General features: G+C 48.4%; 1 protein-coding gene across 11 annotated transcripts; it reads right to left on the bottom strand.

Annotated features, from left to right (window-relative positions):
- Window positions 1-12466: 12466 nt before the first annotated feature.
- C2CD5 (C2 calcium dependent domain containing 5) lies at window positions 12467-75097 on the bottom strand. 11 transcript variants are annotated; one of them, XM_066590768.1, is made up of 28 exons: window positions 74977-75097; window positions 66609-66719; window positions 64076-64162; window positions 63816-63987; window positions 63417-63512; window positions 62253-62408; window positions 61457-61655; window positions 59673-59827; window positions 55001-55183; window positions 51525-51610; window positions 43667-43775; window positions 32560-32674; window positions 32303-32476; window positions 28874-29062; window positions 28600-28786; window positions 28367-28531; window positions 27968-28108; window positions 27614-27677; window positions 26896-26957; window positions 26696-26794; window positions 25848-25937; window positions 25671-25758; window positions 20331-20417; window positions 19495-19539; window positions 19260-19361; window positions 18348-18538; window positions 16881-17027; window positions 12467-16398 (listed from the first exon to the last, which is right to left on the bottom strand). In XM_066590768.1, exons 2-28 carry the CDS (start codon window positions 66696-66698, stop codon window positions 16276-16278), a joined length of 3402 nt encoding a protein of 1133 aa, XP_066446865.1. In that variant the 5' UTR covers window positions 66699-66719; window positions 74977-75097; the 3' UTR covers window positions 12467-16275. The 11 variants fall into 11 exon arrangements, with proteins under 11 accessions (XP_066446865.1, XP_066446857.1, XP_066446856.1 ...); XM_066590760.1 differs by lacking the exon at window positions 55001-55183 and having other exon boundaries at window positions 32381-32476; XM_066590759.1 differs by lacking the exon at window positions 55001-55183 and having other exon boundaries at window positions 20331-20408.
- Window positions 75098-122072: the final 46975 nt, after the last annotated feature.

Genomic DNA, 122072 nt, shown 5'->3' on the forward strand with positions numbered 1-122072 from the left:
ACCTCTATGTGTATATACTGAGGATAATCTACCTGACCTCTATGTGTATATGCTGAAAAGAATCTGCCTGACCTCTATGTGTATATACTGAGGAGAGTCTAACTGACCTCTATGTGTATGTACTGAGGAGAAACTACCTGACCTCTATGTGTATATACTAAGGAGAATCTACCTGACTTCTATGTGTATATTCTGAGGAGAATCTACCTGACTTCTATGTGTATATACTGAGGAGAATCTACCTGACCTCTATGTGTATATACTGAGAAGAATCTACCTGATCTCTATTTGTATATACTGAGGAAAATCTAACTGACCTCTATGTGTATATACTGAGGAGAATCTATCTGACCTCTTTGTGTATATACTGAGAAGAATCTACCTGACTTCTATTTGTATATAATGAGGAAAGTCTAACTGACCTCTATGTGCATACACTGAGGAGAATCTATCTGACCTCTATGTGTATATACTGAGGAGAATCTACCTCTCCTCTGTTTGCATATACTGAGGAGAATGTACCCGAACTATATGTGTATATACTGAGGAGAATCTAACTGACCTCTATGTGTATATTCTTAGGAGAATCTACCTGACCTCTATGTGTATATACTAAGGAGAGTCTACCTGACATCTATGTGTATATACTAAGGAGAATCTCCTGACCTATATGTGTATATACTGAGGAGAATCTACCTCTCCTCTGTTTGCATATACTGAGGAGAATGTACCCGAACTATATGTGTATATACTGAGGAGAATCTAACTGACCTCTATGTGTATATTCTTAGGAGAATCTACCTGACCTCTATGTGTATATACTAAGGAGAATCTACCTGACATCTATGTGTATATACTAAGGAGAATCTCCTGACCTATATGTGTATATACTGAGGAGAATCTTCCTGACCTCTATGTGTATATACTGAGGAGAACCTACCTGACCTCTATGTGTATATACTGAGGATAATCTACCTGACCTCTATGTGTATATGCTGAAAAGAATCTGCCTGACCTCTATGTGTATATACTGAGGAGAATCTACCTGACCTCTATGTGTATGTACTGAGGAGAATCTAACTGACCTCTATGTCTATCTACTGAGGAGAATCTGACTGACCTCTATGTGCATGTACTGATGAGAATCTAACTGACCTCTATGTGTATATACTGATGAGAATGTAACTGACCTCTATGTGTATATAGTAAGAAGAATCTACCTGACCTCTATGTGTATATATTGAGGAGAATCTACCTGACCTCTATGTGTATGTGCTGAGGAGAGTCTAACTGACCTCTATGTGTATATACTGATGAGAATATAACTGACCTCTATGTGTATGTATTGAGGAGAATCTACCTGACCTCTATGTGTATATACTGTGGAGAATCTACCTGACCTCTATGTGTATATACTGAGGAGAATCTACCTCACCTTTGCGTGAATATACTCAGGAGACTTTACCTCACCTCTATGTGTAAATACTGAGGAGAATCTACCTGACCTCTATGTGTATATACTGAGGAAAATCTAACTGACCTCTATGTGCATATACTGAGGATAATCTATCTGACCTGTATGTGTATATACTGGGGAGAGTCTAACTGACCTCTATGTGTATGTACTGAGGAGAAACTACCTGACCTCTATGTGTATATACTGAGGAGAATCTACCTGACCTCTATGTGTATATACTGAGAAGAATCTACCTGATCTCTATTTGTGTATACTGAGGAAAATCTAACTGACCTCTATGTTTATATACTGAGGAGAATCTATATGACCTCTATGTGTATATACTGAGGAGAGTTTAACTGACCTCTATGTGTATGTACTGAGGAGAAACTACCTGACCTCTATGTGTATATACTGAGGAGAGTCTAACTGACCTCTGTGTGTATGTACTGAGGAGAAACTATCTGACCTCTATGTATATATATTAAGGATAATCTACCTGACCTCTATTTGTATATACTGAGGAAAATCTAACTGACCTCTATGTGCATATACTGAGGAGAATCTACATGACCTTTATGTGTATATACTAAGAAGAATCTACCTGACCTCTATGTGTATATACTGAGGAGAATCTACCTCACCTCTATGTGTATATACTGGGGAGAATCTACCTGAACTCTGTGTATATATACTGAGGAAAATCTAACTGACCTCTATGTGTATATACTGGGGAGAGTCTAACTGACCTCTATGTGTATATACTGAGGAGAATCTACCTCACCTCTGTGTATATATACTGAGGGTAATGTGCCTGACCTCTATGAGTATACTGAGGATAATCTACCTGACCTCTATGGGATGTGTATATATTTAAGAGTATCTCACCATGGATATATCATATACACACTGTCGCCTTTGGGATCTATTGGAGCCCCACCACAGCCCCTAACCGGAGATATAGCCTGTTGCTGCTCTTTCTGCTGCCATTACTGTACACATAAAATACCTCTGAAAACAGTAGTGCCCTATAGACAGCGCCCCCTATTGTGTCATGGACATGATTACATACCGAAGCAGCCTCTGAAGTTCTGACGCCCCTTTATATAATAATGCCCTAGAGGAAGCAACAGACATTGGACTCCTCTGACGACGGAGAAGTGCGGCGCCCGCTTTCCTTCACACACGGTTACTGATGCGGCGCCGGTGACTTAGTGGAGCGATGAAAGGAGACGCAGCGCTGCCGAGTGTCGTGTGGTTTTATTTCACATTATTGTGGTTGTCAGAGTAGTCAACGGCCAGCGAATGCTAAAATAACCTAAGAGGTGGAATTATCTCTCTTCTTCCCCCGCTGGCAGCACAGACCGAAAGTCAGGTGACCACTGCAGCCAATCAGAAGGCGCTGTGTCTGGACTCCTGGCATCAGGGATGCTGCGGCCTCTGATTGGCTGAACGGCCACCTGACTTCTAGTGGGTGCTGACAGTGCATTTAGAGGGGAATTTGCGGCTTCTTCCTGCAACAGTCGTCCGGGTGGTCCGGAGCCCCATTGCTACCCTGCGAGTACTGCATTTCGTTAGGACAGTGTTGTCAGCGCTGATGTACAAGGAGCGGTGGCGTTATTCGTGTTGGCAGCTTATGTATTCTCTGTACGTGGCTGATACTTTAATCCACATTTTATCAATCAAGCCGTTTACGGGATGCCGCTGATCTGAGAAGTTTATTGTGAAACGCAAGCGATGCAAGACGTCCGTTGGGAGCGGTCACACAGTGTAATCCCTCATCATCAGAGGTCACATAATGGGGCGCTGGCAGGTAAAAGCCTCAAGTAAGGAAGCAGAGGGGAGGAAGCTTACTACTGCTATGCCATCTAGTGCTCACTTCTGGTACTACAGCAGGGACCCCAGTGTGCACGGTTGTGACGCTGCTGCCAGTCGTCTCTCTGCGTGCCTTGCGATTACGCTTATTTCCATCGTGTGGTTACTGCGGTTCCAGGTCACGAATGTACGTAAACGCCCAGAATTCCTTACATCAGCAGCACGTGCAACAGGAGCTGAGCAAATCTGAAATTTAAATCTTTAAAGGGTATCACATAACACGTCTGCGGCGCCTTTCTTAGGTCTCTGTATTGTGCTGTTCCTCTGTTATTCTCCCTGGTAATAACCGTGCATTTCACTATTCTCCTTGACTACAGGTTGTGACGCTGATGGGATTGTCACTATAGGTACAAATCCCATTGCCAAGGGATATCCTCACTGTATTTATACATTTTTAGGAGGAATAACTGAGGAACGGCATAACTGCAGGGTTCATTGCAAGGAATAAAAACACAAGCTTGCAGAATGTAAATCTCATTGCTCACCTGGAGTTGCGTCTGCAGTCAGCCTCGCCTCTCATAGTCACCGGTGGGCTTCTATCCTTCTTATGACCCCTCGTTAACAGGAGAGGAGACAGACGCATTTACGTTGGGATTTGTGATGTGCCCCAAATATTCCCGAAAAGTTGCCAGATCTGCACAGTGGGAGTGGCCTCCTTGTCTCTACGTGTTTTTTAAGAAGTAAACCCACATCTGTGATCAGATTCGGACACACTCTAGCATCCCGGCGACTTTAAGGGGGTTTCCAGGCAGCGCCCGCCGGGATGCATCGGAGTCGGAGCAGAAGCAACTGCTCTGACGCCTCATAATTGCAGACAAAGATCGCATTGAAATCAATGGACCCCAGACTGCACGTGCCAACACAACACAGGACATGGAGCAGTGGCGCTCACTGTAACCCTAGTGTATCCTTGCTGCGCTGCCTGGAAAACCCCTGTAACCCATTAGTGACCTGTTTGCACCTTAATGACCAACTGATGTTTCATTTTTTTTTCATGACCCATTCCAGGAGCCAGAACTTTCTAATTTCTGCACTGATGCGGCCGCAGGACGCTTGTTTATTGCGGAACAAGTTGTACTTTATAATGACATCAATTTTTGGGTCCATATAATGCACTGCAGAACGTTTATTCCTTTTTGAGTGGAATGGGGGACTAAAAAAGAAATTCTGCTATTTTTTAAATTTAATTTTTAAGGCGTTCAGCCGGCAGAATAAATGATGCAATAACATTCTTCTTCAGACTGCATTTTTTTCCCCGCTGCATCCAAAGACCCCCAACATTTTTCTTTTGTCACCGCTGCCGTGAGGGTTTTTATTTGCAGGACGAGTTGTACTTTTTATGGTACCATTTGTTGATCCATGTGACTTTTTGATTGCTTTCTATTCCAATTTTATAATACAGGATAAGCAAAATGAGCCATATAGAGCGTGTATGGGGTGCAGCGTCACAAGTACATGTAGTGCACCAGGGTCACAGCACCATTAGCATCACCCATACTATTAGATCTGGCAGGCAGCCCCACACATAGTGCTGCACCACCCCAGTACCCAGACCCAACATCCAGGGTCCGTGCATTGGCTACAGTTAACGGGGTCAGAACTTCACTTGCCCTCGTGTTTTCCTGCTGGGCCCTTTTTACATGGGATGGCAGAGAGGAAGTGACGTCAAGCAGGAATCTGTGGAACAGGGGAGCATCTGAGCAGCACCGGAGCTGCCAGCCACAAGGAGACCATGAGAGCCACTGGAGATTCCGTCCAGCAGGGAGAAGAGGGGCAAGTCCCAGAGTGGCAGGAAGCCAGAGAATGCGACACTGAGCCGGTGAGAGAGAGGTAATGATGCTGAGCAGTAGGGGGAAGACAGTGCAGACAGTGACCTTGGACTAAATAATGGGAATAGGGGTTGAGCAGGGGTGGGGTTAGTACAGTTAGGACTGACAGTGCAGCTAATAGGACCATAAGTAGCACAATGAGTATAAAGAATAACAATAACTGTATAAATTGTATGGCAATGAATGCAAGAAGTCTGATCAGTAAAGCGAGAACATCTGATGAAAATTACGATATAGTAGGAATAACGGAAACATGACTTGATGATAAGTGTGACTGGGCAGTGAAATTACAGGGTGACAATCTCTTCAGAAGAGAATGTGGGAACCAGAAAGGGTGAGGGGTATGTCTGTATGTTAAATCCTACTTAATGACATGGCTACAGGAAGATATAGGTGTAGGAGATGAACACGTGGAGTCTCTGTAGGTAGAAATACAGAGAGGGAAAAACAAGAAAAGCCTGATAGGAGTTTTCTATAGACCACCAAAAAAAAAAACGGGAGAAATTGAAAACGTATTACTAAGACAAATGGAAGAGGTGTCGAACCGCAATGAAGCAATTATTATGGGGGTCTTTAATAATCCGGATATAATATGAGAAAACGAAACCTGCAAATCTCACAAGGGTGATAAGTTTTTGGGAGCAATTAAAGATAACTACCTTACCCAACTTGTGCGGAAGCCAACTACAGTGAGGGCCACTCTGAACTTTGTATTAATTAACAAACGGGACAGAATCATGGGGGTGCAGGTTGAGGGGCACTTGGGAAACAGTGACCACAATATAATTAATTTCCACTTGTCATTCAATAGGAAACCTTAATCAGGGAGCGACAAAAAAAAAAATTAACTTTAGTAAAGCAAAATTTGATCAGGTCAGAACTACTATTGGTAACATTAATTGAGACAACATCCTCGAAAATAACAGGCAACAAATGGGAGATGTTTAAAAACATACTAATCACCTCATGTGAGCAGTTCATACCCCTTAAAAACAAAAGAACTACAAGTAGAAGGAACCAATGTGACTCAACAAGACTGTAAGGGGGGCAATAAGCAAAAAAAAAAGAGCATTTAAACTATTAAAACAAGAAGGCAGCGAAGAAGTGCTGAAAACATACAGGATAAAAAACAAATTATATAAGGAAAAGATCATAGCTGCCAAGGAGGAGGTGGAGAGACTGATAGTCAAAGAAAGCAAAAATACCTTATATAATTTTTCAATTATATAAACAGTAAAATGATTTGCACTGCGAGCACTGGCCCTTTAACAAATAATACAGGAGAAATCATAGTAGATGATAAGAGGAAGGCAAATCTATTAAATAGTTTTTTCTCAAGTGTATTCACGAATGAAAAAGAAATGCCACACGAGATGCAGGTGGATAAAACGAACCCTCCGCTAAATATTACCTGCCTAACACAGGAGGAAGTGAAGAGCCGATTAAAAAAGATTAAAAATCGGCGGGCCTAGATGGAATACACCCAAGAGTGCTAAGGTAACGAAGTGGGTGATAGATAGACCTCTATTTCTTATATTTAGGGACTCTATTGAGACTGGGATTCTACCACTAGATTGGCGCATTGCGAATGTGGTTCCAATATACAAAAAGAGGTCAAGAGGGGAGTCTGGTAACTACAGGCCAGTAAGTCTCACTTCAATAATAGGAAAAATATTCAAGGGGTTTCTGAGAGACGCCATCCTAGAATACCTCAAGGAGAACAACAGTATAACTCCTCATCAGCATGGGTTCATGAGGGGTCGATCATTTCAGACCAATTTGATCAGCTTCTACAATGAAGTAAGTTCTAGGCTGGACCTAGGAGAGTCTATTGATCTCGTATATCTGGATTTCTCTAAAGCATTTGACACCGTGCCACATAATAGGCTGATATATAAAAATGAGACAGCTCGGATTGGGCGAAAACGTGTGTATCTGGGTAAAGAACTGGCTCAGAGATAGAAAACAGAGGGTGGTAATAAATGGTTCATACTCAGATTGGGCCACTGTCGCTAGCGGGGGGCCACAGGGTTCAGTACTAGACCCTATTCTGTTCAATATATTTATCAATAAGCTAATAGAGGGGCTGCACAGTAAAATATCAATATTTGCAGATAATACAAAATTATACAAGATAATTAATACAACAGAGTGCTAGGGCAGCAGAAATGCAGTCCTAAGCTCACGCTCACGACCTGAAGGTTGGGAGTTTAATCCCCGTATGGTTCAGGTAGCTGGTTCAAGGTTGACTCAGCCTTCCATCCTTCTGAGGTCGGTAAAATGAGTACCTAGCTTGGTAGGGTGTAATAAATTACTTGAAAGCGCTGCAGAATAAGTTGGCGTTATATAAATAATATTTTTTACATTTATTTTAGATATAGGGACAAGAGACGAGAACATTATTCATAGAATCATAGACTGGTAGAGTTGGAAGGGACCTCCAGGGTCATCGGCTCCAACCCCCTGCTCAGTGCAGGATCACTAAATAATCCTACACAGAATCTTATTAATCATATTCTTCCACGATATAAGGCACTTGTCAGGCCCCACAGGGAATACTGTGCACAGTTCTGGACACCGGTGCTCAGGGAAGATGTTACAGTGCTTGAGGGGGTTCAAAGAAGGGCAACTAAACTAATACATGGAGTGAAGGGACTGGAATATCCAGAGAAGCTATCCAAATTGGGATTATTTACCCTGGAAAAAAGACGGCTAAGGGGCGATCAAATAACTATGTATACATACACTACCGTTCAAAAGTTTGGGGTCACATTGAAATGTCCTTATTTTTGAAGGAAAAGCACTGTACTTTTCAATGAAGATAACTTTAAACTAGTCCTAACTTTAAACAAATGCACTCTATACATTGCTAATGTGGTAAATGACTATTCTAGCTGCAAATGTCTGTTTTTTTGTGCAATATCTACAAAGGTGTATAGAGGCCCATTTCCAGCAACTATCACTCCAGTGTTCTAATGGTACAATGTGTTTGCTCATTGGCTCAGAAGGCTAATTGATGATTAGAAAACCCTTGTGCAATCATGTTCACACATCTGAAAACAGTCTAGCTCGTTACAGAAGCTACAAAACTGACCTTCCTGTGAGCAGATTGAGTTTCTGGAGCATCACATTTGTGGGGTCAATTAAACGCTCAAAATGGCCAGAAAAAGAGAACTTTCATCTGAAACTCGATAGTCTATTCTTGTTCTTAGAAATGAAGGCTATTCCATGCGAGAAATTGCTAAGAAATTGAAGATTTCCTACAACGGTGTGTACTACTCCCTTCAGAGGACAGCACAAACAGGCTCTAACCAGAGTAGAAAAAGAAGTGGGAGGCCGCGTTGCACAACTAAGCAAGAAGATAAGCACATTAGAGTCTCTAGTTTGAGAAACAGACGCCTCACAGGTACCCAACTGGCATCTTCATTAAATAGTACCCGCAAAACACCAGTGTCAACATCTACAGTGAAGAGGCAGCTGCGGGATTTTGGGCTTCAGGGCAGAGTGGCAAAGAAAAAGCCATATCTGAGACTGGCCAATAAAAGAAAAAGATTAAGATGGGCAAAAGAACACAGACATTGGGCAGAGGAAGACTGGAAAAAAGTGTTGTGGACGGATGAATCCAAGTTTGAGGTGTTTGGATCACAAAGAAGAACGTTTGTGAGACGCAGAACAAATGAAAAGATGCTGGAAAAATGCCTGACGCCATCTGTTAAGCATGGTGGAGGTAATGTGATGGTCTGGGGTTGCTTTGGTGCTGGTAAGGTGGGAGATTTGTACAGGGTAAAAGGGATTCTGAATAAGGAAGGCTATCACTCCATTTTGCAACGCCATGCCATACCCAGTGGACAGCGCTTGATTGGAACCAATTTCATCCTACAACAGGACAATGACCCTAAACACACCTCCAAATTGTGCAAGAACTATTTACAGCAGAAGCAGGCAGCTGGTATTCTATCGGTAATGGAGTGGCCAGCGCAGTCACCAGATCTGAACCCCATTGAGCTGTTGTGGGAGCAGCTTGACCATATGGTACGCCAGAAGTGCCCATCCAACCAATCCAACTTGTGGGAGATGCTTCTAGAAGCGTGGGGTGCAATTTCTCAAGCTTACCTCAACAAATTAACAGCTAGAATGTCAAAGGTGTGCAATGCTGTAATTGCTGCAAAAGGAGGATTCTTTGACGAAAGCAAAGTTTGATGTAAAAACAATGTTATTTCAAATACAAATCATTATTTCTAACCTTGTCAATGTCTTGACTCTATTTTCTATTCATTTCACAACGCATGGTGGTGAATAAGTGTGACTTTTCATGGAAAACACAAAATTGTTTGGGTGACCCCAAACTTTTGAACGGTAGTGTACATTAGGCGACAATACAAGGATCTCTCTCATGGTCTGTTTATACCCAGGACTGCGACGGTAATAAGAGGGCATCATCTACGTCTAGAAGAAAGCAGGTTTAACCCCTTCCCACTACAGGACGTACATTTATGTCCTGGAGCGTCAGGGTATGTATGCAGAGAGACCGCGGTGCGACCTCTCTGCATACAGCGCGGGCGTCAGCTGTTTACTACAGCTGATACCCGCGGGCAATAGCCGCAATCGGCCGTTCGGCCTATTTACCCTTTAAATGCCGCGGTGAGATCGTGAAAGGCTCCAGGGCTGCCTTGAGAGACTGCCTATCAAGCCATCTCTGTGGGGTGGCTTGATAGGCTGCCTGTCAGAATGCGGTATGACGTAGGAGGACAGCGCAGAGGACGAAAATATGGAATTGCATTGGGTGGTTGCAACGATTCTGGCCTGCTCTGTCATACTGCAGGAGCGATCAAAGTATTGCATATTGTAGTCCCCCAGGGGGACTTAAAAGTAAAGTGAAAAAAAGAGCAATAAAGTTTTTTTAATTGTAAAAAAAAAGTAATAAAAGTTTAAATCACCCCCCTTTTGCCATATCTATAATTAAAAAGTCTAAATAATAAAATAAAAATACATATTTGGTATTGCCGCGTCTGTAAAAGTCCGATCTATCAAAGTAGTGCATTACTTACCCCGCACGGTGAACGTTGTCTGAAAAAAAAAAATAACACCAGAAATGCACTTTTTTAGTCACCGTCTCCCAGAAAAAAAACGCAATAAAAAGCGATCAAATAGTTGTACGTATTCCAAATTAGTACTAACGGACACTACAGGACATTCCGCAAAAAATGAGCCATTGCTGAACTACGTCGACGGAAAAATAAGTTATTGCGCGCACAAGATGACCGCAGAAAATAAGAGTATAGTAAAAAAAAAACTATACAAGTTTGGTATTGTAGCAATCATACTGACCCATAGAATAAGTTTATCATGTCGTTTTTGTTGCAATTTGTGCGCCGTAGAAACAAGACGCACTGAAAAATGGCGGAATGTCGTTTTTTTTTTCATTTTACTCAACTAAGAATTTTTTTAAAGTTTTTTAGTATGTTATATGGTACATTAAATAGCACCATTGAAAAATACAACTCGTCCCGCAAAAAACAAGCCCTCATGCAGCGACTTCGATGGATAAATAAAGGAGTTATGATTTTTTTAAGGGGGGGGGGGGAGGAAAAAATGAAAACGGAAAAAAGAAAAGGGCCGCATCATGAAGGGATTAATCACCCACACAGAAGGGGGTTCTTAACTGTAACTCTCTGCCTGAGGATGTGGTGATGGCAAAATCCATAGAGGAGTTTAAGAGGGGACTAGATGCCTTTCTAGAGCGCTATATTACAGGATATAGACATTAGGTGACCAGCAGGTTGTTGATCCGGGTCTTACATTTAGGTAGGAACTTTCAAACATTGATCCTGGGATTATTCTGAATGCCATTATGGTTTCCCCCAACTGGGCTATATTTGCTTCTGCCTCATTGGTTTTTTTTTGCCTTCCTGTAAATCTACAAGGAGGGGGTAGGTGGGAACAGACTGAACTAGATGGACATTGTCTCCCTTCAGCCTAACATACTATGTTAGTATGACTTGTTGGGTGCAGATGCCCCACAGCTCGTGCCAGCGATACCCAGTCCTGTACTTTCACACAGGAACAATCATCACTAGTGAATGGACACAGAGCAGGCCAGAATCGTTCCAACCACCCAATGCCATTCCGTATTTTCGTCCTCTGCGCTGTCCTCCTCCATATTGTTGTCCTCTATGCTGTCGTCCTTTGCGCTATTCTGCCTCCATATTGTCAACCAACTCCACTCTGTCCTCCTCGATGGTGCTCGCTACTCGAGTGAGCATCAAGCCGAGTTCGACCCAACCCCAGTTGTGGCCCCTCCCCGCTGCGACACAGCGCACAGCAATGGCGAATGTTTTAGAGAGAGAGAACACACGAACCAAAAAAAAAAAAAACTCAGCACCCGGCGGCCCACATACAATGTGCTCGAATCCCCCATTGTAGCCAATGGGGTTCGTTACTCAAGGAGAGCTCGCGAATTTTACGAAAAGCTTGACTCGAATAACTAGGACCCGAGTATTTGGGTGCTCACTCATCTCTACTCACTACCTTCATCCATAAAGCCTGCCACAGCGCAGCACCACCCTTCATTGCCTGCCTCATCTCAATCCATCACCCAGCCTGGGATCTCTGCTCTGCTAACGATACCAGACTGAGCGCCCTCTCATTCCCGCCTCAAAGACTTCCCTAGAGCAGCATCAGTCCTCTGGAACGCACTACCAAAGGCTACCTGGGCAATCCAGGACCCACAAAACTTCAGGCGAATTGACTATTGACTGCAATCCCTGCTAACCACAATCAACTGCCCCTGCAGTCATACCATTTCCGCCGGCACACGGTTGAACGTCTGACCATATTGTGTATAGCATCCCTCATTCTCCACCTCGTCATACTGTGCACAGCTCCAGCCCCTTTACCTTCTGTATCACCCCATTATTTGTAGTAGGACCCTCACCCCTATTGTTTCCATCAACTGATTACTATATTTAACTGTGGTTCTGTAATTTTTGTACTTTTGTCTTTCTGTATTCCCCATCTTTGTAAGCGCTGCGGAATATGTTGGCCTATACAAATAAAGATCATTATAAAATCATACATCATTATATGATAGAGCAACATAAGCAGTGCATTCTTGAAGCATACTTTAGAAAAATGGCTGAGAAGTAATGCAGTCAATATTCAAATGAATACTTGAAATACAGATTCATCCCTTCTCCTACAAATAAGCAGCTTCTTTTGTGCCTTGTTTGTGAAAAGGCATTTTCCAATGAAGCTACGAAGCCTTCGAGACTGAGTGATCACTTTGCAAAAATGCATTCAGACAAAGTAATTTTTCCAAGGTTTAATGTCAAAGTTTGAGAACCGCAGCACTGTAGGCAAGCTATTTGGAAAATCTGCTCTCAATTCTGACAAAGGCGTCCTTGCTTCTTATAAAGTCTCTTTATTAATAGCGCAATGTGGTAAATCACATACTATTGGGGAAACACTTATGTTACCTGCAGTACTATGCCGGAGCCTGACGCGTGTGCCATGGTGAAATCGATTCCTTTGAGTAATGACACTGGTTTAAGAACAATTGACGTGATGGCTGTTGATATCGAAGAAATGCTTTTGGACATGTTAAAGAACACAGAATTTGTCATGCAAATTGACGAGTCAACAGTTAGAGACACTGAAGCATTGCTGCTAGCTTACGTTCGTTTCATTAATCGGAAGGAAGAGGTAGTGGAGGAACTGTTGTTTACCAGAAATTTAACTACCGACATGAAAGACTTCTCTATATACAAAAACGTGGAAGAATTTTTCCAAGAAAAAAAACATCCCTTTAACAAAAGTGTTTGTGCAACTGACGGAGCTGCATCCCTGATGGGCTATAAATCTGCGATATTGACCAATTTAAAATCTTATATACCTGGCATAATGGCAGTCCACTGTTGATCAATCGGCAGCACCTTGTTTCCAAACATTTATGTGAGAGATTGCATGAGGTGGCTGTCAAGAGGAAAAAGCTTACGATGCTTCTATGAACATTTTGACACAGTAGTCGAGTTTATTTGGCCGATTGACCCAAGGCTTTGTGATGCAATCAAACTACAACATCTTGACGTTGCCTATCTCACAGACATATTTGACAAACACAAGGAGGTCAGCACAAAGCTACAAGAAGACAAAATGAATTTCATTAAGTCTGAAGGAATAATCTCTTCCTTCATTGCCAAACTGGACCTTGATACCAATAACCTGAGTCGTTGCGAGCTCTGTCAGTCTCCGCGTCTTCAAGAAATTGCATGCGAAGATTGAGACAAACTTAAAGATGCAGACTTAGACGTTTTTTACTCACACCTTAAACAGGCCAAAGAAGACATGAAGAACTAGGTTTAATGATCTACCGTATGTACCCTTGAAATACCAACGTGGGTACTCAATCCTCTTTCAGCAGATGCAGGAGAATTTCATCCCCGAGAGAAGTTGATCGACTTGAAACACGATAGTGAAGCAACAATGTGTGTATGAATGTTTTTGGGTGAAAGTGAAGAATTCCTATCCTATCCTATGGCAGAAGTTAAGTCGCTCGTGTTCGCTTTTCCATCTACGTACTTAGTGGAGAAGGGCTTCAGCGCAGTTCAGTAGCTCCTGACAAAACCGAGACAAACTTCAGATATGTGTAAGAGGCAACTTGAGACTGTGGTTGACGAAGACAGAACCAGATATCGCGAAATTGGTGTTCGCTTATCAGGTCCCAGGCAGCCATTAATGAGACTGATTGATTATGGCAAACATTATTAGTCGAATTTCATTGTTCTTGCATTTTAATTAGTCTTCTGACCATTAAGGAGTAAATAAAATAAAAATAAATCTTGTTATTTGTATAGCGCCAACTTATTACGCAGCGCTTTCAGGTAATTTTTTTTAAATTTATTACACCCCACCATACTGGGTACTCATTTTACCGACCTCGAAAGGATGGAAGGCTGAGTTGACCTTGAGCCAGCTACCTGAACCATTCAGGCTTTAAAATTGCAACCTTCAGGTCGTGAGCGAGAGCTTTCACTCTGTGCATCTTGCATTTTCTTTATATGTTGTACGTTTCTATCGAATCATAATTAAATATGGTATTATTGCTTGCTTCCCTCAAAAAATATCTTCTGCAATAAAACCTATTTATTATTGTATCCACAAATACCCTGTTTTTAAATATTTTGCACCTACATTTTAGCAGCTAAACTTTGCAGCTTCTCTGGTAATTTTTAGAGCCATGTTTTCACAATTAATGCTAATCTGTTAAACACTATCAAACTTTCCAAAAAAAGGATACAGTATTTTAATGTGTACTTTTAACTTTGTAAACAAGGTAAACTTTGACTTGGTTTAAACTAGTAAAGCTTGGGGGTGTTGGCCTCCATCCCAATACCTAAAGGGGGTGCTGGGCTGAAAAAGGTCGAGAACCACTGGTCTAATCCTTCATGAGCTAAACAGTACAAATCTCTCTCTTGTGCAGATGAGACCTCCTACACCGACACATTGTAACGAGCTCAGCTGCTTATTCTTAAGCCCTGCCCCATCTATTACTGCTGACAACCAGCCTGTATATCCTGTCAGAGAGGTAGTCACAGCCCCGCCCCCATCTATTACTGCTGACAACCAGCCTGTATATCCTGTCAGAGAGGTAGTCACAGCCCCGCCCCCATCTATTACTGCTGACAACCAGCCTGTATATCATGTCAGAGAGGTAGTCACAGCCCCGCCCCATCTATTACTGCTGACAACCAGTCTGTATATCCTGTCTGAGAGGTAGTCACAGCCCCGCCCCCATCCATTACTGCTGACAACCAGCCTGTATATCATGTCAGAGAGGTAGTCACAGCCCCGCCCCCATCTATTACTGCTGACAACCAGCCTGTATATCATGTCAGAGAGGTAGTCACAGCCCCGCCCCATCTATTACTGCTGACAACCAGTCTGTATATCCTGTCTGAGAGGTAGTCACAGCCCCGCCCCCATCTATTACTGCTGACAACCAGCCTGTATATCATGTCAGAGAGGTAGTCACAGCCCCGCCCCATCTATTACTACTGACAACCAGCCTGTATATCCTGTCTGAGAGGTAGTCACAGCCCCGCCCCCATCTATTACTGCTGACAACCACAAGTCTCAGGTGAACAACTTTATTTCTCTAGAAATGGCTCTCGAGATAAATTCTGGCACCAGTTACATATTTACATTCAAGTCTTTCAGTGATGAGATTTGCGCTTCGTGCAGCGGCGCCCCCCCCCCCATCCACACCCCCAACACGTGTCAGTCGTTGCAACATAAAACAATGTCAATCAAGTATCAAAAATATAGATATGATTTATAGAAAGCCCCTCCATCTGATATGTAGTGAGGGCCCGAGCTCCTGTGAGTGCAGTTGGCGCCCCCTGGAGACGATGGTGGGATTACAACCTCATGCGTTGTCATTACTTGGCAGCGGGATGGAGAAGGTACTACAGACCCCCAAAATACTTGGCGTGGGGTCTCCACTGGCCCTTATTGCTTCATCACAACGAGGACATTTTAAAAGCAACCGCCATTAACGACGGGATGTTATAATACAGCGGCTGTGACCGCGACTCTGGAAGACGCCTAGAAGCAGAAAACCACTTCCTGTCAGTGAGTGAGCCAATCACATGCTATGAGACGTGTTCTTGACGGGGGTCAAGTGACACCGCAGACGGACAGATGCTCACGGTGAACTGATGGGCTGATACGGGCGGCACCGCTGTTACTACGAATCGTCATATAAGCTCATGCAGGAAACACGATTGTGAGATGACGAGACCTTGTTACTCAGGCATGCTGGAAGCAGTAGTCCCACCAGAGGAGCCATAGATATCCACAGATTGAAAGAGAATTAGCACGACTGAGGCACAAAAGCAATCTGTCACTTCTATCAATGCAGAGAGATGCAGATGTCTGAGGGTGCACGGAGGGCCCCGCGGCCACTGAGAGGGAGGGCCCCACGTCCTATGTTCTACATCTGTCTAGGGAAATATCTGGAGAACAAACAGTAACAAGCGACATGTACAGAACAGACAGGTGACGAGACGGCGTAGCATCCAGCCGCTCAGCATCACATGATGTCAAGGACTCCAGCCCTCACGTCCCTTCTCCTGCTATCATCTGACTTGAGTGTTGCAGCGATGCAGAGGAGGTCACCTCTACCTCCAACTCCCGCGTGAAGATGACAGCGTCTCCACTGACATTAATAAGACACTGAGCCTGAGAAAGGAAGAATACAGGAGAAGTAATGTATGTACACAGTGACTCCACAAGCAGAATAGTGAGTGCAGCTCTGGAGTATAATACAGGATATAACTCAGGAGCAGTACAGGATGAGTAATGTATATACACAGTGACTCCACAAGCAGAATAGTGAGTGTAGCTCTGGAGCATAATACAGGATGTAACTCAGGATCAGTACAGGATAAGTAATGTATGTACACAGTGACTCCACAAGCAGAATAGTGAGTGTAGCTCTGGAGTATAATACAGGATGTAACTCAGGATCAGTACAGGATAAGTAATGTATGCACAGTGACACCACAAGCAGAATAGGGAGTGCAGCTCTGGAGTATAGTATAGGATCAGTAATAAATGTACACAGTGACTCCACCACCAGCAGAATAGTAAGTGAACCTCTGGAGTATAATACAGAATACAGCAGGTGACAAAGAGCAATTGGAAGACTTGCATTCACTCACCTGGTTTTTATTTGTGTTTTCCATAAAGACACATTGCTTCATGATGTAGGACACGACTGCGTTACCCCCTAGAGCAGCAACATGGGCACGGACCATAGCAAATACTTCACATATGAAGGCGTGAAGGAACCCGCTGACGCCTCCTTCCTGAGGTAAGACAATGACAGTGAAGGGCAGCGGATAAATTTCTCAATCAGCAAGTAAATCTCATCGTGGTGTGATCTATATTTAATTACTCAACTTCTTTAACCCCTTAATGACGAAGCCCCCCCCCCCCTTTTTTTTCCATTTTCGCTCTTTCCTCCCCCCTTTAAAAAAATTGTAACTCCTTTATTTATCCATTGACGTCGCTGTATGAAGGCTTGTTTTCTGTGGGACGAGTTGTAGTTTTCAATGGTGCTATATAATGTACCATATAATGTACTGAAAAACATTTAAAAAATTCTAAGTGGAGTAAAATGAAAAAAAAAAAAAATGACATTCCGCCATATTTCAGTGCGTCCTGTTTCTACGGCGCACAAACTGCAACAAAAAACACATGATAACTTTATTCTATGGCTCGGTATGATTGCTACGATACCAAACTTGTATAGGATTTTTTTTACTGTACTACTTTTTTTTTAAAGACCTTTAATTTTTTTCAATTATTTTCTGCCGCCATCTTCTGCGTGCAATAACTTTTTTGCCGATTTTTAGCGGCATGTCATGTAGTTTACGGTAGTAGCAATTCGGAATACATTCAACTTTTTGATCGCTTTTTATTGCATTTTTTCTGGGAGACAGGATAACTGAAAAAGTGCATTTCTGGCGTTATTTTTTTTTTCAGACAATGTTCACTGTGCAGGGTAAATAATGTGCTACTTTGATAGATCGGACTTTTACGGACGCAGCGATCCCAAACATGTATTTTTCTTTTATGATTTAGATTTTTTATTATAGATATGGCAAAAGGGGGGTGATTTAAACTTTTATTAGTTTTTTTTTTTTTTACAATTAATAATAACTTTATTGATTTTTTTTCCATTTTACTTTTAAGCCCCCCTGGGGGACTACAACATGCGATGCTTTGATCACTCCTGCAGTATGACTATAGCATTACGTCCTACTGTGATTTGACAGGCAGTCTATCAAGCCACCCCACGAGGACGGCTTGATAGGCAGCCTCCTAAGGCAGCCCTGGGGCCTTTAAGAAGACCCCCGGCTGCTATGACACCTGCACGTCTCCCCCGATCTCACCGCGATCGGCTGCGTGGCCGATAGCAGCTATGGCCCGCGGGTGTCAGCTGTAATAAACAGCTGACGCCCGCGCTGTATGAAGAGAAGTCGCCCCGCGACCTCTCTTCATACATACCCCGACGCTCCAGGATGTAAATGTACGTCCAGGAGTGGGAAGGGGTTAAATATCTTTGCTTGCTGTCAGTGAATTAACCCATTCCTGTTTTACACTGTAGAATCTGGCAGACTCACCTCACGCAGCGACGTTGTTTCTCGTATGAAAAACATGTTGATAATACCGAGAAACTTGGTGATTTTCGCCCCCGGTATAAAGGAGAGTGGCGTCATCTTCACTACGCTGACGGTCGGACTACACAGAGCGCTCCCTGCACGGTTCTTCAAGTGACCCTCGCTCAACGGACTTGACTTATCCAGAGAGGTAACTGTAAGAGAGGAGAGAACTGTGGGAAGGCGAACGGTGAGACGGACAAAAGAACGGATAGATGACAGTAAGGGTCTCATTGTCAGCTGGGTGACGGCAGACAGACACCATATTGGTGAAGCTCAGCCTTGTGGCGTCAGGCAGAGGTGACAGGAAGGGATATCGATGGCGGACAGTCATGCAGATCATGCCAGCGCAGGAGGAATGATGGCGGCACGGAACAGAAGGGACATTCCTGCAAAAAGGATCACGGATGAAAGGAAGAAAAAAAAAGATGAAGGAAGCGAGGAGCGCAAATTTCATAATAATTTATCGTGAGCCGTAAGGAGGAATCACTCGACACGGAAGAGTGTGAAAGTTGTAACGTAGATGGTGCCGCTCATATTCTCCAACGTGGAGGATGTGCCAGCTACAGACCCCGCTGCCGCCAATGTGGTGACTCGGCCTGCGAGGCTTTAAAAGGTCTGCCACCCCCACACTGATCCCGAATGCAGCTTTGGATGTGACCGGAGTAGCTGCAGATTACATGAGGAGTACACCTGAAGGATCAGCGGTGACTATCAGCGGCCGCTGCAGCATGGCAATCCCCGCCTGCTGCTATCTACATACAATGGATTTCACACTCCGCTCTGGCGGGATTGATCGCTGTAGCCCCGCCCCCACCGTGGATCACATGTCTGCCTGGAAGATTCAGCACAATGAAGAAACACACAGCGTCCTACTTGTCTTTACTGATCCGCGTCTTATGGTGTGAGCCCTCAACTTAATGTGCTCTATCCAGCTGCTGCATCTGTCTGCAAAGGAACCGTAATCAACGGCAGAGGCTGGAGACGTGCGGAACAAAAAGACAAAGAAAGAGATGGATGACGTCTCCGGCTCATCACAACCTCCCCGGCTGAGCCCATCCGCTCCAAGAGGAAAGAACAGAAGGGGCCACACCTACAGCAGACAACTCACCTCTCTGGGGGGCGCCGGCTGAGGGTCCCATCCGCTCCTGGAGATCTGCGGCAAGACCAGACACGGGCGTTATATTCAGTCACGGCTATTACTGCCAACGACCAGCCTGTATATCCTGTCTGAGAGGTAGTCACAGCCCCACCCCATCTATTACTACTGACAACCAGCCTGCATATCCTGTCTGAGAGGTAGTCACAGCCCCGCCCCATCTATTACTACTGACAACCAGCCTGCATATCCTGTCTGAGAGGTAGTCACAGCCCCGCCCCCATCTATTACTGCTGACAACCAGCCTGTATATCCTGTCTGAGAGGTAGTCACAGCGCCGCCCCATCTATTATTAGTGACAACCAGCCTGTATATCCTGTCTGAGAGGTAGTCACAGCCTCGCCCCCATCTATTACTGCTGACAACCAGCCTGTATATCCTGTCTGAGAGGTAGTCACAGCCCTGCCCCCATCTATTACTGCTGACAACCAGCCTGTATATCCTGTCAGAGAGGTAGTCACAGCCCCGCCCCATCTATTATTAGTGACAACCAGCCTGTATATCATGCCTGAGAGGTAGTCACAGCCCCGCCCCATCTATTATTAGTGACAACCAGCCTGTATATCATGCCTGAGAGGTAGTCACAGCCCCGCCCCATCTATTACTGCTGACAACCAGCTTGTATATCCTGTCTGAGAGGTAGTCACAGCCCCACCCCCATCTATTACTGCTGACAACCAGCCTGTATATCCTGTCTGAGAGGTAGTCACAGCCCCACCCCCATCTATTACTGCTGACAACCAGCCTGTATGTCATGTCTAGAGGTTGTCAGAGCCCTGTAGACTCACCTTTGGCTGAGGAGAATGGTTGGAGTCCAGGAGAGTCGGAGGATAATTCCAGAGGGAACTGAAGAAGCTCATCGGTGTCTGTAGAAACTTGTATAATGAGAAAGGTGGTCAGACAGGACTCTGGGTGTTGGGGTGCGGGGTTAAAGGGGACACAACATGTAATACTGCAGCAGGATTTACAACCCTCTTAACAGATGTTGCTGCGGGAGAAGGATCACCTGATTGACATCAATTATCTCGCTATCCTTAAAGTTCAGTTTCTAAGACAATAGATACTTTTTTCTCATCATTTTCAAGACTCTCTGCTTGCTGTCAATGAATAGTATCATTCAATTTAGCATTTAGATGTGAACAATGCACAGAAAGCGGAGATATTGAAATGGTGAGGAAATTGGTGGTGGTGGGGATTCACATTTACTGAACCATCTGAGTTTCGTCTTTAACGTTTATGCTCCACACTTGTTAACCCCTTTCCTCCCTGGACATAAAGCCTGTAAGGGACTGTTGTGTTCCTGTACAAAGCTTAGTAGAATTGCCTGCATGCATCCCCCAGGGATGAGCCGCTCAGATGCCCGCCTCTCCCCTAAGGACGCCGTATGAGTGGAATAGTATACCATCAGGGAGGCTTGTTGTTTGTCCCCAAAAGCCTTCCCAACAATACTGACGCACCAGCTAACTTAGACGTGAAGAGATATAAGATGGCAAGCGACCGCTCCTCACCATCCGTTTGGAGGGCTGTCATGAACCGGGTTGTCTTCAGCGATTATTCCAAGTGTAGTTTGGTCGCTGACGACGGCCGTGTTCGTGTCTGGAGACCTCGGGGTGAGCGCCTCTATCCTGCCTTTGCTGTGGAGCGGCACACTGCTCCCTGCTGGTGTGATAATCAGGGGGCCATCGCATACGATAGTGGTACGAGGGACAATGACAGCTCAGCAATATCCTGCAGCCACATGTGTTCCTCTCATGGCGGCTTCCAGCAGGATAATGCTCAGCCAACACTTTCGTGGTCTGTCTGGTCACCAGATTTATCACCAATAGAACATGTATGGGACCATCTGGGACGCCAACTTCTACAGCCTATGCGTTTACACGATCTAGAGGCTCAGTTACAGCAAATGTGGAGTGATATGCCGCAGGATACCATACAGAACCTGTATACCGCCATGCCTCCCCGTATCACATCTTGTATCCAAGCTAGATGCAGTATAACAGGGTACTAGAGCCTCCATGCTCACCCATGTCAGGCATGATATTGACAAGGAGTGTATATTATATCTATAGCTATATCTATCTATCTATATATACACACACACACACATTATTGTTAGCAGTTTAGTCGTTCACGACCCTCGGCAACCACAAAAGCTCCCTCCCTCCATGTTTTTCGGTTTTGCACTGCTTCTTTTAGTCGTGTGATATTTATGCCAGAACCAGCTTTGACAGCATCAGCCATCGTGTTCTTTGGCGGCCAGGTCTTCTTTTGTCACCCATCTGTCCAAGCATTATAGATTTTTCTAGCAACTCTGCTCACATTACATGGCCAAAATACGTGAGCCTGAGCCCCGTCACCTTGGTCCTCCGTGAGCATGAGCCCTGTCATCTTGGACCTCCGTGAGCATGAGCCCCGCCACCTTGGTCCTCCGTGAGCATGAGCCCCGCCACCTTGGTCCTCCGTGAGCATGAGCCCCGCCACCTTGGTCCTCCGTGAGCATGAGCCCCGCCACCTTGGTCCTCCGTGAGCATGAGCCCCGCCACCTTGGTCCTCCGTGAGCATGAGCCCCGCCACCTTGGTCCTCCGTGAGCATGAGCCCCGCCACCTTGGTCCTCCGTGAGCATGAGCCCCGCCACCTTGGTCCTCCGTGAGCATGAGCCCCGCCACCTTGGTCCTCCGTGAGCATGAGCCCCGCCACCTTGGACCTCCGTGAGCATGAGCCCCGCCACCTTGGACCTCCGTGAGCATGAGCCCCGTCACCTTGGACCTCCGTGAGCATGAGCCACGTCACCTTGGACCTCCGTGAGCATGAGCCACGTCACCTTGGACCTCCGTGAGCATGAGCCACGTCACCTTGGACCTCCGTGAGCATGAGCCACGTCACCTTGGACCTCCGTGAGCATGAGCCACGTCACCTTGGACCTCCGTGAGCATGAGCCACGTCACCTTGGACCTCCGTGAGCATGAGCCACGTCACCTTGGACCTCCGTGAGCATGAGCCACGTCATTTTGGACCTCCGTGAGCATGAGCCACGTCATCTTGGACCTCCGTGAGCATGAGCCACGTCATCTTGGACCTCCGTGAGCATGAGCCACGTCATCTTGGACCTCCGTGAGCATGAGCCACGTCATCTTGGACCTCCGTGAGCATGAGCCACGTCATCTTGGACCTCCGTGAGCATGAGCCACGTCATCTTGGACCTCCGTGAGCCTGAGCCCCCCCCCCATCTTGGTCCTCCGTAAGCCTGAGCCTCCCCCCATCTTGGTCCTCCGTGACCCTGAGCCCCGCCATCTTGGTCCTCTGTGAGCCTGAGCCCCGCCATCTTGGTCCTCTGTGAGCCTGAGCCCCGCCATCTTGGTCCTCTGTGAGCCTGAGCCCCGCCATCTTGGTCCTCTGTGAGCCTGAGCCCCACCATCTTGGTCCTCTGTGAGCCTGAGCCCCGCCATCTTGGTCCTCTGTGAGCCTGAGCCCCGCCATCTTGGTCTTCTGTGAGCCTGAGCCCGTCATCTTGGACCTCCGTGAGCATGAGCCACGTCATCTTGGACCTCCGTGAGCATGAGCCACGTCATCTTGGACCTCCGTGAGCATAAGCCACGTCATCTTGGACCTCCGTGAGAATGAGCCACGTCATCTTGGACCTCCGTGAGAATGAGCCACGTCATCTTGGACCTCCGTGAGAATGAGCCACGTCATCTTGGACCTCCGTGAGCATGAGCCACGTCATCTTGGACCTCCGTGAGCCTGAGCCCCCCCCCCCCCCATCTTGGTCCTCCATAAGCCTGGGCCCCCCCATCTTGGTCCTCCGTGAGCCTGAGCCCCGCCATCTTGGTCCTCCGTGAGCCTGAGCCCCGCCATCTTGGTCCTCTGTGAGCCTGAGCCCCGCCATCTTGGTCCTCCGTGAGCCTGAGCCCAGTCATCTTGGACCTCCGTGGGCCTGAGCCGCGTCATCTTGGACCTCCGTGAGCCTGAGCCCCGTCATCTTGGACCTCCGTGGGCCTAAGCCCCATCATCTTGGACCTCCGTGAGCCTGAGCCCCGTCATCTTGGTCCTGTGTGAGCCTGAGCCCCGCCATCTTGGTCCTCCGTGAGCCTGAGCCCCGCCATCTTGGTCCTCCGTGAGCCTGAGCCCCGCCATCTTGGTCCTCCGTGAGCCTGAGCGCCGCCATCTTGGTCCTCCGTGAGCCTGAGCCCCGCCATCTTGGTCCTCCGTGAGCCTGAGCCCCGCCATCTTGGTCCTCCGTGAGCCTGAGCCCCGTCATCTTGGACCTCCGTGAGCCTGAGCCCCGTCATCTTGGTCCTCTGTGAGCCTGAGCCCTGACATCTTGGCCCTCTGTGAGCCTGAGCCCCGTCATCTTGGTCTTCCAGTGATATATTAGGTCTTATACGATTCAGGACTTCTCTGTTTGTTACTCTAGCATCCAGGCCATACGCAGCAGCTTTCGCCAGCACCACAGCTCAAGCGCATCCATCCTCCTTCTATCAGCTTCCCTCGCAGTCCAGCTTTCACACCCATACATGTCTATGGGGAAAACGTTGGTTTGCACTGTCCTGCGTTTAGTTGTTTAGTTGATAGACCGATATCCCTACTTTTCCAGATTCTGTCTATGTTTAGCATTGTGTTTTGCCCTAATGCTATCCAACATTTTATCTCTGGCTTAGATGCTACAGCCTGGTCAATTTTTGAGCCAAGGAAGATGAAGTCTCGCACGCATTCTATGGCCTCATTGTCGATTTTGATTTCAATTTAGCCATTTTTTGCAGTTTTTATATATTCATTCTAGGGGACTTTTGGGTTGTGACAGTGAGTGTTTTCTGTATTACATTTCTCTGCACAATAACGAAGATAAAAGATTGTTCGACACGGAGAACATGTATTTTGTGGAGTCGCTGCACACACTGTAACTGACAGAAGTTATCAGCCAGTGAGAAGGTAGATGGGACAGCAGCAGAGCAATCAGATGGATAATAACTGGCTACAAATAACTAACCGCACCGGAGGGGCACCAAATGTGTGCCATCTGTAAGCAGCGAGGAACCGATACGCATCAAGGTGATCATATGCGTTGGAAGCATCAGGTCCTTGTGTGCCCAATATGTTTACCGATGACGCCTGTCGCGGGTGCAGACAATTCTTCCTTTGACGATCGCGCAACGAGTTACGCCATATTAGAATTGGGCAATATACCAGCTGACTACGGGCTTCTGTCAATGTGAGGCGGGACTTCACTTCTGCTCATATGGCATGCTGAGGGGGCATCTGAACAGCTTATTCTTGTTTCTACGTGTTCTTGGTTTACAGAAGTGAGCGGCCTTTGGTGATTATGTCTAATGGTAGTGCGAGCCGCATGTTTCTGTAGGTGCATTGCAGTACAGAAGTTTTTATCGTGCAAAAAACAGAGAAAAAAAATCTACAATTTTGGTGTCATAATCGTATCGACCGACAGAAAAAACGTATCCTGTCATTTATGCTGCACGATTAACTCCGTGAAAATAAAGCCCAGAGAACACAATAGCAGAACTGATGGGCTTCTTTTTACCTGCCCTACAAACAACAATAACATTCTACAATACATTAATTATATGCAGCCAATAAAAACGACAGCTCGCCAAGATGGCAGCCGGCTGCGTTGGCAGAAAAATAAACCAAGTTATGTCTTTCGAAATGTGGAGATGAAAATCCCCGCAAAATTGTTGTGTCCTTAGGACTAAAATAGTCCGCATCGCTAAGGGGTTAAAGAGGTGCATATCTAACCCCGATGCAAAATATAGTATAATTTGTGTGTCCACCCACTTTTGCTGAGCACCGTAGAAAAACGGCAGAGCACACGCCTGGTGCCCGCGGAACGCCGCCCCAGAGCGCGCGCCGCCCGCGGAACGTCGCCCCAGAGCGCGCGCCGCCCGCGGAACGTCGCCCCAGAGCGCGCGCCGCCCGCGGAACGTCGCCCCAGAGCGCGCGCCGCCCGCGGAACGTCGCCCCAGAGCGCGCGCCGCCCGCGGAACGTCGCCCCAGAGCGCGCGCCGCCCGCGGAACGTCGCCCCAGAGAGCGCGCCGCCCGCGGAACGTCGCCCCAGAGCGCGCGCCGCCTGCGCCTAAATGCAGCGATATTGCCAGTCACGTGGCTTCTTACCTCGTGGCTGTGTCCCTTCCACTTTGCTTTTACTGCTCTGTAAAGCATCTTGCTTGTCAAAGCTGATCGCGACTGCGGTGACCGCGACCTGGAAGCAGACGCCAAAATTAGTGCCGCCACCCACCCTGGTTCAATCAAACCCTGCCCATTCTTCCCGCTACAACAGACTGCAATCACCTGTATGGACTCATCTTCTGGCACGGCGACCGTGAAATTGACGTGACAGAGGCAGCACGGGACCATGGAGCGCAGCTTGAAGTACAAACTCTGTGAGGAAAACGGGAAGGGTTCCAATCACTCCGTGCGGACAAGAGAAGTCAAGAAAAGCCCTGCAAGAAAAGCTTACGAAGCCTCCTAGTAGTCTGTGTGTTTCAATTTGACATTTTCAATACATCCGCTTGCTGTCAGGGAGTGGGAACACTCCTGCTTACATCCAGAGGCTGAAAGCCATGAGGGTTTCTTACAGGCTTATGTTACCTGCGCTGAACACGGCGAGAGGTTTGGTCTGTGCAGGTTTTCAGCCTCTGGTCATAAAGCTATATTTTCCCATTCACTGACAGTAAGCAGAGATCTTGTAAATGGTGACAGCGTCTATCAGCAAGCTGCAACATTGATTATACAACTATGAAAAGAGGAGCCGCGTTACTCTGTAACAGGAACCTACTGGCTATTTTGTATATGTTTCAGTTCCTTGCAGCAGCCTGCAGTGTAAAGTATGGAGGTTTCCACTTTGGCTCTTATGGCCAAATCCTGGGTTTGTGTATACATATAAATACACTGGATTAACAGAAGTATGGAGGTACGTAGAGACCCAACGACCCCCTGGGAACGGATATCTGCCTCAACCTTAGCTCCTCCCACCGACCCGCCTCCTGTAGGTTAGCCTTGCCCTTCCTCCCGCCACAACGTAGATTTGGCCCCTGGATCAGGATTTGCTGTGACGCCTGTCTATAGGGCCCCCCTAACGGCACAGTTTGAGGGGAGACGACACGAGTCTCTGTCATTAGTGGGGGAGGTGCACGCACCTTCAGGAGGTTCTCGCACATGTCGTTGAAGCTCTTGTTTAGGGTCTGGTTTGTCAGATTTGCGTTGGAGAGTCGTATAACGCGGACGGAGGTGAACATCTGGAGAGGAGGAAGTCAGAGTCAGAACCGCATCATTGGAGCTCAGGGGCGGAGCTTACAGCATGATACGTCAAGGATACGCTCTAACAAGCGGTACTCGCCTGTATATCGGACGTCCAGTTATTTATCCCCGGCATAATCTCTGTGTTACAGCTGTAGAATCCTGAACGACACAAAGTAACGCAACAGTCACATGACTTAGAACTAATGTCCGTAAATTAAAGTCCAGAGCTGCACTCATAATACATATACACAGCGACTCCACCAGCATAATAGTGAACGCAGCTCTGGAGTATAATACAGGATGAAACTCAGGAGCAGTATAGGATAAGTAATGTATGTACACAGTGACTCCGCCAGCAGAATAGTGAGTGCAGCTCTGGAGTATAATACAGGATGTAACTCAGGATGAGTACAGGATCAGTAATGTATGTACACAGTGACTCCGCCAGCAGAATAGTGAGTGCAGCTCTGGAGTATAATACAGGATGTAACTCAGGAGCAGTACAGGATAAGTAATGTATGTACACAGGAACTCCACCAGTAGAATAGTGAGTGAAGCTCTGGAGTATAATACAGCATGTAACTCAGGAGCAGTACAGGATAAGTAATGTATGTACACAGTGACTCCACAAGCAGAATAGTGAGTGCAGCTCTGGAGTATAATACAGGATGTAACTCAGGGTCAGTACAGGATAAGTAATGTATGTACACAGTGACTCCACAAGCAGAATAGTGAGTTCAGCTCTGGAGTATAATACAGCATGTAAATCTGGGTCAGCACACGATACATAACATTACTGCTGTATATCCAGTCACCTGGAGGGGGCGGTACATCTGTCAGCAGCGAGTGGACGTCTTCCACAGCGTCTGTGTCGTCGATCTGAAAGTAAAAAGCGCACAGGTTCCAGCCCCGTTTGCAGCAGGTTCTGCTACAACTGCTCTATACAGAACTCAGTGTAGTATTTGGTGCCGGTAAATGTGGCTTATGTCATCTGATAATCTGTAGGATGTGACTCCTGCTGCCAGATTACTGGACGTTTCCTGTACCAGAGAACTGATGACACATAACAGACCTCAGTACACTCAGGTACTCCTGGGAAGGAGGTGATGTGGTGCCATCTGCAGTGGCCGGGAACAAGGTACAGTAACTACGGTCATCTGATCTCTTACCTCCAGGACAAAGGCGTCCTTTTTACCATGTGACAGATCCAGTTCCATCGCCTCATCGGAGCTTTCAGACTGCGAGCGGAGTAGCCGGGTTCTCTGGCGCGGTTCTGGTATGGGGGAACCGATAGTCTCCTCCAGGATCTCCTACAGTATAGTGGTAAGTCGCCGATGTATAAGACACCTGCCATCACCCATGCATGAGATACCCGCCATCACCCATGCATAAGATACCCGCCATCACCCATGCATAAGATACCCGCCATCACCCATGCATAAGATACCTGCCATCACCCATGCATAAGATACCCGCCATCACCCATGCATAAGATACCCGCCATCACCCATGCATAAGATACCCGCCATCACATGCCATTGACGTACAATACAACCGCCATCACTCACCGGGGGGTTGATTTCATACAGCTCCTTGTTTTTGGCGATGGTCTCATTGATCTTCTTCTGCATGTGGGAGATATGCTGCTCATAGGAGGTATCGCTGGGGGTCTTGCCAGAGATCTGGATTCCCCCGGGGGTGGGTAATGAGGCCAGATACACCCCTGTAGCAGACTGCGAAGGGAAGAAGGGTTTAGCTGCACCCTGTGTTTACTGGGGGGCTTCTGTAGGGAGATACTTACTGCCAGTCCCAGCAGCATGTTCTCGCCGACAGTGATCTGGATCCTGAGGCCGAACATGGCGTTCATCCCCTTCAATTTCAGTTTGTTCATCAGCTGGGTGTGCAGCTCGTACTCCATGAAGGGCAGCAGGTTACTGATGGCGGTGGCGTTCGCCTCTGCCTGAGCCTTCTTCTTCAGACGACATAACCTGATTGGTGACAGAGAAGATGATAAGCCGAGTACTGAAAGAAGGAACTCTGTCTGGAGACTGTGGGCGACACACGGTCATCACTACCTGGCCTGGATCAGACAGCCTTTGCCCACGGACGGAGTGTCAGCTGGCAGATCGATGGTGGTGAACAAGACGTCCGGAACCTTCTGCTTACGGCAGCTGTAACAGAAGGTGAGGTGAGCGGGAAATGGCATGTTCAGCTCATCATACGGGATATGGCAGAAACCGCATGGCGGCTGCGACTCTTCTGTCCTGTGAAGGAAAAAAGAGGGGTCATTACAAAACTGCTTCTTTAGAGTTCCTTCGGGCCTTATACACCAGTCACATCCAGCGCCGCAGCCACATCGAGCCACACCCAGCGCCGCAGCCACATCGAGCCACACCCAGCGCCGCAGCCACATCGAGCCACACCCAGCGCCGCAGCCACATCGAGCCACACCCAGCGCCGCAGCCACATCGAGCCACACCCAGCGCCGCAGCCACATCGAGCCACACCCAGCGCCGCAGCCACATCGAGCCACACCCAGCGCCGCAGCCACATCGAGCCACACCCAGCGCAGCAGCCACATCGAGCCACACCCAGCGCAGCAGCCACATCGAGCCACACCCAGCGCAGCAGCCACATCGAGCCACACCCAGCGCAGCAGCCACATCGAGCCACACCCAGCGCAGCAGCCACATCCAGCCACATCCAGCGCAGCAGCCACATCCAGCGCAGCAGCCACATCAAGCCACATCCAGCGCAGCAGCCACATCAAGTCACATGCAGCCACATCCAGCACCGCAGCCACATCAAGCCACATCCAGCACCGCAGCCACATCAAGTCACATGCAGCCAAATCCAGCGCCGCAGCCACATCAAGTCACATGCAGCCACATCCAGCGCCGCAGCCACATTGAGCCACACCCAGCGCCGCAGCCACATCGAGCCACACCCAGCGCAGCAGTCACATCGAGCCACACCCAGCGCAGCAGCCACATCGAGCCACACCCAGCGCAGCAGCCACATCGAGCCACACCCAGCGCAGCAGCCACATCCAGCGCAGCAGCCACATCGAGCCACATCGAGCCACATCCAGCGCAGCAGCCACATCGAGCTACATCCAGCGCAGCAGCCACATCGAGCCACATCCAGCGCAGCAGCCACATCCAGCGCAGCAGCCACATCAAGCCACATCCAGCGCAGCAGCCACATCAAGTCACATGCAGCCACATCCAGCACCGCAGCCACATCAAGTCACATGCAGCCAAATCCAGCGCCGCAGCCACATCGTCACATGCAGCCACATCCAGCGCCGCAGCCACATCAAGTCACATCCAGCGCCGCAGCCACATCAAGTCACATCCAGCGCACCAGCCACGTCAAGTCACATGCAGCCACATCAAGCCACATCCAGCGCCGCAGCCACATCAAGCCACATCCAGCGCCGCAGCCACATCAAGCCACATCCAGCGCCGCAGCCACATCAAGCCACATCCAGCGCCGCAGCCACATCAAGCCACATCCAGCGCCGCAGCCACATCAAGCCACATCCAGCGCCGCAGCCACATCAAGCCACATCCAGCGCCGCAGCCACATCAAGCCACATCCAGCGCCGCAGCCACATCAAGTCACATCCAGCGCCGCAGCCACATCAAGTCACATCCAGCGCCGCAGCCACATCAAGTCACATCCAGCGCCGCAGCCACATCAAGTCACATCAAGCGCCACAGTCACATCCAGCGCAGCAGCCACATCAAGTCACATCCAGCGCACCAGCCACATCAAGTCACATCCAGCGCACCAGCCACATCAAGTCACATGCAGCCACATCCAGCGCCGCAGCCACATGCAGCCACATCCAGCGCCGCAGCCACATCAAGCCACATCCAGCGCCGCAGCCACATCAAGCCACATCCAGCGCCGCAGCCACATCAAGCCACATCCAGCGCCGCAGCCACATCAAGCCACATCCAGCGCCGCAGCCACATCAAGCCACATCCAGCGCCGCAGCCACATGCAGCTACATCCAGCGCCGCAGCCACATGCAGCCACATTCAGCGCCGCAGCCACATCCAGCGCCGCAGCCACATCCAGCGCCGCAGCCACATGCAGCCACATCCAGCGCCGCAGCCACATCCAGCGCCGCAGCCACATCCAGCGCCGCAGCCACATCCAGCGCCGCAGCCACATCCAGCGCCGTAGCCACATCCAGCGCCGTAGCCACATCAAGCCACATCCAGCGCCGCAGCCACATCAAGCCACATCCAGCGCCGCAGCCACATCAAGCCACATCCAGCGCCGCAGCCACATCAAGCCACATCCAGCGCCGGAGCCACATCCAGCGCCGCAGCCACATCCAGCGCCGCAGCCACATCAAGCCACATCCAGCGCCGCAGCCACATCCAGCGCCGCAGCCACATCCAGTGCCGCAGCCACATCAAGCCACATCCAGCGCCGCAGCCACATCAAGCCACATCCAGCGCCGCAGCCACATCAAGCCACATCCAGCGCCGCAGCCACATCAAGCCACATCCAGCGCCGCAGCCACATCAAGCCACATCCAGCGCCGCAGCCACATCCAGCGCCGCAGCCACATCCAGCGCCGCAGCCACATCCAGCGCCGCAGCCACATCCAGCGCCGCAGCCACATCCAGCGCCGCAGCCACATCCAGCGCCGCAGCCACATCAAGCGCCGCAGCCACATCAAGCGCCGCAGCCACATCAAGCGTCGCAGCCACATCCAGCGCCGCAGCCACATCAAGCCACATCCAGCGCCGCAGCCACATCAAGCCACATCCAGCGCCACAGTCACATTCAGAGCCACAGTCACATTCAGAGCCGCAGCCACATCCAGCGCCGCAGCCACATCAAGTCACATCCAGCGCCGCAGCCACATCAAGTCACATTCAGCACCGCAGTCACATCCAGCGCCGCAGAATGGATTCGCACAAATGGGACAGACGTTGTGGGGGGAGGTGGACAGTGTTAGAATTATACAAAGGCAACCATTATACATCAGATGTCTGCACACACACCCTCCCCCCCTTGGTTATGTCAACGGGGGTCGATCATGGCGCTTTCTGTAGGTTAGTTTTTATCATGCTATTTAGTCAGATTGCGCTATTTAAAGGGGCAGTCCCACCATTAAACAGTAACCAACAATTATAAAATGGCACAGTATTCTGAAGTGCAAAGCTGCCAGGTGAGGTGACGGAGCGCCGTGTTTCCTCGTTGCCCGATGATTCTTATGGGATGATGAGGAGGAATTTAAGTGATCTTGTTTTTTTGCCCCGAGGATGAACATGGTCTGCTGCGTCCGATTTTACACCCTCATTGAAAGCGCTCACCCCCGAGGTCCTGGCAGCCGCATAGGCTAAAGGGGCAGGTGAAGTTGGTTCTGGTGGGAGACTGACCCTTTAAATGTGGCCTGTGGTCTGGCTGGCATTACCTCAGGTGATGTTAGTTTGGGGTGTTGGTCCTGCACTCGCCCCTTTAATGACATGACCTACCCTCGAGGGGCGCCACTATCCTTGCTCTCACACTCTCCCTTGTCTGACCCTATAAAGAAGCCGGGCTGCGACGACAACCTTTGCTCCAAACAGCATTCGCCAGCTGCTTCTTGTAAGAATCGGGGGTTAAGTACAGCGGCTGTGCCGGAGGCTGATAGGATGCAGACTTCTTCACTGCAGGGGGAAAACGCAAGAGGTCAGTGACTGGGAACCGCCCAGCGGTAGTCACAGCCCGCCCACCTGCCCGCCCCACTCACCAAATGCTGGTGGACTCGCTGTAACCCACCACGGCGTGGCAGCCCAGCGCTTTGGCGTGAGATTTAATCTCCTGACGGATCTCAGCCCACCAGGCGTCTCTGGTCTCTGGTTCATCTGGAGGAACAGAAAACAAAAGCTTAATTGGATCTCGGGCGCCAGCACCACCCACGGTGAAACGCACTACAGCATGGCAACGTGTCCTGCGTGGGTCATGACAACACGTGTGCGCTTTGCTAATTTCTGCAGAGATGGTAGAACTGATGTGAGACTGCAGAGGGACTTGAAAATGCAACAATGAAGAAACCTCATGGTAGTCCCAGCGCCGCCCTGCTGGTCACAAGAGAGAAGGCATAACTCACCAATCACAGGAGCTCAGCGCTAATTACGTGAACGGAGGTCCACCTACGGAGAGAAGAGGGTCCATGACACCCCGTGGTGTGGCCCATAAGAGAGGGCACGTGTAAAGCGTCCCGGCAACGTAATGGTGGAGTGCCCCCTGTAGGATCCTTTCTGCCGTTTATGGTTGAAAGTTGCAGAAGAGAAAGAGGATGAGCAGAGAGGACGGAAGAGGCAAGATCTGCGCCATCTTTCCCTCACAAGGCAGCAGAAACACCGCACTCTAAAGCATAATCATCTGGGCTTTCCTCTCAGGGCGCCGCCATGAAGAGCGAACGCTGCGCACATTCCTGTGAGCAGAGGCCAAGGGGTCAGCCGGCAGCTTTATACATACTCCGCTCACATTCATAAGGGAGGTAGCACATGCGCTGTACAGCGCTGCAGAATTGAGAGGCGATAGAAGAAATCGTAAACAGTGAAAAACAGCTGAGAAACACACTTTTTCTGCAGAGATTCATTCCTCCACTAGAGGTCAGTTTATCTTGTCCTGCAGAGCTGTATTTCTCCACTAGAAGTCTCTTTTTCCTGCCCTGCAAAGCTCTATTCCTTCACTAGAGGTGAGCGCAGAGGCGTAATTTGAAGCATCTGGGCCTCCACGCAAAATTTCTAACAGGGCCCCCAAATAAAATGTTTTCTTCCTAGTACTGGGTTCCCTATATGGAGAAGAGAGGCATTACAGGCTCCTTAAAGGGGTTGTCCCGCGCCGAAACGGGTTTTTTTTTTTTTCAACCCCCCCCCCGTTCGGCGCGAGACAACCCCGATGCAGGGACGTACAGACAGCTTACCGGAGCGCTTACCTTGATCCCCGCGCTCCGGTGACTTCTATACTTACCTGTGAAGATGGCCGCCGGGAACCTCTTGCTTCGTGGACCGCAGCTCTTCTGTGCGGTCCACTGCCGATTCCAGCCTCCTGATTGGCTGGAATCGGCACGTGACGGGGCGGAGCTACACGGAGCCGCTCTCTGTCACGAGCGGCTCCATAGAAGAACACAGAAGACCCGGACTGCGCAAGCGCGGCTAATTTGGCCATCGGAGGCCAAAAATTAGTCGGCTCCATGGAGACGAGGACGCTAACAACGGAGCAGGTAAGTAAAAAACTTTTTATAACTTCTGTATGGCTCATAATTAATGCACAATGTATATTACAAAGTGCATTATTATGGCCATACAGAAGTGTATAGACCCACTTGCTGCCTCGGGACAACCCCTTTAAGGCTCCTGGGCTCGACTGCAACCGCATCCTCTGCATCCCCTATAGTAATGCCCCTGGAACGTCAACATATCCTGCTCTGCAGTGCTGTATTCCTCCACTAGAGCTCATTGTATCCTGTCCTGCAGAGCTGTATTCCTCCACTATAAGACAGCGTAACTTGCCCTGCAGAGCTGTATTCCTCCACTAGAGTTCAGTGTATCCTGTCCTGCAGAGCTGTATTCCTCCACTATAAGACAGCGTAACTTGCCCTGCAGAGCTGTATTCCTCCACTAGAGCTCATTGTATCCTGTCCTGCAGAGCTGTATTCCTCCACTATAAGACAGCGTAACTTGCCCTGCAGAGCTGTATTCCTCCACTAGAGTTCAGTGTATCCTGTCCTGCAGAGCTGTATTCCTCCACTATAAAACAGCGTAACTTGCCCTGCAGAGCTGTATAGCTCCACAAGGGGTCACCATTTCCTGTCCTACAGAGCTGTATTCCTCCACTAAAGGTCAGTATTTCATGCCCGTGTTCCACTTTCTCACCAAAGGAATGGCAGCATCCAGGGCGTGGTATAATATAATAATTTATTCCTTCAAAGTCCTGCTACGTTTCGACCCTCTTGGGGTCTTTGTCAAGCTTGACAAAGCAGGACTTTGGAGGAATAAATTATTATATTATACCACGCCCTGGATGCTGCCATTCCTTTGGTGAGAAAGTGGAACACAGGTACATTGGGGTCTCAGGAGGCTCTGACCCCGAAATTGTGGCGTGCATCCCATGGACTTAATAGTCATCTTTGTACTGGCTTAAAAATCCTGAAGTGTGCTGTGAGTCACATTCAGAGTGTAGTTGCAGTATTTCATGCCCTACAGTGCTGTATTCCTCCACTAGAGGTCAGCGTATCTTGTCCTGCAGAGCTCTATACCTCCACTAGAGGTCAAGGTATTCTGTCCTGCAGAGCTCTATTCCTCCCCTAGAGGTCAGCGTAACCAGCCCTGCAGAGCTCTATTCCTGCACTAGAGGTCAGCGTAACCAGCCCTGCAGAACTCTATTCCTGCACTAGAGGTCAGCGTAACCCATCCTGCAGAGCTCTATTCCTCCACTAGAGGTCAGCGTATCCTGCCCTGCAAAGCTGTAATTCTCCAATAGGAATATGGCAGTGCAGGACAAGATATGTTGACTTTTAGTGAGGTATACAGCTCTGCAGGGCAGGATACACTGACCTCTAGTGGAGGAAGACAGCTCTGCAGGACAGAATACGCAGACCTTAAATGGAGGAATACAGCACTGCAAGGCAGGAAACACTGACCTCTAGTGGGGGAATATAGCACTACAGGGCAAAAAATACTGACCTCTAGTGGAGGAATATAGCACTGCAGGGCAGGAAATACTGACCTCTAGAGGAGGAATACAGGCCTGCAGGACAAATTCCCAACTTTATTGCTGACCACTTAAAGTCACCGATTCTATCTGGTTACCATTTTCGGGGACAGAACTCTGAGGACAAAAAGGTAGAAACTAAAAAAGCGTTGTGAACCCCGTCCCATTACCACCCAGAATGCTCAGCACGCAGGGATGAGACTGCACTCTGTTACCTCATGCTACCCTTCAATGAGCCACCCTATACAATTCATGGGTCATGTGATCAGCAGTGGTCTAGAGAGAGTGTGAATATGAACCAGTACTGAGGGGTAATACATAGAAATGCGGGGTTCATTTACTTACCTGGCACATTATTAGGGCGGCCTTCTACCCAATGAATGCAGGGAACCGGTCACGTTATCATACATGGGCACAAGCAGCTAAATGACAGGAGCCGCACAATCCACAAGGGGGCACCATTGTAGCATTTACACTAAGGATTAACAGACACTAGAGACTTGGGGGGCCGAGGGAAGGTGGAAGCAGGAGAGGGGGTGCTCAGCAAACTACATGGGGGGGTCCCTCTCCTCTCGGGCAGCAGCGGAAGCTTTAGTGAGCCGGGGTTTGACAAGGCAGAACCAGCAGACAGTAGCCATAAATGGGGGCGGAGCATGCTCGGAGCTGGTGACGTCACAGACAGAAACTATGGCAGCTCAGTGAAATGTCAACACAAAGAAAGGTCCTTGCCTGCTTCCCCCCCTCCTTACTGTGCCGAAATCCTCTGGACGGCAGCGGAGACCCCGCCACGTGCGTTGTGTTTCTGCCCCTTCACTTATCTGCAGACACTACAAATCTGCTCACATCATGGCGCACACTTTAATTTTGGAAGGTGCTGGTTCTCCTTGTGGAGACCCTGCAGTGCTCCCTGGGAAAAATATGCAAATGAGTTCTACAGAAAGGAAGACAATTGCCACTACAGGTGGCTCTTTCTCCTAGAGGAGAGCTAATATGCATATCTAACACTCCAGACACACTCAAAGCGGTTTCAGACCTTGCTGTATCAGCGTCCATGCAGAGCAAGTCCTGCTGCTGTGTAAGGAGGGAGGCTTAGAACGCAGTATGGGGTGTAGCTTTCTGTTGTCAAAAATCAAGTGGTAGCTGCCGCCAGAATCATGAATGCAGCTCTGAATGTGATTGGAGTAAAGATGTAATAGCAGAACTGTGAATGCAGCTCTGGATGTGAATGGAGTATAAGATGTGACAGAACTGTGAATGCAGCTTTAGGTGTGACTGGAGTATAAGATACATTGTAACTCTACATTTACGAAGTCACTGGGCATTCAGATGGTGTGCCTGGAGCTTCGCTTTATGGTCCCAGGTGCCATTTTCCACACATGGCGGCAGCTCGATGAGATCTGGGCAGCCGGCATGCGACACTTGTTGATGTCACAGAATAGGAGGGATTTAAGAGCTTAGCGGCAGCTGGAGGCAGAATAACTTCAGTAATCCCGGATATCGCCTACTTACTCAGCTCTATCCGGACGTGGAGCAGTCCGTCGCAGCTCCGCGAAACAGACTTTGCTTCATTGTCCCAGCAGGATTAGTGACAATAGCAACGCACTTACGTAGTTTCTATCGCTGATCCCTTTCATCGCTCTCCTTGCCCAGGAAGGACATGGTAAACTTGGCGGTGGCGCCACTTCAGGGAAAAGTGGAAATTTCCAGTAATTTATATAATAATTGGGGGAGGGGTAGCTATATTTTTCAAATCGCCAATGACTGAACATGGTGGCCAGATGATATTCTGCCTCCAACACGGAATATTGTCCCCCTCCATAGGCAGCCAAGAAAGTGATGCCAGGCTTCGTCTCGCCATATTAAGAGCCAACACAACACAGATGACGACAACATGAATGTGGTGGGGTGGAGGAAAACACTAAACACTAGGAGGTGGGGCTATGCAGGGCTCGAAACACGTGATGCGAATGCAACAGCTCACACAAGACGGCGGCTCGCAGCCCCGGATTACTGGACAGTAATGGACACCGGTGTACTGTAGCTCCTGTATATGTGACTGCAGAACTCAGCAACATCTGAAGGGCTGTGTACGATTCCCACTGACCACGTTGGTAGAACGCAGACACCTGGTGCAGGTGGGACCCTTTCCCCCCATAGTCTCAGGTCTGATGGGATCTTAACGCCCCTCCCCCTTAGGTGGTGCCCTACATATGGGAGGAGCTAGAGCTTCACTGAGCAGCCATAATTTTTGTTGCCATGTATCAGGTGTCATGGAAGGACCGATGGAGGGGATATACCTGCATTGTAACTACTCCAGTCTAGCAGTTTGTAAGATCTGGTGTTACCCATTATCCCGACAAAGGCTGAGTTTAAAACAGCAAATCAGGTGAGTTAGAGAAGCATCGGCACAAGTCACTACACACACTGAAACGACACAGCACAGTTATTATAGTCTGGGGGGCCACAACATAGAGTATTCAGACTCTGTAAGTGCAGCTCCACTTCCCATCATCACCTCTACTCCAGTCACTTCCGGAGCTGCATTCAAAATACTGCTGTTTTTCCAGTTCGCCCTCAGGCAGCAAGTTCTTACATCTCACTGGAAACCATCAGGAACAGAAGGGAAAAACTGGAAACCAGCAGAGAGCTGTAAGACCCTGCTGCCTAGGAGCTAACTGGAAACCAGCAGAGATGTAAGACCCTGCTGCCTGGGAGCTAACTGGAAACCAGCAGAGATGTAAGACCCTGCTGCCTGGGAGCTAACTGGAAACCAGCAGAGATGTAAGACCCTGCTAACTGCTGCTCTGTCCGCTTTCCTTTTAGATCTCAGGTAGACTGATTTTTCATCTCTCTGCTAATTTCCATTTTGCCCTTGGGCAGCAGGTTCTTACAGCTCACTGGAAACCAGCAGGGAACAACAAAGAGATGAAAATTCCTGCTACCTGAGAGCTAACTGGAAATCAGCAGAGAGCAGCAAATAGCTCCCAGGTAGCATGGCTTTACATCTATCTGCCGGTTCCCAGTTAGCTCTCAGGCACCAGGCTCTTACATCTATCCATTGGTCTGTGCTGGTTCCCAGTTAGCTCTCAGGCACCAGGCTCTTACATCTATCCACTGGTCTGTGCTGGTTCCCAGTTAGCTCTCAGGCACCAGGCAGGCTCTTACATCTATGCACTGGTCTGTGCTGATTTCCTTTTAGCTCTCAGGCACCAGGCTCTTACATCTATATCCACTGGTCTGTGCTGGTTCCCAGTTAGTTCTCAGGCACCAGGCTCTTACATCTATCTATGCAAGAAATGAACTTCAGGAGCCCGAATTTTCTGAAGAAATCCTTATGCCTTTATTCAGTGCTTGTTACAAAGATTAAAATCCATAACGCGGAGCAAACACGTTTCAGCTACTATACAAAGCCTTGTTCACCTCATTCATCTGTTGTTACCCACGTCCTTATATGCATTGCTCATTAAGGGCCATCTGATCTTTAACCCCTTCCTGTAAAATAACATTTTATTCAAAAGCTTTTTCACCCTTGCTCCCTATGGGGAAACCTCATTATTGTACAACGCTGATAAACGTTTATAGATTATTCAATGACATTTCATAACTATTCTATGCAATTCATTATTATAGAACTATATATTGTACGTTCCAATAACCGTTAAAGAATAAAATATGGGTAAATTACCATTTTTTCTTGAATTCTTTAGTACTGCAAGATTTTATCAAGAAACGCACTTTACCATCATACATAGTAGTATTAACCTCTACCTAGAGCAAAATTTTAAAAAAAAACTATTTTTTTTTTTTCTTTTTGCTCTCTCTTTCAACATATATACAGCAAATCTGCTTTTTTGTTTAGGCCATTGGGGAACCGTGTGCCTAAGGTCAAAATCCAATATGCCTCTCTTTTTAGGAGTTGTGATCTACTTGAATTTTTCTTTTATTGAGGACCTTTTCAATTCCATAGTACATAAAATTATCCAGATTTTTTTGTGTGATGTTCTATAAAATGTTTTGTGGCCCCTGAATGGTTGCTGTTTGAGTTTTTTACGTGCCTTATGTGTTCTGCAATTCTTGTTTTCAGTTTTCATGTTGTGCATCCTATATAGTACTGGTTGCACAAAGTACAGCAGATGGCATACACTACGTTCTCTGAATCGCAATTTATATATCTATCTATATGGAATTCCTTTATTCCTTTACTGTCAGTAAACTTGGTACATTTTTTTGCGAAGTGGCATGTGCTGCATCGTGTGTTGCCACATTTAGAAAAACCTTTATGTGGCAACCATTGTGCTTTATCAGTTTGGCTAGAGAAATAGCTAGGAGATAATAAATTGCCAAGGCTAACACCCCTTTTAGCTACCACCAGTAATCCTTCATTTAGAATAGTATCCGTTATTTTATCCTCTCGCAAGACTGGTATGTATTTGTAGAATAGTTTTTTGATCCCATCAAAATTGTCGCTGAACCTCGTTGAAAACACTATATTGTTTTCATGTTTGGTGGAGGTAGCATTTTTCCATCTAGAAGTGTTTGTCAACCGAATTTTTCCATATATATTTATTGTAGCCTCTTCCTATTACTCTCAGTCTCATGTCTTCTTTTGTGTTATGGTAATCCTTAGTGCTGGTGCACGCTCACTTTGCTCTTATTAATTCCTCTGTGGGTATAGCATTGATCACATGCTTGGGATGGGCACTTTTAGCATGCAGCAAAGTATTGCCAGCTGTGTGTTTTCTGTATAGTTTGGATTCTATGGCTCCATTGTGGGAATTCCCATGGAGCCATAGATCCAAAAACGGAATGTCAGTTTTACCCCACATGCATGTGAATTTTAAATTAATGTGGTTATCGTTTATAAAATTTGAAAATTCTTCCATAATTGCTGCACAGTTCATCTTCGAATCATTGTTTCTACAAATGATGACAATATCGTCAATGTAGCTCCCATACCAAATTATTGTATCCCACAGGGGATTTGTTTCATTATAAATGTGGCTTGCTTCCCACCAACCCATTAGACGATTTGCCAAAGTTGGAGAAAAACGGGAGCCCATCGGGGCTCCCAATACCTGTGCATAATATTTTTTGATGAAAGCAAAAAAGTTATGCTTCAACAAAAGTTCTATGGCTAGAACAATAAATTCTTTCAGACTATCAGTGTAATCACTGTAAAGGGTTAGAGGACGTTGTACCGCCAGTAGTGCTATATCATGAGAGATGCTTGTGTATAAATCAATTACATCACGTTAGCCAAAAATAGTTATCGGACCCTTCAACCTGTTGGAGTTGTTGGATAACAGATCGACTATCCAGGAGGAAACCCGGTGTTCTTTGGACCAAATAGAAGCTGAAACGCTTACTCCGCGTTAGGGATTTTAATCTTTGTAACAAGCACTGAATAAAGGCATAAGGATTTCTTCATAAAGTCCGGGCTCCCGAAGTTCATTTCTTGCATTTATAAACCACTGAGGATCAAGTGGCTACGGACTAGAAGATTTCCTAGGCAACTGGAACTGTTGCAAACAAAGCTGGCACTGCCAACATATAAGGTGAGAGCTTTTCTCTTGTTCATCTTACATGTATCCACTGGTCTGTGCTGGTTCCCAGTTAGCTCTCAGGCACCAGGCTCTTACATCTATCCACTGGTCTCTGTTGGTTCCCAGTTAGCTCTCAGGCACCAGGCTCTTACATCTATCCACTGGTCTGTGCTGGTTCCCAGTTAGCTCTCAGGCACCAGGCTCTTACATCTATCCACTGGTCTCTGTTGGTTCCCAGTTAGCTCTCAGGCACCAGGCTCTTACATCTATCCACTGGTCTCTGTTGGTTCCCAGTTAGCTCTCAGGCACCAGGCTCTTACATCTATCCACTGGTCTGTGCTGGTTCCCAGTTAGCTCTCAGGCACCAGGCTCTTACATCTATTGACTGGTCTGTGCTGGTTCCCAGTTAGCTTTTAGGCACCAGGCTATTACATCTATGCACTGGTCTGTGCTGCTTTCCTTTTAGCTCTCAGGCACCAGGGTCTTACATCTATCCACTGGTGTGTGCTGGTTCCCAGTTAGCTCTCAGGCACCAGGCTCTTACATCTATCCACTGGTCTGTGCTGGTTCCCAGTTAGCTCTCAGGCACCAGGCTATTACATCTATGCACTGGTCTGTGCTGCTTTCCTTTTAGCTCTCAGGCACCAGGGTCTTACATCTATCCACTGGTGTGTGCTGGTTCCCAGTTAGCTCTCAGGCACCAGGCTCTTACATCTATCCACTGGTCTGTGCTGGTTCCCAGTTAGCTCTCAGGCACCAGGCTATTACATCTATGCACTGGTCTGTGCTGCTTTCCTTTTAGCTCTCAGGCACCAGGGTCTTACATCTATCCACTGGTCTGTGCTGGTTCCCAGTTAGCTCTCAGGCACCAGGCTATTACATCTATGCACTGGTCTGTGCTGCTTTCCTTTTAGCTCTCAGGCACCAGGGTCTTACATCTATCCACTGGTGTGTGCTGATTCCCAGTTAGCTCTCAGGCAGGTTTTGAAAAGCAATGTAAAGAATACATCTTCCACCACCAAAGATGGCAGACTGCAGTGCATTGTTGGAACTCTTCTAAGCAGTTATAGGTCTCCTAGCATGGGACTTCTGAATGGAGGAAAGAAGTATAAATACAGCTCTAGGTGTGACTGGAGAAGGGTTTCCATTATTGGTAGCATTAGGTATGAGGAAGACATGGAACTGCCCTTAGAGATAACCTTCCTGCGGTAGAATAGAAAACATTTCAGGACAGACAGGTGGAGCGTTCATGCGCAGTCATCTGAAGCGTCAGGGGCAGCGCGATGGGAGCAGTAATGACCTCACGTGGTGCAATACATCCCTATGGTGACTCGGACACGGTGGTGAAGGGGCCCTTATCATACTGGGGCACAATAGTGTCAGTCATGTATCGAACTACTACTCTGGGGTGATTGATGCCCCTGGGTCAGCTCCTCATAGAAGCATGGCTACAAAACTAACACTGCAATGGATGGACTACAACACCCAGCAGTGACCAACCACTCAGAACAAAGTATCACAAGATAATCTGTGTGTGTGTGTGTGGGGGGGGGGGGGGGGGGTATCCTCATTTAACAGGACAAGTCTCCATTGGATTATGGTAAACATGTCAATATGTTACTGATCTGGAATTATATATTCCAACCACATTTAGAGCTGCATCAAATTATCTTATAGCTCACTGCCTCCCCCTGTTGGTTCAGCACCAGTGCTGTATACCGTACTTGTCTGATGCAGAAAACACTACATCTTCCAAAATGCACAAGATCATCTAACAGATGACGATGAAATGGGAGAGGCATGCCTGTTTGCACAGAGCAGACTCCAAGCACGGCAATGCAGCAGCTCTGGATGTGACTGGAGCATAAGAGAACTGGAAAGTGTCACCTGAACCCTCTGGAGGAAATCACATCCCAAAGAAAACAGAGAGGGGACTCGGTGATAACAATATGGCGGTAACTCCAGCGTCACAATGGGTCAGTCAGGGGGCACATACTTATGGAGCAATCAGGACACTAATCAAGACCCTTCCCAATAATGGTGCAAAACAGGGCGGGAGAACAGAAAGCTGGATGCTGACAAACAAGGTACTGTTAAGGGTCGGAGTCCAGTCTTCAGTGTATTCACTGATCCTTGCTTGCTGTCAGTGAATGAAAACCTTAATTACATCAGTCCTTCTCACAAATGTATTAGTGTAGGTAAGAGCTGGAGTTCAGGGCTGGACAAGAGGGATAGTCCACAAAGCGTATCCACACTGACACACTGAACCAAACCCTCAGCTGTGTGAGCACTGCTGTATTAGCAGTTACGTAAACAATATTCACTGACGGCAAGCTTGAAGAACTGAAATAAAGTCCAACAAATTCTTAATGATTAGGAGTCTGGAAGCCGGCCCTTTAATGGCCTTTGTGGGTTCAGACATGGGAAGACACGTCAAGTGCGAAATTGCTGAGAATCTCAGCAATGAGACCCCCAAAATGCCTCACAGAGGGAAGACCCTGACCGCTGCTGACCAATGTGGGGACCCATGTGCTGACGACCTGACTGCAGAACGAGCAGAAATCATGGACTCCGCAGAGCCGCTGGACGTACCTGGATTGTGAATCCGATCCAGAAGCTTCACTGATCGGGCGCTAACCACACCGCCGACATGGACGAGGAAGCCCACCGGGAACGCAGTCAGGGTGAAAAATGGAAACTCCTGCAGAGAAGAAAGACAAAGTGGTCAGAGAGCAGAGCGATCATCACGTGTGGAGGATATGGATGGTAGTACAGGTGACAATGACGACCCTGTGCAGATTACTGCAGCGCTGTGAAAGCGGCTCAATCTACAGGACAAAGAGCAGTTTATTTTATCGGTATGTGCCGGATTACCGGAACGTGTGGACTGTGGGGCGGCGGATTACCGGAATCTCTGCTCCCATCATGCGGCCAGTGAGCAGGTTTTCCCACCGGCACAATAGAATCATAAAATGGTTGGAGTTGGAAGTGACCTCCAGGGTCATCTGGTCCAACCCCCTGCTCAGTGCAGGATCACTAAATCATCCCAGACAGATATTTGTCTCTGCTTTTGTTTGAACACTTACATTGAAGTAGAACTCACCACCTCCCGTGGTAACCTGTTCCACTCATTGATCCCCCTCGCTGTCTAATATCTAATCTGTGTCTCCTCCCTTTCAGTTTCATCCCATTGCTTCTAGTCTTTCCTTGTACAAATGAGAATAGGGCTGATCCCTCTGCACTGTGACAGCCCTTCAGATATTTGTAGACAGCCATTAAGTCTCCTCTCAGCCTTCTTTTTCGCAAGCTAAACTTTCCCAGATCCTTTAACCATTCTTTATAGGACATGATTTGCAGACCGCTCACCATCCTGGTAACTCTTCTCTTTACTTGCTCCAGTTTGTCTGTCTTTTTTAAAGTGGGTGCCCAGAACTGGACACAGTATTCCAGATGAGGTCTGACTAAGGAAGAGTAGAGGGGATAATGAACTCACGTGATCTAGACTCTATGCTTTTCTTAATACATGCCAGAATTGTGTTTACTAGAGTTGAGCGAGCCTACTCGGTAAGGCAGTTACCCGAGCGAGCATCGCTCTTCTCCAGTAACTGCTTAGTGATCCGAGCCGGCTCGGGTGGGCTGCGGGAGGGGGGGAGCGAAGCAGAGCAGGAGGAAGAGTGAGAGAGATCTCCAGGGTCATCTAGACCAACCACCAATCCCCTGCTCAGTGCAGGATTCAATACATCATCCCAGACAGATATTTGTCTAGCCTTTGTTTGAACACAGGGAGAGATCCGCTGATGTTACATTTACTTTCTGAGAGAAAACAGATACAAAATAGGAATGTAAAAGTTTGTCCTTCTCGACATCATTTTTAACCAATTCACCATTTTCATCCTGTAAACATCCTATAACATCTTGGACTTTTCTTTTGACACCCCCCCCCCCAAATCCTTTTTTTTTATTGCTTTTGGCCTCTCTTGCAAGCCTCAATTCATTATCAGCTTTAGCATTTCTGGCACTTTCCCTACAGTTTCTGCAGACCACAGTATATTCTTTTTTAGATATTCCTCCTCTTTCCATTTGATAAACATTTTTCTTCCTTTTTAGCATGTATGCAAGTTCTGTGTTCATCCATCTGGGTCTCTTTAACCCCTTAAGGACACGGCCTATTTTGGGCATAAGGACGCAACAATTTTTTTCCTCTCCACTTTTCAAAAGCCATAACTTTATTTTTCCGTTGACACGGCCGTATTTTTTTTTGCATGGGAACTGTAGTTTTTATTGGTGCAGTTTTTGAATACATAGACTATATTGTAAAACTTGTATTAATTTTTTATGATAGTGGGGAGAAAAAAAAAGCAAAACAAAAACACATCCATTCTACGATACCATTAATTTTTTTTAGGTTTTTACACTTTTCCGCAATAAAACTCATAATTAATTTTTTTTTAAATTTGCTTTTTCTAAATCGCTGTATTCAAAGTCTGTGAGGGCTTAATTTTTGCGTGACTAGGTGTAGTCTTTATAGGTACCATTTTGGTGTACATATGGCTTTTTTGATCACTTTTATTGCCTTTTTTGGGTAACAAAATTTAAAAAAAACTAAGCATTTCGCCTCATTTTAGTTTTGGTTTTTTTTAAACACACTTTTTGCCATGCAGGATAAAAAGTGTGTGCAATTTGGTGTTCGAGTCATTACGGATACTATGCTACCAAATACGTGGGTTTTTTGTTCTTTTTTATATTCATAGGGGGTATTTTTAACTTCTTTTGTACACTTTTCATATCCCTGTTGGGGATTTGTACCATAGCTGCTATAATAAAGCATTGCAAGACTTCTGTCCTGCAATGCCTTACCGCTTGTATTAGCGATCATAGGCAATAGCAAAGCAGGACACCTGTAGCTGGCGTCCTGTTGTCATGGCAACCTGTTGGACCTCTGCGATTTCATTATGAGTCCAATGATGTCACAGAGGGAGAGAGCTCCCTCTGTAAACCCTTTACATGCCGCGATCTACATAGATCACGGCATGTAAGGGGTTAACTGCAGGGGTCACTGTCCCAATACACCCCCGCTGTTGCAGGGGGGGGAGCCAGCTATCCTGCTGCTGGATAGCCCGGGATCTCTTCTGATCTAACGTTATCCCCAAGGCATAAGTGTACGTCCTGTTGCGTTAAGTACCCCGCAGCCAGGACGTACATTTATGTCCTGTGGCATTAAGGGGTTAAATGCTTCCTATTCTTCCTTTTTTTATGGATTAACGATTGTGCTCTGAGAATCTTATTTCGCAATATTTCCCAACCATCTTGGACGTTTCTGTCCTTAAGAACATCCAGCCATTGGATTCTTCCTACTCTCTTTCTGAGTCCATTAAAACCTGCCTTTCTGAAATCCAACCTTGAGGTCTGAGGCTTCTCAGGTCTTCCTCCCCTTTTCATCCTAAATTCAAGGATACATGATCACTGCCTCCTAAGGTCCCAGCCACCCGTACTTCAACCATTCCCTGCCTGTTGGTAAGAATTAGGTCCAAGCAGATCCCCTTGTTACTCTTCTACCTTCTGAAAGATAAAGTTGTCAGCAAGAGTGGATAAGAATTTGTTGGCTCCATTACTTTTACCTGAGAGAGATTCCCAACAAATGTCTGGATAGTTACAATCTCCCATGATCACTATGTCACTATGTCATGCTTTTTGGAGAGCTTGGTCATCTATCTGATGTGGAAAGAGTTCATCCATATCTTCTTGTCCAGGCGGCATATAGTAAATACCAACAATGGTGTCCTTTCTGTTGTTTTCTCCTTGTATTCTTACCCAAACATTTTCTACAGAGCTACCATGCTCTACAGCTTGAATCTCTGCGGAGATGAATGTTTTCTTAACATACAACACAACACCTCCTCCGCTTTTTATTGGTCTGTTTCTTATAAATAAGTTGTATCCTTCAAGCCTTGTATTCCAATCATGTGTATCATTCCACCAAGTTTCCGTGATGCCTATGACATCTTATCTCTCTTCCTGTGTTAGGAGCTCCAATTCTCCTTGTTTGTTTCCCATGCTCTGTGCATTTGTGTAAAAAAACATTTTAGTTTGTGATCGGTGTCTCTTGCTCCTTTACTTGCCTTCTGAATTTTTCGTCCTTGTCCTTGTGTCTGTGTTCTTTTTTTCCCACTTCTAATAACAAGGTTCTCAAATGTATTAATTAGCTGTATATTTTTGCCTTTCACTTCCCTTCTCATGTTGTTCCAGTTTAAGGCTCTCCTGATTAATGAAGCAAGGCGCCCACCAAATATATGCTTACCTGTCTTTGTAAGCTGCAACCCATCTCTAGCAAGCAGTCCATCATATAGGTAATTCACTCCATGGTCTAGAAATCCAAATCTTTGCTGATGGCACCATCAATGTAGCCAGTGTTACCATGAGGCGGTTGCTGGTCCTCCCGGGGCAATGGTGTGCGGGGTCCCGCGGTCGGGGCGCATCCCCCCGGCTTGTTGTCTGGCTGCCGGGGGCGCGGGTGCCTGGCCGGCGTGGCGCTGGTGGTGCGCACGCACCTGTGAGTGCAGCTGCCGTGCACGAGCTCCCTTTTATTATGTTCTGTTGGAAGTCGTCTGTCTCCCTCTCTCCGCCTCTGGGCGGAGGCTTTTGTTTAAAGGTCGGGCAGAGACTGGCAATCACTGCCAGTTATTGGTTTCCCTCAGTGTGCTAGCTAGTCTTCCTCTGTTGGTCTCCTGCTTCTGTCAGCTTGTCTGCTATACCTTGCTATTATCCGCCAGGTTTTTCCATCTGCCTCAGTTCTGCTTAGTATTGTTCGTGTTGGTTATTTACATCTGCCGTTATTGTCAGTATTCTACCCTTTCCATCCAGGTACGCCAGCGTCCCTTTTTCGGTCCCTCGTGAGAGTAGGGATCGCTGCCCAGTTGCCCGCCTGGGGTTAGCCAGGAGTGGAGGCAAGTAGGCAGGGACAGGGATTGTGGGCGAGATCTAGGGCACTCGGGCTGGCGTATCAAGGGTAGTATACCGTAACATAATAACTGGCCCTTAAAATTGCTCTCCAATGGAGGCCATGAGTACCCTCGCAAGTCAGTTGCAGGATTTAGTGGTCGTGATCCAAGACCTGTCCGGTCATATGGTGGCACAGGAGCAGCGGGAGTTAGTGCATGTTTCTACTGCCCCTTCTATTCCTAAACACAAGTATTCGCTTCCTGAGGTATTTCTAGGGGAGAGGAGCAAGTTTTTTGTTTTTCAGCAGGCATGTAGATTGTATTTTCGGATGCGGCCCCGCTCATCCGGCTCAGAATCCCAGAAAGTTGGATTGATTATGTCCTTACTTCAAGGTTTCCCCCCAGACATGGGCCTACCCCTTACCCAAGAGTTCGGCATGCCTGAAGTCAGTTGATTTGTTTTTTCGGGAACTTGGAGGTATTTTTGATGAGCCGGACCGTGCGGGGTTGGCGGTATCCCATCTCATGTCTCTACGTCAGGGGCAGCAGTGGGTAGAGGACTATTGCTCTAAATTTAGACTGCATGCAGGTGAAACCTCTTGGAGCGATAGCGCCCTTAAAGATGTGTTTTTGTTGGGTCTTTCTGACGCGGTCAAGGATCTACTCATTTCTCATCCCGCTCCCGTGACACTCAATGATGTGATGGAATTGGCGGTCAAAGCTGACAGGAGGCTGAGATCTAGAAAAGATGAAGGTCCGGCCCATTAGGTTAGGGAATCCGGCAGACCCGCTCCCACTTCTCCCATGACAACTTCTGGTGCCGAGCAATAAAAGAATTTTAAACTTTATTCTATACCTTTGATGCTGCCGCCTCTACCTTACTGTTATAGAGTCATTGAAGAGTCTCACTCATCTGTTCTCACAGGCCATCCGGGGGTTCAGGGGACTCTGGATCTTTGTACTAGACACTGTCATGTCTCGGGAGATCTGCGACTTTGTTAAGGGATGCTCTGTCTGTGCACGCAGTAAAAGTCAGCATCGTCGTCCAAAAGGGCCTCTGAGACCGTTACCGGTGCCTTTTCCAGTAGATTTTATCACCGATCTACCTGAGTCTCAGAAGTTCACCACGATCCTGGTTGTTGTAGACCGTTTCTCAAAGATGGTACATTTCGTGGCGTTAAAGAAGCTACCTTCTGCGATAGAATTTTCCAAGATTTTTGTAAAAGAAATCATTCGCCTACATGGGGTTCCCGAGAGCATTGTATCTGATCGCTGTGTTCAGTTTGTTGTGCAATTTTGGCGAGCCTTCTGTAGAAACCTGGGAACGTCTCTTCCCTTCTCGTCAGCATTCCACCCGCAAACTAATGGACAGACGGAGCGGAAGAACCAGGATTTAGTGCAATATTTGCGGTTGTTTGCTAGTGAAAAGGCTCATTAGTGGGCAGAGTTCCTGCCGTTGGAAGAGTTTGCGCTAAACAACCGTACTTGTTCTCCCACTGGGGTATCTCCATTCCTTGCGTATATGGTCAGCATCCTTGCTTCCTTACAGCTATTTCTACTCTGTCCGCCTGTCCTGCAGCTGATGACTCCACAAATGCACTGCAGGGGGTATGGAAAGAAGTACAGAAGAATCTGGAAGCAATGGGGGCTCGTATGCAGTTGCGTAGTGGGAGGAGTCTGTCAGTATCTGAACCTTACAGGATGGGACAGAAGGTATATTTGTCTTCTAGAAATCTAAAATTAAGGGTTCCGCTTTTGAAACTGGCGCCACGTTACGTGGTTCCCTTTTTTATCACGCGTGTAGTAAATCCGCTTGCTTATGAACTTGATTTGCCAGTTACATGGAGGGTTCATAGGGTTTTTCATAGGTCATTATTGAAACCTTTTGTCCCTTCGGTGAGGTGATTTTGTAGGACTGAAGAGTCTTGACAGCCTGTCAGATACATCTTTGATTTGTGCACCTGGAAGACAGCACACCTCATGAGGTTATCTCAGGTCTGCAGACAGCGGCCTCTGTTCCTCTCAATAGGGAATCCCCCACAACCAGCACTCTCCTTCTCTTCTTTCCAACAACACTTTTACTCCATCCAAGAGGGCTCTGAGTGCTCACCAGACTGTTCCTTGTGGGTCAATCTTGCTGTACCTCCTTGTAGTTCTCCTCCGTGATAGCCTGGTAGCGGCTCCTGAGCAGGATCGGTACTGGTTAACTCCTGATCTTCCGGCTTTTTTGGGTCACACATTTCCATTTCAGCTTCTGCAGGGACACTGAACATTTCTTCTCCTTCTACAGTGTGAAGAATTAGGCTGCCTGTCCACGAGCGTAGCCGCCGCCGGGGAGCAGGAGACAGCTGACAGCTCTCCGCACTGAGCCCATCTGAAAGATAGGATCGCTGCGGAGAATCGCGGCAAATCGCAGGGTGCTGCGATTTGAATCCTGCGAGCGGAGAATGGCTATGATTCTCCGCTCGTGGACGCTGCGGCTGTGCTTTCCATAGCAACGCCATGGAAAGTTCCAGACAGCGTGATTCGCCGGCGATAAATCGCCGGCGGAACCACGCCGTGGACATGCAGCCTAACGTCTGCTCAAAGAAATCCTCACCATTCCTAATTAGTTACAATGTAGCTATTCTCTCCTGAAGACTAGGCACCTTTTCCTCCAGTAGAGACACAAGCTTGCATTTCTGGCTGGTGAAGTTTGGCTTTTCCTCTGGTAGGTCTGTAAACATAGCATACATTGCAGCTCATCATATGGCTCCTCTCCCCTTCCATGTTGTCAGTTGATGTCACTTCCAAGCTTCTAAAAGCCAAGAATTCTTGTGAGGATAACCAATAAGATGCTACCAAGCATAAAACTTTGAGCGCCTCACGGTGCGTGGTCTGGCGATGTCCTTGAGCAGCTAGACCTGGCTAAACCCAGCAATCCTCCTGCTCACGGTGACTCCTTGCTCTTTCCAGAATGCATCTCGAAAATGTAAATTACCTTCCAGAAGATCCAATTTCTGGTCTCCAATAGATAGGATGCAGCATAAATCTCCTAAACGATTGCAGCCCTTTAGTCCGCAACATTTTTCAACCACTCTTGGAAAATGAGATGTTCCATTATTCTTTGCAATGGCGAATAATAATATGGGCTATTAGAGAAGGAGTTACCTTATCTCCGTGGCAAGCTTGCTGCTGGTGCCCTACCCACGTGGCAAGCTTGCTTCTGGTATTGCATCTATGTAGTAAGCTTGGTTCTGATATCATGTCTAATAAACTTGCTTCTGGTAAATATATGTAGCAAGGTTAGTTCTGGTATCATATATATGGTACGGTTTTGGTACCGTATCTACATGGGGTTAGATTTAAAACAATGTTCAGACTGGTTGAGAGCCCATTATGTTCATACAGCACAGTGCCCTGTGTCTTAGTGGATTATGCAAAAAAGTTGAGTATGTAGGACCAGAAGGGAATGGCCTCAGAAAATGGCAGCAGTCCCTTAGTAGATGAGCACACCCCTACAGGTCACTTACCCGCTGCTCCAGTGCCGACTGCGTCTGCTGCCTCAAGAGAGCTTTAAAGGCGCCACCTTCTCGTCCCGCGCTTCCACTTCCCATACCTAGTGAGCATCACCGAAGAGAGAAATCTCAGAATCATAGACAGCAAATACAAAGAGCAGTTTCGAGGTGTGAGCAAAATCTGGGGCTGCAGTAAGGAGCACCAGCGCGGCGCCGCGTGCTGCAGTAAGTGGTCCCCAGTGTAGTCCCGAGTAGGGACACCATGAGCAGACACAAACACAGATTCGCTCTTTGGAGGAAAGATCGGAGCTCAGGGCGAGAGGAACTACACCTATGGGGTAAATGGACCCCGCCACGGTCATAGGACATGGCCAGCTCCGAGGAAGGGGATGTCTGGGACATGCTTACGGTCTAAAGAACACACGAGGTGGGGCACATTTTTTGTTTTATCAATTCTGCTGCCTTACTGTTAGCCCTCAGGCTCTTCCATTTCACTGCATCTCCTGCTGGTTCAGTCACTACGGAAGATGTGTTTACATCAGACTTTGACCAGCCAACTAGTGCAGAAAACATTACAGCTCCAACAATGCAAAAGAGTCATGCAAGAAACAGAATAACATCCTGACTGCCGTCTTTCCTCCAAGATCAGGCGTTATAAACGGTTTTCTGATTTGTGCTCTGGAGGGGGAGGGACAAGGCCGTGCCCAGTAAATAAAGCTTCATCATTGTATAGAAAGAGCTTGTGTTGTCTGTCAGTGAATTGAAACGCTTTATATGCAGACGCAGGCCTGGTCCGGTCACACCTCTGAGGGTTCTTAACACTGTAGAAGTATAATGAAAAAAGTGTGGTACGGTGTTAGCCAACATATTCCGCATGTGATTCCTTTTAATGGCTAACAACAATACATGATGTTAATGTGAGTTTTCGAACCTTTCAGGATTCTTCCTCAGGCATAATGAAATGGATCCGAAGAGGTGCATGCATATATATATTATATATAATGACATACATACATATGACAAGGCACAGACATGGATGTCATGAATTTGCACTTGAAAGAATAATACAACAGGATGAGTAGAGAAATGAATACATACTTAAATAGTCCACTGATAAAGATGTGAAGGTTTTGTGGTCTCTGGATTAGTGTTAGGGGGTCACCAGGCCAGAGTGTTATCTCTGCTATAGATTTCTCATACTTCCCTGTCACGCATGAATCCTCTTGAAGAATTTAACCCTTTGCTGAAAGTGTCAAGAGTTGTCATAAATTTGTACTACCAAATGCTATGGCTTTGTGAATTAATATTGCCTTTTAATATGGTGACTTACATGTGTTCTATGTTGTGTCTGTGACTAGAAAAGTGCTTGGCCACAGGTAATTCTGTCTTTCTTACTGTTGTGACGATTCATGCCTTTATCAGTGGACTATTTAGGTATGTGTATCTCTACTTATTCTGTTATGGTATTCTTTTAAGTGCCAACTAATCACATCCATGTCTGTGCCATGCCATTTTATTTATTTATATATATATATATATATATATATATATATATATATACACACATATACATACATACATACATACATACATACATACACACACACACACACACACAGTCGTACTTAAAAGAAAAATTACCCCCGCGCTCGTGGGTTCCAGCAACAGTAAAGGACGCAATGTCCGCAAGGTAACTTTAAATCATTTATTCCTTCGGTTGCTACGCGTTTCTGCGGGATAACCCGCTCTCTTCAGGCATACAATTAACAATCACAAAAGCACATTTATATAAAATAATTGGACTCGCATTAATCCACGGACGCCGCCAGTATGTATGCCTGAAGAGAGCGGGTTATCCCGCAGAAACGTGTAGCAACCGAAGGAATAAATTATTTAAAGTTACCTTGCGGACATTGCGTCCTTTACTGTTGCTGGAACCCACAAGCGTGGGGGTAATTTTTCTTTTAAGTACGACTGTGATTTGTAAACAGCCTGACCATGGCTGTAACCCCCAGTGACGCTCTCCGGTGATCGGATTCGGGACTCCAGAGACGTTATAAGCCAGCCAGGATACAAGGTGCCGGTTGACCTTCTGGGTAGGAGGTTCGGCCGAGCACCAGGTGAGTGCTAAACGTATCTCACAGCTTTGAAAGTTGTTTTGAGTGAGTAGGCGCTGATCTTTGATATATATATACACACACATATATATATATATATATATATACACACATACATACACACACACATCTACCTATTCGGTTCTATTTCATTATGTCTGAGGAAGAACCCTGAGTAGGTTGGAGAGCTCACTATAACATCATGCATTTTCGTTAGCCATACAAGGTATCATATCTACAAGATTACTTGGTTTCTCTTGCTGGGAACAATCACATACTGTATATGTATAATGGGATGTAAAGATGAATGCCTGCATTCACTGACAGCAATTAGAGGTCTTGAAAATGGTGAGAAATTGAAAAACAAAGAGGCTGCTTGCAGGATACAGTGATGAAGCTTCCTGTGTAGCAGACTGGACGACGGCACTAAACGTGTGCTGCGTACATTATAACAAAGCCCCCACCTAACAGGAGACCCCAAGCACTAACCCCATAAGTAGCTGCGATCAGATAAGGAAACACGTGCAATATATATCCCATGTAGGAGAGGTCAGACAGATAAGTGCAGTGATGGAGATGATAGAAGCGAGTGGCAGCGGTGGGGGTGTCACATGATCTCTTGGCAGTCAGAATAGTAGTGCGACCAATCATATTCACCCTGCAAAAAAAGCTCCCAGACTGTGCAGTGGCACATAATGGGGTGACGTGTGATGGGGCGATGTCATCTGTGCCACACACAGTGGACTGTAGAGGATGCAGGTCACAGTGATGTGCCCATCCGCTTCCCCGCTCTCAGGCTACAAACTGTGAGCAAGCCGAGGTCCACACCCTGAGAGCGGGATCAGGACTACTCCCGGATCGCTGCTGCAGAGAGTGGCTCCTCAGAGGACATGTTAGCTCAGCAATGTAGCAGAGCCGTGCAGGAGATGAGACCTCCCAGAGCGCTGAGCAGTCTGCCGACACTTCAATAACCAGGAAACCCATGGATTTACCAAGTCTATGTGAGAGCTACGGTGTAAAATGTGCTGCGCAAGAAATGCTAATGGCCCTCACATGCACGGCCCCCATTGCAAGCACAAGACCGCACAGAGGGACTAAGGGAGAGATATCATGAATGCACAGAGCAGCGGTGACATCACTAAGAAGACAGCCTATCCATTCACTAGAGAGCAGCGTGACATCACTGAGAAAGCATTCATGGTATCGCTGCCTTAACACTGTCCGATGTTAGTGTCACGCAGGATTTTCGTGCACTCATTAGTGAAGGGGGGGGGGGGGTGGCACTCGCTGTCAGATGTTCCGCTGGAGATTAAATATGTAAATGGCGTGCTTGTGAGAACTCAGCAAACCAAGACGTGCGGCGAACGGTCCTACCGGCTGACAGCAGCAGCTCATCACTGAATGAGACGGATTTCCTCAGCCGCGGGCTGCCATGACTAGTGTGTGGTGGGGAGACGCTAGAGGCCAGAAGGACAAAATGCCTGAGTCTCGGAGACTCAAAAATGAGAGAGGGGGAGCTGGGGGAGGCGAAAATTCGAGGACCCTTTGGAATAAAAGCTGCAGAGGACAGAAGGAGGATGGAAGGTCGGAAAACAGAAAGAAGGAACAACAGAAGAGACACAAAATAACAGAAGCAATGTCAGGGGTGCAAATACATACTGAGGGTATATATGAGGTCACGCTCAGGGGGATCAGATATATACTGTGGGTTTGGGTGATGCCACTCCCAGGAGGAGCAGATACATACTAAGGGTCTATATGATGCCATGCCCAGGAGATGCAGATATAAACAAAGACCCATACAATGCCACACCAAGCGGGTGCAGATATATACTGTGGGTCTGTGTAATGCCACTCCCAGGAGGAGGAGATATATACCAAAGGTCTATATGATGCCACCCCCAGGAGATGCTGATATATACTGAGGCCTGTACAATGCCAAGCCCAGGAGGAACAGACATTTAAACTGAGGCCTGTGCACCAGCCAGGTGTGGCGTCGATATATACTAAGGTAAGGGTACAGTATATTCAACTGGTCTGTATGATGCCAAGCCCGGTGGATGCATTAAATTATATATCTATATACATACATACACACACCTAGGAACAGATATACCTAGCAGCCTCTATGATGCCATACCTAGGGGGGTGATATAGATATATAATGAGACCTAGGTGCAGATATAGATGGAGGCCATAGAGACCCGTCGCGATGCCTGGAATCCAGGCCCTAGAGACCCGCCGCCACCCTCTACAGACACTCGGGTTAGCCACTGCTCAGTATTAAATGTCAGGTACAAGCAGGAGAAAGACTCGACTGCAAATCTGGAGTATAAATATGAAGAGGGGGCAATACACATAATGGTAGAGCAAACTGCACTTAATGGGGTATGGCATGATTGGTAAACAAAACCAATGGGATGGAAGGGATACAGAGTATGGAGAACTACACTACCCAGCGGGAAAGAGCTAGGAGGGGGTCACATAACTGTAGCTAGGAGGGGGCCACATAACTGTACCCAGCAGAGGAGAGCTAGAAGGGGGCCGCATAACTGTACCTAGAAGGGGGGCACATAACTACCTAGGAAGGGGAGACCTAGGAGGGAGACCACAACTGTACCTAGGAGGAGGAGAGCTAGGAGGGGCCACATAATTGTACCTAGGAGGGGGAAAGCAAGGAGGCGGCCACATAACTGTACCCAGTGGAGGAGAGCTAGAAGGGGGCCGCATAACAGTACCTGGGGGAAGGGGGGCACATAACTACCTAGGAGGGGAACACATAACTGTACCTAGAAGGGGGAGAGTTAGGAGGGAGCCACATAACTGTACCTAGTAGGGGAAGAGATAGGAGGGGGGCACATAACTGTACCTAGTAGGGGGAGAGATAGGAGGGGGGCACATAACTGTACCTAGTAGGGGAAGAGATAGGAGGGGGGCACATAACTACCTAGGAGGGGAACACATAACTGTACCTAGGAGGAGGAGAGCTAGGAGGGAGCCACATAACTGAACCTAGGAGGGGCCACATAATTGTACCTAGGAGGGGCCACATAATTGTACCTAGGAGGGAGAGAGCAAGGAAGCGGCCACATAACTGTACCTAGGAGGGGGGAGAGCTAGCAGGGGGCCACATAACTGTACCTAGGAGGGGGGAGAGCTAGCAGGGGGCCACATAACTGTACCTAGGAGGGGGGAGAGCTAGCAGGGGGCCACATAACTGTACCTAGGAGGGGGGAGAGCTAGCAGGGGGCCACAGAACTGTACCTAGGGGGGGGGAGCTAGAAGCGTGCCACATAAATGTACCAAGCGGCGTGGAGCTAAGAGCGGGCCGCATAACTGTACCTAGGAGAGGGGAGAGCTAGAAGGGGGCCACATAACTGTACCTAGAAGGGAGCCACATAACTGTACCAAGGAGCGGGAGAGCAAGGAGGGGGCCACATAACTGTACCCAGCGGAGGAGAGCTAGGAGGGGGACGCATAACTGCACCTAGGAGGGGGCCACAGAACTGAACCAAGGAGGGGGGGCCACAGAACTGCACCTGCAGGGGGGGGGGGGGGGGACTAGAAGGGTGTCACATAAATGTACCCAGCGGCGTGGAGCTAAGAGCGGGTCGCATAACTGTACCTAGGAGAGGGGAGAGCTAGGAGCGGGCCACATAACTGTACCAAGGAGCGGGGGAACAAGGAGGGGGCCGCATAACTGTACCAAGGAGCGGGAGAGCAAGGAGGGGGCCACATAACTGTACCTAGGAGGGGGGAGAGCTAGGAGGGGGCCACAGAACTGTACCTAGGAGGGGGCCACAGAACTGTACCTAGGAGGGGGCCACAGAACTGTACCTAGGAGGGGGCCACAGAACTGTACCTAGGAGGGGGGGGGGGGGAGCTAGAAGGGCGCCACATAAATGTACCCAGCGACGTGGAGCTAAGGGCGAGCCGCATAACTGTACCTAAGAGAGGGGAGAGCTAGGAGCGGGCCACATAACTGTACTTAGGAAGGGGCCACATAACTGTACCTAGGAGGGGGAGAGCTAGGGGGGGGGCACATAACTGTACCTAGGAGGGGTGAGAGCTAGCAGGGGGGCCACATAACTGTACCTAGGAGGGGGCCACAGAACTGTACCTGGGGGGGGGGGGGGGGGGGAGAGAAGGGTGCCACATAAATGTACCCAGTGGCGTGGAGCTAAGAGCGGGCCGCATAACTGTACCTAGGAGAGGGGAGAGCTAGAAGCGGGCCACATAACTGTACCTAGGAGGGGGAAGATAGGAAGGGGCCACATAACTGTACCTGGGAGGGAGAGAAATAGGAGAGGGCCACATAACTGTACCTAGGAGGGAGCCACATAACTGTACCAAGGAGGGGGCCACATAACTGCACCTAGGAGGGGGAGAGCTAGAAGGGGGCCACATAACTGCACCTAGGAGGGGGGAGAGCTAGAAGGGGGCCACATAACTGTACCTAGGAGGAGGCCACATAACTGTACCTAGGAGGCGGCCACATAACTGTACCTAGGAGGGGGCCACATGACTGCACCTAGGAGGGGGGAGAGCTAGAAGGGGGCCACATAACTGTACCTAGGAGTGAGCCACATAACTGTACCAAGGAGCGGGCTGCATAACTGTACCCAGCGGAGGAGAGCTAGGAGGGGGACGCATAACTGTACCCAGCAGGGGAGAGCTAAGAGGCGGCCGCATAACTGTACCCAGCGGGGGAGAGCTAGGAGGGGGCCACATAGCTGTACCCAGCGAGGGAGAGCTAGGAGGGGGCCGCATAACTGTACCCAGCAGGGGAGAGCTAGGGGGGGGGGCACATAACTGTAGCTAGGAGGGGGCCGCATAACTGTACCTAGGAGGGGGGGAGCTAGAAGGGTGCCACATAAATGTACCCAGCAGGGTAGAGTCAGGAGGGGGCCACGTATCTGTACCTAGGAGGGGGGCCACGTACCTGTACCTAGGAGGGGGGCCACGTACCTGTACCTAGGAGGGGGGCCACGTACCTGTACCTAGGAGGGGGGCCACATATCTGTACCTAGGAGAGGGCCACATAAAAGTACCTAGGAGAGGGAGAGTTGGGAGGGGGCTACATGACTATACCCAGCCGAGGAGAGCTAGGAGGGGGCCACATAACTGTACCTAGTAGGGGGTGAGCAAGGAGGGGGCCACACAACTGTACCCAGGGGAGTAGAGCTAGAAGGGAGCAACATAACTGTACCTAGGAAGGGGCCACATAAATGTACATAGGAGGGGGAGAGCTAGGAGGAGGCTGCATAACTGTTCTCAGCGGGGGAGAGCTAGGAGGAGGCCGCATAACTGTTCCCAGCGGGGAAGAGGCAGGAGGGGGGGGGGCGCATAATTGTTCCCAGCGGGGGAGACATAGGAGGGGGCCACACAACTGTTTCTAGCAGGGGAGAGCTAGGAGAGAGGTACAGTTATGTGCCCAGGAGGGGAAAAGCGAGGAGGGGCCACATGACTAGACCTAGGAGGGGGCCACATAACTGTACCTAGGGGCAGGAGAACTAGGAGGGGTTCACATAACTGTACCTAGGAGGGGGAGAGCTGGAAGGGGGCCACATAACTGTACTTAGGAGAAGGAAAGCTAGGAGTGGTCCACATAACTGTACCTATGAGGGGGGAGAACTAGGAGGGGGCCATATACCCGTACCTAGGAGGGAGCCACATAACTGTACGCAGTAGATGATAGCTAGGAGGGGGCCGGAATAACTGAACCCAGCGGAGGAGAGCTAGGAGGGGGGGGGGGGTGTCGCATAACTGTACCCAGCCGAGGAGAGCTAGGAGGTAGGGGGGGGGCGCAGAAGTGTACTCAGCGGGGGAGAGCTAGGAGGGGGCCCAAGAGTACAGAACTGTACCCAGATGGGGAGAGCTAGGACGGGGGTCGCAGAACTGTACCCAGAGTGGAAGCCCTTCCTGCACATTTGCCCCTCATTCTGACACCTTGTAGCAATGATGTAAAAAAAATAATTAAAAATAAACAAAAAGAAAGAAGGACAAATCATGAAAGGTAACATAAAAGCGGGTGGATGCGTCTTACCAGTCGTCTTAGGTGTCAAACTCAAATCTGTGTCTGACGAGGAGGACTGTCGGCTGTAGGACTTGGAAGGTGAAAAGGAATAGGTTTGGTTTTTCAGAGGGGTGGAGGGTCCGGATGAGTGCGTATTGGGGATTAGCTCGTCACTGAAGGGGGTCCTGTCAGAAGAAGGTGGAGATACATTAAGTAACCCCTGGAATATACCAGCCAGGGGGCCGAAGGAAGGATTAGGGGTGACCACTCTCCCAGCGCCTCCTATGATCAGTGCCCAGCGTCTGCCACCAACGACACAAGCAAAAGAAGCAGAAAACTTCCAGCCACGGGAGGCGCCCTCCTCGCTGCCTGGGTCTGACAGAGGTTTCCTTATCCACCAGCTTCACCATCATGCATCAGCTACAAGGGGCGAGAGCTAAGACTATGCCGGCCGGTGGCGGCTGCGGTCACTTACCTGCTGCCCCCTCCACTGACCGCCAACGCCGGGAGCCCCATACATGGCTGTACACTGACTGCATGCAAGAAACCCCCCGGAAGTTAGGGCTGAACCCCTGATCTTCTGATGCCTTTAAGGTCCCCTTTAAGGCTGTAAATTAATTTGCAGTTAAGTTCCATCTTATGCTCCAATTACATCCAATTCTGCTGTTATACGTTTGATACTCCAATCTCCTCCAGAGCTGCATTTCAGTGTTCTGCCAGTTCCTGATGTAGAATACGTTACAATGTGCCAGGATGCATTAGAATTTGTGTGCCAGTAGGGTGTTAATTTATTCTGAGTGACAGCAGCTCTGGATGTGACTGGAGTAGAAGAAATGATGATAGGTACAGAAAAGTGAAGCAGAGTCTCCTCGTGAATGAGGGGGTCAGTGGAGAGGATTCCGCACGCGCCTATCCATGGGTAGTGATTGGCAGTACCAGCCTACCCTGCCCGCCTGCCTCTCCTGCGGGGGAGCTGTCTCGTACCAGTGTAGATGAGAGTGGGGACAGACACAGAGAAGTTCTGAGTAAGTCGTGAGCCGGTAGCAGTGTGAATAGGGCTGTTGTGAGTCGAGCGATATCCGTGGCTTGGTGGCGGCTGGACCAGCGGAGACCTGGGAGAGGCGGCAGCAACACGAGGAAGAGAAGAGAACAGGACACAAGGTCTAGAGGTTAAGAAGGATTGGCTGAGAAATGGTTAATGGAAGACCCCCATCCTAGAGGCATGCAAGAAGAGAAGAGGATCACACCCAGCAGACACCAGGAGACTGACAACTACTGGACGTCCTCCGCTGAAACAGGTAATGGACACCATAAAGGAGAATTACAGGACAGACGGACTCCCCTACAGCGCTACACACATCCCCATACCTATCCTGTATTATACTCCAGACCTGCATTCACCATTTTGCTGGTGGAGTCACTGTAAATACATTACTTATCTTGTATTATACTCCAGAGCTGCACTCACTATTCTGCTGGTGGAGCCACTGTGTACATACATTACTTATCCTGTACTGATCCTGAGTTACATCCTGTATTATACTCCGGAGCTGCACTCACTGTTCTGCTGGTGGAGTCACTGTGTACATACATTACTTATCCTGTACTGATCCTGAGTTACATCCTGTATCATACTCCAGAGCTGCACTCACTATTCTGCTAGTGGTGGAGTCAACGTGTACATACATTATTGATCCTGTGCTGTACCCTGGAGCAGCGCTCCCTATCCTCAGAGAGGTTTTGCTCTGTGTTGGGGTCTCTCCTGTGTACCATCTGCCCCATATAGCGGCCTCTCTATAATAATGTATACTTACTCCTTCAGCTCTTTGCAGGGTGAGTGGCAGGCGGGAGGGAACGGTGCCGGGTTAGTCAGTTTATCCAGTGTACATGCGGTTCCAATGGCCCGAACCACCAAGCCGGACTCTCCCTCCAGATCGAAGCACTGCAGGTAGCCGACCACTGCGTTACCGCGCATCTCCAACACTTTCAGGCCGATCTTCCTCTGCAGCTCGCCTGGGGACAATGAAAGGACACAGGATGAGGACGACGACGCCGGAAGCTTCTACACGTGAACCTGCTGCCTTACTCATAACACGGTAAACCTTTCCACACCTGATCGCTGCCCCTGGTGGTCAAGTGTACATACTGCAGACCAAGTTCACATCTGCGTTTGGGTTTCTGTTTTCATGTTCACTCATGGGAGCAGGAAAACTGTAAACCAGATCTGTCTTATGACAGAAATGAATGGCGCAAGACGGACGTCAATGACAATGATGACGTTTATCTGACTTCCATCCGGTTAAAAGAGCATCGCTACACATTTAGTATTTCATGGCAAGAGAAGACATTAACCAGTTACAGTCCAGGCCATGTAAAGTTGTGGGTTATTGGGGGCAGAGCTATAAAAATGCAACGCGCCTCTGCTGCAACTTCACCATATTGACAGAGACGTTTAGCGCCATCTCGGCACGGTTATATGTAGACTTTAAGCTGTTCCACAAGATACTAAGAGATCCGTGCCATCCTGCGTTATGATGGCAAGTTCACATTTCTATGCATTCTGGCAGCTGGTTCTATCAGGACGCAGTGCCCGCATCAGTACCCCATTACCTGACATCAGAGAAATCAGCCGCTGTCGCGCTTCATTGGAAGCTCTTGGGGTCCGGATTCGATCAATCCACTGATATTCTGGATCCTCGTTCACTACTAGCTCTTCTACGAAGCCGTGAATGACGATTGCGCGGTACGACTTAGGAATCGATGTGGCTGGAACAAAAACACGGAAGAAAGCGATAATTAATTTGAATGCAGGCACAGCGCACAAAGCTTCCCCCACTTGTACCTCGGTCCCCCGGCACACACGCAGCTTCCCCTCACTTGTGCTTCGGGGCCCCGGAGTGCACGCAACTTCCCCCCACTTGTGCTTCGGGGCCCCAGAGCGCACGCAACTTCCCCCCACTTGTGCTTCGGAGCCCCGGCGCGCACGCAGCATCTCCCCACTTGTGCCTCGGGCCCCCGGCGCACGCTGCTTCCCCCCACTTCTGCCTCGGGCCCTCGGCGCGCACGCTGCTTCCCCCCACTTGTGCCTCGAGCCCCCGGCGCACACGCAGCTTCCCCCCTCTTGTGCCTCGGGCCCCTGGCGCGCACGCAGCTTCCCCCCTCTTGTGCCTCGGGCCCCTGGCGCGCACGTAGCTTCCCCCCACTTGTGCCTCAGGCAGCAGGCACACACACACAGCTCCTCCCACTTGTGCCTCAGGCAGCAGGCACACACACAGCTCCTCTCACTTGTGCCTCAGGCAGCAGGCACACACACAGCTCCTCCCACTTGTGCCTCAGGCAGCAGGCACACACACACAGCTCCTCCCACTTGTGCCTCAGGCAGCAGGCACACACACAGCTCCTCCCACTTGTGCCTCAGGCAGCAGGCACACACACAGCTCCTCCCACTTGTGCCTCAGGCAGCAGGCACACACACACAGCTCCTCCCACTTGTGCCTCAGGCAGCAGGCACACACACAGCTCCTCCCACTTGTGCCTTGGGCCCCTGGCGTGCACGCACATAGTTCGTCCCACTTGTGCCTCGGGCCTCTGGCGCACGCAGCTCCCTCCACTTGTGCCTCGGACCCCGGTATGCACGCCCCCTCACTGTGCACCACATTGTGTAACTGGGCAGATCTGACCCATAGGAGTCTGGTAAAGCTTATCCCTTCTCCTCTCCCAAAAAGCAGGCAGTAAAGACTACTACTCTCATCAGGACTCCTGGATATCACTTACTGCAAAAAAACTTGACTCCACAGGAAGACTGACGGAAGCGATTCAAGTCATTGAAGAGATCGACTTTTACCACCACGCTGATCTCACCGCGAATCCCTGAGAAGGAAGCGCAAAAAGACAAAGTGCTTAATTCAACGAACACAGACGAGCGCCACTGCACGGCGGCCTACAACATCTGCCATGTGAGTGCTACCCTCAGGGTCCCAGAAAATGTTTTATCTGAAGTTTCTGAAGCCGGGAGAACAAAGATCAGTTGTGGCACGGAATTCTGGGGAAGTGGGAGGAGCAACACAAGGAGGGAGGGACCCGCCAAGGACAGTGATGTGAGGGGCCACAGTGGGAGGCGGGACTACATATGTCTATGAGGTCAGCGTGACGCCCCTTCCTGCGGTCTCCTACCATGTATGGTGTCGTAGATCGGAAACCATCCAGAGATGACGGTGGCCGCCTCCGTGTAGAGTAAAGGGTCGATGTCTATGTACACCTTCCCGATGGCGTCATTGGCGCTGTACGTGTCATGGTCCAGGACCGTGATCTGTAACGGCTCATCCTGCAAGTCCTCGTCATCAACCTTCAGCAGAGAAAGAACAGAGAGTGAAGGGTTAACATCTGGCAGAGGGATCCAGACGGCCGACGCTACTTGCGAAGCCCATCATCACCTCAAACTTGAACCATTCCGAGTTCCACTGTGGATTCAGAGACTTGGGGTAGACGTCCGTCTTAAAGGTGGTGTTTGCAAACTTTACCTGAAGGATAACAGGAGAAGAAAGGGTTAAATAGAGAAGAAAGGGGTAAATAGTTGCTGCACCTTCAAAAAACTTGCCATGTCCTAGAAATGTGTGAAACGTATTGATCAGTGGTGCCACGGCTGAGACCCCGCTGATCGCTACACTGAGGGGGCTGCAGCTCTGTGCCCCTCGGCTATGTCCGCTAACAACAGCCTCACAGAGGTGTACGGGAAGCAGACGAAAACGAAGGACATAGCCAAGGGGGCTCTGATAAGCGCTGCTGCCCCCTCAATGTAGCGATCAGAAGGGGTCTCAGTCGCGGCACCACTGATCAATATATTTCGCATGTTTCTAGGACACAGCAAGTTTTCGGAGGGTGCAGCTACTCTTTACAGGGTGCATCGGCTGCAGTGTGTCAGTCCGCAGGGTTGTCTAGACTGGATACAGAGTAAACAGAACAGAAGCTCTAGAAGTGACTGGAGTAGAAAACACGATGCATAAACCGAAACGCGATGTAAAAGACGGAAAACAAAAGACGGAACACCAGACCAGTAAACGTTACGCAGCTATAAGAGACGACGTCCTGCATAAGGACCCATTCACAAACGGCCCCCAGCACACCCGGTGCAGCCTACTGACTTTAACGGGAATCGGTGCTGAAGCTCCAGAGCTGCTCAAACTTGTCCTTGGGTTCCTATATAAGTCCATGTTGGATTCTTTTGAATGCCTTAACCCCCATCCCACCCCACGGTGTAGGTGTACGTTCTGCGTGAGAAGGGGTCCCTATGATTGGCACCGGCTCAGAAGCCAAGCCCGAACCTTTCACAGCAGCAGCCGGCCGTGACTGACAGGCCTATCGTTGCAACAGAGCATGACAAACGCCACCAACTGTAACGAGTCCATAATGTGACACCAACCGCCGACTGTAACAAGTCCATCATGTCAGACGAACCGAGCGCGACAGATGCTGCCGACTGTAACGAGTCCATCATGTGACACCAACTAAGTGCGACAGACGCTGCCGACTATAACAAGTCCATCATGTGATACCAACTGAGTGCGACAGCCGCCGCCAACTGTAACGAGTCCATCATGTGATACCAACCGAGTGCGACAGCCGCCGCCAACTGTAACGAGTCCATCATGTGACACCAACCGAGTGCGACAGATGCCGCCGACTATAACAAGTCCATCATGTGATACCAACCGAGTGCGACAGATGACGCCAACTGTAACAAGTCCATCATGTGACACCAACTGAGTGCGACAGATGCCGCCGACTGTAACGAGTCCATCATGTGACACCAACTAAGTGCGACAGACGCTGCTGACTATAACAAGTCCATCATGTGATACCAACTGAGTGCGACAGCCGCCGCCAACTGTAACGAGTCCATCATGTGATACCAACCGAGTGCGACAGCCGCCGCCAACTGTAACGAGTCCATCATGTGACACCAACCGAGTGCGACAGATGCCGCCGACTATAACAAGTCCATCATGTGATACCAACCGAGTGCGACAGATGACGCCAACTGTAACAAGTCCATCATGTGACACCAACCGAGTGCGACAGATGCCGCCGAGTGTAACGAGTCCATCATGTGACACCAACTAAGTGCGACAGATGCAGCCGACTGTAATGAGTCCATCATGTGACACTAACCGAGTGCGACAGCCGCAGCCGACTGTAACGAGTCCATCATGTCAGACCAACCAAATGCGACAGATACCGCCGACTATAACAAATCCATCATGTGACACCAACCGCTGACTGTAACGAGTCCATCATGTCAGACTAACTGAGCACGACAGATGCTACCGACTGTAACGAGTCCATCATGTGACACCAACTAAGTGCGACAGACGCCGCCGACTAGAACAAGTCCATCATGTGATACCAACCGAGTGTGACAGATGCCGCCGACTGTAATGAGTCTACCATGTGACACCAACCAAGTACGACAGCCGCCGCCGGCTGTAACGAGTCCATCATGTGACACCAACCGAGTGCGACAGACGCCGCCGACTGTAATGAGTCTACCATGTGACACCAACCAAGCACGACAGCCGCCGCCGGCTGTAACGAGTCCATCATGTGACACCAACCGAGTGCGACAGACGCCGCCGACTGTAATGAGTCTACCATGTGACACCAACCAAGCACGACAGCCGCCGGCGGCTGTAACGAGTCCATCATGTGACATCAACCGAGTGCGACAGATGCCGCCAACTATAACAAATCCATCATGTGACACCAACCAAGTGCAACAGATGCTGTAGACTGTAACAAGTCCATCATGTGACACCAACCAAGTGCGACAGATGCCGCAGACTGTAATGAGTCTATCATGGTATCTGACAATCTACAGGAAAGCACAGCGAAGCGGACAGTACTGTGTGTCCATGAAGAGGCCGAGGCATGGCCAAAAAGCTTACAATCCGCACTATGTACAGGACGCACCTCCGCAAAGGCGTCCGTCAGGTCGCTGGCACGGTCCATTACCGGTAAGTGGCGTCCGGCCACTATCTTCACCTTCAGCTTCCCCGGCATGGCTTATGCCGGCGCCAACACCTGCAGAAATAATACATAACAGACACGTAAAGATGGCGAAAGCATAGAGATTACAGCAATCACTGACCTCCCCCATGTGCGTCACATACATCAGTCACCTCCCTGTATACAGTCATCCTCCATATATATGTCACCACCCTATATACAATTATCCTTCATATATACTTCACCTCCCTGTATACAATTATCCTTCATATATACGTCACCTCCCTGTATACAATTATCCTTCATATATACTTCACCTTCCTGTATACAATTATCCTTCATATATACTTCACCTTCCTGTATACAATTATCCTTCATATATACTTCACCTTCCTGTATACAATTATCCTTCATATATAAGTCACCTTCCTGTATAAAGTCTTTTCTCCGGGTATAATGCACGCTACTGTATAAGTTATCACCTCCCTGTATACAGTCATCACCCTGCAGTCATCCTCCATATATACGTCACCTTCCTGTATACAGTCATCCTCCACATGTCACCTCCCTGTATACAGTCATCCTTCGTATATACGCATTACCTCCCTGTATAGTCATCCTCTATATATACGTCACTTCCCTGTATAGTCCTCCCCATATATACGTCACCTCCCTATATACACATCACTTTCTTGTATGCAGTCATCCTCCGTATATACGTCACCTCCCTGTATAGAGTCATCCTCCGTATATACGTCACCTCCCTGTATAGAGTCATCCTCCACATATACGTCACCTCCCTGTATAGAGTCGTCCTTCGTATATATGTCACCTACTGCATACAATTATTCTCTGCATATACATGACCTCCCTGTATAGTCATCCTCTGCATATATGTCCCCCCCTGTATACAGTCACCCTCTGTATATACGTCATCTCCCTGTATAGAGTCACCCTCCGTATATACCCTTGACCTTCCCATATAGTCATCCTCCATATATACACGTCACCTCCCTGTATAGAGTCATCCTCCACATATACACGTCACCTTCCTGTATACAGTCATCCTTCGTATCACCTCCCTGTATAGAGTCATTCTCCGTATATACGTCACCTCCCTGTATAGAGTCATCCTCCGCATATGTCACCTCCCTGTATAGAGTCATCCTTCGTATATACGCATCACCTCCCTGTATACAGTCATCCTCTATATATACGTCACCTCCCTGCATACAGTCATCCCCGTATATACGTCACCTCCCTATACTGTCATCCTCCATATATACACATAACTTTCCTGTATGCAGTCATCCTCCGTATATACGTCACCTCCCTGTATAGTCATTCTCCCTATATACGTCACCTCCATGTATAGAGTCACCCTCCGTATATACCCTTGACCTTCCCGTATAGTCATCCTCCGTATATACATGTGACCGCCCTGTATAGTCATCCTCCACATATACATGTCACCTTCCTGTGTACAGTCATCCTTCATATATACGCATCACCTCCCTGTATAGAGTCATTCTCCGTATATACGTCACCTCCCTGTATAGAGTCATTCTCCGTATATACGTCACCTCCCTGTATAGTCATTCTCCGTATATACGTCACCTCCCTGTATAGTCATTCTCCGTATATACGTCACCTCCCTGTATAGTCATTCTCCGTATGTAGGTCAACTCCCTGTAGAGTCATCCTCCATATATATGTCACCTCCCTGTATAGAGTCATCCTCCATATATACGTCACCTCCCTGTATAGAGTCATCCTCCATATATACGTCACCTCCCTGTATAGAGTCGTCCTTCATATATACGTCACCTCCCTGTATACAATTATTCTCTGCATATACATGACCTCCCTGTATAGTCATTCTCTGCATATATGTCCCTCCATGTATACAGTCATCCTCTGTATATACGTCATCTCCCTGTATAGAGTCACCCTCCGTATATACCCTTGACCTTCCCGTATAGTCATCCTCCGTATATACACGTCACCTCCCTGTATAGAGTCATCCTCCACATATACACGTCACCTTCCTGTATACAGTCATCCTTCGTATATACGCATCACCTCCCTGTATAGAGTCATCCTCAGTATATACGTCACCTCCCTCTATAGTCATTCTCCGTATATACGTCACCTCCCTGTATAGAGTCATTCTTCGTATGAATGTCAACTCCCTGTAGAGTCATCCTCCATATATACGTCACCTCCCTGTATAGAGCCATCCTCCATATATACGTCACCTCCCTGTATAGTCATCCTCCATATATACGTCACCTCCCTGTATAGAGTCATCCTCCATATATACGTCACCTCCCTGTATAGTCATCCTCCATATATACGCCACCTCCCTGTAAAGTCATCCTCCATATATGCGTCCCCTCACTGTATAGAGTCGTTCTTCGTATATATATCACCTCCCTGTATACAATTATTCTCAGCATATACATGACCTCCCTGTATAGTCATCCTCTGCATATATGTCCCCTCCCTGTATACAGTCATCCTCTGTATATACGTCATCTCCCTGTATAGAATCACCCTCCGTATATACCCTTGACCTTCCGGTATGGTCATCTTCCGTATATACACGTCACCTCCCTGTATACAGTCATTCTCCGTATATATCGCACCCTACTGCATACAGTCATCCCTCGTATGTGCGCTCCCTGGATAGCATCATCCTCCGTATATACACATCACTTTCCTGTATGCAGTCATCCTCCGTATGTAGGTCAACTCCCTGTATAGAGTCACTCTCCATATATATGTCACCTCCCTGTATAGAGTCATTCTTCGTATGAAGGTCAACTCCCTGTAGAGTCATCCTCCATATATACGTCACCTCCCTGTATAGAGCCATCCTCCATATATACGTCACCTCCCTGTATAGTCATCCTCCATATATACGTCACCTCCCTGTATAGAGTCATCCTCCATATATACGTCACCTCCCTGTATAGTCATCCTCCATATATACGCCACCTCCCTGTATAGTCATCCTCCATATATGCGTCCCCTCACTGTATAGAGTCGTTCTTCGTATATATATCACCTCCCTGTATACAATTATTCTCAGCATATACATGACCTCCCTGTATAGTCATCCTCTGCATATATGTCCCCTCCCTGTATACAGTCATCCTCTGTATATACGTCATCTCCCTGTATAGAATCACCCTCCGTATATACCCTTGACCTTCCGGTATGGTCATCTTCCGTATATACACGTCACCTCCCTGTATACAGTCATTCTCCGTATATATCGCACCCTACTGCATACAGTCATCCCTCGTATGTGCGCTCCCTGGATAGCATCATCCTCCGTATATACACATCACTTTCCTGTATGCAGTCATCCTCCGTATGTAGGTCAACTCCCTGTATAGAGTCATTCTCCATATATACGTCATCTCCCTGTATAGAGTCACCCTCCGTATATACCCTTGATCTTCCCGTATAGTCATCCTCCGTATATTCACGTCACCTCCCTGTAGAGTCATCCTCCACATATACACGTCACCTCCCTGTATAGAGTCATCCTCCATATATACGTCACCTCCCTGTATAGAGTCATCCTCCATATATACGTCACCTCCCTGTATAGAGTCGTCCTTCATATATATACGTCACCTCCCTGTATACAATTATTCTCTGCATATACATGACCTCCCTGTATAGTCATTCTCTGCATATATGTCCCTCCATGTATACAGTCATCCTCTGTATATACGTCATCTCCCTGTATAGAGTCACCCTCCGTATATACCCTTGACCTTCCCGTATGGTCATCTTCCGTATATACACGTCACCTCCCTGTATACAGTCATTCTCCGTATATATCGCACCCTACTGCATACAGTCATCCCTCGTATGTGCGCTCCCTGGATAGCATCATCCTCCGTATATACACATCACTTTCCTGTATGCAGTCATCCTCCGTATGTAGGTCAACTCCCTGTATAGAGTCATTCTCCATATATATGTCACCTCCCTGTATAGAGTCATTCTTCGTATGAAGGTCAACTCCCTGTAGAGTCATCCTCCATATATACGTCACCTCCCTGTATAGAGCCATCCTCCATATATACGTCACCTCCCTGTATAGTCATCCTCCATATATACGTCACCTCCCTGTATAGAGTCATCCTCCATATATACGTCACCTCCCTGTATAGTCATCCTCCATATATACGCCACCTCCCTGTATAGTCATCCTCCATATATGCGTCCCCTCACTGTATAGAGTCGTTCTTCGTATATATATCACCTCCCTGTATACAATTATTCTCAGCATATACATGACCTCCCTGTATAGTCATCCTCTGCATATATGTCCCCTCCCTGTATACAGTCATCCTCTGTATATACGTCATCTCCCTGTATAGAATCACCCTCCGTATATACCCTTGACCTTCCGGTATGGTCATCTTCCGTATATACACGTCACCTCACTGTATACAGTCATTCTCCGTATATATCGCACCCTACTGCATACAGTCATCCCTCGTATGTGCGCTCCCTGGATAGCATCATCCTCCGTATATACACATCACTTTCCTGTATGCAGTCATCCTCCGTATGTAGGTCAACTCCCTGTATAGAGTCATTCTCCATATATACGTCATCTCCCTGTATAGAGTCACCCTCCGTATATACCCTTGATCTTCCCGTATAGTCATCCTCCGTATATTCACGTCACCTCCCTGTAGAGTCATCCTCCACATATACACGTCACCTCCCTGTATAGAGTCATCCTCCATATATACGTCACCTCCCTGTATAGAGTCATCCTCCATATATACGTCACCTCCCTGTATAGAGTCGTCCTTCATATATACGTCACCTCCCTGTATACAATTATTCTCTGCATATACATGACCTCCCTGTATAGTCATTCTCTGCATATATGTCCCTCCATGTATACAGTCATCCTCTGTATATACGTCATCTCCCTGTATAGAGTCACCCTCCGTATATACCCTTGACCTTCCCGTATAGTCATCCTCCGTATATACACGTCACCTCCCTGTATAGAGTCATCCTCCACATATACACGTCACCTTCCTGTATACAGTCATCCTTCGTATATACGCATCACCTCCCTGTATAGTCATCCTCAGTATATACGTCACCTCCCTCTATAGTCATTCTCCGTATATACGTCACCTCCCTGTATAGAGTCATTCTTCGTATGAAGGTCAACTCCCTGTAGAGTCATCCTCCATATATACGTCACCTCCCTGTATAGAGCCATCCTCCATATATACGTCACCTCCCTGTATAGTCATCCTCCATATATACGTCACCTCCCTGTATAGTCATCCTCCATATATACGTCACCTCCCTGTATAGAGTCATCCTCCATATATACGTCACCTCCCTGTATAGTCATCCTCCATATATACGTCACCTCCCTGTATAGTCATCCTCCATATATACGCCACCTCCCTGTATAGTCATCCTCCATATATGCGTCCCCTCACTGTATAGAGTCGTTCTTCGTATATATATCACCTCCCTGTATACAATTATTCTCAGCATATACATGACCTCCCTGTATAGTCATCCTCTGCATATATGTCCCCTCCCTGTATACAGTCATCCTCTGTATATACGTCATCTCCCTGTATAGAATCACCCTCCGTATATACCCTTGACCTTCCGGTATGGTCATCTTCCGTATATACACGTCACCTCCCTGTATACAGTCATTCTCCGTATATATCGCACCCTACTGCATACAGTCATCCCTCGTATCTGCGCTCCCTGGATAGCATCATCCTCCGTATATACACATCACTTTCCTGTATGCAGTCATCCTCCGTATGTAGGTCACCTCCCTGTATAGAGTCATTCTCCGTATGTAGGTCACCTCCCTGTATAGAGTCATTCTCCGTATGTAGGTCACCTCCCTGTATACAGTCATCCTTCGTATCACCTCCCTGTATAGAGTCATTCTCCATATATACGTCATCTCCCTGTATAGAGTCACCCTCCGTATATACCCTTGATCTTCCCGTATAGTCATCCTCCGTATATACACGTCACCTCCCTGTAGAGTCATCCTCCACATATACACGTTACCTTCCTGTATACAGTCATCCTTCGTATATACGCATCACCTCCCTGTATAAAGTCATCCTCCGTATATACGTCACCTCCCTGTATAGGGTCATTTTTCGTATGAAGGTCCCTTCCCTGTAGAGTCATCCTCCATATATACATCACCTCCCTGTATAGTCATCCTCCATATATACGTCACCTCCCTGTATAGAGTCGTCCTTCGTATATGTCACTTTTCCTGTATACAATTATTCTCTGCATATACATGACCTGCCTGTAGTCATCCTCTGCATATATGTCCCCTCCCTGTATACAGTCATCCTACGTATATACGTCATCTCCCTGTATATACCCATGACCTTCCCGTATAGTCATCCTCCGTATATATGCGTCACCTTCCTGTATACAGTCATCCTCCGTATATACGTCACCTCCCTGTATAGAGTCATTCTCCATATATAGGTCACCTCTCTGTATAGAGTCATTCTTCGTATGAAGGTCAACTCCCTGTAGAGTCATCCTCCATATATACATCACCTCCCTGTATAGAGTCATCCTCCATATATACGTCACCTCCCTGTAGAGTCGTCCTTCGTACATGTCACCTCCCCGTATACAATTATTCTCTGCATATACATCACCTCCCTGCATAGTCATCCTCTGCAAATATGTCCCCTCCCTGTATACAGTCATCCTCTGTATATACGTCATATCCCTGTATAGAATCACCCTTCGTATATACCCTTGACCTTCCGGTATGGTCATCCTCCGTATATACACGTCACCTCCCTGTATACAGTCATTCTCTGGATATATCGCACCCTACTGCATACAGTCATCCCTCGTATGTGCGCTATCTCCCTGGATAGCGTCATCCTCCGTATATACACATCACTTTCCTGTATGCAGTCATCCTCCGTATGTAGGTCACCTCCCTGTATAGAGTCATTCTCCGTATGTAGGTCACCTCCCTGTATACAGTCATCTTTCGTATCACCTCCCTGTATAGAGTCATTCTCCGTATATACGTCATCTCCCTGTATAGAGTCATCCTTCGTATATACGCATCACCTCCCTGTATAGAGTTATTCTCCGTATATACGTCACCTCCCTGTAGAGTCATTCTCCGTATATACGTCACCTCCCTGTATAGAGTCATTCTCCGTGTATACGTCACCTCCCTGTATAGAGTCATTCTCCGTGTATACGTCACCTCCCTGTATAGAGTCATTCTCCGTGTATACGTCACCTCCCTGTATAGTCATTCTCCGTATATACGTCACCTCCCTGTATAGAGTCATTCTCCGTGTATACGTCACCTCCCTGTATAGAGTCATTCTCCGTGTATACGTCACCTCCCTGTATAGTCATTCTCCGTATATACGTCACCTCCCTGTATAGAGTCATTCTCCGAATATACGTCACCTCCCTGTATAGAGTCATCCTCCGTATATACGTCACCTTCCTGTAGAGTCATCCTCCATATATACGTCCCCTCCCTGTATAGTCATCCTCCATATATACGTCCCCTCCCTGTATAGAGTCATCCTCCATATATACGTCACCTCCCTGTATAGTCATCCTCCGTATATATGTCACCTCCCTGTATACAATTATTCTCTGCATATACATCCCCTCCCTGTATAGTCATCCTTTGCATATATGTCACCTCCCTGTATAGAGTCATCCTCCATATATACGTCCCCTCCCTGTATACAGTCATCCTCCATATATACGTCCCCTCCCTGTATATTCGTCCTTCGTATATATATCACCTCCCTGTATACAATTATTCTCTGCATATACATGACCTCCCTGTATAGTCATCCTCTGCATATATGTCCCCTCCCTGTATACAGTCACCCTCTGTATAAACGTCACCTCCCTGTATAGTCACCCTCCGTATATACCCTTGACCTTCCCATATAGTCATCCTCCGTATATACACGTCACCTCCCTGTATACAGTCATTCTCCGTATATATCGCACCCTACTGCATACAGTCATCCCTCGTATGTACGCTATCTCCCTGGATAGCGTCATCCTCCGTATATACACGTTACGTCCCTGTATAGTTATCCCCTATATATTATTTACCTTTATACAGTAATCCCTTGTATATACGTCACCTTCCTGAATATAACGCACCCTACTGTATAAGTTACCACCTCCCTGTATACAGTCACCCACATTATATACGCCCCTCCCCAATATAACGCTCCGTAAGGTGATCGCCGCTCCGTCCGTGTACCTTCAGACACCAGTCACCCCCTCCTACACATCCACTGCACACCCGTCCCTCTCCCCGGAGGTATACACGGGCCGCTAGGGGCCCCAGAGCGGCCGCTCCTGTCACCGCTTCCGCTCGGTCACGTGACGCTGCGGACGGAGAGCGGAGTGAACCAAGAAGCCCAGAAAGCGGAGCGGCGGAAAGATGATAGAGAGCTGCCGGACGGGCTGCACACTGACTAATACCGCCATACACGGACTGATACCTCCATGATACCACCATACATGGACTGATACATCCATTAAGCCTGCATACAGTGAATAATACCGCCATACATTGACTAATAGCCTCCATAATACCTGCATACACTGACTGATACCTCCATAATACTGCCATACACGAACTGATACCTCCATAATACTGCCATACACGAACTGATACCTCCATAATACTGCCATACACGAACTGATACTTCCATAATACTGCCATACACGAACTGATACCTTCATAATACTGCCATACACGAACTGATACCTCCATAATGCCTGCATACAGTGAATAATACCACCATACATTGACTGATACCTCCGTAATACCTGCATACACTGACTAATAGCCTCCATAATATCGGCATACACTGACTGATACCTCCATAATACCGCCATACACGGACTGATACCTCCATGATACCACCATACATGGGCTGATACATCCATTAAAGGGGTGGTCTCGCGAAACCAAGTGGGGTTATACACTTCCGTATGGCCATATTAATGCACTTTGTAATGTACATTGTGCATTAAATATGAGCCATACAGAAGTTATTCCACTTACCTGCTCTGTTGCTAGCGTCCTCGTCTCCATGGTTCCGTCTAAATTCGCTGGCAGCTTGCTTTTTTAGACGCGCTTGCGCAGTCCGGTCTTCTCTATTCAGCACGAGCCGCTTCAGTGTGCTCCCCGCTACAGCTCTTCTGCGCATGCGCAGACGAGCTGTCACTGCTCGGGAGCGCGCTGCAGCGGCCATTCTGCACCTTCCTCTGTTAGAGGAAGGTGCAGAAACTGGAGCTGCCCAGCGGAGAAGCCCAGCCCAGCAGCCCCGAGAAGCGTCCCAGGTAAGTGATGGGTCGGGGGGGAACTAGCGCTGCGCCGGGGGAACTAGCGCTGCGCCGGGGGGGGGGGCTGTCGCTGCGATGGGGGAACTAGCGCTAGGCCGGGGGGGCTGTCGCTGCGATGGGGGGGCTGCCGCTGCGCCGGGCTGCGCCGGGGGGGGGCTGCCGCTGTGATGGGGGAACTAGCGCTAGGCCGGGGGGGCTGTCGCTAGGCCGGGGGGGGCTGTCGCTAGGCCGGGGGGGGCTGCCGCTAGGTCGGGGGGGGCTGCCGCTAGGCCGGGGGGGGCTGCCGCTAGGCCGGGGGGGCTGTCGCTAGGCCGGGGGGGGGCTGCCGCTAGGCCGGGGGGGCTGCCGCTAGGCCGGGGGAACTAGCGCTGGGCTCCGGAACCTAGCGCTGGGCTCCGGGGCCTTCACCTGGGCTGAGGGTCTAGCGCTGGGGAGCCGGGGGCTAGCGCCTTACCTGCTGCCTGGCGGTGGGCGTCTGGTCGGCGGCTGCGGGGCGTCTGGTCGGCGGCTGCGATGCGTCCGGTTGCCATGGAGACACAGCTGGCGGCGTCTCGGGAGCGCGCACGTCGGGCTGCAGCGAGCGACGGGGAAAGAGCCGGCGGCCATCTTGAGAAAACTTTATAAGTTGCTGAAACGCTGGAACGGTAAGTACGAACCAGCTAGAAATGTCATTTACAGGGGGGCTTAGTAATGTGTACTTAATGGGGGGGACTGGGCAAAAAAAAAATTTAACTGCTTCCTCGAGACATCTCCTTTAAGCCTGCATACAGTGAATAATACCGCCATACATTGACTAATAGCCTCCATAATACCTGCATACACTGACTGATACCTCCATAATACTGCCATACACGAACTGATACCTCCATAATACTGCCATACACGGACTGCTACCTTCATAATGTGAATAATACCACCATACATTGACTGATACCTGCATAATACCTGCATACACTGACTAATAGCCTCCATAATATCGGCATACACTGACTGATACCTCCATAATACCGCCATACACGAACTGATACCTCCATAATACCGCCATACACGGACTGCTACCTCCATAATACCGCCATACATGGACTGCTACCTCCATAATACCGCCATACATGGACTGCTACCTCCATAATACCACCATACACTGACTGATACCTTCATAATACCTCTGTACACTGACTGATACCTCCATAATACCTGCATACACTGACTGATACCTTCATACACTGAATAATACCGCCATACACTGACTGCTACCTCCATAATACCTGCATACACTGACTGATACCTCTATAATACCTGCATACACTGACTGATACTGTTAAGAAAATTGTAGATCAATGTATCAGATAATTGTTTTTCTTTTAGATTGTAGACTAGAAAGATATAGCATGCTGCTAGTATAAGTAGTGAAGAGGTTAAACGAAACCTTTCCTATACCAGTGAATGGTACGGATAGAGACAGGCAGAAGATAAGATAGCCCTCTCCGTATTCCTTTTTACTGAATTCATAACGGTTTCTTTGTATGTTATAGTTACACCTTATAATGTATTCTTATTATAGATGAGCGAGTATACTCGCTAAAGGCAATTGCTCGAGCGAGCATTGCCTTTAGCGAGTATCTCCCCCGCTCGAGACAGAGGGTGCTGGCAGCCAGCACGGAGCTGCGGGGGAGAGCGGGGCTGAACAGAGGGGGATCTCTCTCTCCCTTTCTCCCCCCCACTCCCTCCTGCTGACAGCCGCTACTCACCGCTCCCCCGGGCCGGCACCCGAACCCTCTGTCTTGAGCGGGGGAGATACTCGCTAAAGGCAATGCTCGCTCGAGCAATTGCCTTTAGCGAGTATACTCGCTCATCTCTAATTCTTATTAATCTTGGAGGTATGTACTTTTCCTGTGATGTCATTTATGGTATATAAACCACATGCACCTTTGAATACATTAGAAATCATTTGTTAACGAACAAGGCTGGTGTGATTTCTATTTCTCCTATGGGCCCTGACTTCTACACAAGATCTGGGATGGACTTCTCCTTGATAAACACATAAATTCTTACATATTTGGTCCTTCGAACCGGAAAAACTCACTGCAGAGGGAGAGGACAGTCTCGCTGTCAAAAGGTGGGTCTGAAGTACTCTCCGATCATTAAAAGGCCTCCGTCTTGCTTAGACATCATTAGAGGCCAGTCGGGCATCCTGACTGTAACAGTGACGTTTTTCCGAACTAGCCTGAGAATTTAGAAACCTCCCGAATAACGTGTAGTAAGTATAGCAATGGTTAAACTTTTATTCTCTCTTCTTCTTCTGTATACTTTAGTGTTAGTAGAATTTACAATGTGAAGCAAGTATAGACGAATGGGTTGTCATGGGGCAATAGCAGTAGTCTATGTGCAATGTGTATTGTAAGTGAGAAGCAAGTATAGACGAATGGGTTGTCAAGGGGCAATAGCAGTAGTCTATGTGCAATGTGTATTGTAAATGAGAAGCAAGTATATATGAATGGGTTGTCAGGGGGCAATAGCAGTAGTCTATGTGAGACCAGAGCCATTGTGAGAAGGCTACAGGAAAGAATTACTCCGTGCAGCATGTAAAAGAAGCGGTTAGATGACGTCATGGGACACAGGGCTGTCCAGGAACTTTACTTCTTATCTTCCTACTACTTCTTTTTCTTTGATATTGTGGTATAGAGTAACTAAGAATATTTAAAGAGGGTGGCCACCTACTAACATATTGTAATATTTGTATTGTTGTCTTATACTGCATGAAGCGAATGCGTGAATAATTGAGATGAGCAGATCCGATACGTGGGCATTGACCTCTTGGACACATTAAGGACCAACCGGACAAGACCCTTGATTGTGTTCAATGTTTACAGGCCCTACTCGAAAAGGGAAGAAGGAGTCTTTGTGTATATAGCGAAGCACTGATTCTGGTCAGGAACCTTTGCGTTTCCGCTGTATATTTCAGTGGCCAAAGGCTTGTTTTTCATGTTGTTTGTCTTTTAAATCAATGTCAAGAACATAATTACTAACAATGGGAAATACAAACTGTAAGGTATTCTCCGTCACTGTGACAATTAAGGCTCTTAGAGCAAATATAACCTTATCACTGGAAAGGCCTTGACACTAAAAGAAAACTTTATTAATTTATAAGAATAAAAAACCATTTCCTAACCCACTAGGGTGGTTGACCTAAACAGACACACAGCTACAGACAAAAACACATAAACATTCATCTAGTGGAAGGATGAATGTAACGGTGGACAAGTACAAAGAAAAATACGGGGTGCAAAATACCCCAAGGTGTTGCAGGGTATTAAGATTGAGTGTAGCGATAGTGGAAAACGCTACGTATAAGGACACTTTAGAGTCATATATGATTGATATGATAGTCAATTGATATAGAATAGATGTGAATACTATTTGACCAGCAACTGTTTAAACTCTTGGTTAGGTTGCTGCAAATATTAAATTGATAGTAGTCCTATGATGCCATGTTACTAAACCCACGTATTGGTGTGTATTGCCACCCACTAAGATAATAGTAATGGTCTATCCAGACCCGTAGTTTACTTGATCATGTAAAGAGGGTCAAGAATCTAACAACACCGCTGTAACGCTGTGACTGAACTGGGCTAGTTATCACCAGGAGTCACTGAAAAATATATAGATACAACAGAGCCCTTACGGGCAGCACTTCACTCTGACAGACCTGAAGTGCTGCCCGTAAGGGCTCTGTTGGTTTTGTGAAGGGTTATCAAGACAGACGCAGTTTTCACAAACAGAAACAACCTGCGTTCTGCCCTTTTCCTTTTCAATTTACAACTAACGTTAGACGATACCCTTAACTGACGTCAGAACTTCGTTCTGATTGATGTTTTAATAGAGCTCTGCGATCGTAGCAGGCCTATAATCACAGGATATCGCTCCACAAAATATATTTTTTTCAGTGACTCCTGGTGATAACTAGCCCAGTTCAGTCACAGCGTTACAGCTGTACTTGTCCACCCTTACATTCATCCTTCCACTAGATGAATGTTTATGTGTTTTTTGTCTGTAGCTGTGTGTCTGTTTAGGTCAACCACCCTAGTGGGTTAGGAAGTGGTTTTTTATTCTTATAAATTAATAAAGTTTTCTTTTAGTGTCAAGGCCTTTCCAGTGATAAGGTAAGGCATTCTCCTGTGCATGTCTCTGTTGTTGCCAACGACAGGAAGTCCTTGAAGGGGATAAGAAGTACATGCACAAGTTAAATCCTGACTTTGTGGGAAAAGAAATATTGATTTAAAAATAAATTAGAAGTCCCTAGTTGTAAACAATTATGTGATAAAATAAGGACAAAATCATAATCAGCTAAAAATCAGCAGAAATACGGATTATCCACTGCTGAAGCCTGGTTAAAAGAAGCCCCAAACTGTCACGCCCATATAAAAATAGACCCCCGACAGTTTGATGAACAATTCAGAGGGTTAATGTGGAGTTACAAATTGAATGAAAAGAAAAAAATAGAGAGGGCAGCTAGAAGAATTCTAGGGTCAGATTGAATTCTGTAGAAGGAAATTGGAATGGGAGGGGAGGAGATGGTAGACCCCTTCCATAGGATAATGAGGGAGAGCGAGATGATCCTAACGCTGCATATAATCAGCCATTAAAGAATGCATTTGTAAGTCGAGTAAAGAAGGAAATAGGAGGTTATATAATGAAATATATGGTTATCCTTGGACAGTGAGTGCAGGATGTTTTGGAATATGCAAAACATGCAGAAAACTTTTACAGAGAAAAGGGTGAGAAAGTGAGAGTTTTTATACAGGGAGAAAAATGTGATACGATGGTTCAGGAAAGTCAGAGAGGTCATTGGACAGAGGACATGGAAGTAGAGGCAGAGGAAGAAGCAGAGGTGGGATGCAACTCGGGGATTTAAATGTGTGTTTGAATTATGGGAAATCTGGTGATTTTGCCCGAGAATGTACTGAGAAACAATGTTCTTAGACACCTTGGGGAAAAATGACTAGGAGGGGTGGATGTACAACACTTGGATGATCTCTTGGCAATTTCTACTGCCTGAGCTAGATCTCCAGGTGAATGGGCGGATGATTACTTTCCTGGTGGACTCAGGAGCCACCAGGGCATTAATACATCCCAATATGTACCCAATGTAAAATGTAGTAATAGTCATATCATGGTAAGAGGGGTTAATGGCCGGACCCACAGGGAATCCCTCTCTGAAACTGTTATCATAACAGACCCAGAGATAAATAAGTCTGTGAAATGTCAGATTATATTGTCTCGAATATGTCCAGTAAATTTGTTGAGATGAGATATTATGACAAAATTAGGTATACTTTCACCAGAGTACCTCAGGGCTATTGTGAATCCCCAACAATTTTCTCCCAGGCTATGTCAGCAAACTTAGCCCAGTTCCAGCCTCCTAGAGATAGTCAGCTACTATTGTATGTGGATGACATATTACTAGCAGCAGACAGTGAGGAGAATTGTGAGAAGGAGGACACAATCTCACTCTTGAGGTTTCTTTATGAGCAAGGCCATAAAGTAAACAGGAAGAAACTCCAATACTGTCAGCAAATGGTTAAATATTTGGGGTATAACCTGTCAGATGAAGGTAGGCAAGCAATTCTGGAGGTTTCAAAACCACAAACAAATTATGTCCTTTTTGGCAATGACGAACTTCTGCAGAGCCTAGATCCTAAATCATGCATCTCTGACAGTGCTTCTTACCAGACTCATCTATGATGAACCTCTGGCTGCAGCTGACAGGATCCAGTAGGATGCGACCTCTGAGGAAGCCTTTGTCAGGTTAAAACAGACTCTGGTGGGCACATCAGTCTTGGGGGCTGCCGAACTGCAACAAGCCCTTTGTGCTAACTGTTGACTCAAGGGAAGGATATATGACCTCTGTGTTAACTCAGGAACACGGTGAAAAACAGACCGCTGGCATACTACTCTTGCAGACTAGATCCAGTGACCGAGCACTCCCACCCTGTGTACAAGCGGTAGTAGCGGCAGCTGAAGCAGTTAGCCCTTCTGCCACAATAGTGCTGTTCCCCCACTCACACTGAAAGTACCGCACACAGTTGGTTATACTCATATCTTATTCTTTCCAGACATCCCCCCTGCATGACACTACTGCTCTCCCAGCCACACCTGACGATGGAGAGATGTACTACGGTCCATCCATCTACCTTACTGCCTATTTCTTCAGACGGTACTCCATACAACTGTCTAGGAGAGATGGCACAAAAGGTGTTATTCAGACCAGATCTGCAGGATGTATCGGTTGTAGATGCTGAATACACTCTCTTTGTAGATGGGTCATCCAGGAAGAACTTTGATGGCACCAATGCCACCGCATGCTGTGATTACACTAGAAGAGACCATAATAGCTGGGTTCTTGCCAAGGCACTACTCTGCACAGGCAGCAGAACTGGTAGCTCTGACTAAGGCCTGTCAGTGGGCACAGGGTAAGAAGGTCACCATTTACACTGATAGCCAATATGCCTTTTCCACAGTACATGTTTTTGCACAACAATGGAAAAACAGAGGCATGGTCACCTCCACAGGGAAAGACACAAACCACAAAGACTTATTCTTACTGTTACTTGATGCTATACAATTGCCTAAACAACTTGCAATCTGTAAATGTCAGACACATACTACAAACCAGGATCCTGTCTCTTTAGGGAACAGGAGGGTTGAGGAGGCTGCTAAAACAGCCTCATTAACACCACTAATGCATGTGTCAGAAACACCAATGTTAGACATGCAAATACTCAAAGACATGCAAGCACATGCCCCACCAGAAAAAATAAAACATTGGGTGGACAATGGAGCTGTACAAAACTAGGGGTCGTATATCTCCACAGAAAAAAAACCTATCCTACCTAAATCTTTCTTCAGATATGCAGCAGTTCTGAGCCATGGCCTATGTCATGTCTCAACAGGGGGGGATGGTAGCACTCATATCTAAAGTATTCACAGCCTAGGGGTTTACAAACTACTCTAAAAAATTTTGTTTGTCTTGTATTATTTGTGCTAAACACAATGCACAAGGGAATATACGACCAAGGAGAAGACCCTTTCCTACGCCTCAGTATCTATTCCGCATATTTGTATGAATAATATTGAATTACAAATGTGAAGATCAAAAATATTGTCTAGTTATCATAGATGCTTTAACCAAATGGGTAGAAGTGTTGCCCACAAGTCAACCAGATGCCTCTACAGTGGCAAAAGCATTATTCAGGGAATCCCATACCTAGGTTTGGGATTCCAGAGCGGATCTATAGTGATAATGGGAAACATTTTGTGAATAAGATAATCACCAAGCTAGGAGAAGTACTTCATATAGACTTAAATCACTGCGCATATCACTCCTAGTCAGCAGGGCTGGTAGAAAGACATAATGGAATAAATTGAAAAAGGTTATGGACCAGACAGGCAGGAATTGGGTATATTGCCTTCCCTTAGCAGTACTCATCATGCACATTATACCTAACAAGGAAGGGTTAAGGCCATTTGAAATGTTACATGGGAAACCATATAGTCCTACAATGCCTTATCGCAGCGATCATCAGTGCTGTGCTGTGCTGTAAGTCCCCCAGAGGGACACAAATAGTGTAAAAAAAAGACAAAATGTACAAAAACGAAAAATGTAAAAAAAACCCCTTTTTTTGTGCTTTTTCTCATATTAGCATAAAAGGGGAGAAATTATTTTAAAAACACTAAAAAACTGAGGCAAAAGGCTAATTTTTAGCATGTTGCCTCCCTAAAAATGCAATTAAAGTGATCAAAAAAGCCGTATGTACCCCAAAATGGTACCAAGGCAAACAATAACTCGTCTTGCAAAACATAAGCCCTCAGGGCTCCCACCCACTGTCGTTTTTTTTCTCCACTGCGATGCGATTCTAAAGTTAAAGTCTCGCATCACAGTGCGAGTAAAACGCTGGCAGATACCCGAAAATCGCTGGGATATCGCTGCGACATCGCCAGTCTTTTCAATGGGGCCAGCGGCAGCAGCGCTAGCCCCATTGAAAGGATATAGAGAATGCCATGGACTTCTGTCACAGCTGTGGCAGGAGTTTCCTTCATCTCCGCAGGGACCGCGTGGATGAAGGAATCCTCTGTCACAGCTGTCACAGCTGTGGCAGAAGTCCACGGCATGCTATCACATTGCTTTCAATGGAATCGGCACTGCTGCTGATCCCATTGAAAGCAGTGGTTTCTGACAAGCCCCGCAGAATGATTATCGGAGAAGGGCTTGAAATGTAAGCCCTTCGCCGATAATCATCAAAAAGTGGTTAAAATTTTTTTTTAAAAGTTACCTCTCCGGTGCTCAGACGCGTCCTCCGGCTGGCTCCCCGGCACTGCTGTCCAGCGCTTTCAACAGACGGATTTAAAAATCCCCAACTCCTGAAAGGGCTGTGCGGATTGGCTGAGGGCTCAGCCAATAGCAGCTAGTGCTTAGCTATTGGCTGAGCGCTCAGCCAATGACAGATAGCTCTTAGCTATTCATTCAGAGAGCTCCGTACATAGAAAAATAAAAAAGTTACAGGACTTTGAATGCAGCGATTTAGAAAAAAAAGATTTCCAAAATAAGAGTTTTTATTGCAGAAAAGTGGAAAAACCTAAAAAAAATATAAGAATTTTGGTATCGTTGTAATCGTACCGGCCTGCAGAAAAAATGGATTGTGTCATTTATGCTGCATAATGAACGCTGTAAAAAAATAAAAAAAAATCTATGACAGAATTGATGCGTTTTCTCTCACTGTTATCATAAAAATAATAATAAAAGTTTTACAATATAGTCTATGTACCCAAAAAAGGGACCATCAAAAACTACAGTTCGCCACGCAAAAGAACAAGCCCTTATACAGCCGCGTCGACAGAAAAGTAAAAAAGTTATGGCTTTTGAAAAATGGAGATGAAAATCCGCCAAAAATCGTTGCGTCTCTAAGCCCAAAATAGGCCATATCCTTAACGGGTTAAAGCAGGGGTGTCAAACTCATTTTCACCGAGGGCCACATCAGGCTTATGGTGACCTTCAAAGGGCCGATTGTAAGGCCGCCTGCAGACGGCCGGGTCGGATCCCGCTGTGAAAATTCTCGCAGCGGGACCCGACCCCCTGCAGGAACCAGCGCGGCGCTCACCTGCTCCCGCGGCTCCGGCTCTGTGATGTGGCGGCTGCCCCGCACAGTAATAGAACATGCCGCAATTTGTTTTCTGTGCGAGATTTTGGGCAGACAAATCGCAGCCGTCTGCATAGGATTGTGTTTTCTAATGCAATCCTATGGCAGCTTCCACGGGCGGAAATCCTGCGGGAAATCCCAACGCAGAATTTCTGCCTGTGTGCAGGGTGCCTACGACAGTACAGTAAGGGCTCCTTCACACAAGAGTATTTGCGTACATAATATGCAGTGAATAGAAGCCATTGATTACAATAAGTTCATTCACATGATGTATATTTTCACACAGCATGACCTATTTTGTTGCGTACTGCGCACACCGATAGGCCATTGAAGTGAATGGGCCACGCAAATATGTGGTGAATGTGCAGGAAACCTGTGTATTCCCTGCATATTTGCGCACCATTTCAGTGGGCCCATCTGCGTTCCTTTTTACGTGCGCAAATATACAGGCATAAGCGATTTTCGATTGCGCTAATACACAGCGTATTTGTGCGACCAAAATACAATTACACCCGTGTGAACGAGCCCTAATAGTGAACCTGATAGTGGCCCCAGTAAAAATAACTACCCCCACAGTGGTCCAATTAGTAATATTAACCCCCATAGCAACGTTAGAATTATAAGCCCCCACCTCAGTAATAATAATAAGCAGCCTCCCCCCCAGTAATAAGCCCCCCCCAGTAATAAGCTCCCCTCTCAGTATTAATAATAAGCACCCTCAGTAATAAGCCCCCACCTAAGTAATAATAATAACCACCCCTCCCCCAGTAATAACCACCCCTCCCCCCAGTAATAACCAGCCCCCCATCCCCAGTAATAACCAGCCCCCCTCCCCCAGTAATAACCAGCCCCCCTCCCCCCCAGTAATAACCACCCCCCCACCCCCAGTAATAAGCAGCCCCCACCCCATATACTTACCTTCTCCTGCCTGTCAGCGTCGCTCCCTCTCTGCTTGCCCTGAGCCCGGCGCACACTGACGTCAGTGTGTGCGCCCGTCACGCTTCCTCCACGAGTCCTCTCCTGCGGAACTAATGAGCAGGGGACTCGGGGAGGAGGATCCTGGCTGCACACTGACGTCAGTGTGCGCCGGGATCAGTGGCAACAGCGCGATTACCAGCGGGGAGCTGCGGCGCCCCAGCTGGTAATTGCTGCAGTGGTGAGCGGCGTCCGCACTCTGCGGGCCACATAACACGAGATAGCGGGCCGGATTCGGCCCACGGGCCTTGTGTTTGACACATGTCGGTTAAAGCCTCTGCAGAACCGCACCCCCACCGGCCTTTTCCTGACTTCATCAAGGGGGGTTCAGGATATGCAGGGAAGATCTGCAGAATACCCAGATTTAATATTTTGGCCATATATTTCTGGGAGGCGCTCCAATGGTGAAGATATGGCCATCATGTTTAATATCAGGGATTTACTAATCCATAGATACTAAGCATGATACGTACATTAGGCCCAGGTATGAATATATGCCATTCGGGGTGTTCTGGGCCTCGGTCTCAACACATGTGGGTGTGTTTTATTGGGCTGGCTGCCTGATTCTGAAAATGTATTTCATATCGGGCTAGGCCCTTCAGATGACCCAATAACCTTTGTTAAAAGATTCTCTTAATAAAAATCCCAGCACCAATTTGTCTGTGTGAACTGGTGTCAATCCACACCAGCAGATGCCACGGAGGGGGGAGTGAGATTAGAACATTGAAGTCATCTTTCCCAGTATCCAGAGTGGCAAGTTGCTATGGATAGTCAGGGGCAATTTATCAATAACTCTATATCACATAATGCAATGGATTATTGCTATTCAAGGTGATCATGGGCCATGGCTGACCCCGTCGCTATTGACTGGTATTCAGTTGCCATGGTGGAGGGCCGAGGACATCACAGAAGGAGCACCTTCCCTCTGTGAACCCTTTACATGCCGCAATCAACATTGATTGTGGCATATAAGGGGTTATGATCCCCACTGTTGCAACCGGAGGCCGGCTGTCAGTCACAGCTCCCACTGCAGATGGCGCAGGTTCAGCTTTCGGGACTGCGCCATCCATAGTACACAAGCGTATTTCCATTAGCAGGAACCCGTTCCCAGCCAGGATATAAACTGGGGTGGGAAGGGGTTAAACAAATGGTTACTAAAGGTTCCCTCATGGGACTATGTACAGCCGGTTGGTCTTTGCATCATATCACAGCAGAAACTTAATGGGATGCCTTGGATTTGGAGAGTGAAATGTGCATCATCATATTGGGACTGGTGCGTGGACATGGCGTCACAAGGCACAGATCGACACATCCGGCAGCATGTAGTAACAGCTTTACAGCTGGCGACATTCTGCGGAGCGTACAGACAGGTTCGAATGCTTCAATGTCGACGATGATAGTGTCTAAAGGATCGGCAGAGGCAGGTTTTTGGTCAGGCCATCTGTTGTGAGCACTGCCACTAACACCGCACCGAACCCGTGGACGCTTGCAGTGGTGTTGCTCCAGAGCTACCTAGCAGGAGGAATGGCATGGGGTGGTGGTCAGCAATGAATTGAAATTCAGTCTCAACAGCAAAGATTGGCAAGCGAGGGTCTGGAGGTAATGTGATCAGGCTGATCTTTTGGAGCACTACACAGCTCATCTATGTAGACTCATAGTTCGGGTGCAATCAGCATCAACAGTCGGTCACCTCTACGACATATCTGGGCTGTAATGACAGCACACAGTATTGTTGATGGGGGATTACAGCCCACCATATATCTTCAGGACATACCCAATGCTGTTTTCCTGCAGGATAATGTGTACCGACACACAGTGAGCATCAGCAGGCGGTTCTGCAACGTCTCCAGGTGATTCATTGGCAGGCAAAATCCCCAGATCTCTCTCCAAGCAAGGATCTGCGGGACATGATTGGACACTTATTACATCAATATCATGTTGTGGTAACTACTGTATCATCCAACATGGTAGCTGCACTATTTACTAATCATCCTGGCCATCGGGTCGCAGGAGACATCGAATTGTTTGACATTAAAATCAACTGAGAATGTAATTATCTGTGTTTTGTCTCACTCGAGCATCTCTGCATGGTGCGGCACCACTCTTTGCATCACATATTAAATTGATCCTTCCAACCCGGTATAAAATCCTGCTCAGAATCACACACTCCGCTGACAGAAGTATTGGGTCCCAGATAGAAGGGGATGAAATTGAGTTTTCTTCTAATTTTCCATCCGGTGTTGGGCCGTCTTCAGCCTCTATGACTGCAGTAATCCTCTGCGGACGCTTTCCATCAGATCCCCATAGATCTGTGGAGGGTTTTGCCTCCATTCTTCTAGGAGAGCTTTAGATAATGATGCAGGGAATAATGAAAGTCTTGGACGCATGGATACGGCGCTCTGGTTCGTCCCACACGATGGGATTGAGATCCGGACTTTGGGCTGGCCAATGAAGTCTGCAGACGTTCTCCTCAACACTGCGTGCCATATGAAATGGCGCTCGGTCATGTTGGTAGACACATGGAGCTGTGCCAGAGTATTACCACAGGGTAGGTGATGTTACATTATCCGGAATGTGACATTCCACTGCCAGACCTCGTTCTCAGCTCTTCACCTGCTGACATCCCCACCATAAGACCCTGCTGTCAGCACTACACCTGGTGACATCCCACCTCCAGAACCCATTGTCAGCTCTACACCTGGTGACATCCCACCACCAAAACCTGTTGTCAGCACTACACCTGGTGACATCCCACCTCCAGACCCCATTGTCAGCACTACACCTGGTGACATCCCATCGCCAGACTCCATTGTCAGCTCTACACCTGGGGGCATCCCACCGCCATACCCTGTCATCAGCCATTAACATTTGAGCCCACCATTTCCTGAGTCTCGTTTTTGCTTTCCAAGATGCCCGCTGCAATCTTCTGACTACCTCTGCATTAGTAGTGTGCTACACTACCGATGCGCCACATGCTTTCAGATTGGCCAATACTGATCACCTGTCAGAGAGTAGCATAAAGTGCTTAGGACTACCGATGAACAGTGTAGTTAACAGAGTGTGTCAGACATCTTGGAAGCTAATAAAGCTCCCCCCATTGTCCCAGGAACAGAGAGTCACTTAAATGTCTCTTCTGACCTCACAGAAAAATGAAATAGTTGATTAAATTCCACCAACTCATTAATATGGGATCATGGAGCAGATAATCCGTGTCGCTGGCTTAAATGTCACCTCCTGCTCTGACCAGACGAGGAGATGGAGATGAAAAGCGAGCTGGATCTCAGGGAGCTTGGACATTACCAGTGTGATCTACAGCACATGAGGCTTCAGCTCTTATATAACACAGCACTAATGATACAAGGGATTGTGATGTGCTGATGAGAATTCTGCAGCGTAATCTGAGGGTGCCCTCGCGGTCAAATAACAGTATCTTTTCACAGCCTTGGTCACACAGGACAAGGACAGAACATGTGTCCGGACCGTGTGGTGTCTCAGCGGCGAGGTTAGAAGCCTTCATTGTTCTTGGCGCTGCTCCCAGCAGACTCAGGGACACTGTCTGCAGTCATAACAATCCAAACATTCTTGGTATAGATACTATACTGGCGCGGGCCATGTAGACACCAGTAAGGTTACGTGGAGACTTTTATCATGTGATGAGAGCTTCCATAATGAATGGCACAGACCATTATAATAAAAGGGGAGCTCAGTCCCAACTCTCATTGAGGAGATCCAGGTGGTCTAGAGACTTATTTCTCAGGCAAATTAAATGAAAAATTATGCAAATTAGTCTCCTCTGTTTTGTGTCAGCCAAACCAGAAACTCCTCCAAAAGTAAGACGCCCATCAGAAGGCAGCACTGTTTAGGGGTTTCTAAAGATGAGTGTCACTTCCTTTTTGGAGGAGTCTGTGTATTGACTGATATGAGCACGTTTTCTGTGTTCCACAGTATGAAAAAAATTCTCAAAATGCTGCAGTACCGCCCACACCCACTGGGTGAAGTAGAGAGCATTCCCTTTACACCTTCAATGCTCTCTGCTTCTCCTGATGGGTGTAAGCAGTACTGCAGCTTTTTGAGAATTATTTTCATGCTGTGCAACACAGAAAGCGTGCTCATATCAGGTTAGACAAATGTCTCCAGTCCCCCGGGTCATTATAGCAGTAACCCCCAACCCTCATACACCTGCTAGAAGTACTCTGAGGGTCCTGCTCATACAAAAGGGAGTTGCCTACTGTAATTGACTGCAGCTATATGATTGCTCACGTCTATGTGCCCTAATTGGGCACCAAATCCTTTGGATCTGGTCTCTAACATGATTTGTCTTGTAGGTTGCCTGCAACAGAGATGACTTGAAGCCCCAGGACCCCCACCCCAAACCATCAGATGTCATTTGTAGTCCTGCTGACCCCTCAGGAAGTAGAACGCTGGTGTGACCACAGCCTCTGCTCCATGGCTTATCTGCATCATTCCTGAAAAGGTAAACTGTGTCTCCCTGTCTACAAGCTCAGGTGCACTCCAGGGAAAAGCTGATCTGCCACTGCAGGTGTTTTGGTATACTGCGGTGACATCAACAATCGGCTCAGCTCCAAATAATCAGAGCCAGAGAATTACTGAACAGAGGAGCTGCTGCCTCTGATTGGAGATTTGGGAATATTAACCCCTAAGCTGCTCCATTGCTCTTAGCATGGCTAAACATGGTAGCAAGGACAAAATTGTAAGGGCTCCAGTGCAGCGTCCGAGGAGCGTGCCCACAGCTGAGGAGATAGTGGGGTAGCTTGCAGCCTTGTCACGGGGGTAGAACAGGACCCGTCCAAGTTACTGCGGGGGGAGTTTCACTGGGTAACCCAATATGGGGGTTTACCTTAAAGTCCTGTCACTCGTGACATCACCATTCCTTCCTCCGCGGTGAATCCAGACGATTGAAAAAAGTGGTCCACACACAAACACAGGGAAACATTTCAAAGTAAAGCCGGGAATGGTCGGCAGTGCTCGTTTACTTGTTAAACTGTTAACAGTCCAAAACAATTTACATAGACCATCAGGACATTGGTGCAAGTACAATTAGTGGTACGACAGGGAGGACTCACAGGATGACAGACTAGTCAACAGTCCACGTTATCTGTGGGGTTATGTTCCTGGCTACTCTCCTTTACTCTCTCCAGCTCTCTACTGGTCAACACTCACTTTTAGAAAGAATGCACTCAGCGTTGCATGGCAGATCCTCTCACTCTCTCAGTCCTCCAGGTCAATTGCAGGAAGACCTGGGTGAATTGGACCCAGGCACACACAAGGCAATTGCTCAGCCTCTTCCATCCTGGGGCTCCACATGAGGGAAGGCACAGTCTCCTAATCCCCAAAAGTCTCCACTCTCTGACTCCCAAGATTACTCTAAGACTACTTTGCATACACCTTGCAATCACATATATATTACATGGTCACATGACACACAACAAGATATATTTTCCACACATAACCCAGACAGTTACGCATTCAGTGCTGCAGAGGTGCAATACACATCAAATTCATGCAACAGAAAAGACACTGACAACACATAGGCACAAGACAAATGCATTCATACTTATGCAGGGGCCCCATTAACTCTGGGCCACTATAGTCCCCCCTACTTAGAACAAGCCGACCCCCGATGCCTCTTCAAAACAGAGTTTAGCCCCGGAGTTGGTCAGTCTCAGTGCTCTACCCAAAAGTCATTAACACTTCCTCCCCATCTGGTTACTTCTTAGAGCTTACCCATCCTGGTGCACTCAGATTACCTAAGACATCACTTTCTTTGCAAAGCATTAATATATGACAGTGTGTATGAAAAGTGGTATGGCCATAACCACTGGAGTTTACCCGCTAGGTTGGACAGAATTCAAGATGCACTAGCATTGCTATGGGGCACTTACATAACTCTTCTCCCCCAAAGACTAAAGAAGACTAAAAAAGAGAATACATCACTGTAGTTAGACAAAAAATAGAAGACGGTGACTGGCAGGTTTAAAGAACAAGACGTAATTGGAATGACCATAACTTGCTCTGAAAAAATGTGAAGGGTGGTAGCTAGAAGTCCATACTCCCAACCGAGTTGACTAGAAAAATGATGATGAGGCTGTATCCCCCGTGACAGACGAGATAACAGACTGGCACTGGCTCATGTTAAGTGGATTAGTGGAGACTTGCAGATTAAACTCCTAGCATTTGCATACAATCAGGCAAGCCTTCATGCACACTCAGTGGATATGCAAACTTTACTATGAGACTTTCATTAACCTCCTGCACATGACTTGAACATTTAAACGTTGCGTTAAACATTTAACCAAAGCAGGTATGCAGTAGATTTTAGAAAAAGAAGAAATTATGCAAAACCTTTTAAATTATGCAAAGGAAAATTTTCAGTCCTTTGGGCATAATGGGGGAAAATACAACAGAGTCTCTGGCAAAGAGTTCAGGAAAGGTAATGATGGGAGTCTATTAGCGCCAAGTTATTTTAGTGTAAGGCAAGGTGGACTCCTCTACCTCCAACTCGGCGCTAAACCCTGTAGGAGCCGGTTATTGCTCCAAGAGTCCACTCCAAGGGACAAGCATAAGGAAGGGCTCCTACGCAAGAAGGCCTTTGCTTCAGAGTCCTCGCTGTCCTCTGGGTCTGGTGCCATCTCAGAACAGTCCAAGTCTGACTGCTGCCGTGATGCCAAAACACCAGCTGGTCTTTCAATGTCCTCCTCATGCAGTACTTGAGGCAAAGCAAGTGGTTGCTGTAAAATGACCAGCCAGTCCGCTGGGGAAGCATAACGCTGCCTAGTTCCTTCAGGTACAGGCGGGTGGTTAACAGTCCATCCTCGAGGTACCTCAGCCGAGACAAAGTAAGGTGGTGTGGGAACTCAGTCTCTCCGGTCATCAACAAATATAAAGTTGAAATTTGAGTCTCTATATTCCAAGAGGAAAGGAAACAGGTGTGCAGGTAGCAGACTCCAGACTTCCTCATTCTCTCTGTAAATTAGTATCCAAGGAGGGTACCGGCTATACACAAAACCGTTCCCAGCACAGTATTGCCATAGTCTCCGCAGACGTTCCATCGCAGGAGGGGTAGATGAAGCATTAGAAGTAGAAGGTGCACCCTTAGGCAAATTAGGGTCCCATCTTGAAGACTTTTCTGGAGGTGAAGAAACAGGAGGGAGTGCGACAAGTTCTTGGAGCTCTGGCTCATCACCCAGGTAAAATCGGGGTCTGGATGGAGGATATCCAGCAGGGACTCCAACAAGAACTTTGGTAGACATCTTGCCTGGGGGAGTGCATACGCTGGTCTGCAAAGAAAGATCAAGTGGCTCACTCACCACTGCTGGCGACTCTTCCCCTGGGTGGTCTTCTGTACTGGGCTGCTGTTCTGCGGCAGGGGCGACCTCCCCCTACTTTTTTCTCAGCCACAGCGGGAACTTTGTGGTGGGAACTTTTCGCAGGCTTCAGAGTACAGGGTGATGAAGAAGCCTGGGTGCCATCTTGTGGGTCCATATCAACTTTCTCACCAACAGTTAGAAAGTGCAAACTAGGCAACACAACAGTGTCCAACAGTTCCACATGTCCCCATCTCAGGGTGTAATGTATCCTGGCATCATACAAATGGGACTTAGGTTGAGGATTTTCTTCTTTTCTCTGCATTTTTTGCAGACAGCTCAGCCTTGTCTCCCGGTAAATTCTTCAGTGTGCTCAGAGGGCTGGAATAATGGATAGTCCTTAGACACACAGATGCGGGCAATATAACTTTCTCTCTGGTCTGGAAAGATGGTGGAGGCACTTCTTCTCCGTCTTGTGGAAACAGGCATGCAGAAATCATCCTGTTCATGATGCCATAAGCTCCGTCCTGCAGCATCCGAGGAGCGGGCCCATAGCCAAGGAGATAGCGGGGTAGATTGCAACCTTCTCTCAGGGCTCTGCCATCTTCTTCCCTGGGGGTAGCACGGGACCCGTCCAAGTTACTGCTGGGGGAGTTTCACTGAGTAACCCAATACGTGGTTTACCTTAATATCTTGTCACTCGTGACACCACCATTCCATCCTCTGTGGTGAATCCAGACGATTAAAATAAATGGTCCACACACACAGGGAAATGTTTCAAAGCAAAGCCGGGAATGGTCAGCAGTGCTTGTTTACTTGTAAAACAGTTAACAGTCCAAAACAATTTACATAGACCATCAGGACACTGGTGCAAGTACAATTAGTGGTGCGACAGGGAGGAATCACAGGATGACAGACGAGTTCACAGTCCAAGTTATCTGCAGAGTTCTGTTCCTAGCCTCCCTCTTTTACTCTCTCCAGCTCTCTACCGGTCAACATTCACTTTTGAAAAGTAGCACTCAGTGCTGCATGGCGGCTCCTTTCACGCTCTCAGTCCTCCAGGTTAATGGCAGGAAGGCCTAGGTGAATTGGGTGCAGGGCACACACAAGGCAATCGCTAAGCCTCTTCCATCCTGGGGCTCCACACGAGGGATGGCACAGTCTCCTAATTCCCAAAATTTTCCTCTCTCCTAGACTAGACTCTCTCAGACTCCCAAGACTACTCTAAGACTACTTTGCATACACCTTGCAATGACATATACCGTATATACCGGCGTATAAGACGACTTTTGAACCCCGAAAAATCTGCTCTGCAGTCGGGGGTCGTCTTATGCGCCGGTAATACAAAAAAAAAAAAGTGTAAAAAAAAAAAATTTTTTTACTCACCTCCCCCGGCGTCCTGTCGCGCTCCGGCAGGATGTCGCTCGCTCCGGCAGGCTGTCGCTCGCTCCTCGTCCCCGCCGCAGCATAGCTTTCTGAATGCGGGGCTTGAAATCCCCGCTTCCAGAAAGCTAATACACACGCCGGCAGCAATGACAGCATTGAATGGCTGTGATTGGCTAAAGCACACGTGGCTTCAGCCAATCACACTATTCAATGACATCATTGAATGGCTGTGATTGGCTGAAGGCGCACGTGTTAGCAATCACACCCATTCAATGATGTCATTGAATAGTGTGATTGGCTGAAGCCACGTGTGCTTTAGCCAATCACAGCCATTCAATGCTGTCATGGCTGCCGGCGTGTGTATTAGCTTTCTGGAAGCGGGGATTTCAAGCCCCGCATTCAGAAAGCTATGCTGCGGCGGGGACGAGGAGCGAGCGACAGCCTGCCGGAGCGAGCGACATCCTGCCGGAGCGCGACAGGACGCCGTGGGAGGTGAGTAATGAAATTTTTTTTTTTTTCTCCACTGAATACCGGCGTATAAGGTGACAGTTGGGGGGTCGTCTTATACGCCCCGTCGCCTTATACGCCGGTATATACGGTATATTACATGGTCACATGACAGACAACTAGATACATTTTCCAGACATAACCCAGACAGTAACCCATTCAGTGCTACAGAGGTGCAATACAGATTAAATTCATGCAACATAAAAGACACTGACAATACATAGGCACCAGACAAATGCATTCATACTTATGGAGGGGACCCATTAAAGGGATTGTCTCGCGGCAAACATCAAAATTTTACATTAGCCCATTCCCCCTGTCACCCCCCTGGCATAAAATAGCATTTTAAAGCGGTTTTTAAACTGCTTGCTACTCACCGATGTGATGAAAGATGAACTTATAAAATCTTCTCCCAAGATGGCCGCCGGTCCTTTCCCAGGGATGCACTGCGGTTTTCTCCCATGGTGCACCGCGGGTCTTCTCCCATGGTGCACCATGGGCTCTGTGCGTTCCATTGCCGATTCCAGCCTCCTGATTGGCTGGAATCGGCACACGTGACGGGGCGGAGCTACGAGATGACGAGTAGAAGGGGGCGGAGCCAGAACGCCGCTCGTACCCGGACCGACCAGAAGCAGAAGACCGCACAGCGCAAGCGTGTCTAAAAACGCCAGAAGACATCAGAATTAGACGGAGCCATGGAGACGGGGACGCCAGCAACGGAGCAGGTAAGTGAATAACTTCTGTATGGCTCATATTTAATGCACGATGTATATTACAAAGTGCATTAATATGGCCATACAGAAGTGTATAACCCCACTTGGTTTCATGAGACAACCCCTTTAACTCTGGGCCACTACAACAGCATTGATGGACTCGGCACAGGGGACCTAACCATAAGTGCTGCAGTATGGTCAGACTCAGCCCAAGGACCTAACTGTAAGGGTCGTATCATGGTCAAACTTAGCCCAAGGATGTAACTATATAGGCCGCAGCATGACTGGACTCTGCACAAGGGACCTAGCCATAAGAGCCACAGCATGGTCAGACTTAGCTCAAACACCTAACTGTTAGGGCCGCAGCATGGTCAGACTCAGTCCAAAGGACCTGACTGTAAGGGGCCACAGTATAGCCGGACTTAGCACAAGGGATCTAAGTGTAAGGGCTGCAGAGATTTCATTTGCACCTCTTACAGCCTCAAGGGGAAGGCCTCGGGGGTTGTATTTTGAAAGGGGTGTTATGTCATAAGTACTCCCCTTTAAGCCATTAAAGGAGATGTCCCGAGGCAGCAAGTGGGGTTATACACTTCTGTATGGCCATAATAATGCACTTTGTAATATACATTGTGCATTAATTATGAGCCATACAGAAGTTATAAAAAGTTTTATACTTACCTGCTCCGTTGCTAGCGTCCTCGTCTCCATGGTGCCGACTAATTTTCGGCCTCCGATGGCCAAATTAGCCGCGCTTGCGCAGTCCGGGTCTTCTGTAGTCTTCTATGGAGCCGCTCGTGCCAGAGAGCGGCTCCGTGTAGCTCCGCCCCGTCACGTGCCGATTCCAGCCAATCAGGAGGCTGGAATCGGCAGTGGACCGCACAGAAGAGCTGCGGTCCACGAAGACAGAGGATCCCGGCGGCCATCTTCAGCAGGTGAGTATGAAGACGCCGGACCGCCGGGATTCAGGTAAGCGCTGTGCGGGTGGGTTTTTTAACCCCTGCATCGGGGTTGTCTCGCGCCGAACGGGGGGGGGGGGGGGGGTTTAAAAAAAAAAAAACCCGTTTCGGCGCGGGACATCTCCTTTAATGAAGTGGCCTTGGAATTTCTTGTGAAGATGTCAGTCTACCCTGTAGTCTTGGCATTCTATTCAGAAAGCACAGGATGTACAAAGCTAATAAGTCCCTTGCAGATAGCGAAGACTGCAGGGCAGGGAATTATGGGAGGACACAGTGATACAATGTATCCAATCACCCAGTAACCTGCGTGGTGGTGATCTATTAGCTGGGACTTCTTGGTAGTGATTGTAAATTACGCAGAATGTATTTTCTCCAGACCAAACTCTGCATGTTCATGTAATTGTTTTGATGATTTTATCTTTATTTTGTTGCATTGCAGGGAACTCTTCCCAAGGCCACTGCTCAGGGTTATCCAGGCCGGCTGGCACTGCGCTCACCGCTTGGAGTTTGTGCTTGTTTATCACTATGAGATACAGATACAACAGATAGAGCTCCACCTGCTCCAAGGACATGAACCTCCCCTCTTGTCCTCATCATCAACCTGCTGAGACAAACAAACAGCAGGGCAACCAGAGGCTGTACACTTGGAACGTCTGCAGTCACATGGACCCGATAACACCTACTTATGTCCTGCCTGATTCCTATATGATGTGCAATAAAGAGATCCAGCAGAGAGCAATGACTGCAGAGAGACAGAGTCCAAGAGAGGGAGGACAGAGAGGAAGAGCCAGAGAAGAAAAGTCTATGAAAGAGAGGGAGAGTCCACGAAAGGAAGGGACAGAGAAGAAGAATCCACAAGAAAGAAAGTACAGAGAGGGAGATTCCACGAAAAGGGAGGGCTAGAGAGGGAGGGACATAGAGGTGCAACACCCATGCGTGGGATATTGCAGGGAATGACTCGCTACCCAAGCATACGGCTGGTGTTGGAAGGGTGTAGTACATGGACCTGTCATGGTGGCACTTACCAAATCCTGTTCCTGGAGGGAGTTACCACAGCAAAGGATAGGGCCAGTAGTCCTCAGGATGAAGGGGGTAGTAGTTGTCAGTTTGTGACACCACCGTTCTATACACCGGCATTCATACACGGCAGATTAATAAACACTGGACAAGTGTATCGTACCTCGGGTCCTCAGGAACGGTTGAAGCCTGGTAAAACTTTACTAAGATAAACTTTGTAAAAACAGGTAATTACTAGAGATGAGCGAACGTGTTCTTCCGAGCTTGATATTCGTGCGAATATTAGGGTGTTCGGGATGTTCGTTATTCGTAACGAACACCATGCGGTGTTCTGGTTACTTTCACTTCCTTCCCTGAGACGTTAGCGCGCTTTTCTGGCCAATTGAAAGACAGGGAAGGCATTACAACTTCCCCCTGTGACATTCAAGCCCTATACCACCCCCCTGCTGTGAGTGGCTGGGAAGATCAGGTGTCACCCGAACATAAAAGTCGGCCCCTCCCGCGGTTCGCCTCAGATGCCGTGTGAGTTAGATGAGGGACAGTGCTGTTTGTACCGGAGCTGCTGTAGGGAAAGAATTGGTAGTTAGTGTAGGCTTCAAGACCCCCCAAAGGTCCTTATTAGGGCCACTGATAGCTGTGTGTTGGCTGCTGTTAGCAGTGGCAATTTTTTTTCTTCTCAAAATCGGCTCTGCAGAGCGTTGCACCTGGCATTAGGGACAGAAGTGCTGCATAGGCAGGGAGAGTGTTAGGAGTGAGTGTAGCCTTCAAGAACCTCAACGGTCCTTTCTAGGGCCATATTTAACCGTGTGCAGTACTGTCCAGGCTGCTGTTAGCTGTGCTGCATTTTTTTTTGCTTCTCAAAATCGCCTCTGCAGAGCATTGCACCCTCCATTGATACTGCAGGGAAAGAATTGTATAGGCAGGGCCACAACACAGTTATTATTCATTGAATATACGCAGTGCTGCCTTTTGCTTGTAAAACAAGTGAAAATAATTCTATTTGTCCTGCCTCTGTCCATCCTAAGGGCGGTGGACACATGTCGGCTGTGTGTGCAACCTGTAAAAATCAGACGCACCCAGCTACGTTTTACTCCTGGCTTCGCCATTTGCTTTCCTTAATTGGGAAAAAAAATACCTGCTCTGCCACAGTTAATAACTCTGCTACCCTCACGTTCTGTGACACATTAGCAGGAAAACAGCACAGTTATTAAACTTCTCATGTTCATAGAATATACGCAGTGCTGCCTTTTGGTGCAAAAAAACGGAAAATAATTCTATTTGTCCTGCCTCTGTCCGTCCTAAGGGCGGTGGACACGTGTCGGCTGCGTGTGCAACCTGTAAAAATCAGACGCACCCAGCTACGTTTTACTCCTGGCTTCGCCATTTGCTTTCCTTAATTGGGAAAAAAAATACCTGCTCTGCCACAGTTAATAACTCTGCTACCCTCACGTTCTGTGACACATTAGCAGGAAAACAGCACAGTTATTAAACTTCTCATGTTCATAGAATATACGCAGTGCTGCCTTTTGGTGCAAAAAAACGGAAAATAATTCTATTTGTCCTGCCTCTGTCCGTCCTAAGGGCGGTGGACACGTGTCGGCTGCGTGTGCAACCTGTAAAAATCAGACGCACCCAGCTACGTTTTACTCCTGGCTTCGCCATTTGCTTTCCTTAATTGGGAAAAAAAATACCTGCTCTGCCACAGTTAATAACTCTGCTACCCTCACGTTCTGTGACACATTAGCAGGAAAACAGCACAGTTATTAAACTTAGATTATACATTCACTAGAGGCAGTGGGGCCTTTCGTTTTCAAAAAAGGGAAAAAATTATATTTGGCCTGCAGTCTTGCGCCAATTTATTAGCTGCCTGTGAAATCAAATCACTGGTAATACAGCATGCTGAGGGGTAGGGGTAGGCCTAGAGGACGTGGACGCGGCCGAGGACGCGGAGGGCCAAGTCAGGGTGTGGGCACAGGCCGAGCTCCTGATCCAGGTGTGTCGCAGCCGACTGCTGCGCGATTAGGAGAGAGGCACGTTTCTGGTGTCCCCACATTCATCGCCCAATTAATGGGTCCACGCGGGAGACGGTTATTAGAAAATGAGCAGTGTGAGCAGGTCCTGTCCTGGATGGCAGAAAGTGCTTCGAGCAACCTATCGTCTACCCGCAGTTCTGCGCCGTCCACTGCTGCAAATCCGAATCCTCTGTCTGCTGCTCCTCCTTCCTCCCAGCCTCCTCACTCCACTACAATGACACCTGCTCAGGAGCGGGAACACTCCCAGGAACTGTTCTCGGGCCCCTGCTTAGATTGGGCAGCAGCGGTTCCTCTCCCACCAGAGGAGTTTATCGTCACTGATGCCCAACCATTCGAAAGTTCCCGGGGTCCGGGTGAAGAGGCTGGGGACTTCCGCCAACTGTCTCAACAACTTTCTGTGGGTGAGGAGGACGATGACGATCAGACACAGTTGTCTTGCAGTGAGGTAGTAGTAAGGGCAGTAAGTCCGAGGGAGCAGCGCACAGAGGATTCGGAGGAAGAGCAGCAGGACGATGAGGTGACTGACCCCACCTGGTGTGCAACGCTTACTCAGGAGGACAGGTCTTCAGAGGGGGAGTCAAGGGCATCAGCAGGGCAGGTTGCAAGAGGCAGTGCGGTGGCCAGGGGTAGAGGCAGGGCCAGACCGAATAATCCACCAAGTGTTTCCCAAAGCGCCCCCTCGCGCCATGCCACCCTGCAGAGGCCGAGGTGCTCTAAGGTCTGGCAGTTTTTCACAGAGACGCCTGACGACCGACGAACAGTGGTGTGCAACCTTTGTCGCGCAAAGCTCAGCCGGGGAGCCAACACCAACAGCCTCACCACCACCACCATGCGCAGACATATGATGGCCAAGCATCCCGCAAGGTGGGACGAAGGCCGTTCAGTGCCTCCGGTTTGCACCCCTGCCTCTCCCCCTGTGCCCCAACCTGCCACTGAGATGCAACCCCCCTCTCAGGACACAGGCACTACCGTCTCCTGGCCTGCACCGACACCCTCACCTCCGCTGTCCTCGGCCCCATCCAGCAGTGTAGTTCAGCGCACCGTCCAGCCGTCGCTTGCGCAACTGTTGGAGCGCAAGCGCAAGTACGCCGCCACGCACCCGCACGCTCAAACGTTAACCGTCCGCATAGCAAAATTCATCAGCCTTGAGATGCTGCCGTATAGGGTTGTGGAAACGGAGTCCTTCAAAAGTATCATGGAGGCGGCAGCCCTGCGCTACTCAGTTCCCAGTCGCCACTACTTTTCCCGATGTGTCGTCCCAGCCCTGCACGACCACGTCTCCCGCAACATTGTACGCGCCCTCACCAACGCGGTTACTGCCACGGTCCACTTAACTACGGACACGTGGACAAGCACAGGCGGGCAGGGCCACTACATCTCCCTGACGGCACATTGGGTGAATTTAGTGGAGGCTGGGACAGAGTCAGAGCCTGGGACCGCTCATGTCCTACCCACCCCCAGAATTGCGGGCCCCAGCTCGGTGGTGGTATCTGCGGAGGTGTATGCTTCCTCCACTAAAGCACCCTCCTCCTCCTCCTCCTCTGTCTCGCAATCAAGATGTGTTAGCAGCAGCATGTCGCCAGCAGTCGGTGTCGCGCGGTGTGGCAGCACAGCGGTGGGCAAGCGTCAGCAGGCCGTGCTGAAACTACTCAGCTTAGGCGATAAGAGGCACACGGCCCACGAACTGCTGCAGGGTCTGACACAGCAGACCGACCGCTGGCTTGCGCCGCTGAGCCTCCAACCGGGCATGGTCGTGTGTGACAATGGCCGTAACCTGGTGGCGGCTCTGCAGCTCGGCAGCCTCACGCACGTGCCATGCCTGGCCCACGTCTTTAATTTGGTGGTTCAGCGCTTTCTGAAAAGCTACCCACGCTTGTCAGACCTGCTCGTAAAGGCGCGCCGGCTATGCGCACATTTTCGCAAGTCCCACACGGACGCTGCCACCCTGCGCACCCTGCAACATCACTTTAAGCTGCCAGTGCACCGACTGCTGTCCGACGTGCCCACACGGTGGAACTCTACGCTCCACATGTTGGCCAGGCTCTATGAACAACGTAGAGCTATAGTTGAATACCAACTCCAACATGGGCGGCGCAGTGGGAGTCAGCCTCCTCAATTCCTTTCAGAAGAGTGGGCCTGGTTGGCAGACATCTGCCATGTCCTTGGTAATTTTGAGGAGTCTACCCAGGTGGTGAGCGGCGATGCTACAATCATTAGCGTCACCATTCCTCTGCTATGCATCTTGAGAAATTCCCTGCAAACCATAAAGGCAGCTGCTTTGCGCTCGGAAACGGGGGCAGGGGAAGACAGTATGCCGCTGGATAGTCAGGGCACCCTCCTGTCTATTTCTCAGCGCGTACAGGAGGAGGAGGAGCATGAGGAGGATGAGGAGGAGGGGGAAGAGACAGCTTGGGCCGCTGCTGACGGTACACCGGCTAATTGCCTGTCATCCTTTCAGCGTGTATGGCCTGAGGAGGAGGAGGAGGATCCTGAAAGTGATCTTCCTAGTGAAGACAGCCATGTGTTGCGTACAGGTACCCTGGCACACATGGCTGACTTCATGTTAGGATGCCTTTCTCGTGACCCTCGCGTTGCACGCATTCTGGCCACGACGGATTACTGGGTGTACACACTGCTCGATCCACGGTATAAGGATAACCTGCCCACTCTGATTCCCGAAGAGGAAAGGGGTTCGAGAGTGTTGCTATACCACAGGACCCTTGCGGACAAGCTGATGGTAAAATTCCCAGCCGACAGCGCTAGTGGCAGAAGGCGCAGTACCGAGGGCAAGGTAGCAGGGGATGTGCGTAGATCGAGCAGCATGTACATCCCAGGCAGTGCAACAGTCTTTAAGGGCCTGGCCAGCTTTATGGCTCCCCACCAAGACTGTGTCACCGCTCCCCAGTCACGGCTGAGTCGGCGGGAGCACTGTAAAAGGATGGTGAGGGAGTACGTAGCGGATCGCACGACCATCCTTGGTGACGCCTCTGCCCCCTACAACTACTGGGTGACGAAGCTGGACACGTGGCCTGAACTAGCGCTGTATGCCCTGGAGGTGCTTGCTTGTCCTGCGGCTAGCGTCTTGTCGGAGAGGGTGTTTAGTGCGGCTGGGGGAATCATCACAGATAAGCGTAGCCGCTTGTCAACCGACAGTGCCGACAGGCTAACACTCATCAAGATGAACAAAGGCTGGATTTCGCCAGACTTCTGTTCTCCACCAGCGGACAGCAGCGATACGTAAGCAATACGTAGGCTGCACCCGCGGATGGAAGCTACGTTCTCTCTCATCATCCAAAACGGGGACATTTCTGCTTCATCAATCTGTGTCTAATATTCCTCCTCCTCCTCCTGCTCCTCCTCCTGAAACCTCACGTAATCACGCTGAACGGGCAATTTTTCTTAGGGCCACAAGGCTCACTCAAATAATTTTTCTGAACAATTTTTATAAGTTTCAATGCGCTTAAAAGCGTTGGAACTTTAACTTGAACCAATTTTTCGTTACACTGGGCTGCCTCCAGGCCTAGTTACCACTTAAGCCACATTAACCAAAGCGATTAATGGGTTTCACCTGCCCTCTTGGCTGGCCATGGCCAATTTTTGGGATGTACATTAGTACTGTTGATACAGCAATTTTTGTGGGCCCTCGCCTACAGTGTAATCAAATTAATTTTTAGCCCACCTGCATTACAGCTGACGTTACCTCAGCTGTGTTGGGCAATGCAATGGGATATTTTTATGTACCGCCGGTGGGTTCCAGGGAGCCACCCATGCTGTAGGTGCACACGGAGTGTAACCTACATGTGTCCACTTGTAAAGAACCCCGGTCAGACTGGGGCATGCAGTGTGGGCCGAAGCCCACCTGTATTACGCACGACATTACTACCTCAGCTGTGTTGGGCAATGCAATGGGATATTTCTATGTACCGCCGGTGGCTTCCTGGCACCCACCCAGGCAGTGGGTCCACAGGGAGTTTAACCTACATGTGTCCACTTCTAAAGAACCCCAGTCTGACTGGGGCATGCAGTGTGGGCCGAAGCCCACCTGCATTAAGCACGACATTACTACCTCAGCTGTGTTGGGCAATGCAATGGGATATTTTTGTGTACCGCCGGTGGGTTCCAGGGAGCCACCCATGCTGTAGGTGCACACGGAGTGTAACCTACATGTGTCCACTTGTAAAGAACCCCGGTCAGACTGGGGCATGCAGTGTGGGCCGAAGCCCACCTGTATTACGCACGACATTACTACCTCAGCTGTGTTGGGCAATGCAATGGGATATTTCTATGTACCGCCGGTGGCTTCCTGGCACCCACCCAGGCAGTGGGTCCACAGGGAGTTTAACCTACATGTGTCCACTTCTAAAGAACCCCAGTCTGACTGGGGCATGCAGTGTGGGCCGAAGCCCACCTGCATTAAGCACGACATTACTATTTCAGCTGTGTTGGGCAATGCAATGGGATATTTTTATGTACCGCCGGTGGGTTCCAGGGAGCCACCCATGCTGTAGGTGCACACGGAGTGTAACCTACATGTGTCCACTTGTAAAGAACCCCGGTCAGACTGGGGCATGCAGTGTGGGCCGAAGCCCACCTGTATTACGCACGACATTACTACCTCAGCTGTGTTGGGCAGTGCAATGGGATATTTCTATGTACCGCCGGTGGCTTCCTGGCACCCACCCATGCTGTGGGTCGAGAGGGACTTCACAATAGGGAGTTGTACCTGCCTGTGTCTATGAATTAAAAAGCCCGGTCTAACTGGGGCATGCAGACACCTTGACAGAATGAATAGTGTGTGGCACATAGGTTCCCCATTGCTATGCCTACGTGTGCAGCTCCTGATGGCGGTGGCACAGGATTCTATTTCTCATTGCTTCTGTACAGCATTGTGGGCTATCGCCCCGCCCCTTTTAAAGAGGGCCGCTGCCTAGCCATGCCAACCCTCTGCAGTGTGTGCCTGCGGTTCCTCCTCATGGCAGACGCACTTCTAAATAGACATGAGTGTGGCGTGGCATGAGGGCAGCTGAAGGCTGCGCAGGGACACTTTGGTGTGCGCTGTGGGGGGGAGGGGGGGGCGGTGGGTCAGCATGTAACCCAGGAGAAGTGGCAGCGGAGTGTCATCCAGGCAGTGATTGTGCTTTGTTGTAGCTAGTGTGGTGCTTAGCAAAGGTATGCCATGCTAATGAGGGCTTTTCAGAAGTAAAAGTTGTTGGGAGGGGGGGGGGGGCACTCTTGCCGGTATTGTGGCTTAATAGTGGGACCTGTGAACTTGAGATGCAGCCCAACATGTAGCCCCTCGCCTGCCCTATCCGTTTCTGTGTCATTCCCATCACTTTCTTGAATTGCCCAGATTTTCACACATGAAAACCTTAGCGAGCATCGGCGAAATACAAAAATGCTCTGGTCGCCCATTGACTTCAATAGGGTTCGTTGTTCGAAACGAACCCTCGAACATCGCGGGAAGTTCGTTCCGAATAACGAACACCCGAACATTTTGGTGTTCGCTCATCTCTAGTAATTACCAGTACATTTACGGCAGCAGTTACAGGTAGATTCTCGGCAGTAGTTACAGGTAGAAGCTCAGAGGTTGGGAGGCAAAAATACACAGGAACAATACGGCCCTATAGTCCACGTTATCTGTATGTCATTGGTCCTGGACATGAAATATACTCCGGAGGAGGCAAAAAGACAAGATCCTCTCCACATACTCTCTGGCAAGACAAAATTACTCAGAAGAAAACTTAGTTTAAATGCACCCCGCATATTCTCTGCATGGGTGTGAAAATCACGTACTTCTGTGTAGTGATCCATTGGCAGATGGCCACACAGGAAAAATTAACTGCCATAATGTGAACGGTACCTGGTTCAAAAACAATTAGGATTTTGTGTGCTCTTTCTCTCTGCACGATGTTCACTCCTTTACATCCACAACCCATGCGCTACGGGATGTCATTCCTCCTCTTCCATCTTCACCAACATAGGAGCTGATGGTGCTCCCATGCGGCTCTGTGTTAGCTGCAAGCAGCAGGTAAGATGGAATCCTGCTCCAACACAGATTGAAGAAGACCCCTTCCCGCTCTCAGACACTCACTTTTATAACCTCACTTGTACCACATGACACTGTAAGATAGATATATTCAGCATACAGCAGAGCTAACAGGCAATGATTTTAAGGGGGTTAACCTTCAGACACTGCAGCTGTGCAACACACATACAGAAAATAGACATAACAGATTTGCACAGTGCATCCACATAAGACAGACATGTATGACAATTATGGAGGGGTCCAGAATAATGTTCTAGGACACTACAGAGGAAAAGTCCACGACAAGAAGTGTCCACGAGAGGGAGGGACAGAGAAGGAGAGTCCACGAGAGGAAGGGACAAAGAGGAAGAGACCAAGAGGAAAAGGCAGAGAAGAGTTCAAGAGAAAAACAGACAGGAAGAAACAGAGAGGAAGACTAAGATAGAGAGGGATTTTCCAAGAGAGGAATAAACAAATGTGGAGGAACAAAGAGGAGAAGACACAGAAGAAGAGACAGAGAAGAAAAGTCCAAGCGTAGTAGAAATGGAGAGAAAGAGTCCAGAGAGGAAGAATCCAGACGAGGGAGGGACAGAAAAGAAAAGTCCAATTTAAGGAGAGACAAAGAAGATAACACAGAAAAAGGTAATCTGCAAAAGTGCAAGATATAATTGCTGTTCAGATGCAACCTGTCATCCGCCTGAAGTGTTTTATGACTATGGAGGTGGGTGAGGGCCCATGACTATCACTACCCTGGGTCCAGATCACTCTCATGACGCTCCTGCTATTGCATTGTGGGACAGATATGTACAGTTTGTCTTGTGCCCCTGTCACTTCATAACTGGCACTGTGTTGGTATTACAGTTGCCTTAAGTCATTCAGTGTCTCAGCCTGATTGAACTATGCTTCTGATATCTCTGGTCTGTGGCCCTTCCCTGGGGCTCCTGGTTTATTGGCAGAGTAAATACTCAGGATTCTTCTGTTTCCAGGGCTCAGATCTGCAAACAGACAGCTAATCCCCGAGAGCTTAATATCCAGGCGGATTTCTTCTATATGTACCTGTACTTTTCATCTGCAGTGAAGTGAACTCAGGTGGGGCCGCTGCAAAGCTCTGGAGTCACCGACTTCTCTGCATTGCAGAACTTGGCATCCACAGAAACTTCTGGGCACAATATTTCACAGCTTCTATGAAATGTTGAATCTGATCCCAGAACAGCGAATCTTAGAGTGTCGCAGAGATGGACCCCAGACAGGTGGCAGCAGGCAGCACTGTACCCTACCCCTGTGTAGCCACCCTCTGGTTTAACCTGTCAGTAACACCCCTTGTCCCCATCAGAATGAGCTCTTAGGCCATATAAATGTCAAGGAGGCTATGAATATCAACAACTTTGGTGGATGCACCCCGTCCGTATACTTCGTGCTCCACCACTGCCGAGCACCAATGTACAGCGGGCCTTCAGTTCCTCTAGTGATAAGAGGTTTCGGAAGCTGCACCTGCAGTGATTGTCTGGGTTTGTTTTCAGAATGGATAATGTCATCATGAGGAGCCCCCCCTTAATGTTCCCTTTTGTTATGTGTAGCTACAACCAATTGTGGAGATCAACCACTAATGACCAACATTACATCCCCAACGCCTGCTCTCATCTCTCTCTACGCTGCTACCCTGCATCTGTTCCCTTTTCATCTCCCCCACTTCCTATCACTCAGTCTTCTATCACCACCCCTTCCCTCTCTTATTAGCTCTCTCAATACTCTCTCTCTCCCATCTACCCCACTCCCTCTTCCCCCATTTTCATCCTTAGCTCTCTCCCTCCTCCTCACTACTCTTTTTAGGCTCTATCCCTCCTCTGCTGTCTCTCCCTTCTCCTCCCCTCTCTTAGCACTCACTGCCACCTCCCCAACTCATCCTCCACTCTCTTCCCTCCTTCTCCTCTTTCTCAGCTCTATCTTCCTCCTCCCACGCTTTCTCAACTCTCTCTTCCTCCTACCCCAATCTCATCCTCAGCTTTCTCTCCCTCCTCCTGCACTCTCATCCTTGGCTCTATCTCTCTTCCCCCACTGTCATCCTCAGCTCTTTCTCCGTCCTCTCCCACTCTGATCCTAGGCTCTCTCTACCTCCTCATCCTCATGCTCATCTAATCCTCAGCTCTCTCTCCTTCCTCCCCTACTCTCATCCTCACCTCTCTCCCCCTCCTCCTCCCATCTTTCAGTTCTTTCTCCCTCCTCCCCAACTCTCATACCCAGCTCTCTTCCTTCTCCTCCCCTCTTATCCTCGGCTCTCTCTCTATCCTCTTCCCCTCTCTCAACTCTCTGTACCTCCTCCGCCACTCTCATCCTCAGCTTTCTCTCCCTCCTCCTCCACTCTAATCCTCAGTCACCCTCCTCTTCCACTCTCATCCTAGGCTCTCTAACTCCTTATTCTCACTCTCATCCTATCCTCACTCTTTCTCCCTCATCCCCCCACTCTCATCCTCAGCTCTTTCTCCCATCACTCAGCTCTCTCTCCCTCCTCCCCCACTCCCATCTTTTGCTCTCTATTTGTCCTCTTCCCCTTTCTCAGCTCTCTCTACCTCCTCCTCCACTCTCATCCTTGGCTCTCTCCCTCCTCCCCCACTCTGATCCTTGGCTCTCTCTCCCTCCTCCCCCACTCTTATCCTCAGCTCTCTCTATCCCTCCTCCTCCCCTTTCTCAGATCTTTCTCTCTCCTCCCCCACTCTGATCCTCGGCTCTCTCTCCCTCCTCCCTCACTCTCATCCTCAGCGCTCTCTCCCTCCTCCTCCCCTTTTTTCAGCTCTCTCTCCCTCCTTCTCCACTCTCATCCCTGGCTCTCTCCCTCCTCCCCCACTCTGATCCTCGGCTCTCTCTCCTTCCTCCCCCACTCTTATCCTCGGCTCTTTCTCCCTCCTCCTCCCCCTTCTCAGCTCTTTCTCTCCCCCCCCCTCTGATCCTCGTCTCTCTCTCCCTCCTCCCTCACTCTCATCCTCAGCGCTCTCTTCCTCCTCCCCTTTCTCAGCTCTCTCCCTCCTCCCCCACTCCCATCTTCTGCTCTCTATTTGTCCTCTTCCCCTTTCTCAGCTCTCTCTCCCTCCTCCTCCACTCTCATCCTCAGCTCTCCCTCCTTCTCCACTCTCATCCTTGGGTCTCTCCCTCCTCCCCCACTCTGATCCTGGCTCTCTCACTCCTCCTCCCCTTTCTCAGTTCTTTCTCTCTCCTCCCCCACTCTGATCCTCGGCTCTCTCCAGAGGCGTAACTTGAAGCTCCCAGGCCCCAATGCAAAATTAGTAACAAGGCTCCCAACTGTAATGCTTTACTCATAGTACTGGGTTCCCTAGATGGAGAACAGAGGCCTTATGGGCCCCTCAAGGTCCCTGGGCCCGGGTGCAACCGCATCCCCTGCATCCTCTATAGTTACGCCCCTGGCTCTCTCTCCCTCCTCCCCCACTCTCATCCTCAGTGGTTTCTCCCTCCTCCTCCACTTTCTCAGCTCTCTCTCCCCCTCGCATCCTAGTTTCTCTTACTTCCTCCTCATTCTCACTCTTTCTCCCTCCTCCCCCACTCTCATCCTTGGCTCTCTACCTCCTCCACCACTCTCATCCTCAGCTCTTTCTTCCTTCTCCCCCACTCTGATCCTCATGTCTCTCTCCCCCTCCTACTCCCCTCTTTCAGCTCTCTCTCCTTCCTCCCCCTCTCTGATCCTCATCTCTCTCTCTTCTCCTCTCAGCTCTCTCTCCCTCCTCCTCCCCTCTCTCAGCTCTCTTTCCTTCCATCCCCACATTCATCCTCAGCTATTTCTCCCTCCTCTCCCACTCTGATTCTTGTCTCTCTCCCTCCCCTCTCTCAGCTCTCATAGAATCATAGAATGGTGGAGTTGGAAGGGACCTCCACGGTCATCAGGTCCAACCCCCTGCTCAGTGCAGGATTCACTAAATCATCCCAGACAGATATTTGTCAAGCCTTAGTTTGAACACTTCCATTGAAGTAGAACTCACCACCTCCCGTGTAAACCTATTCCACTCATTGATCACTTTCACTGTCAGAAAGCGTGTTACAACTCACAAGGTTCATCCTCACACACAATTATTTCTCCTTTAGGGTGCCCACCCACTAGCGTTTTTTTACTGCGAATTTCGTTTTTTTTTTCTGCAGGGGTCTTTGGGCTATGGGACATGCAAAGCTAAAATCGCGATCGCGCAAAATCGCGATATCGCGGTAAATCGCGATTTTGCGCGATCGCGATATTTACATTACAAGTCCCATAGACCCCCTGCAGAAAAAAAAAACCTGCGAATTTCGCAGTGAAAAAAAACGCCAGTGGGTGGGCACCCTTAGCATAAAGATATTCCTGCAACTCCCCAAAACCGCCATAGGCAGTGAAATGGCACCGCAATATGCCAACCTTTTTATGGCAAAAGTGGAGAGTGACTTTCTGGCCTCCTGCTCCAGAAAACCACTGGCCAACCTCCGCTACATTGATAATATCATAATCATTTGGACCAACACTGAACAAGAACTAATAAAATTTTAATTCAATGAGATTCAATGCATTTTTCCCATACCATAAACCTGACATTAAGCTATTCATATACAGAAATGAACTTTTTGGACCCCATAAAAATTTCAAACAACTTAATACAGACATCCCTATATCACAAACCAATTGATCGACCCACATACCTCAGATGGGACAGTTACCATCCTAAGCACATCAAAAAATCCATCATCTACAGCCAGGCCATCAGATACAAACGGAGCTGCTCCAACCCAATAGACAGAGAGGAACATTTACACAATCTCAAAAAGACATTTTTAAATCAGGGCTACCATCCTATCTCAATTGATGACCAAATCACCAGAGCCTTCAGGATACCCCTGAAAGCCATATTCTCAGACACTCCCCTCCTATGTTACAGTCTACCTTCTAATTTGAGGAACTTTATAATCAGGAGTGCATTGCCCTCTGACACACAAAAAGGAACTTATCCCTGTAATGTGAAGAACTGCAAAAACTGCTCACATGTACCGGCTGCGGACAGGATACGGATCCCCAACACACAGCAGGACTATAAGATCCCTGGGACATTCACATGTTCCACGTCCAATGTTGTGTACCTGATCCAGTGCAGTAAGTGTCCTGTTGGGGGGCTTTAAATCGGGGAAACAGGACAACAACTGAGAGCCAGGATGAGATTTCATTGACACTGAATTGGAGAGGAAAAAATGAAATTACCTGTAGCAAAACATTTTTGCGGTCACGGACACAACATAGAGCAGATGAGCGTTATCACACTGAAGGGCAACTTCAAATCACAGCGTCACAGAAGAATTTGGGAGTAGAACTTTATGGCCATGTTTGACACCCTCAAGAATGGAATGAACATCAGCCCAGGTTTCTTGCATAAGTGGGGAATATGAAAGGTCTGAAGGAGTTCAAGACGGGTGTCCTCTTCCCAATCATTTTTTGTTTTTCTCTGAATTCTAAGAATTCAGAAATCGATTGTAAGAATGTTTCCATCCAATAGGTAGCGCTGTTTTGGTAATATTTCTATCTTCTTATGTGTGCATAAGTGATAAGAGACATCATAAAACTGTCACATTCCTCAGCTTAGTGAATTGATTTAGTGTTTGTCTTTCTGTTCAGACTGTCTTGTGTTTTTTCAACTCTCAAATTTTTTTGTGTGTGTTTAGATAAGGAGGAATGTGTCCCCCTCGCCTCTGCACCTGTATGTTAGAATTATGTGCCATCCAAACTAGTTTCATTCATTAGCCTGACGAAGGGGGCGAGATATCCCCGAAAGCGTGCTGTAACATCATGTATTTTAGTTAGCCATTAAAAGGTATCAAGTCTATAAGATTACTTGGTTTCTCTCACTGAGAACAATCACACATTGCTCTACTGGCTAACACGGTACCAAACGGTCTTTGTGGGTAGAATCATTTCCTCCTGTACCTCTTTCTCCTCTGTTCTTTGTGGGTAGAGTTATTTCTTGCTGTACCTCTTTCTCCTCTGCTCTGTTCTTTTGTGGGTAGAGTCATTTCTTGCTGTACCTTTTTCTCCTCTGTTCTGTTCTTTGTGGGTAGAGTCATTTCTTGCTGTACCTCTTTCTCCTCTGTTCTTTGTGGGTAGAGTCATTTCTTGCTGTACCTCTTTCTCCTTTGTTCTGTTCTTTGTGGGTAGAGTCATTTCTTGCTGTACCTCTTTCTCCTCTGTTCTGTTCTTTGTGGGTAGAGTCATTCCTTGCTGTACTTTTTTTTCTCCTCTGCTCTGTTCTTTGTGGGTAGAGTCATTTCTTGCTGTACCTTTTTTTCTCCTCTGCTCTGTTCTTTGTGGGTAGAGTCATTCCTTGCTGTACTTTTTTTCTCCTCTGCTCTGTTCTTTGTGGGTAGAGTCATTTCTTGCTGTACCTCTTTCTCCTCTGTTCTGTTCTTTGTGGGTAGAGTCATTCCTTGCTGTACTTTTTTTTCTCCTCTGCTCTGTTCTTTGTGGGTAGAGTCCTTTCTTGCTGTACTTTTTTTTCTCCTCTGCTCTGTTCTTTGTGGGTAGAGTCATTCCTTGCTGTACTTTTTTTTCTCCTCTGCTCTGTTCTTTGTGGGTAGAGTCATTTCTTGCTGTACCTCTTTCTCCTCTGTTCTGTTCTTTGTAGGTAGAGTCATTTCTTGCTGTACTTTTTTCTCCTCTGCTCTGTTCTTTGTGGGTAGAGTCATTTCTTGCTGTACCTCTTTCTCCTCTGTTCTGTTCTTTGTGGGTAGATTCATTTCTTGCTGTACCCCTTTCTCATCTGTTCTGTTCTTTGTAGGTAGAGTCATTTCTTGCTGTACTTTTTTCTCCTCTGCTCCGTTCTTTGTGGGTAGAGTCATTTCTTGCTGTACCTCTTTCTCTTCTGTTCTGGTCTTTGTGGGTAGAGTCCATGTGCATAACCTTACATTTTTCAACATTGAACTTCATTTGCCATTTTTCTGCCCAAGCCTCCAGCTTATCTAGGTCCTTTTGTAGCTGTACATTGTCCTCTGTTGCATTGATTATACTGTATAATTTTGTGTCATCTGCAAATATTGATATTTTACAGTGCAGCCCCTCTATCAGGTCATTAATAAAGATATTGAACAGAATGTGGCCCAATACTGAACCCTGTGGCCCCCCGCTAGCAACAGTGGCCCAATCAGAGTATGAACCGTTTATTACCCCCCTCTGCTTTCTTTCTCTGAGCCAATTCTTTACCCAGATACACACATTTTCAATCAATCCGAGCTTTCTCATTTTATATATCAACTAGAGATGAGCGAACGTACTCGTCCGAGCTTGATACTCGTTCGAGTATTAGCGTGTTCGAGATGCTCGTTACTCGAGACGAGTACCACGCGATGTTCGAGTTACTTTCACTTTCATCTCTGAGACGTTAGCGCGCTTTTCTGGCCAATAGAAAGACAGGGAAGGCATTACAACTCCCCCCTGCGACGTTCAAGCCCTATACCACCCCCCTGCAGTGAATGGCTGGCGAGATCAGGTGTCACCCGAGTATATAAATCGGCCCCTCATACGCAGCCAGCTAAGTGTTACAGCAGGCTTGCGCAAAATTCTTTCTTGCCTCTGCTGTGCGTTCCGTAAGCGAAGTCAGCCTCCAACCACAGGCCAATAAGCGGCACATTTAATTACAGCGTTCTGTTTCTGCACTACTGGTAATACAGCATGCTGAGGGGTAGGGGTAGGCCTAGAGGACGTGGACGCGGGTGAGGACGCGGAGGCCCAAGTCAGGGTGTGGGCACAGGCCGAGCCAGTGCGGTGGCCAGGGGTAGAGGCAGGGCCAGACCGAATAATCCACCAACTGTTTCCCAAAGCGCCCCCTCACGCCATGCCACCCTGCAGAGGCCAAGGTGCTCTAAGGTGTGGCAGTTTTTCACAGAGACGCCTGACGACCGACGAACAGTGGTGTGCAACCTTTGTCGCGCCAAGATCAGCTGGGGAGCCACCACCACCAGCATGCGCAGGCATATGATGGCCAAGCACCCCACAAGGTGGGACGAAGGCCGTTCACCGCCTCCGGTTTGCACCACTGCCTCTCCCCCTGTGCCCCAACCTGCCACTGAGATCCAACCCCCCTCTGAGGACACAGGCACGAGTGCCTACCGGCCTGCACCCACACCCTCACCTTCGCTGTCCTCGGCCCCATCCAGCAATGTCTCTCAGCGCAGCGTCCAGACGTCGCTAGCGCAACTGTTTGAGTGCAAGCGCAAGTACGCCGCCACGCACCCGCACGCTCAAGCGTTAAACGTGCACATAGCCAAATTGATCAGCCTGGAGATGCTGCCGTATAGGCTTGTGGAAACGGAGGCTTTCAAAAGCATGATGGCGGCGGCGGCCCCGCGCTACTCGGTTCCCAGTCGCCACTACTTTTCCCAATGTGCCGTCTCAGCCCTGCACGACCACGTCTCCCGCAATATTGTACGCGCCCTCACCAACGCGGTTACTGCCAAGGTCCACTTAACAACGGACCCGTGGACAAGCACAGGCGGGCAGGGCCACTATATCTCCCTGACGGCACATTGGGTGAATTTAGTGGAGGCTGGGACAGAGTCAGAGCCTGGGACCGCTCACGTCCTACCCACCCCCAGAATTGCGGGCCCCGGCTCGGTGCTGGTATCTGCGGCAGTGTATGCTTCCTCCACTAAACCACCCTCCTCCTCCTCCTCCTCCTCCAACGCAACCTCTGTCTCGCAATCAAGATGTGTCAGCAGCAGCACGTCGCCAGCAGTCGGTGTCGCGCAGCGTGGCAGCACAGTGGTGGGCAAGCATCAGCATGCGTGCTGAAACTACTCAGCTTAGGAGAGAAGAGGCACACGGCCCACGAACTGCTGCAGGGTCTGACAGAGCAGACCGACCGCTGGCTTTCGCCGCTGAGCCTCCAACCGGGCATGGTCGTGCGTGACAACGGCCGTAACCTGGTGGCGGCTCTGCAGCTCGGCAGCCTCACGCACGTGCCATGCCTGGCGCATGTCTTTAATTTGGTGGTTCAGCGCTTTCTGAAAAGCTACCCACACTTGTCATACCTGCTCGGAAAGGTGTGCCGGGTCAGCGCACATTTCCGCAAGTCCAAGACGGACGCTGCCACCCTGCGGACCCTGCAACATCGGTTTAATCTGCCAGTGCACCGACTGCTGTGCAACGTGCCCACACAGTGGAACTCTACGCTCCACATGTTGGCCAGACTCTATGAGCAGCGTAGAGCTATAGTGGAATACCAACTCCAACATGGGCGGCGTAGTGGGAGTCAGCCTCCTCAATTCTTTACAGAAGAGTGGGCCTGGTTGGCAGCCATCTGCCAGATCCTTGGAAACTTTGAGGAGTCTACCCAGATGGTGAGCGGGGATGCTGCAATCATTAGCGTCACCATTCCTCTGCTATGCCTCTTGAGAAGTTCCCTGCAAAGCATAAAGGCAGACGCTTTGCGCTTGGAAACGGAGGCGGGGGAAGACAGTATGTCGCTGGATAGTCAGAGCACCCTCATGTCTATATCTCAGCGCGTTGAGGAGGAGGGGGAGGAGCATGAGGAGGAGGGGGAAGAGACAGCTTGGCCCACTGCTGAGGGTACCCATGCTGCTTGCCTGTCATCCTTTCAGCGTGTATGGCCGGAGGAGGAGGAGGAGAATCCTGAAAGTGATCTTCCTAGTGAGGACAGCCATGTGTTGCCTACAGGTACCCTGGCACACATGGCTGACTTCATGTTAGGATGCCTTTCTCGAGACCCTCGCGTTACACGCATTCTGGCCACTACGGATTACTGGGTGTACACACTGCTTGACCCACGGTATAAGGAGAACCTTTCCACTCTCATACCCGAAGAGGAAAGGGGTTCGAGAGTGATGCTATACCACAGGACCCTGGCGGACAAACTGATGGTAACATTCCCATCCGACAGCGCTAGTGGCAGAAGGTGCAGTTCCGAGGGCCAGGTAGCAGGGGAGGTGCAGAGATCAGGCAGCATGTACAGCGCAGGCAGGGGAACATTTTCCAAGGCCTTTGCCAGCTTTATGGCTCCCCAGCAAGACTGTGTCACCGCTCCCCAGTCAAGGCTGAGTTGGCGGGAGCACTGTAAAAGGATGGTAAGGGAGTATGTAGCCGATCGCACGACCGTCCTCGGTGACGCCTCTGCCCCCTACAACTACTGGGTGTCGAAGCTGGACACGTGGCCTGAACTCGCACTGTATGCCCTGGAGGTGCTTGCTTGTCCTGCGGCTAGCGTCTTGTCAGAGAGGGTGTTTAGTGCGGCTGGGGGAATCATCACGGATAAGCGTACCCGCCTGTCAACCGACAGTGCCGACAGGCTTACACTCATCAAGATGAACAAAGCCTGGATTTCCCCAGACTTCTCTTCTCCACCAGCGGACAGCAGCGATACCTAAGCAATACGTAGGCTGCACCCGCGGATGGAAGCATCGTTCTCTATCACCACCATCAAAAACGGGGACCTTTTTGCTTCATCAATCTGTGTATTCTATTCATCCTCCTCCTCCTGCTCCTCCTCCTGAAACCTCACATAATCACGCCGAACGGGCAATTTTTCTTAGGCCCACAAGGCTCAGTCATATAATTTTTGTAAACAATTTTTATACGTTTCAATGCTCATTAAAGCGTTGAAACTTTCACCTCAACCAATTTTTATTTTAACTGGGCTGCCTCCAGGTCTAGTTACCAATTAAGCCACATTAACCAAAGCAATTAATGGGTTTCACCTGCCCTCCTGGTTGGGCATGGGCAATTTTTCTGAGGTACATTAGTACTGTTGGTACACCAATTTTTTGGGGCCCTCGCCTACAGTGTAATCCAATTAATTTTTTGCCCACCTGCATTAAAACTGACGTTACATCAGCTGTGATGGGCAATGCAATGGGATATATTTATGTACCGCCGGTGGCTTCCTGGTACCCACCCATGCTGTCGGTCCACACGGAGTTGGAACTCCATGTGCACACTTCTAAAGAACCCCTGTCTGACTGGGGCATGCAGTGTGGGCCGAAGCCCACCTGCATTTAATCGGACGTTACCTCAGCTGTGATGGGCACTGCAATGGGATACATTTATGTACAGCCGGTGGGTTCCAGGGAGCCACCCATGCTGTGGGTCCACAGGGAGTTGTAACTGCATGTGTCCACTTCTAAAGAACCCCAGTGTGACTGGGGCATGCAGTGTGGGCCGAAGCCCACCTGCATTTAATCGGACGTTACCTCAGCTGTGATGGGCACCGCAATGGGATACATTTATGTACAGCCGGTGGGTTCCAGGGAGCCACCCATGCTGTGGGTGCACACGGAATTCCCATTGCGGAGTTGTACCTGCCTGTGACTATGTATAAAAAAACGCGGTCTGACTGGGGCATGCAGACACCTTGACAGAATTAATAGTGTGTGGCACATAGGTTCCCCATTGCTATGCCCACGTGTGCAGCTCCTGATGGCGGTGGCACAGGATTCTATTTCTCATTGCTTCTGTACAGCATTGTGGGCTATCGCCCCGCCCCTTTTAAAGAGGGTCGCTGCCTAGCCGTGCCAACCCTCTGCAGTGTGTGCCTGCGGTTCCTCTGGCAGACGCACTTATAAATAGACATGAGGGTGGTGTGGCATGAGTGCAGCTGAAGGCTGCGCAGGGATACTTTGGTGTGCGCTGTGGACACTGCGTCGTGCGCGCCCGGGGGGGGTTGGGCAGCATGTAACCCAGGAGAAGTGGCAGCGGAGTGCCATGCAGGCAGTGATTGTGCTTTGTTGGAGGTAGTGTGGTGCTTAGCTAAGGTATGCATTGCTAATGAGGGCTTTTCAGAAGTAAAAGTTGTTGCGAGGGGGGGGGGGGCACTCTTGTCGCTATTGTGGTTTAATAGTGGGACCTGGGAACTTGAGATGCAGCCCAACATGTAGCCCCTCGCCTGCCCTATCCGTTGCTGTGTCATTCCCATCACTTTCTTGAATTGCCCTGATTTTCACAAATGGAAACCTTAGCGAGCATCGGCGATATACAAAAATGCTCGGGTCGCCCATTGACTTCAATGGGGTTCGTTACTCGAAACGAACCCTCGAGCATCGCGAAAATTTTGTCCCGAGTAACGAGCACCCGAGCATTTTGGTGCTTGCTCATCTCTAATATCAACCTATTATGCGGCACGGTGTCAAATGCTTTAGAGAAGTCCAGATATACGAGATCAATAGACTCTCCCAGGTCCAGTCTAAAGCTTACTTCATCGTAGAAGCTGATCAGATTGGTCTGACATGATCGACCCTTCATGAATCCATGCTGGTGAGGAGTTATTCCGTTGTTCTCCTTGAGGTATTCTTCTAAGGCGTCTCTCAGAAACCCCTCAAATATTTTTCCAGTTACTAAAGTGAAACTTACCGGCCTGTAGTTACCAGGCTCACTTTTGGACCCCTTTTTGGGAATTGGAACCACGTTGACAATGCGCCAATCCAATGGTACAATCCCGGTCTTGATAGTATCCACAAATATTAGATATAGTGGCCTAGCTATCACATCACTTAGTTCCTTTAGTACCCCTGGGTATATTCCATCTGGGCCTGGCGATTTATTGATTTTAATGTTCTTTAACCGGTTCCGCACCTCCTCCTGCGTTAGGTATGAGATATTTTGTGCGGGGTTCATTTTATTCCCCTGCATGTCATGTGGCATTTCCTTTTCATTTGTGAATACGCTTGAAAAGAAACTATTTAATAGATTTGCCTTCCCTCCATCATCTTCAATGATTTCTCCTGCATTATTTGTTAAAGGACCAGTGCTCTCAGTGCAAATCATTTTGCTGTTAATATACTTGAAAAATAGTTTCGGGTTGTTTTTGCTCTCTATGGCGATCAGTCTTTCTGCCTCCTCCTTAGCAATTTTGATCTTTCCTTTGTATATTTTGTTTTTTTTCCTGTACGATTTTAGCGCTTCTTCGCTGCCTTCTTGCTTTAGTAGTTTTAACGCTTTCTTTTTTTCATTTATTGCCTCTCTTACCATCTTGTCAAGCCACAATGGTTTCCTTTTTGAACTTTTTCCATTTGTCCTCTGTACTGTTATTTTTGAGGATGTTGTCCCAATTAATGTTATCGATAATAGTTCTAAGCTGATCGAATTTTGCTTTACTAAAGTTTAGTTTATTAATCGCTCCCTAAAAGGCTTCTTATTGAATGACAGCTGGAAGTTGATTATATTGTGGTCACTGTTCCCCAAGTGCCCCTCAACCTGTACCCCCTTTATTCGGTCCATTTCTTGCTGTACTTTTTTCTCCTCTGCTCTGCTCTTTGTGGGTAGAGTCATTTCTTGCTGTACCTCTTTCTCCTTTGCTCTGTTCTTTGTTGGTAGAGTCATTTCTTGCTGTACCTCTTTCTCCTCTGTTCTTTGTGGGTAGAGTCATTTCTTGCTGTACTTTTTTCTCCTCTGTTCTGTTCTTTGTGGGTAGAGTCATTTCTTGCTGTACCTCTTTCTCCTCTGTTCTGCTCTTTGTTGGTAGAGTCATTTCTTGCTCTACCTCTTTCTCCTGTGTTCTGTTCTTTGTGGGTAGAGTCATTTCTTGCTGTACCTCTTTCTCCTCTGTTCTGTTCTTTTTGGATAGAGTCACTTCTTGGTGTACTTTTTTCTCCTCTGCTTTGTCCTTTGTGGGTAGAGTAATTTCTTGCTGTACCTCTTTCTCCTCTACTCTGTTCTTTGTGGGTAGACTCATTTCTTGCTGTACCTCTTTCTCCTCTGTTCTTTCTGGGTAGAGTTGCTTTATCCTTCTGCTCAGGAACCAGTTCCCCTGCCCCCCTGCATGAGAACCTGGTTCTGGTTCACGAGCAGTATGGATGCTGGCTGTCTCCTGATCCTTCTGCTTCTGTGGGTCACATGCTTCCATTCCTCTGCTCCTGCAGGTACACAGGACATTTCTTTTTCTTCAACATTTTGAAGAATTTCTTCTACTCTGTCAAGGAAATCCTCACCTTCCTTAATACATTTTAATGTAGCTATTCTCTCCTCAAGACTATGCATCTTTTCCTCCAGTAGAAACACAGCTCTCTCTCCCTCCTCCCCCCCCTTTTCTCAGCTCTCTTTCCCTCCTTCCCCACTCTCAACCTAGCCTCTCTCTTTCTCTTCATGCTAGCTCTTATCTCATCATCACTCTTTATCCCTCCTCCCCTACTCTCATCCTCAGCTCTTTCTCTCTCCTACCCCACTCTGATACTCACCTCTCTCCCCGTCCTCCTCCCATCACTCAGTTCTTTCTCCTTCCTCCCCCACTCTCATCCATAGCTCTCTCTTTCTCCTCCTCCCCTCTCCTCCTCAGCTCCCTCTCTATCCTCTTCCCCTCTCTCTCCCTCATCCCCCACTCTCATCCTCTGCTTTCTCTCCCTCCTCCTCCACTCTTATTCTAGTCTCTCTCTAACTCCTGATCCTCGCTTTTTCTCCCTCATCCACCACTCTCATCCTCAGCTCTCTCTCCATCCTCTTCCCCTCTCTCAGCCCTCTCTCCCTCCTCTCCCACTCTGATCCTCGGCTCTCCCTACTCCTCTCCTCTCTTAGCTCTCTCTCTCCATCCTCCCCCACTGCGATCCTTGGCTCTCTCTCTTTCTCCTCCTCTCTTCTCTCAGCTCTCTCTCACTTCTCCTCCCCTCTCTCAGCTCTGTTTCCTTCCTTCCCCACTCTCATCCTTAGCTCCCTCTCACTTCTCTTCCCCTTTTTCAGCTCTCTCCCCCTCCTCTTCTCCTGTCTCCCCCTCCTCCCTACTTTCACTCTCAGCTTTCTCCCTCCTCCCCTGCTCTAATCGTCCTTTCTTTATCCCTCCTTCCACACTCTCATCCTCACCTCCTCCTCCTCCTCCTCCTCCTCCCATCACTCAGCTCTCTCTCCCTCCTCCTACACTTTCATCTTTGGCTATCTCTTTGTCCTCTTCCCCTTTCTCAGCTCTCTCTCCCTCCTCTTACACTCTCATCCTCAGCTATTTCTCCTTCCTCTATTTTCTCATCCTTGGGTAACTCTTCCTCCTCCCCTTCCCTTATCCTCAGCACTTTCTCCCTCCTCCCCCACTCTCATTCTCACCTTTCTCCCCCTCCTCCTTCCATCTCTCAGCCCTCTCTTCCTCTAGCCCCACTCTCATCCTCGGCTCTCTCGTCATCCTCTTTCCCTTTCTCAGCTCTCTCTCCATCCTTCTCTACTCTCATCATCAGCTCTCCTTCCTCCTCCACTCTCATCCTTGGCTCTCTCCCTCCTCCCCCACTCTCATCCTCAGCTCTTTCTCCCTCCTCCACCACTCTGAACCTTGTCTCTCTCTCCCTCCTCCACTATCCTGATCCTCATCCCTGTCTCTCTCCCTCCTACTTCTCTCTCTCAGCTCTCTTTCCCTCCTGCTCCCCTCTCCCTGCTCTCTCTCCCTCCTCCCCCACTCTCATCCTCAGCTCTCTCTCCCTCCTCCTTCCCTTTCTTAGCTCTCTATTTCTCCTCCCCCACTCTCATCATAGTCTCTCTTTCTTCCTTGTCATGCTCACTGTTTCTCCCTCCTCTTCCAGTCTGATCCTCATCTCTCTCTCCCTCATCTTCCCCTCTCCCAGATCTCTTTCCCTTCTCCCCCACTCTCATCCTAGGTTCTCTCTCTACCTCCTCATCCTCGCTCTCATCTCATCTTCAGCTCTCTCTCCTTTCTCCCCTACTCTCATCCTTAGCTCTTTCTCCCTCACCCCCCACTCTCATCTTCACCTCTCCCCCCCCATCCTCGGCTCTCTCTCCATCTTCTTCCCCTCTCTTAGCTCTCTCTCTCCTCCCCCCACTCTCATCCTCAGCTTTCTCTCCCTCCTCCTCCACTCTCATCCTTAGCTCTCTCTCCCTCTACCCCCACTCTCATCCTCAGTTCTCTCTTCCTCCTCCCCTTTC

Source organism: Eleutherodactylus coqui, chromosome 2, assembly GCF_035609145.1.
Source record: "Eleutherodactylus coqui strain aEleCoq1 chromosome 2, aEleCoq1.hap1, whole genome shotgun sequence".
NCBI classification, from domain to species: domain Eukaryota; kingdom Metazoa; phylum Chordata; class Amphibia; order Anura; family Eleutherodactylidae; genus Eleutherodactylus; species Eleutherodactylus coqui.

Excerpts from the sequence above, each read along its gene's own strand:
- C2CD5 (XM_066590768.1), bottom strand. The coding sequence starts at position 66,698 with ATGCCGGGGAAGCTGAAGGTGAAGATAGTGGCCGGACGCCACTTACCG. Across the intron at positions 63,988-64,075 it reads CGGAATGGTTCAAGTTTGAG|GTTGATGACGAGGACTTGCA; the intron begins GTGATGATGGGC and ends TCTCTGCTGAAG. Across the intron at positions 18,539-19,259 it reads ACGCGGATCAGTAAAGACAA|TTACCTCTCTGGATAAGTCA; the intron begins GTAGGACGCTGT and ends CCTCTCTTACAG.